The sequence below is a fragment of the Phymastichus coffea genome, unplaced genomic scaffold (genome assembly GCF_024137745.1).
Source record: "Phymastichus coffea isolate CEN01 unplaced genomic scaffold, Cenicafe_Pcof_1.1 PCOF00236, whole genome shotgun sequence".
In the NCBI taxonomy this organism is placed as follows: Eukaryota; Metazoa; Arthropoda; class Insecta; order Hymenoptera; family Eulophidae; genus Phymastichus; species Phymastichus coffea.
Genome location: NW_026707047.1, coordinates 1 through 141,406, shown reverse-complemented (window position 1 = coordinate 141,406; position 141,406 = coordinate 1). Strand labels below are relative to the sequence as shown.

Genomic DNA, 141,406 nt, shown 5'->3' with positions numbered 1-141,406 from the left:
CAAAAACGATTTCAAGATTTCAAGCGTCTTGCCCGTGCCTTTTCTCCGTCTCCGTACTAAATAATAAACCTATGAATATTTATGAGCTGACCACGTTTCTTAATGAAAAATTATGCAACACCTTTATCCTTTAACTGTCCCTCGTCTTTTTCCGACCACGTAAGACGCAATGAAAAGGAGCTTCGCGCTTGGCCTTTTCCAATTGAGCGCTTTCTTTTTAACTGACCGACACTCCCATTGATTTGATAAATGTGTCGATCGTGCCACCTCTTGATGCGTTCCGTCTGCGAATCCGATTAATCCCGGCATTATTTTGTTGTTGTTGCAGGAATCGTCTCGTGCTCACCAAATCCTTGCCGGAATGGCGGAGCCTGCAAGGAATCCTTCCCAGGAGAATATTATTGCAAGTAAGTGTCGTCCTTTGCTTTTTCTGCTCAATTGCAATTTTTTTTTCAATTTAGTATTTTCATAGCGCGTATCCAAAGAAATTTCTATTAGGATCAACTAATAGAAACGGTAGTTTTACGTTTGTAATGTTGCACGATAAGGGAAAAGTACAACTAATTCTCGACGCAGTTACGACCAAGTGGACTCATTCGTTTGTAAGCTTGCGCAGTATGCGTTTCTAATATTTGAGCCAGCAAAAAATAAAAGCGAAATGAAATAGCCAGTCCTCTAAATATTATTCGCAAAAGTTCTCCAGTGACAGCGACGATAATTACAAGAAGCGTCACTCGACCAGTCGCAAGTAACAACAACAGTCGCTATAAGAAAAAGTTTCAATTTCAATCGCCACTCTTCGCACCATTCATTCTCACAATTGAAAGCCCTAACTCTCACGGAGAAAAACCAAGCGATCCAAGGAAGAAATGCGAGAACTTCAGGACACACAGCCTCCACGCGATAGATGCCCTCGGAAAACGTCTGGTCCATCCTTTCTCACTGCGCGCAGCCTTCTGCCCGTGGGGCAACACTTCTCTCGACCTTTAGCATCTCTCTCTCTCTCTCTCTCTCTCTCTCTCTCTCTCTCTCTCTCTCTCTCTCTCTCTCTCTCCTCTCTCTCTCTCTCTCTCTCTTTTCCTCTACGGTCTTTCGTGCGTACGCGTAATTCCTGCTTCTTATTCTTTGCCACAGGCCGATTCGGAAGCAAACCTCGTGGGATAATTGAGCGAAATCGAACCTTGAATATTATTACTTTATTTTTTCAGACGTACGTACACACGCTTCGCCGAAAAGATCGTGAACAATCATCGAGAGGAGAAAACGGAATGTCGTTGTGTTGTGATCGTTGGGCGATGACTAGTCGCGATCGCTGGTATCAGCGTACTGCCGAGAGAGAGAGAGAGAGAGAGAGAAAACGGAACTTGCCCGAGAGCGGACGTTTGTAACGATCATAGCGACTTTGTATATGCACATCGTGATCCGGCAACGCATTTAAATTGCCTTTTGACTTTCGCGAGCAAAGACTGAGCGAGAGGTTATGTATAGGTCGATGCGTCGATTAATAATGCCAAGGTTGTATGTGGCTTTCATTGCCGTTAATAATACCACTTTTATGTGTGTGCGTGCGTACGTGCGTGCGTGTGTGGAACTAATAAGAATTATGCTTTAGATTGGAGAAAGGAACGTCGTTTGATTTTGATAAAAGCACGTCTGTCTTTAAGGCTCACTTTGCTGAATTGCTATTTCTCAGAATTGTCAGCGCTTTATTTTACCGTTGCAGCAGCTTTTGCGCTTGCTGAAAATCAGCTAATGAAAGACTCGGATATTTGATAATAGGAGAAAAATGGCAGACTAACAGTGTAGATTTTGATGAATTCGATCAAGAGATGCTGTGCTCAGTGTGCAACGGAGTCGACAGCTTAGGAAGAAAGTGACACATTTCTGATTGAATGCCACAGCCCGAGTGCATTTGAACGAGTGCTATCCGGCAAAAGCTACGGAAAGATCATCAGCCGTAAAAAAAAGTGCAATCGGTTCTGGCATCCGTGCGCGCGTATCGAATCAACGATCATCGTAAAATCACGCTGGCATTGACGAAAGCGCGTACGCACAATTGACGTGCGGCCTCGTCGCCGACGATGCCTTTAAACTAGATCGACAATCAATGATTAGGCCGCGCGCAGCTATGCTGCCGAGCGAACGGCAAACAAAGCAATCATCATCAGCCAACGTTGTATACGGCTCGGGGCACGATCGAGCTTATGCGGCGGACTATATCGGGCTAACGTCATGAAAATTCATTCGGGCTAATAATCGACAACCCCGTTATGCTTGTATATACGTTGATACGCGTGACGCGGTCATATGACTTTCAAACCCGTTATACACGTGAAAAACAATGTCTTTCCTTTTCTTTTTCTCTGTCACTTATTACCACGCGAATATCTATTGGCTTGGCATTTTACGTATCTGTCGCGCTCTATTTAGTTTTGCCATTGTCGATGCTCACCGTCTCTACGTCCTACATTTTTTACTTTTTAATACCTGCAGCTGAAGCAGCGTCATGCTCGATTGTTGCGTGTCGAGCATACTTACTTTTTTCTTCTTGCTTGTTGCTTACTCACGCGTTAAAGTATTTATTGAGTGATTATTATTCATTACAACTGCTAAGAAATGGTCTTATTACGTAATGAGTTATTCAACGGATTCTCTCTTTGTCGGTTGATGGTTACTGAATTATTTCAATGTCCTTTTGTTTTTAATTTAATGTAATTCAGTTTTGTAAGTTCACTTATAACATAAATAAATAGAGCATATATCGTAATAAATGTGATTGGAAAGTTTGCATTTTAACAACGAACGAATAACAGCAAAATTATATTACGGTTTAGTTGTGTACTGCTTTTACGTACGATTAAAAGATGTCTTTAAAGTTCAATAGTATCAATTGCTCATAAATAAGAATCACAGATTGTGATAAATTCGTTAATCTACAGCCAAATCATCAGATAAAAGTAATAAGCAATAACAGAAGCAACATTCCATAACGGATTTTGCACGTGTTGCGTCGTATAGGCCGACTAATTGTCCTAATTTTCCCGGCACGTCAGTGGTAATGAAAGATGCAACAGCGAAAGTGAGAGACAGAGGGAGAGGATGCGCAAATCTGCGATTCGCTTCGTGCCGAACGACACAAATGCGCGGAAGAGCAGATTTTCCCTCGGTAATGGATTCATACAGCGAGCGGCATAATTGCACAGAGCCGCCGCGATAGCCCGAACTACTCGCTGTGCGCTCACGTAACGCTGGCACTTTCATCTGTCCGTCGCGCGGTTTTCCTTTCGAAAATTCAGCACTCGAAAAGTGCTGAAGCCGTCGGCGCGTGCGGCCATCAATCGACTGATCGACAACACACATATATCGCATCATTAAGCCGCGAATGGTTCCCATAACTGCGAATGCTCTCGCGCCCCCTCCCCTTCCCTTCGGATAATTAAAAGAGCACAACCCCCTGCGCGTATAGCCCGTAAATCTCAATGCGATCTTTCTCTCTTTTTTGCTAGCTGATAATCCAATGGAACAACAAATTTAGCCTGCTACACTTGACAATACCGGGGGACGCCTGCCACCACGCTCGTTCCTTTTCTCTGAAGCGACGAGGGCTAATTTATGCAAGGGGATCAGCTCCGAGTATTTAAATTGGCGAGGCTCGGGGAAGGGGACCACTTCCTAAATATTTTGAAAGTAATACGCCTTATGTCGCGCGACTGAGATCCTTATCGCGAATCATATCTTATCGCTAGAGATTATATCAATCAGCCTGATATTTACTCGCGGGGGGTTGGGTTGTCGCTGAGTCGTTCGACATTTATGGAAAAACGTGGTTTTTTTGTACGCCGAGAATGGAAATTGTTCGGAGAAGGTGTTTTCGTACGTTTCTCGCGTGGTGCTAGAACTCTTTTCATTTTTATATGCAGCCAGCTTGTATCTCGCAGAGCATGTTGGTATGATGAAATGTAACGAAAACTAGATTATCAATGGCAACTTGATTTTTAATACTAAGCAATTGATATCTGGTGTACTATTGAAAAACGTTAAAGAAAAATTTTTTAATTATCGACATTGTCAAATATCCGAGAACATTTACTTCCATAAAAGTCATTTCGAATTGATAAACTGCAGGTTAAAAACTGAGACAATACGGAAATGTTATCGGTGTATTAATATCTCTTCGTGCATTAAAGTGGACCAACAATTTTTATTCTACAATCGAGCATCCTATAGCTACGCGTAACGATAACTCATACTGAAAGCCATTCAATCATGGACAGACGGCAAAAAAGACAATAATCCTGAAAATGTTCACTCGAAATATTTCCGCGACGCATCAGTGGAGTGTCTGCCCTCCCCCCCTTCGTCAGCGTTACATTGGCAATTCACACGTGTGCGTCCGGCTGCTGCTGCAGCAGCAGCAGCAGCAGCACGTGGACATCGTGCGCGGATGCACGCGCCGCCACGTGACCCGCACCTCCCCCCCACCTCCTTTGTCTAACTCGTCGGCTCGCAATAAAGGGTTTGGCGGTCTGTCGAACAATATTTTTCTTCTATTCGGTTAGCTTCCGGACGACACTTTATACGTCCACCCCCCTCGAACTCCGCAAATTGCCCTGTTTCTCTCAGCTTTGTGTCACCAGCTAACTGAAACGAATTGCACCTCTTCTTTTTTTCCGAGAGAGAGAGAGAGAGAGAGAGAGAGTAAGGGCGCCTTTGGCGAAGCGCGCGCGCGCGTGTGGGAACCGAAACGGGGAGTTTTTCGACGCAACCATTGGAAAAACCAGTTGCTAGCGCCGCCTATCCGCCACATGCTCGAGACGACAAGTCGTAAACGTCTTCGAAAACGTCCGCTCGGCACCTGTCTCGCCTCTCAAAAAATCTTGCCGAGTTACCGATAGGCCGCTGTCGCCACGCCCCCACAGCTAGAATGGAACGATAGGCAAATGGCTTCGAGTCGACAAAGAATGAGCAAAAGGCTGCACACGCGCACACGCGCCACGGTTTTGCACGTGTCGCACGGCACTACTGGGTCACTGTTACGTGTATACATAAACGCAAGCTTTCTTTCTGCCCCAGCTGAGCTTTTATTCAGAACAAAGATATATATTTGCCAAGGGAATCGCGGACATGGCCTTTTTTTTGCTTGTGCGCAGTTCATGTTGGCACCGATGGATTTTTAATAGGAATTGATTTCTTCGGTAGGTTGCACAATAGGTGGCGGTCTGGACGTGCAGTAATGACTGCTTTGACTTGCGCCTATATTTGAAGCTTTGGTAGCCAGTGAGTCGTGCATTTTTTAACACATTGTCAAATAGTCGACTTGGTTTTTTAAATTAAATGAAACCTTAAGAAGCATCTAATAAGCGATTGAATAACTATTAGAGATGCTTAACTTAGTAAAATTACTGCGTCCGAGGAACGTTTGTCCATGTCGCGAATGTGAGATCATCGTGACAACCAGGATACGCTACAACGCCTCCGACTTTTTTCAAAAAATGTCGGATCGCTCGAATGGTATAGTTTTTCTCTCGCCATAATCTTCATTTCTCATGGCTGCAATTTTTTTATCAAACACCTATAGCTTCAATTCTTCTAGGAACAAGTGTATATTATAAAAGGCCGCAAAGGGAAAGAGAGAGAGAGAGAGAGAGAGAGAGAGAGCGCGCAGGGAATTATCACGCGACTGCGACGACAGAGCAGAGTTTTAGCGCAATATTCTCCAGGGACTTATCCAAACAGCACGCTGTCCGGAGAGTTTATTGCTTGGGAACGGCTCGATGAAGCGAGTCGTCGTCGTCGTCGCTATCATCTGCTTTTTCTTTCGCACTTTTAGACTCTCGATTCCGGATATTGAATTAGAGCTTCACTGGCTTTTTCTCACCAGAAGCTGGGAAGCTCTGCTCGGTCGTTACTTCGGCCGCTTCGAAACGATGAGTTTGTATTGGCGGCTGACGCTTTAATTGCTTCGAGCGAATTGTTAGCGCTTTCGTTTGACAATTTCGCTCTTCTTTTTTCTTCTGGGACAATTGCAGCCTCCGGCTGCTTATTGCTGCTGTTCATAATACAATGATAAATGAAGTAATTTGCTGAAAATACTTTTTTTTTTCCTAGATCAAGGTAAATAGTCTGTCTTCGACATCAATTGTACCTCTGAAACTTTTCGAAAAGTTATCAAAAGGGTTTTTTAATTAATATTTCGCATTTTGTCTTATCTTAAATTTCAACTCGGATTGACTATTTATAGTATACTAGTTGCAATTGTTTTGATTCAAGATAAAGAATTGAAGTGAAATTTACTGAATGTCTTCTACACGTAGTTTCCAAATATCATTACTGAATCAATCGAAAATTAAATGTGCCGCCACAGTAACCCTTACCAAAAAAAATTATTCTTTTTTTCTATAATCTTAGCTAAGCCCTCAATCCTCTTACGTACTATTCGCCGACGATACACACACCTCCGATATATAAATGCTCATAAATAATGTCAGGGTGGCATATCCGCAAGCACGTGCCGCGACGCGTCGCGCGTCTCGCCTCGAATAAAAAGTTCAATGCATATGTGTGCGCGCGTGAGTACGATGGGTGCGCCTGCCTGCGCGCACCACCGCCTCGTTGTTCTTTTGTCAACTGTATACCAGTCCGCGTACGTGAGAGTCCTGCGACGCTTTGCATTATCAAAAAGAACCCGCACAATGGATCTCGCTTTATGACTTTCGTTGCTGGAGTATCGATTCTCGTATCGCCTTATAACTGATCCTGCAATTTCGGGTGCAACGGTCAGCAGAAAAGGGCATGAGAGGTTGTGGGTGCGTTGCGTGCCGCCCTGTAAATGATAATTCGTCGGCGTTATCGACGACAGCGATCGTATCAGGTCCCAATCGAATCAGCGTCCCCCGTTAAGCCAAGCCGAACGCGTACGCGCAATGACGTGCGAAGAGGAACGCGTCGTAGTGGAAAAGTCTCACTGCTCGCACACGTACAGCGAGAGAAAGAGAGAGAGAGAGAGAGAGAGAGAGAGAGAGAGAGAGAGAGAGAGAGAGAGAGGGAGGTAACGAAGAAAGTTGGAACGTTTCTCACACGCGTCTCGCGTTTCCTCTCGAGAGCAAGACGCCAGATTCTGCCATTGTCTGGCGTTGCGCGCGCGGCGCCAAAGCCAGAGAGAGTTTATCGGCGCGCTCTCATCTGTTGCGCTCTCCTTTTCATTCACTTCCTTTCTTCTTCCTACGCCTCTCCGGGGTGGGAAAAGCACGCGTGCCCAAATCAAATCTGCGCTACGAGCGCCTTCGTGCGCGTTGCCGTTAGCAGCTGCAGTCCAACGACGTGGATTTCGCGCCCGATTAATTGGCCTAGTTACTTTCTCGTCGATCATTTGATTGGTAGGTGGATTGAAATGTGACGTCGGCAGTGTATGTCCAACGCGTAAAGAACATCGATGAACGACGGTTTACGACACTGGTCGCGCATCGGCGATAACTACATGGGTTCAAGCGGCGACCGCAGCGAGGGCCACGTATCAGCCGCCGCTCTGAAAAAGATTCATCCCCGGAGCGTCTGTCTCATGCCGGCGGTTAATCCCTCCTCTGTCCGGCGTCCGAGCAACAACTCTCGAACGAGGCTCGAGCTGGCCGGCGTTTTGGGCGCGAAGGCTGCCCGCGGTGGGGGGATTGAGAACCACGGCTTGAAAAGCGTGGCCGACGCTCCCCCTCCCTTGCCCCGTGCATGTAGGAGCTTTTGAGCGTCGGGTCGCTCTCTCGCTTCACTCGCGGCCGGTGCGTGCATGCGGCAGGAGCTGAGCTCAGCTCCGTTCCCACGCCCGCCGCGCATGCGCAACGCGCGCGCTCTCCCTCTTTGGAATAAAACCGGCTCGCCATCTGTCAGACCTCTCTCTCCCACCATCGCCGCACTACTATCCATAGTAATTGCTTCTCTCTCTCTCTCTCTCTCTTTCGAGGCCGCGTTTGCTACGTCGGGGATGAGGGTGTCGCGTACGCTTCTCTTTTCGGTGAGAGGGGAGGGGGCACAGCTTCGATTACGCGAAAACGCGGGGAGCGAATCTTGCGCAACGCCGCGCGCTTTTGTAAAATCGCGGGCGTGCGCACAGCAGCGCCGTTACTTTTCCGTGCGAACGTGTTTAAGTGTATATCTATACCGCCTACTTCCTTCTCTCTCTCTTTCTCTCTGCGCGCGCGCCTTTTATATGCACGGGCGAGCTCCACGCTTTTATGATAACCTGATAGCCGGGGACCTCCCTTTACTGACCGGCGTCGATAATGATGCGGCTTGACGTGCTCTTTTTTTTGCATACACGATACGCGGGGCTTGGTCGGTTGCCGTATAATCCGTATAATGCCGGTACATTGCAAAACGCGTATTTCTGTGTACATTTGTCGCCAAGTCTTGACACTTCCACGCGAACGTTGCGGTCGGACGTGAAAGCAAAAAAATCATTACTTAGCGCTAATTAGGAGACTGGCACGAAAACGATATGAGCATGCTCTTAGCGACGTTTTGATGGCATACCACTCTTTTCAGTGTGTTTATCTAAGCAACTCATTTTTTTTCTCGTCATTTTTATTTTATTTTTTTTTTTTTTTTTGAGTCTGAGTAATGCGTCGATTAAAGTTTGGAAATATATTACTCCGAGGATACCGAAAGATTTTAATGAGCTTTTAAAATTCAATATATTTTTTCATTCGCAAAGAAAGAATGAACCGAGAGGTTTACGATGTAGTATAAATTCAATTAACACTGGTGCACCGAATGTTCGAAAGCTCGTTCGCATTTGACGACGTGGCTATTAAAAACGATGTCGTATGTTGGCGACGTCTGTTTTCTATGCGTTTGAATATATATTTTCTGGGAGACAAAGTGAAATCGGATTTTGCCGAAACAAGACGTCGAGTTTGTCTATTCGTTGATAATCAGTGACACAAGTCTAATATTTACTCGGAATTGCCTTGTCGATGTTAGCCGTGAAGGAATCTTTGCTCTTACCGACAAAGAGAAGGTCGCGCAAATCGGTAAAAGGGGATAAAACGACGGTAATTGAAATAAACATAAGCGTCGACTTGGGCTTTTCAGATGGTAATTCCTTGTGGCCGATAGCTGCCCACAATCTCTCCGCCGTTCCTTTCGCCTTTCTTCCTTCTTCATCCTTCATACATACGTGTACGTTTTGCTTTTATTTGCGCTCTTTCTCTCTTGTTTTTGCAATGCGCCGATTCGTGATGCGCGCATGCGCTTTCAGCCGTTTGTACCGCTATTAATTATTTATAGCCTCGATTTGCAAACCGTTCGCCTTGTACATTCAAAACAGTCGTGAATAATAATCTCGAAAAAAAGTGCTGCGGCTTTTTCAACGCTAAGATCGTTCGTTAAACCATAACGGCCAAATAATGAATTGCAATTTTTCATTAAAAGGGGATCTATTAAAAACTATAAAATCTCAATTTGAGGCGCGCGAGCAATTAAAGCTCCAAAGATTAGTCAAATAAACAAGCCTCAATTGATTGCACGAGAGGGGGAAAAAATGAATACGGTCATAATCGGCTTTTACGACTTCGAAACTCGCTTACAGATCCTTTATAAAATCAGCGGTTTACGTATGCGATTGCAGGATAACTTATTTCGACATTGTCGAATGTTAATGCGCGCGCCCACACGCGCGGTATCAAATCCTTGAAATACGGCTCGGAAACTCGCGCATTTTACGACGTCGATAATTATACCAGCGGTCGGTAAACAACCCCATCGTGCTTTTCGAAAAATATTCGTGGCAGGAGCTACCGCGGCTCCGCTCCGTTCTCGGTCCTCGCACACCTGTGCTGCTGCTGCTGCTGCTGCTGCTGCACACTGAATTTCGCCCGAGATTAGAGCTTCCCTTTTTTGGCGCGGAGCGTAGCATTTTACAGACTTTGATTGCGCGACGGCTTGACTTGACGGTAGCTTGCAATTTGGTAGCTTGAAGGTTTAATTGCTAGAACGGTTGTTGTTTTTTATTGCTACGAATGCGTTTGGTTTCCCTGTTTTTTTGTTGTTGGTTTGCGTGCACGGGCTTCTGGGCTAGTTAGTTAGTCGCCGTTGCTTGACTCGCAATTTTCCCGAAGGATCTTAAATGTCGGTCTATCTTGCGCTTTCTCTTGATTATATCGATTCCGAGGTGAATTTGCATCCAAGCGCGGAGATACTCGCGATGAAACTAATGTGTGAGTCCAAATTTGCAAGGCTGCTTGCGCAAAATTAAGAATCATAAAAAAAAGATGCAAATCGAACTAGTGCGTATTTCGAAGGAATACGGCAAAAAGAAAGAAGCCTTTCTTTGTCCGCTATGCTTGAGCTGGCAACAAAGCGTAGCGCTATATACACTCTGAACAGCGTCCGAAATCTCTCTCCCATCGCGTGCCATAGAGAGGATATACCCTTCGGCTATATGAACTGGTGTACGGTGCTCGCGCGCGCCCAACAGAATTCCACGATTCTCAAACAGTTGAACTCCATCTTACGGGCGAGCTGCAGTTGGATCAATCGCAAAAAATGCACCTTTCATCGAATCCCCGATAATAGGTGACAAAGAAAGGCGAAAGGATTATCGGCTTAGGATAATTGGTTAAAAGTATTATTCAATTATCCTCTTGTGGGTAGTCGGCAACAAAAGAAACAAGAACCCAAAAATAGGCTTCGTTAGCGAAGACTCGGCGGCCGAAATCCCTCGGTGGTGGCACTAGACGGCGGCGTGCACCCTTCGTCAAACGATTAGCTTCTTCCGGTCGCCATTCGTTATATTCACTCCAGCTCTTCCCCAGATGCTTTCGCCGCCAGGGCGACGTTATTAATGTTCTACGCGTACTTATCCGCTCCGAAAGAGGCAACTCGCCAACAAACGCTAAAACCAATCCTTCCTTTACTTCGGAGCTAATTGTCGTGCACAAATGCAGGTCACATTGGCTTCGGCAATCCCGCGCTGATTACAGTTTTGGAGCTATGAAGGTGATGGAATCAATGAGATGTCCTTGATAAGATGGCGATCGAAACTTGCTACAAAAGATAGCGACTATTGCGTACAGATGTTTCATTGTTGTTTGAAAAGATTCACTCGAACTGGCTGCATCCGTAATTTCTCACCCAACCCACCTCGACTGAACCCGGTTTGTCGTTCAATCTGTTACCAACTTGCACCACAAATAACTGCTTCGGATAAAGAAAAAGGTGTACATAATTGTTATCATTAAAAATTATTTATGTTAAATATATCGGGTTGCTTCTCAATATCTGAATGATATTGAATTATAAAAATTTGTTATCTTTATATTATGAAATAAAAAAAAACAAACGATTGTTCGAAGTAAATAAATAACAATGGTTACATAATTGTTATAAACAATTACCTATATTGTTAAAAGGCCAAAATAAAGTACATTTCCCTCATGTGCTCTACCTATGCGCGGGCAGCCATAACTTTGACAGGAAGTGAAATTTTTGACGCTGGAGAATTCATTTGAAAGCTACTCTCCAACCCTTTAAAATGAGTCATCGAACGATCAATTCGATGACACGTGCTTTGAGTTATAGCTTTCTGCAGTAAACTGCTTTTTTTTTACATACACCAGTTAGTGTGCCCAGTATGGCCCCTTTTGGTAAACGAGTTTTTGAAGGTAAATTCATGTAAGACACTTGAAAATAAGTTTTAATATCAAAATTTATTATAATTAACGTTACAGTTATGTTTTTAATACTTTTTAGTAAAAGTATAAATTACGATAGTTTTGAAAACTACGCTTTCATTTAAAATAATATTAATATTTGGATTCTCATTAACACGGATTTCCAATTAATAATTATAAAAAAAAATAATTTTACTCAAATGAAAAGCACACGAAAATTCTAAAAACTAAAACAAAATATAGTTCTTAAAAATAATAAAAAAATACATTTGAATGAATATTTTAACATATAACGTAACAAATTAAAAAATTTCTTTTAAAAACAATATAATCTTTATTATCTATACGCAGTTAGCTGGACAGATAAAATCCCTGATTCTATGGCCTTTATTGCGCATGTCAAGTTTTCCTGTATCCATTATGCTCTGCTTACGTTCATTAATTTAAAACTAAAACAATGGAGAAATAGTTATAATTTTTATGAATTGTTTATACATTGTTGTCGCAAGCGTATTTAGCTAATCCATATACTACAAAAATTTTGAAAAGCCTTTTCGGAAAGGATAAAAAACAACGAATCGGATGGTATGTAGGAAACTTTAGTTGGGAATAATAAGATAGTTTCAGTTCTACGTACTTGCCTACAACGTATTGAACAAATGGAAAAAGTTGCTTGGCCGAAGCACAAAAGACCTTCGAAAATTGGAAACAACGTTTCGGAGCATTCAAAATGTTGACATATACTAAATGATTATCACTGGGTGGCGTAGTGGTATCGAACTTCCATTCGAAATACCAGCAACATGGCATATTAGGCAAATATACTTCACATAATATACTTAATATTAGTATTATAACTAATATCTTGGTCAAAGACTTCTTATTTTTCGTGTGTCGGTGTAAAAAATCATCACCGCACGGCGTCTGACCCGTTTAATATAGTGTCGTGTAATCTAACCTTCCATATCTCCGAAAATATATACATAGAGTTCCCAAAATTTCTATACCCACACTTCGAACCATTATGAACGATTGCCTCGTTGACAGTTTTTCGCAAGTAAAACATTTCTCGATATTTTTTTTAATCCGAAAATTCAGGTCCGCACTCAGCGGCAATTGCATACTTTGAGGGACTGGTCCTCTCGGACCGACCGTGGAAGTGGTTATTCGTCCCGGCCTTTCAATTATAAACCCAACCCAGGGATCAAACCTTTTTACAAACACATTTTATTTGCCACTTAAACATTTATAAATGATATTACGTCGTTCAGATAACTAATTTTTTTATTATCATAATTATTTAAATACGGTTACTTATTTATTCATTCAAACAGTCGTTACGTTTATAATCTGAAATCGTTGATATCAGTATTAATTGATAATAATTAATTACATGTTTGCGAGAAATTTTTGGAATAATTAAGTTGGTTTGTAAACAAGTATTGCGTACCGTTTGGAAATCGACAAACGATACTATATCGTTAACATAAGTTTTTTACATTTTTATTCATCTCCAACAGTCATTTATGCTGTAGGTTGATAGCATTACCATATCAATTGCATTTTCATTTAACGACAAACTGGCTGAAGTAGGTCGGGTTAGATATGCAGACGCAGTCATTTCACGAGAAATGACGTTCGTCATTGTCCAACATCCGTTACATCGATTTCATCCATAATACAACAAAACTTTAAATCGAGATATAACGAGCTAGAAAATCTCTCATATTATTGGCGAAAAATCACTGACTTTCGTCTTTCTTTCATTTTATCTCTTTGCAAAACTTCTTTCCCCATTGCAGACGCGTTCGCGAATTGCATCGTTATTAAAGTAAAGCCGCACTGTCAGCGTATATATTGTCGAGAAAAATGGTCGATCGCTGTGAGCTCGTTAGTGCCATTTGCATGCCCGCAGCTTTACACATACAACACTCGCGGCGTATTATTTAAGAGGAGACTCCTTTTCTCGCCGCCTCGTCCTTTATCTGTCCTTTTTATCTTCTCGCTCTCCTTTTTCTCCGTCTCCATTGTTCCCTTCGGACATTTCGATTCCTTTTTTTCGGATAGTTTCTTTATTTGCTTCCCTACTTCTCTCGTTTCTCTCGGCCTTTATCTTCAATCGCTTTTTACTCGTTTGTCTTCGCGTTATATACACTCACGTAGTTCGCTCTCTCTCTCTCTCTCTCTCTCTCTCTTCCTTTCATGCACTTTTTTCGGGCTATATGGGCGTGTAGTTTTTCGCCACTTGCAATTTCTCTCTTTCGCCAGGGTCTTGTTTCTCGTTACGGTGGTTCAAGTTTTTTTTTCTTGTCTAATTTTTTTTCGGCGGACTTTTTGTTTTGGTCGACTGAATGCATTTTAGGTTATCGAAAATAAAAAGCTTTTGAATGGATGCGTTTTGAGTGGCTTTTTAATGTGCTGAATAATCGCGTTGGAGTTCGCCTCGACGTGATGCATTCAAGCTATGGAATATTTTGAAGGCAGCATGACACTAAGCTTTTCAACGATTTTTTTTCATTGTCTCCTTTATATGTAGGATGCCGAATTTATTTAGCAGTAAGCCAATGCAGAACGTTTTCGCTGCGAGTCATTACGTCAACGTGCCGACTCAGTGCAGAAAATTGAGTTTAAAGGCGATCATTCACTGTGGCCATATCTTTAATAAGAAATCTCGAAATCAGTCTTAAATTATGAAAATAACAAACAAATTTTTAGCTTTCGTCGACTAATTTTCAACGTTCAAATCTTCGTCCTCGCAATGCTTCGCACACTAATTACAAATAGATAGTATAAAAAATTACGTGTTACTTCTGTCAGTATATGGCTTTCACGTTGCATTTCTTTAACACGATAACAAACACGTCTTCAGAAGGAATAAACGTGTCATTTTATTGGTGCAATTGTACATGTGAATTCTCAAATTGATTTATATCGCCGGTGCGGCTAATATTTAGCCGTATATAATTCAGATGTGTTCGTGCAAGTTTTGAAATTCGTAGTGAAAACGATCGGGTTCTTCTACAAACTTGCGCCACCTCTTCCAACAGAATAAAAGCAATGTGTCGATTTTTCAAATGTCCCCGACAGAAAAGAAAAATGAAAACGAAACAGCCCGATTTTGATATTCAATCGTGGCCAGCTCGCTATATATCTCAGGCGCAAGCAGCAGCCCTGCAAAGAAATCGTGCGTGACCGTCCGGCGAAGGACGTCGAATACATTTCCACTCTCTTCTCGAAAAAGCAGAAAAAAGAACCTCCCGCGCGCGACTTTCGCTGATATATGCGCCGAAAAGCATAAATAATTCATCGCTGGCAGCATCGCTCTCTCACGCGCGCGCGCGAGGGACAGCCACGCAGCAGCCCCCGCTATAAATTTTATCTACCTTTTATTAGAAGCAAAGGAAGAAATGAGCGCCGAAATTCTGCATCAATTCGTTGTGTAAGGTGAAGATGAAAAAAGGAGAGAATAAAAGAAAGAAAACCGAGATACGAGAAACCGAGAGAGAGAATGCGGTCGGCTGGTTTGACGCGAAAATTACAATCGCGTTGCGTGCCTCTGACAGTGTTGCGCGTTGGCGATCACGTGGCGCGAGTTTAACATGCTGAAAATTACATGCACGCACGCGAGAGCGAAGCGGACGGGATTACTCGCGAGAGCGTTTATCAAACAGCGAGGCGCGCGCAAGAATTTGATAAACATAATGACTCGCGCGGCCGAGGTGCGGTTTGATGTGTGCTACGTGTACGTGTGTGCGTCGAGATCGATGCAAATTGCAACGAGTGCGCGACGATCTCGCCGATTTCTAGTTGTTAGATCGATTTGTGGCATCCGACTTGTGGCTTCATGGCTTTCGTAGGCATTTTGGAGTTTTCGAGTTGGCTTTGTTGTCGATAGATGTCGGTCACGGCACTTAATCGGGATAAGCATTTGCCAGTGTTATTGCACAAGTACTGAAGCCGCTGGATTTTCGTTGTCAATGTGCGGATAATTTTGCAGCTCGTGTTCGGCGACAGTCGATAGTTATTACTAAACTATCTCATCTTCCTTTATCTGGCCAACTATAAAAGTCACTGACGAAAGGTTCCTCGAAAGAATAATAAAAGTCCTCGTGCCTTTCTCAATTCTCCAGTATCCGCTTCGCGTGGCGTTCCGCAAAATGTTCAATTATTCGGGAAAAAAAAGAAGGAGAAAAGGAAAACAGTCGTCTTCTCTCGCGCGGGGCAAAAAGCCGTCGATGAAAATCGGCGGGCATGCAAATATATGCGCTCGGACAAAAGGCGCGGGCGCGCGCTCGTTTTCCGATTCTTGCGGTCACGAAGGATCTCCGTGTGGCTCGCGAGAGCGGGCCATTATCGCGATTAGGCCCCGGGCCTCCTTTGCTCTCTCCCCCGCGCGCGCGCGCGCGCGATTATCATAATGATACGTTCGGACTCGCTCGCAGGCCAAAGCGGCTGCCTATCGAAAAAGCCTCACGACAATGATACAGATATGCGAATATCGCGAGTATTCCGAAGCGTGAGACTTGTGTTCCGGCTGTCTTCTCTGACCTCTCGTAATTGCGCGCCGCGTCTCGGTCTCGCTCGTTGCATGCCTACGCGCAAGAATTTCGGCCGGCCGCGCGCGTCGCCGAGCTCCTCTCCCGAGCGGCGCCGCGTATCCCCCCGGACCTCCAACGAGTCGCGCGCTCGACGCATAATTATCGCTCGCCACGCCGACAAATCAATGGACGCCCGGTGAAAGCTCCACTTTCCCGGCGCTCCGATCGACGAGGCTCCGAGCAAATTCGCGTTATAAACTCGGACTTTATACGTGGGAGAGAAACGTGGAAACGGTGTCACTTTTGGCGCTGCTGACGAGCTGCCGGCTCTTTATCTATCTCTCGAGGGAGGGCGCGTCCGAAGTGAAAGTTTCCGACAGACACCGCCAGAAGAGAAAACCATTTGCGCCGCGCTGTCGTTGTATAAACGAGCCGATATCCCTCGACACGCATCGCTTGGTATCTCGCATTTTTCTCTCTCGTTCGTTGATGTTTCGGAAGTGAGCTTTCGAAGGCTACTGCTTTTCCTGACTGCGCGAGTGCTCGCTATCGCTCGCAAGTCAATGACGCTTTCTAAAATTTCTATCCGCCGTAGTCGAATGAGCGCGACATCCTCGTCGCAGATCGCACTCGACACCTGCACAAAGCCCAACGCGAAATTATGACAACGGCGACCAAGTCCGCGGTGCGGCACGCGTCGCATATAAAGTGTATTATAAAGGCGCTCGTGTGCGCTGTGAGGCGCCTGTCTAAACGAAACGAAGCTCCTTGCCGAGTCGACTCGCGTATGCGCGCGCCGCGAGCTACGTAATCGCGACGATGCCCGAGAGCGATGGCGTCGCGATGCCGTCGTCGACCTTTTTCTCTTTCGGAAGAAAAAAGAAGAAAACGAACGCGGAGATTTATTTCGTCGAGATTTTGTGTTTCGCGCTCGAGGGTTTTCGAGATTCGAGATTAAAATTCTTGGCGATGTGGAAAACGCTGGGAGGCTCAATTGCGCGGTCAAATTTAAACATTAAAAACGTATCTTCGGTCGTTGGCACTCGAGCAAATTTATTCATGAAATTGAAAAATTCAATCACGGAAAGCCCTTGAAAACAAAAAAAATACATCCCCATAATGAGCACGTCGAAAAATCATATCCCCATGACGATTGGTCGTCTTGTTGAATCACGTGCCAGCGCAGGCTTTTCGACTTTTCGACCCTTGCTCCCCTCGAGCATTCGGCAGTGCGAGTCGAGTGCACTGTACATATTTGATCGGCGTCGCCCGCATATTATCGATATGTTTGAACGTCGTAGCCGCGAGAGAAAGAGAAGGAACAATAATTTGTGATTCGTGAGCAAATGGCATGGAAAACGATACTCGCGTGCCAAACTACTGAGTTTAGCATACATCATGGCTGCGCCGCCCTTTTAAAAAAGTCTGCAAACAGGGCTTCCGACGCACACATATACATATAACTGCTTTTGAAATAGAGCAAATTCGACGCTCGTCTCGGATAAAGTGTACACTTCGTGCCAAAGTCATTACTCCGTCATCCTACTTACGATCAATTAACAAACCAACATTTAATAAGCCTTCCACGCGAGCACAAGCCTGAATTCATCCCGTCGTCAATCAAAAATATATTTGGAAAAAAAAAATCGTTAATCACGACTTTAAGTACCTAATTACATCGTCTAACCGCGCGTGTATTTTTGTATGTTTTCAGGTAAGTACCGACGCTTCGCTTGGACAGCATATAATTCATACATCGCATGGATTGTCAGCGGGTGCAAAGGTCAAGTATATACCCACACAAGCGCATTTTTTGCTTTGCAACGTCCCGCTGCGCGGCGAAGAAGTTGTATCGATGCCTCGCGATAACGGTGCACGTACGTCTGTTTCGAAAATGCCGTGAACTCGGCGAAAACACGTCGTCAATTGTATACCCACCGTGGAATGCGTCCCGTGCGTGTATAATATCTTCGATTGCGACAGGGCACATCATTCCACCGCGAAATCTCTCACTCTTGCTGCCACGCTAATTGCTCGTACCAAGTTTCTTTCTCTGCCTTGGGCTTTTTTCTTCTTCGTCGCTGCGAGCAATTCAATCAGGTCGCTCGACGGGGAGAAATTTCCTTCTTTTCGGTTGCTTTCAGATTATAAAACCATTCCGTTTGCTCGCGCGTAGAGGGGAGTAATTAATTCGGCGTCCGCGAGAGCGGCTCTCTTTTTGCGAGGCGCAGACCTGTCGGGAAGGCGTCGCCCCGTGTTCGCTTAGCACGCGCTCGCGGAATTCAATTATAATAATGAATATTGATGAGGTCAACGATTGGCTTTGCGTTCACCCGGTGCGTCGGAAATGCTCTTTTACTTTCGTTGGGATGGTGTTTCCTCGCGAGATCGCGGACGTACTATATATACGTATATAATACGTATCAATTGCATAGCGGCATCGCAGCATCGTCGGCGTTCCACCAAAGTGGAAGCTCGATAAGCAACGACGTTGACGCGTTGGACTTTGCGCGGATGGCTTTCGATCTTTCGATCTCAAATTGACGTAGTTTTGGACGAGTACCGAAAGAGGCCCGTCGGCCAGCGAGCCACAACCGAAGATGCAAGCCGCGATGAAAATGCAGAGGCGCGAGGCTCGATAGCGACAATGGAGCAGCAGGATCGAAGGGGCGTTCTGCGCGCGATGAAAGCGCTCATTACACGCAGCGTCGACATTCCGGTAGCGTCGACGAACAACAAGAACGTTTCTTTCTGGTCGCCGCCGCGAGTTCATTAAAAACACCTAACAAAGGCGCTACATAAATACGCCGAGGAGGTATCTTAGTCGCGGGGGAAAAAGCGATATTCCCAGGTTGATCAATCGACAGCTCCAGCTCGGTGCCGGCAAAAAGCTCTCCCCGCCGCTTCTTCGCTCGTTTGTTTTCCACCAGCGACTCGCGCGCCTCTGCTTGTAAATTGACTTTTCTTTAGAGCGCGCGCGCAACCAAAGAACGTCTCCTTTCTTCTCGCGGCAGCCGCGTGTCTTACCGTATACAGAAGCTGCGTCCTCGTCGCTGAGGGTCGGGAGTCGTTGCCCCAACTATGCACTCCCTTACTTCTCTATACACTTGTCCTTACACGCTCGCCACGAGCACAGGCGCGAGCGGTTTTTTCCTCTCTATACCACTCGTCGGTGAACTCGTACTTTTAGCGGCCGAGCTTGAGCAATTTTCACCAGGACGGTTCTTTTCACGATTCATCCGATGATCGAACTCGTGTCGTTGGCAACGATCGGTCAGTCATTGAGTTGAAAACCGCTCAACTTCTCTGTTTTCTCTAGATTTGCTAACTCTAAAGCACGTGGGACGGCTTATATTTGCCAAAGAGATACCATCGAGCCAGAGCCAATTTCCACGCATCAGCAACGAATCAATCAGGTTTTGCAGTGCCGCGAAAGCGCGACAAGAAAAGAAGCTCGCTGCTCGAGATAGACTTGACCATTGGAAAAACTGTTACTGCCAGTCTCTCACGATGGGAAGAGCCGCTGGTACGGCAGATTAGATCTATCGATTCAGAGCTTCCCTTTTTCATCCTCAGCAACAGTCAACAGCGTGTTCTTTCTTACCGCGTCCAGTCCCTTGTAAATAGCTTTCTAACGCGAACCGCTCGCTGTCCGTACGCGTTCGGCCGTCGATCAGCCGAGTCAATTCCGAATGGGGGTCTCTCGATGACGAACCCGGCGGCGACGAATTTCATCGCGGGATCGAGCCCTACGGTAAAATGAAACGCGATGAAACGCGAGAATGCGCACGCAGGTGCACGCGATAAAATTGGTCGGCGCGTCCGTTAACAAGCGGCTAATTGACGAAAGCTCGCGCGCAGCGGGACAGACAGATTCGCACATAATCTTCTTGAAGAGGCACGAGGGAAAAAGGCAAAGACGCGAAGGAGGCGACGCGACCGTTGGCTTTTACGAGCATTCGCTCTACGTGGGTGTTTGATTAGCGATTTTATTTCGGGATCAACGTGTGCAAGCAACGCGGAAGTCGTAAACGTAAGCAGGCGAAAGATACAACGGCGCGTCGACAATGTGTCACGCGGCGGATGATTGATATTACAGCTAGCTTGGCGTGCGTGTCTCTCGCGCCTGCAATAGGTGAGCGACGATAACCATTGACGGGCAAACATTTCGTCGACAAATTGAGATTTGGCTGGAACTCATCAAGTGATTGAAAAAATCAAAGTGGCCGAGGTCCCTGATCAGGTTTAATCGCAGCCACTCACTCACTCACTCGGCGGTCCGGCGTATAAAGATGACCGGAACCACAGGGGGAGCCGGACAAAAGGAAGAGCTGTCGAATCAAGCGTCAAATCTAGGCTCGTTTAGCGCACGCGACTTTTGGCTCTCCAAAGTCAGATGCCGACTCCAGGCGGAGGGGACACGTCGCTATATTTTCTTGTGCGCACTTCCTCCTCGCCAGCGTCTTTTATCTCGATGCGCGCATCTCATCAGCGCTCGCGATCAAGTGTCTTCCTCTTTAACTCGGATGGGCTGCTTCGATGGTGCCGTCTTTTATTCTCTCGGTCCGATCCCGCGACCAATTTTTTCCCGCTCGAAAACTTTCTTTGACATCGCGACGCGTCTCTCTGTTACTCCCATAATGACCTCTGAAAAAGACACCAGACGCGTTCGTTCAAAGAATCACGCTGCCCACGCATCGATGCTAATATTGTTCGCGTCGACTACCAATAACATCGACAATTCGTCATAACGATCCCACGATAATCTCAATCATCATCCTGGCAGAGTATTCGAAACGCGCGAAACGATATATCTCTGGGCAGACGCGTACGTAGCCAGAGCGCATTCCCGCGAAAATCGATAGTTCTTCCGTACGTGCAATCATACTCCGGTGCGGGACCCTCGAGCGTCAAAGCGTAAGAAGCGCGGGTAATTGCCGTATATGCAAAGTGCGCGCCGGGGAAAAACGACTTTCCCACATGTCCGAATCGTGATACCGATTCTCGCCATCGGCCACACCACCGACCATCGTCTCCTCCGCCATATTATTTGGTTAGCAAGCCCGTGTATCTGCGCGGGGTATGATTTAATGATTTTTCGATGATGACGATGATGACGATGATGGATGAGATATGTATTTTATCGGGCTTATTACCAAGCCTACATTTTTACCACGTAGTGTAATGCTAATTTCCATGGATTTTTTCCCTCGTCTTCATTGTGTCGGAAGATTGTTTTCTGATATTAGCTGTCGGAATGTTATTAAGGTCTTGGCTTTCGTCTAACTTACCTCGTCAGTTGATTGATGAGAGATGTTGATTAATTTTCGTACTCTTTGTCGTCAATCGCAACTGCTCGCTACATCATCACTTTGCCTGATCTAGCCTTTAACAATCAGTCAGAGACAGGCTGATTTGGTGTCCGGAAGCCATGCGAAATCAAACAGAAATTACCAGTGCTAAGAGCAGAGTGTTTATGTGCGTGTTATCCCGTGTTATCCCGTGGCGATTCCGCGAAAGCAGCGTCTTCATTAACGAGCCGATTATCGTCTAACGGTGTGCATAAGCCAGCGCGCGATCGAATTTTCTGTGAGGCAACGAATTTTTGCAAGATCGTTTCTTTCGCACCCTTCTCTTTCCGCTCTCTCTCTCTCTCTCTCTCTCTCTCTCTCTCTCTCGTGATTTACATTGCGATCAAACCGCGCGAGTGCATACTTATACTAGTTCGATGCGCGCACGCGCGCGCACTGCAAGTATAATCGATCCAGCACACGGGAAAGCTTACGTCGAACAGATCGTTAACTCGCCTTTCGAGCAACGCCAACAGGTCAAAGTTGCTCTTTTTTTCTCTTCCGTCCGTTTTGCATATTCACCAAGGTATATCGATCCAATTAAACACGCCATTCCCTCGCAATTCAACGCGTTGCATGAATTCTTGGCGTTGTTAATCAATTTGGAGACAGGAAGTGGTAGCTAATTGTCCGAGAGCGCAAATGGTTTTACCGCGTTAACTGACTTGTGATGCCCCGAGAGACATTGGCCAACGTCCCCTTTAATTTATACGGCGCGACGTTAAAGTCTCGCCGACGCGCTCGCGCAGGCTCGCTAATGAAATCATTAGGAAGTGCGCGCGGCTCTCTATTTAACGCGAGGCCTCGTGATTTACAATTAACGCCTGAAGACAAATTAGATGCGCTTTTTGGTGAGATCGTTCGATGTTGCCTGGCACTCTGATGATGGAAACGAACGAAATCGAGTAGCCTCGCTCTCTCTCTCTCTTTCTCTCATCACTGGTTCAGATTTAATGGTTCAGAACCATCGTGCGAACTGACATTCAAGTCGACTTTTTCCAATATTATTTTGATCGCCGTTGTGCCTCCACGAATAAACCGGTAATAAAATCGTCACCCCGCTTGCAAAATGAATAGCAAAGCTCAGCATTTCCCTTAGTTGGAAGTCGTCGCACGAGCTGCTCTTCTTTCATAAAACCTCGCGCGAGCTAGATGCCAAAGTTGCCGGCTCCACGGATTTATCGCTGCTCTCGGGTCGCATTGAAATATGCCGCGCTGCACTTTGTTTACGGGCTCCTCTCGCGCTCGCGAGAGAACTCGAAGATGAAAGGTCGTGGAAATTGCCTGAGGCAAGTGCGAGGAAACATCGTAGGCGTTCGTTGATTTGCGAGCGATGCTCGTGCTTTTTTGCACGCCCTTTCTTCCTTGTTCTAGTCTCTTGTTGAGAGAGGGACAAGTTATTGTAATTGTACTTGTCAACATTTTCATTTATCTAATCAAATTGTAGTTTCTTGAGAAATTAGTTTTTCGTTACAAGTAAACCATCAATTGTTGACATTTACGCCGTAGAATTTATTTCTAATATTTTTCACCAGGTGCTAAGCATGAATTTCATTCATTAAAGTTTAGCAGTTTTCTTATTATGATACAATGTGGACGAAGAACTTATTACCTTTGCTTTTTGTCTTTGTCAATGACAGTACAGTTTGTGGTTTATTTATAAATTTGTAAATATGTAAATGTACTTGTCACCGTAATATGTACGCATTCCTGAGTAGTTTCTTGACTCGTCTTTATAAATAAGCGAATGAATTTTTACGATCGTCTTTCATGCTCAGTCTCATAATACACAACATAACGCAACGTTCTACCTAATATTCCATTGCAAACTGGCCGTAAACAAAAATCTTCCACTAGGTATCATTGATCTTGAATTTCCTGTTTTATCCATAATTTTTATCATTTAATGTAATAACATTCGACAAATGTTGCAATGAGGGATAACGAAGCGAATTAATAACGTTGATCACGTTGACCGATCAATTGTTCGAACAGTCTTACCACCGTACACGGCTAATCGCTGCAAGATAAAAAGAGTGCCAGACCAACACAACGCACATCCTCGCGATACAACTCAATACTCGGACATCGGCATCGACAGCAGCGTCGGCAAAATGTATACATCTAACGTGCAAAAGGTTGCGGCTATCGGCAGTTCGTATAGTCGTAAAGCAACCCACGCGCGAAGAATTTAGGAGACAAGCCGTTGCAGTGTGTGGTGGCGATCTCTCTCGTCGAGCGAGGCGAACGTCGGCGAGTAACGAGCGCGTTAAATCGCTTCCCCCTTGTCCCTTCTCCTTCTTCCTCCTCCTCCTCTTCTTCTTCAGCGCGCGCTATCGATAATGAATGCGTCTTTTCGCGCTTTTGTGCGCCGCTGATGTTTATTTCTCTATCTGTCGTTCATTCCGAGTGTCTTCATTAAGGAGCTGCCGGGAGCGACGGCAGTCGACGCGAGATCTTAGCCTATTGCCGAGCTTTCCCTCCTTTCTTCTCGTCAACTCGTCAACTTACGCATCACGCGCAGCTGGATTTTTATTGGTTGATGATGCGCTGGGACGAGGACAGAGACGATTTGAGAGCTCGCCGCGCTTCGGTGATTTGGCTTTGTGATGGCCAGAGCGTTGGGCGGATTAGACTGCTTGACTTGCTGCTGCGCGTCGACCGGCTCACGGGAAAATTGCGTCTCTTTCGACAAAGTCGTTTTCGGGAGGTCCCTCGTCGATGCTTTTTCGTTCTCCGCGAGATTTCAGCACTCCATCAAAACAAGTGGTCGCCAGTCGCTCGCTCATGCCTGAGAATACGACCTCGCGGTTATTGACACCTTATTGTATTTTTATCTCTATTGACTCAGTTGTGAAAGTGAAATGAACGCATGAAAAGCGCCGAATGCAATCCCTGCGCAGCCCAAACGATCCTTTTCTAGCCATTGAACAAATCCCGTCGCGCCGCACGAAACGCTCGCGTTAAAACTTAAGCGACTAGCCATCGCCGGCGCATCGTTCCCTCTCTCCTGTGCGCTCCAGTCGTCATTGTCCTCGCTCAATTTATCGATCATAACGTTGCACTCTGCGATCCCGCGTGAATTAGATCCGTTCGGCCGACGACGTATCGACGATCTCTCGTTATTTTTGTAGCGGAGCAATCTTTTAGCGAGCGAGAGCGGCAAGTGAATCTTTGCGCTCTCGATTCTCAACGAATATTATAACCGAGAGAGTGTGCGTGCGCACGCGCGCCTGTGTGCGAGGGGTCGCGAGCGCATTGACATCAATTGTCGCGTCCGTTCTGCTTTAATTTCGTGCACTCCAAAGCCATCTCAGCCAATTGTTTTATCTGTCGCGATGCGTTCAAGTGTCACACTCGCCGAACACTGACTCTTTCTCTCGAGCATGCTTCACTTTTTCTATTCAGATTTCTCTTTTTGAGCGTTTCACCACAAGTTTTGGGGAATACCAACGTTTCAATTATTTATTAGATGCATATTGAATTGCTAAGTGATTTATAACAGGATTTTATTGAATGTAGATTCGTTTTGATTAGGATATATTTGAACACTCTTTTGAAAATAATTTAAAATGCATAAATCAAAATTTATCATAATATTACCAAACGGTAAATAGATAAATATGGAATTCCCACTCATGTATAAATAAAGCAACATTTTTTACTGATCATAGACATCACCTAGGTATCGTGTATGTCTTATCTGCTATTGATATTCCCGTTAATAAATACGCAAGTAGAAATAATAATTATAACTTCATTGAATATGAAAAAAAAATTTTTTCACTCTCGATATTTTTAAAATTAATTCATTCGATCTAATGTTTTGAGAGCCAAACCTCAGGATTCTTTCGATAAATCAAAGAACCATATTACTTCATAATCATGCGAAATGACGTTCCTAAAAGTAACTTCATACTCTAAAACATGATTTCTAAAGCAAAAAATTGACTTAATTCATTGTTTAAAGGTTCATTTTTCGAATGATTCGCCTGTATTGATACTTCCGAGCAATCGTTTTCCTATAAAAAATTTCTTGTGACTACAGAAATTTATGCTAGTTTACGCAACGATAGTTACATGAAATCTTTGATCATCCTGTTGAATTAAGAATTCATTTACCGCAAAGAAGTATCTAATTATCATACAAAATATTCGTGGTCGTGTAAATACATAATCAGCCTCGATAGAACAGCCATTTACTTCGACGCCTCAACAAGCATTAAATTTAAAAGAAAATTGTGCAATCGCAGCGCTGTATAAAACATTGTTTCAAGAGGTCGTGCGCGGAGAGCATGAACCTCGCGAAATTCAGCGAACGTCCTTGTGAGAGAGAGAGAGAGAGAGAGAGAGAGAGAGACGAGAAAGCTGTCGAAAAATCAGGTTCTCTCGACCGCGAGGCAAAAAAGCAAAGAAGAGCGGAGCGCAACACTGGGTAATTGCTCTTCCCTCGGGTAGCTATAAGGACCTTTTGCCAACGCCGCCGGCCAAGAAAAGCACACAACGTGAAAGTTTCTACCGTGCGATGCGCCAAATAAATTATTCATCGGGTACATAAGTATATCTTTATTTGTTTGCGTAGTCTCGTTACAGATCATCCGCTCTATTCTCCATCGTGCGAATAACTAATGAACACTCGGCAGGCCTCCAGGGTCACCAGTGCTAGAAGTCTGCTTTTTTTCCAAATTACGAAAATTGATTTAACCGGCGAAAAAGGAAGAAGTGAAACGAAGAAAAGCCATTGTTTACGGTTGCGGTAATAAACCAGCAATAATGAGCCAGAGAGGACCCTGAAAACCGCAGAGACAAAGCCGGTTTCTCCTCCCTTGCGCCGTGTCGTTTTCGCAAAAGCAGAAAAAAAGAGGGGGCAGCGGAGGAAGAAGATGAGGGCAAGAGATTAGTGGACAGTTTTGTTGAAACGCTAATAGAAGCCCCCGCGAGAGGGCTTTGTGTCCCCCGCACAGCAGCAGCGCGAAGATAGTTCGCTTCTTCTGCCGGACAGACGTAATTTGATTCGAGGATGCGGGATGCGTTATTCGGTTTAACTTGATGTTTGGGTATTTAAATGCGTCTCTTTTATAAATGTCATACTCTTGTCTGAAATGCTGCTCCTTTCTTTTTAAATTTTCTTCGAGGTTCCTTTAGCGAGGCAATGCTTTGTTGCACTGACCAAAGGAAGATCAATTTCTTCAAGAGTTTCTCGAATTCATTTTTAGCAAATAAATTGGGTACAAGTTTTACAGTTGTTTAAACTCAATCATCTCTCTTACGCTAGGTGTCTTTTACCAATATTTTATAATCTGAATTTTTTTGTTCCACTCGACACAAAAAATAACTAGTTCGTTTCGCATTAACGTATCTTTCATCTCTATTTAATCATTTTCATTGTAACGAATTGTGTGATTAATGTTGTAGTTGTTTAATTTTACAGTGGTATACTTCTGTATATTTTACTTTTATGCCTGGAATCGTCAAAACTGTGTCAGAAAAATAGACACTCTATAAAAGCTACATCCCCAAAAATAAACAGAATTTTACGATCTCAAAGTGACGATTTTTCCCAAGAACAATTTTATGGCACGCGCAAGAAAAGTCATAACATCCATCCTCTCGCTTGTACACTCAAACCCTTTCACCAAAAAAAAAATATACGGGACAAAGAGATTTCGAATCATTACACAGTAGCAACGTGACATCATACACACACACATCTGTGAGCTTCATTCCTAGCGCGTGCTCTGAGCTTTCATTTGGTGTATTCAAGTCATTTCTATCAAATCTAACCTCTTTCGTTTATTCCAAAAATAATGATGAAAGATGAATTTTTCATTCACTCGAATTCGTTTCCTCGATTTACATTACAAGTCAGCCAGTCTTACGGGAATAGTTTCAACAACAACTAATACTCAATAAAAAAAAATATTCGTATAACCACAGCGCTAAGTACTCGTGTATAGTCCTTGTGCGCGACACTGTCCAACAACTTTTGCATCGATTCAACTGTAAAACGAAGCTATTTCGCACACTCGACCCGATTCATCGGTCACTATCGTGAAATTCACAACTCAATTAACAGTTGCAGCGGGTTCACGTCGGTACTATCAGCGTAATAAGCAGCGTGTGGATGTGAATCTAACGAAAAAAAAATTATCCAATCTCCGTGGTTTTTCAGATCCGCTATGTACTATGTACGCACAACCACCGCGCGGTGGTCGCTAACTGTATTCACGCACTTGTGTACTTAGTTCTGGTTTGTTTTGGCAACTGAATGTTTTATGGAATGTTTTATGTAAAGCAACGTTATATTATCGAAGCTCGACCGAATTGAATAGATCAGCAACGTTTGTGCGATGGCGCGAATCACAAAGGAGATCCAAAACAATAAAATCAACTAGATGCCATCGTCACGATAGCATCGAGTGCCGACACGCCTTCGCATCACGAGATAAAAAGGAGCAGCGAAGGAGGTCAGATGAGAAACGGTACATTTGCAGTACGTGGTAATTATCCGAGTTCTGTGCGTGTGACCTTCGCTAATCGATGCGCACATGGCGCGCGGTGACGCAAAAAGCAGGGGGGACCTGTTGAAGATGGCTTAAAATTAGATATCGCAGGAAGCTCCAAGAAACAAAACAAGAGTAGCGGGCACATGGCTGCTGAGCTTTTTTTGTTTTGTTTTTCTTTTTTTTTTTGCGACTTGTCTTGCTTCGCCTTTTCCCACCGACTCTAAAGAGTAATCTGTTGCGATGATGTGTGGTAAAAATAGCGCGAGAGGGGTATATTGAGATGGGGCGGGCGTGTGTTCGCGGCTCATTTGACGGATCTACGCTGTGAAAGTGGAGGGAGGAAAAAAAGGTGGTTGTTTGGATGGCGACTGAATAGGGTGATTAACGTGCTTTGTCTCTTATTCCGAAGTCTCATTGAACATTTTCAATAAGTTCCGGTCGTTTAATAGGATTCACAATATTTACGTTGCTAGTATGTTTGGTAAAAAAATGAGAGCAATCAAAGCTCTATTTTCAAAAATTTGAATCTCCAAAATTATTAAAATTTCAGTAAAGTTATCCATTAGTACACGCTTTTGTAATACATCTAGTTTTTTTTTTTTTTTTTATTATGTATGACATAATTAAAAATGATAGGTATCTTAGCGAAGTTTTTCATTGATGCAAATTTCGACGAGTTATGAGATTGCTAATTTTCCTCTTTTTCCATCTCACATTTTATAATATTACAGAAGCAAATTTAGTCAAAAGTGATTTTCTTTTAAATGGCAGTCTATGTAAAACGAATTTTATTAAAAAATCATACAGAGTGGTTAAAACTCTTAAAGTCTACCGAAGTTTTAAAACAGTTTCCAACCATTGCAATAACTTTAGAACAGTCCCAATAGTCGCAGAAAATTGTAAAGAAGAATTTCATAGTACGTTCAATCATAGTTAATAAAACAATTTGTTAGATTATGAAATGATGCTAAGCCGAATGACATAATCATTCTATGATATGTTTTCCGCTACGTGTCGCCTAGTCTTCTTCTATCAATATTTGCCTTGGACTCGATATATTAATAATATTACTTGAGTGCTATTACTCTTTCCTTTATCATTTACGTTATAAGCACTGATTTTTCTTCAAAATTTTGTAATTGAAGTCGCGTGTAGATATAATCATTCGCTTATAAAAATTGCCGAAAGTTACAGGTAGCAAAAGCCAACACAACTCTAATAAAACCATGAATTATCCTTAAAAGAAGTAAACCGCCAGCCTTTTCTCACATAAATCCAATAAAGATTCCATATCGATCTCTCACTCTCTTCGTAAAAAATCTCACATCAGCGAGTTTTTCCCTCGATCCCCTTCCCAGCCACAATTTCATTGCTTTTATTTCCATCGCACGAAAACGGCCAGCGTTTGATCGACGTTAAATTCGATCGATCGCGCTGCACGTTTCTCTCCGCCCCCCTCCCTCCCTTCCTCCCTCCCTCTCTCTCTCTCTCTCTCTCTCTCTCTCTCTCTCTCTCTCTCTCTCTCTCTCTCTCTCTTTCTCTCTCTCGGCGGCACTTTTTGTCAAGTGCGCATACTCACACGTGCGTCACGTCTCAACTTGGCTGCAATTAACCGCCTGCGAGAGAGAGAGAGAATCTCATAGTTGTGATTCGATGGAAAATTAGCTCTCGGGGAGGACTCTGATTGTACCGTTACGGCTAATTATTTCCGAATAATACTTTTTTTCTGTTAAACGACTTTCATAAATGGCGCTCCATCGTCAGTTAATCGGAGGACTGATCTTCTCTCCCTATTTCTTAAGCGAGGCTTACTTTAGAGTGTCAGAAAGCCATCTGTCGTTCGGCACAACGTTAACGCACCGATTTTTCTTCTCTTTCTCGTATTGGTGGAGTTTTATAAACTACTTTGTTTCAAATGCTTTGCAGATGTGACAAGCGCGCGAGGTATGATACGGATTTTAAACATTGGCCAAATGTGCGCTTAAAGTTTTTTGATTGGCGTGTTTGCGAATCAGATGACATTTGTCAAACATCGAAATTGTTAATGAAAATCGATCTGCGGCCGCTGGATGACTTTAATGATTTTTCATTGAAACACTCGATAATTTTGTAACTGAAATCGATGTAGCTCTTAGGAGAATCACAGAATTTTTTTGATCCGAAAATTATAGCTTTATGCATTTTTTGAAAACAGTCCTAAAAGCCTTATCTGATTCATAATCGCGTAACTTTGTCTTCGTCCCAAATCCTCTAATCTCCATCGTTTCGAAAGCTTATCAATCAAAAAATTTCAGGGTCGTTCCTCCAGAAAATAAGAAAGAAGAATACCGAAAAGTCACTGCTATCTTGTTCAATCAACATGACAGCCCTCGAAAAATTCTGATAACGTGAACTCGGCGATTAAGCATCGTCTAAACCGATATTTCCATTCACACCAAATCCCTCCGTCTCTCTCTTCCTCTCGCTCTTTCCATCTGTATCAAGAAGCCATTAGCGTTATCAATGAGCCACAGAAAATATCCCCTCTCTGCCTCGCTCCTCGGCGCCCGAAAATAGTCTCGTGAGAAACTCGGAACCTGCTGTCGTTGCTGCCCGCCCCCAACGCCGCAACCACCACGTGTTGATCCTTCGAAGCGGATTCGCCAAGAGAAAAGAAAGAAAGCGAGCGATTTAAAAAAAAACAGCGAAATGAACGCCGTTCACGTGTCTGCCAAATGCCAAAAGCCTTCGAACAATTTTGGCGGTAGACTCCACCACCGCGCAATGTCAAAATACCAATTTTTGCGTGAGGTACGGGGTTTCCACGCGGCAATGACAGATGTCGTATTTCATAATATCCTCTTCTTTTCTAACAAGTCTCGTGTCGGCCACACGTATCCCTCTTTGTTGCTCGTAACAGTTAGCGTTGCACATGCGCGCGTGTTAACCCGTATCATCGGTACTTCGTCTTCTTTTTGTTTTCATGTTTTTTTCGTCTTCCCTTTTTTTAACCACGGCTAGTGGTGTGTACTTAGAGTAACGGAGGACAAAGCATCTCTCGCGTGCATATACGTATAGTGGGCGGACAAAGGGCACAAAGGCTAATGGGACTGTGTCTTTTAAAGTTTCTTCCTTTCTCATTTTTTCAGCGTCACTCGGTCGAAGGGCTACAAGAAAAAATGGTTATAATTACGAGTGCGTGTGGATTCGAAATTGAAACGTAGGTGGGAAGAGAAATATTGTCCAACGCGCAACATTGATTTGGCTGGAAACCTTGGCGCATGTTCAGTGGTCGTCGTCAGACTTTCGTCGAATACGGTCGGAAGGCATCAGTCAGCTGACATCCGTAAATTACGTTTGGACGAAAGCAAATGCAGAGCACGCGGTGGACCATCGATCCTCGGTCTCTCGAAAATCGAGAACCTTTTCTTCTCCTCGCTTGTCAACCGCAAATGCATCTCTCTCCTCTCTTTCTTCGGGAGAGTGTTGTCTTTCAAAGCCGCAGCCCATGGGAACAATTCCGCGTGCTCTCGTTTTGGCCTTCTTTTTGCGAGAGAGATAGAGAGAGAGAGAGAGAGAGAGAGAGAGAGAACGTCTCTCGTATCCGTTTCAAAAAACGAAGCAGCAGACCAAGAAGGCGGCCTGTACGTATGCGCGCATGATACATCGAATCTACTTTGCCTCTCGTCTGCAACGATATGTGCTTTGACCGTAGAGCAAAATCTTGCGAGAGACGGAGCGGTGATAATGAGCGCTCTTAGCGCGTGGGTTGTGTATTTGCATTTGTCTTTTGCTTTGTACATCTGAGTTATTGCAGCTATTTTGCGGCCTTTTTTGCCGTGTTTATACACGACGTTCGGGATGATATTTATATCTTAAAATCGATCGAGTTGCGCTCGATGAACTTTTGCAAGTTCATTGTGGACGTTCGATTCGAGACAAATTTGTCCGCAAGATGATCCAAGCGCGTGCGTCCGCATTCGCGTGGACTGTTTTTACCGCTTCACCTGATAAACGATGACTGAACTGCCGCGGACTTGGTTATTACTTTATAAAATTGTTCGAAGGCTTCATTCTGTCCGTGTGAAAGTTTCGAGTGTTGTTAAAAATACAATCTCCGGACTGATGTTCAACGATCTCACGATCGAAATCAGTCGTCGGTCCAGGAATACCCAGACATGTCCCCCGCGAAATGGTCCGGCCATCAAAATCAAATCAGCTCTCAAGCCAGCAACAAGCCCTTCCTTTCTATCCGCACGCCCTCGAAACACTTGAAAATCCGGCCCGCTCCCCGCCGTCATCCACGCCCGCGCATTCACGGAACAAAACACAATTGTGCCGGTGTATCAGGAGGGGTTTGTTGTGCACATACCTTCCCACGTGGATTGTGTTACCGCTTGCTCGCGGTGCGCGCGCGTTTGCGGGGAGGCTGCTGCTCAGCTCGCGGAAGCTATCGGATTGCCAGCGTGTGGCCCACTCGTTAACTGCCTAATTAGATCGCTTGCGTTTCCGGGACGATCTTCTGCTCCGGCATTTTTCGGCTTTAATTGAATCTCGGAGTGTCAGTCCGCCGGGATAGTGCCGCGCGCAGCTGCACGACAATCGAAAGGGGTGTACCGACAGCGTTTTTTCCGTACGAATAATTACCTAACGAAAGAGATCGCCATTGATTTAGAAGACTGCAGTGTTTACGGGCCACCGGAAATCTATAGCTTTTTATGCCCCCGAATTGTTAAGCGAAATTAGCTTGCGACACAGCCGTCATTACTTATACATCCTTCCACGTCCTCTTCATTTCTTTTCGTCGTTTCCCGATCGATTGGAGGAGCTGTATGCCGTAGTTTGGGTTAATAGATGTAAATTAGTTTCTCGATTCGTCTTTTTTACACCTCGACGGGCTGACGCGGCGCGACAGCCTGATGACACTCGATCGTGAAATTTTGGGACTGATTCAGAAGTCAGTTTTGGCATTCTAGATTCGTTGATATTTCGGAGGGTGCCGATTGCTCGAAATTCCTCGTGTCACTCCGCACGTTGCGTGATTTTCACTTCGATTTTTAATCGATCCACCGCTGCATTGGAAAAAAAGAGCATCCGGAGTTCTGGGCTTCGTAAGTCACGCAGCGCAGCTACCGTCGAACGGAGAGAGAGAGTAAAAGAGTCAAGGAACCACTCGGACCTTAAAGTCCATTAACATTCGGCGCGCGGCAAATTACAAGCCGTGCCGCTGCCAAGAAGAAGGCTAATGGAAGCCAACGCTCGAGGCGGTTTCACTTCGTCGTCGACATCTTTTATTTCAGGTCAGTTATTGGTGGGTGGTGGTATAGGATGCAGGGGAGAGACGGTCGCGCGCGATGAACAACAATTGACCGTAGTTTCCGGCGTTTATTGATTTTTCGTTGAGCGCGCGGTCGTCTGAACGGAGTCGCGTGCGCTCCGATCGACAGAGGCAATCGGCATGCACGTCGATGAACTCTCTCGCAAATCCGAGCCAAGGCAGCTCTTTTATCTCGGTACGATCTACGCTCGACGCCGATGTACAACGTTCAAACGAAGAAGGATGTTGGTTAAAAAAATTTTAAGAGAGCTCGATAAAGTATCAAAAACACCTAAATACCTATCGCGACCACAAGCATGGGCCATTAAAAATTTTCCAACTTATAATTTCACCCTCGCAGTCCATTCGAAAAGTCGTTAACCTCTTGCCAAGCTCGTAACTCTGGCCAAAACTCGCAGACGAGAATCTTAGAAAACTAAACTAAAAGCCGTACTTAGCGTCTGCCGCCGCAAAGAAGAGAAAAAGAGGTGCGAGCGCCGATAAATACATTTTTTTTTTTTTCGTGAGAACGCGAAAGCCGCTTGGACAATTATCCGTCCAAAATTCTTGCTTCCTTTCGCAGAAATAGCATTTCCGGTGTCCGTCCCCGAAAAGCACCTAGGAGGCTGCAAGCAATTTTTTTACCGCTGCGCCGAACTTGACTCTGCAGTCTCGCGGTCGAGGAAAGACGTTGTGGGAGCGCCGTAAAAAGCTTTTATTAGCATGAGCCGTAACGCGCGAACGCCGTTGAAAACGAAGAAGAAGAAGAGGAAGAAGAAGAAGAAGGCGAAGAAGAAGAAGAAGAAGAAGAAGAAGAAGCAGAAGAAGAAGAATAAGAAGCGTTCTACGTAGTTCGTCAACTTTTCGAGAGGAGACGCAGCAGCGCGCGAACGTCGATCCTCGCGCGCGTCGCGCGGTCGTATATAAAAAGACCTGTCGCCACGGGAATTCGTATAAAGCTGCTGCGGGGACGCGCGAGAGAAATCGACGACGATTACCGCGGACGTTGGCTCCTGTGTGAATTGACGCGAGCGACCAAGCAGAAGATGTAGGTTTTTGTGCCTTTTATTGTACGGCAGCTCATAATGGATCCTAGAACGCGAAGGAGCGTCGCCTCGAGAGCTGCAATTCTTTTGACAGTACCAAAACGGCCAATTTCCATCGCGACGCTTTCGTGAAATTGCACGATCGATAAATAATCATAGTTTCTCACACGGCGTCGGATCTTCTTGTCCTGTAAAGCGAAACGCGTAGGTTTTGACGATGTCAATTAAAAAAAATTGCTTCCGTGTTGCGCCGACGTAAAAACCCTGCAATTCCAGATGCTCGTTTAGATAAGAGAGAGATTTTTTTTTTTTTCGAGGGATGGCCATTTGTTCGCGGTGCAGAGTTACGAGGCAATATTCGTCGGATACTCTCTCGCAAGAGAGTTTCGAGTCATGTTAATTTCGTGAAGAGTGATGGGAGTGAGAGGGGATTTGGTACATGGATAAGTTCGCCGAAATCGTTCGGGTGCATCACGAGATTTTGACATTGCGATGGTACTTGTCTTTTGTCCCTCTGATTTTCATTGTAATTTGTAGAAATTTAATCAAATTTACTGAATATTACGGATGCAGTCGGTACGTATTCGGTGCTGTTGAAAATCGGACCAATATGCGCTAACGAAAAGAGCCCGACGATAACTCGGCTGAATTTGCTTGTGCAAGTGGAAACTGATGGTACCGTTACAAACGTTTATCAGATTAAGAAACATTGTCAAATATCAATATTATCAAGAATAATCATTGAATTTTTCTCGTTTAAATCCATGCAAATCGGATTCGTCCATATTTTTATATTGCCGTTGGCCTTGCGATCGTTGAAAGAATCAAAATACTAAACGGCAATCCAGTCTGAATTTGTTAGCAATGCTATAAACGACAAATAATCTAAATTAATCAGGCCTTTATTTCCCAAAAAAAGCATCGAAGTCTGATCGAAATTACAAACCCTCTACATTCTCATATTTCTAATGATCCAATCTACCTTTAAAAAAATATCCCTCGACAGACATAAAAAATAAAAGTATCTCGCCCGATCGATCTTTCGTGCTCGCTCAGCATTCTCATTGCCGATGAGTTCCCCAAGAGCGTACTACAGCGCGCGCGTATGCTCTCCAGCTCTCGCCGAATCTCCAATTGGCGTTCGTTATCGCAAATTGAGCTCAATCTTCAGCAGCCCACATGCTTCTGCTTCGTCGTCGTTGTTGTTCTCGCCGCCACCGATTCGTTGATTCCTCGAAACACGCGTTATGTGCCCGCAGCTTAGATTGCTTTTCTCTCGCTCTCGTTGTACCTAACCAGGCGACTTGGACTGTCAGTCGCAACGAAATGCCCTTTAATGCGGCGTTGCGCTATAATCTCGAGAAAAGCGCAAATTGAATCGCTCGGCATCGAACGAATCCGACGCGAGTATCGATAAAACTGTACTTTTGGCGGTCCACCCCCGGCGTCCACGTCGCGCATTCCCAAGCTAACCGGCATCATTAGCCGGGAAGATAATTGTTTGCCGAGCCGGCATTGCAGCTCGCGTACACGGACAAATGCCGCGTCGATGCAGCGCAGCGAGGCCCGTAAAAAGCAATGGAAATCGAAGAAGGAAGAGGAAGAAAGTGATAATACAAGAACGAATAAGGAAGACGGGGGAAGATATAACCTGTTAGTAGGCGAGGGAACCTGTTTATTGTGCATTGAATAGAATGGCCTTCTGGACGAGCCGCCTTGTCTACCGCTCGGCTCGCAAAAGTCCGCCGGGCGATCGTCGCCTTGTAGAGCGCCCGAGCCCCTTCTGCGATTTGGGTGCACGGCCGCGCAGCCATAGCCTAATGGCTTTCCTTCCAGCCTCCTTAAATAATTCATCGGTCAATCAAGCGCTCCGATATAATTGAGAAATCCGCGCGGGAGCTTCGCAGCGCGAGCGTGTAATTGGAGGCCCAGTTTCCATCTTCGGCGCGGCGCGCGCATTGGGTCCCACGGCGGCGCAACTCGTTCTCCGCCGAGCGGAGGCTGCGCCTCGTTTCCGCGGCGGGCGCCGCGTCCTAGCGCGGCTCGCGCCGCGCCGGGACGATCGTCGTGCGCCGCGAGCGTCGCTGCCTTGGATTTACGAGTACGGACGTGGCGGACCTTGAAGCTCGTCCGTCGGTCTGCGCGAGCGCGAGCTTCATATTTTTAAGTGGATGCGCCGACCGCTCGCCCAGAGACATTTTTCGACGTGTATTCTCCGGAGGGGATTATTTTCGATTGAAGTTGATCGGATAACGAAACGCGTTTCGGATGGAGGTTGCTTCAAGCCAGCTTGCCAATTTCCAAGTGTGGAATAACCGTTAAAGCGCCTGCTCGTCGGACGGATCTTTCGAATCCATGTGAGAATTGGTAGCCTATATGCTGGCAGCGTTGAGGTGTGCGCGATTGCTCAGCCTTATTTTGTGTCCACGTCAGATTCCAACAGCGATCGCACTTGTTACATCTGTTCGTTCGTGTTCTTGCTCTGCACACTTGGTTGTTGTAGCGTCTGACGGGGTGTCTGACGGACTAATGGCAATTTCACTTGGCACCTCGGTCGATCTCTTGAAGATACTACACCTTGCAGTCGATTGACGAAAGTATTCGAGCCAAGTTTCGCCGACAACAACTACCGAACACGATGATCTTTGGCTGAGCGCACGCGAACTAACGAAAAAATCCGTTTGTCTGTTTCAGCTGCACGTCAAAGTACGTAGGCGAGTTCTGTCAACACCTGAATCCATGCCTGACGGGACCTCGCTGTCAAAACGGCGGCTCGTGCTTGGCGCGCCAGAGTCACGGCGGCGGCACGCCGTCGTTCGTCTGCAACTGTCCAGTCGGTTACACAGCCAGCCTCTGCGAGATCAAACTCGACAACGCTTGCGACTCGTCGCCGTGCGCCAACAACGGCACTTGCGTACTCCGCTCGCTCCACGAGTACACCTGCTCGTGCGCTTATGGCTATGCAGGTAAGCTTCGACTCTGCTGAGTTGGATTCACCTCGAGTTCCATCGCGGGACACCGGGGAGAAACCTCGCCTAACCACCCGCGACGAGGAACAAAATAAGAAAACAAGCTAACCGATCCGCGCGAAAATTAAATTGAAGGCGGCGCGCTTAAATCACATAGGCGACTCTCGAGCGCGCGCGCGACGAGAGACACGGGAGCCCCGTGTTCGCGCGCGCGTCCTGATCGTCTGCGTGCGCTCGCGTGATTCATTAGCTCGTCGCGTCAAATTTACGAGCAGGCTTTATTGTTCGGAAGTTGCTCAGTCCCAAGCGCAGCGTAGCAGGTGAACGAACGCGCGCGTAAAATTCGTTGCGCGAGGCGTATATCAAAGTCGCGCGAGGTCGGACGATAAAACGTCGCGGCTCTCGCTCGAACGTTGCGCCACGTCGTTCCGCAATCGCTGCATTCCCGATTGGCAACTAAAAGAAAGAAAAAAAAAATGCCGCGACGAGTCAGTGTGCGTACTACACGACGAACGCGGCCAGAGAGCACTCGGTGCACGAAATTACATAAGCAAGGGTGAGAACCGATAATGCTGTTCCGATCGTGTACGCGTTTTCTTTTCTCCTCTTGCTATTGCCGTTACATCCGAGGTGTGCACTCGTATACCTATATGACTAATCGCGTGGGCTGCCCTGCGAAGGATTATGCTAATGATTGCTCGACGCGATCATCGTGTCCCCGTAGAGCGACACGACCGAGACGCATTAATGCGCGCCTAAGTGACTTTTTATGTTGCTCGAGGTTGCCGCTTTACGAGAGGCGAGAGGCAAATGAATTTTTTCTCCCTCTCCCTCTCTCTCTCTTGCGCGCGCGCTGCGCGGATGCTGCGCGCTGATTCAGACGCGTTTTTTCCTTGCGTCGGCTTACTTTTCGATTGCTTGCTCGATATTCCAGTGGGAACGTTATTGCGATGCTTGCCGTCGACTTAGCGCTGGAAAAGGAGCGATTATTTTCAGTCGCTGGCTATATTGTCGCGCGCAGAACAAGACCGGTCGAGAAAGTTTGCGCAAGAAGAGCTGGAAACGTCGCATCGCGCTGTTATGATGCAATGCGACGAGAGTAATTTAGAAAAAAAGTCCGTGTTTGCAAAGCTACCATCTACCGTTGGAAAGCTTACCGATGAAATGATCGGCACACATAGACAAGATCCTCGACCGCGCAAATAACTGATCGCATCGTCGAGGAGAGAGTATCGTGGGGCGCGCGGGGTCAAGCGCGAATATATCCAAATGCAATCGCATGCCCATTATCCGGGATAATTAGTCGCGCTAATCAGAGAGCCCGGTAGAATGTTGTTACACGGCCATAATGGCTGAAGTTCAAGGCCCCCCTCTTCATCCCCTCTCGCAATCGCGCATATGCACTTCCTTACACAAACTTGCAATTTTTGCCCCTCGGCGATTCCGTATCTCGCATACACGACGGGCAATTACCCTGGTCGCGAGTCGAAGCCCCCCCCCTTCTCGAGTCAGATAAGCCGAGCGAGATTGTACAGGCAAAAACCTTGAATGTTGCAGGCGAGTACTGCGAAAAAGTGGACTATTGCGCGTCGTCGCCGTGTCGTAACGGAGCCCAGTGTCGCTCCCTGGACAATAACTACCAGTGCACATGCGCGCCAGGCTTTACAGGACCTAGCTGCTCGGAAGACATCAACGAGTGCGAGCTTGCGCCCTGCAGATATGGATCGTGCGTCAATACTCATGGATCTTACAAGTAAGTCGAGTAAAAAGAATCTGCTATTGCCGCCGTTACTCATTGACCAGCTACGATACTCGTGACGATCCGATTTCAGCAAATTAACCTTGGTTTGTTTGTGTGTGTGTATGTATGTGTCTTTCTTCGTCTAATTACAATGGGATAAACGAGCGTAATCCAATGATCCCGCGCGCACCCTCGCCTTACGGGCACACGTGCATTTCGATTTTCGAAAGGTTCGATTCTCTTGCGTGAGCACCAGAGAGAGAGAGAGAGAGAGAGAGAGAGAGAGAGAGAGAGAGTAAAAGAGATGGGAGGGGGAGCGAAAAGAAAAGAGAGGAGACGAGAGAAGAGGGTCCCGAGGAGAAGCGCAAAAACTGGTTTGAACGCCACCGCCGGCGCGCATAAATCGCGCGCGTTTCTCCAGATCGAGCCGAGATTAATCGCGCCAAAGAGGAGGTGCCCTGCGAGCGCGCGCGGCGCGGCCCGCGCCAAGATAATGTCGCGCCCTTCGCTTTCCTACCTTTCATTGAATTATCGAGAGAAAGGCCGCAGCGGCTCCCGAGAGGTGCTCTTTCGCGATTCCGCGCGGGACGCGCGATCCAGCAACTTTCGTATACTCGGATTAGTGCTCACAGATGAATTTTCAGATTGATTTACGCGCAGCTGGAGCGAGAAGTACGAAAGCGCTGACTGTACGAGCCACGCCCGGTCCCAGATTACCGATGTGTCTTCGGCCGCGCATCCGAGCCCCAGCGCGCGCCACGAGATTCGCTGTAATGCCGAGCCGAGAGAAACGCGATCGACGGCCCTGCTGCCCCCGAAAATAAAAAGATGGTCGCGAGCACGCGCGACCGATAAATCGCTCGCTCGTTAATTCGCCCGTATCGCGCGGGCTTTTCGACACCTGCGCTCCCCTCGCGGCTATTGCGCGCTCTTCAATTCCATTATCCGGGATTCGCGCGGACGGGCGCGCGCCGTACGTCCGCTTCGCTTGTATCCTCGCGACCACGCTATCGTTACGCGAGAGAAATGCAGCGACATCGTTCGAGCGATCGTGCGCCGTTTTGCAACCAAGCGAGAATTTACCGCAAGCAATTTTCGGGGGATGCGTGAGTTTCCGACGCCCTTGTCGATTGTCTTCGCGAGATGAGAAGCCTTCGGACATAGGATGGCCTTGCGCCGATGGTGTTGCCTTGTCAAATCTTATTTACTTTTCCTTCATTAATTAACGGAGAGGGATACCTATTCGACGACTTTTTTTTATCAATTATCATTCATGCGCGCCTGCGCTTTACTTGCTTATTATGTCTGACGTAATTCTTACGGCGTCGTTTGTCTACCGTATTATACGCATGCGAGTTGTTTTCTATTTGGTTTCGTTTTCGCTACGACATTTGCAGCTACATTCTTTTTAACGTAATCATTGTATGACGGCTTTACGCTGCAATCAACTACTTGGCAATCGCGTGATTGAATATAACGGAATACTCGTTATATTCATATATGCATCTTGAACACCTTACAATTAGTTGATTAATTTAACAGTTTGTTTTACCTTGAGTTATTTGAGTTGTCTGACACTTTTTCACGATTATTTTCAAAATATAGTATCTTAACATCTTGTCCACACTCTTTTCGCGTTATTTGTCATCGACGTACCTCCTCTATACAGTGAATAATAAACAAAATCCAATCTTCCGTACAACAAGAAAACGTGAAAAAAAAAACATCCAGATAAAGCCATCCGCAAAACAGCACGCGGGCAAGAGTGAAAAATGTTGAAAAGGCGAAGGCGCCTCAGTTTGGGTCTCTTACACAAAAGAGAAATCTGCCTGTATAGGATTCTTGTGCGAAAGGTTCATCGTCGTTGGCGCACAGCTGTTGACCGAACGAACTGTTGGAATGCAGTGTCGGCCGTAGCAGCGCGCGGAGAGAGGCTTCTTCTTCTTCTTCTACTACTCTTCGTCCGCACCTGTGTGTCGAACGCGAAATTTTCGCCTTGGCTACCCGACCTTTCAGGGTTTCGCTCTCAACTCCCCCCCCCCCCCCCCCCCTTCTGTTTTCGCCGCCTGAGCTGCAGCTACGTCCTACAGATTTTTGGCTGCCGCCTTTCGGTAGCTGTATGAACGCGAATGGCCTTTGTAGAGAGTTTAGTTAGCTTGTCATCGAGACTAATCGGCTTTCAGATAATCGCTGCTACGAACACTCGAGGTAGTTGGATATGACGCACACCGAACGATACTCAAACCATACGTGAAATACAGATTTTCTCTTGTCAGTTGCTGGGGGACCCTTTCGATTCTTTGAATTATCAAAGTTTCCTGTGTTTCGAAATTTTCAAACAAAGATAGAAATACACACCTCAATGAGTAGTCTCGTAACCCTCTAAAAGCTCAATCATATCAATGAAAAAACGAAGCGGAACAGGCAGCTTAAGCTTTCCCCTGAAAGCACGCTCGCTCGACAATTAACACACCGCACTCGCGCGTGAGCGTCCGGGTGAGAGAATTATACGTCGTCGTCGAGTGCTGCCGAAAAATATTACGAACGTGCTATGCGACCAAAGAGAGAGAAAGAGAGAGAACAGGTCCCATTTGCGCGGGAGCAGGTTTCTTTTGCGTAGATGTCATTCCCACCAAGAGAAAGAGCGAGCGTACTTAGTCCTTTGCCCTCGTCGCTCTTCTTCCCCCCCCCCCCTCAACTGCGAGCGCGCATTCTTCGAAACTCTCTTTCTCCGTTGCGACAATTACACGGGATATTTTAATTGCTAGCGGTCTCTCGGTCTCTGGTTTAATGAGAGATTTGGACTTGTTTTTGACACTGACAAGTGCATTTTCTCGAGCGTCATGCCGCGGGGTTGTTCATCTGAATTAGTTTTCGCAGGACTCTAGGTGGACTTGTTCGACCCGTTCAAGCTCGATCGGAGCTGTTGGCATATCGACTGACTTCGAAACTCCGTTAAAAGTGCTTGCGGTCGTTGACGATCGTTTGGTTAATTTGGTCTAAGCGAGAAATTCTTATCAACCGTATGAAATTCTAGAGCGCTCATCATACTATATATAGTTACGTTCTACGAAAATCAGCATTTTCCTGCGAACAATAACAAAGTGAGCAACAGCAGTAATGCAACGTGCGCGCGCGTGCGAGCGAAGTCATGAAAAGTCGTCGGCAACAAGAGAATGAAGCAGAGAGAGAGAGAAAGAGAGACCAAGACAAAGAACACGTGTATTACGCGTGTTCCTGTAAAACTTGCGTGCTCGCGGGGGCAACACTTGTTGGAGCGACCGAGAGACGCAACACGCACGTTGTACAGGAGAGAAGAAACGTGACGGTGCATTCGTGGCGTCGCGTAAGAAGGGTGACGCAGTCGAATCTGTGGGACAGTCCGATCGGCGGAGACAAGACAATATTCGACGAGTGAGCGTCAATTACGAAAAAAGAAAAAAAAAAGAAGAAAAGTGGAAAGAGTCATTGCAAAAGATAGCTTTGGTAGCGACATTAAAATCGCGTGTAACGCAGATAATAAAGAGGTTGGCGTGTCTGCCGAGGTCGAGGGTCAGTGCGTACATATTTTTTCGGAATAAAAAAAATAAGACAATGACACGGAACCAGACGTCGCGCTCGGTTGTCTGAGAAAAAGACGGAGCTGGTCTTTTCGAAAGCCAGCTTAATTTCCTTATTTCTTAATTCAATTGCTATTGTCGTCGCTTGGCTTGTTTGCGCGAAATTGAGACTACCTGCTAGTCAAGCACTGCATATCTGAGGTCGGTTCTCTTCACTCGAGCGAAATTATAATTTCGTGCGCGTCGGATTCATTGCTGCTGTTCGAATGCAATTTACTACGTTATCGGTAGCTCGGCTTTCAATGCTTGCAGTCAAATAGTCAAGGTTATCCTTACAAATTTGATAATATTGATAATAATCGCAATATAAAGTTGGGCATCAGTCGTAAAGTCATAACGCACGTGAATCCATCCACAGCAAACTAGTCAAAGTATTCGAACTCGAAGAAAAGGAAAAAAACCCGTTCTCCACTCGGCAACAGCTCGGCGAGCGAGCGACGTGACTCGAATTCGTCGTTCGGGAATTTCGGTTGTACGACGTATCGCCGGATATGCGATAGATGCTCGGTGCGCGATGGCCTGCTTGAAATCTAACCGAGGCTCTGTTGGTCTATGCGCGAGGAATATGAAGAGTCAAGTGGTTTTTCTGGTAGTCAGTACACGCGACTTTGAAAATCTGGACTTTTCGTGGGTTTTTCTTTCACTGCTCGTGAACCAAGATTAAGTTTGGATGATTGACGGGAGAGATCTCGTAAAAACCACACTACAATTAGCCAAAGCAAAGCTTGGAGAAACGAAATACTCAAAGAGTCAGTTTGTCTTTCTAGACTGAAGAGTTGGTTTGTTTTGTAGGAGCGCGGTGATTCTTTGAACGCTGATGAATTATTAACATTCGTGCGACTCCGGAGGACGCGGCCATTTTCTCTCTCACTTACGTGTGTGTATATATATATATAAAGGTTTATATAATCTACGCAGGAAGATTTTTTAATTTGTACTACTGGCAATCTTTCATTAGAGTGGGTATTTCTGTGAAAAAAAAAAAGAAAAAAAATTCACTTTCAAATTCAAGCCGCACGTTCGGTTTTTCAAACAGCGTACGAGCTGAAAGAGAGCGAAAAAACTGTAATGAGACGCGCGACGAGTTTGACTGGTGTGTAGGACAGAGCAAACTTTGTCGCAGCGTTCGCGCGAGCGCTGCGCATTATCGCATCGATATTCCGAGAACGTCGGAAATTCCGCAATCGCACTGGAGATATCTCTGGCAGTTAATTTCGTTGAAAAGCAGAGAACCCGCGATCTGTCAAAGGAAAGCGCACGCGGAATACGGATGCGCGGCGCGACTTTGCACGCGAGCGTCCGATGCATTATCGCTATGATGCTCCTCTGCTTTTTTTCTTCCTTCTCGTTTGGGTTTCGCTTTTCGCGCCGCGACATGTAAAGACTCACACATATCCGAGCGCATCAATTACCCAAGCGCGCTAACTTACCAGAAGGGCTCATTGGGCTTGTATAGGAAGCTTGAAAAGCCTATTTACAATGCAGATGAGTCTCCCTTTAATTATTCTATACGTGTATGGATGAGTGCTCGTCGTCGTCGCCATGTTGTGTTTCTATTTTTTTCTCATTGCGGGGGTCGAATGTTGAGAGAGATGGAGTTCATTGGTTCTTTGCGGTTAGTCGATTTTTCTTTTACTCCCAATGGAAAGATTTACCTTTAAATTGATCGCGAGTGAAACAGTTACTCCATTACATTTGTAAATTGTTGAGCTAATCGGAAACCGCAGTTTTGAATTTTCATTTTTTCGTAAATGTCAGTTCTCCTTTATTTTTCTATGGTTCTTCATAGCAGTGTCTATTAAAAACGACGTAAAAGTTGAAGAAAAAATTAACTTATCAAGCCCAATTAAAGTATCGACAATTCAAACCTACATCTGCAATAAAAAAAACACCGCTTGCAAGACGCTAAAATTGATTAACAACCACATACTCGGCAAGTCATCCAAACGATTTATGCAAATAATCGTGAATCACCGAAGTCTATATTTTTTTATAACCTTTACATAGACATGAATCACAACCACTTCGTTCGATATCACATCGAATTACAGTTGCGCAAAAGAAAAAGGAAAAGAAAAAGAAACAGAGCTATGTGTATAAAAAAAAAACGACTCGCCAGTGTCACAAGCGCGAGAGTTGAGATGGAAAAAAAAAATTGGCATCTGCGCGGAGAAGGGGCAAAAGTCGAGTATCTAATAACGGGAATCGGCGATAATTGCGCGACGCGCACGCACATACGCGCGCGCCCATTAATGCGGAGCTTTTCGCACGGCTGGCGTGCGCGCGAGGAAATTGCGCGCGCGAGTTTTTTAGGCCGACCGCGCAACGATACGCATTGAGATCGGCGCGCGCTTGGCGTTCGACGACGAAGGATACAGCTGCGATTGTGTGCTAATTCCAGCTTGAATTTTAGCCGCGATCGCAATTAGCTCGAGCTTTCACGTGCAAGTCGGCCAAGTCGCGTAATTAATAGTCATTTCTCGGTAAAGCCGTCGGCATTGTCGCGCCGTGGGAGCGGCGCAACTTGCGCGACAGCGATATAAAGTCGTAATGTGCCTTGACGCGCGGCCACGCGAAGGCCATCGCGCGGGAAGGGCGTCTCCTTTCCTCGGGAGCTGCAGAGCCTCTTCGGGCGCGTTTAAGGGCTCCACGAAATCGCTCGCACGATTGGCGTGCACGACTTGCATTGTCTCCGCGCTCTCTGCCTATTTGCACACTTGAAAGCTGAACAGGTGTCGATGCGAAGAATAATTTCATTCTTTTCGCCTGCATCTCGATCGCAAAGTGTAACGGTTTTGTTTTCGATCTTATCTTAACGTTGCGATTTGTAGATTGTTGTCGGCGATACCGATAACAAATTGTACGTTAGATTGTGCTACGTTTTGCGCAATGGACTTCTAAGTTTCTTGTGGCACCGTATCATTTACGCTCTACGAAAAACGTTGATTTAAGATTGGTGGAGGCAGTATAATAACATTCGTGACGATGTAGTTGTTGAAAATGCTCAAATTGTAGAACGAACGTGTAAAATTAGGCTATCGTTTATTGCGCGAATTTTTGATAATATTCAAACATTCAATCGTTACGATCGCGAAATAAAGTGCTTTCCAATCTCATTGTCAAATTGATCCTCGTAAACTACAAACAAACGGTTCAACTTCTGCTCTGGGTATTTTTCAATTATCATATGATATTGTACCTAAAATAAATTAATGGCATTATACCACATATCTTAACACCATTATTGCGCTGTCGTGAAATACGTACTGGATAATACTTGAATGGGCGAAAAAAGTGTTGAAATCCCGTGGCGAACTCTCAAACAACTATTGCATTATCTTCTAGCAAACATCGGGCATACTCCAAAGAGAAAATTTCAAACTCCGCCCCTCCTTCCCATCATCTTTGTTCCTGTTCAACCGCACACATACAGGCACACATCTCTATTCCGAGTGAGCGCGTTGCTCCGCCTAGAAAACTTGGCCGCGCGCGTGCAGTACCGGTTTTTTTTGCGGCTGCAAAGTGCATAAGTTTCGATCGCGATAATCATCAGCGACATTAATAAAGCCGGTAATTCGATGCCTGCACGCGAAATAGAGACGAGCGAGCTCGCGAGCCGGATAACAGACAGAGAAAGGATCGCTGCCGCGGCCGTTTGCATATTGATGATGATTTTCCGCTGTTGATTAGCGCGAAATTGATAGGCCGATCGCTTCGCGCTCTATCAACGGATATTTATATGTCTCAAAATGTGCACTCAGCTGTATCATTCGAAACCGCAATTCCAATGGAGTTATGTAGCTTGAGTTGCTTGTTGTCTTTTGCAGGCGTTGTTCAAATCATCAATTGTCACATTTCTAGTCCGTGCCACATATGTCGAACGACAAATGTCGTTTCGTCCTTTCAATCTGAATAAAATTGGAGTTTCGTCATTTTATTACGAATATTCGCGATAGATGGAGTGTTCGGAGAGGGAGAGCTATGCATAAATCGGCTGCGACTGTTACAATACTCAAAATGTCCCGACTTCAAGATACAATTCTATACATTTTATTGTCAACGATATAATTTTGATTGAGGGTATTTATTTTATTCGTTTAATTTTTTTATCAAATCACGGATATACAAGTCAGTTGTAGTTTCTAATACCTATAGCACAATTTGTCTATTATCGCATCCCACTGGATTGATTATCGACTATGGTATACTCTCTCGGAATATTCATATCCATCACGAGGCCGATCGAATGCAGCGTGCAGCCGTTTGCATCGTTAATGATTACATCAGCCGATTTCGACCAGACCTTTCTGTCCTGTTCAGCCATAATCTTTATGACTTGACGAGCCTGTCACGAATGTAGAAGAAGGGTTCACGCGACAACGCCCATCTACCTTCGAGCGGCAGCTTCTTTGAACAACATGGCACTGGTTAAACCGTCAATTAGACGACAAACTTGTTATTTGGCGATGAAACCAAAGCAGCCACTTGTGGTAGCGTACAGCAAGCATCCGCATTGGATAGTTAATACAAATGGACATGCAAAGCGAGCTCGAAAAACAAAACACAGGAACAAACGCGGCGATATCGTTTTTATGGGAGCGGCGACGGCGGCGAGTGAAAGGAAAGACTCGGAGTTCGATAGCGCTTTTCCGCGCTTACACGGCGCGGCCTTTTTTTTCGCCGAAGAGAGCAGCGGCTTTCGCGTTTCCTTTTCGTTCTCTTGGCGCAGCGCCGTATACGCGGAGTGCGCGCGCGTTTATGCATCTCTCGGCGCCTCGCGTTAGGCCTGAAATTGTCGACAGCGCGCCATTCTCACATTGCCCCGCCCGTCGCGGCAAATTGGAATGAATTAGCGCGAAAAAAAAAAAAAAAAAGAAGCAAAACGAGTCGCCGGTGGTGTAGGACGGCCGCGTTAATATAAAATTTCATTCGTTCGCGTGCATCATCGTCATACGCGCGTGCGCGGCGTGAGAAAGGCGCCTTCGTTGAAGCCTCTGTACATTGCACCCCGGCTAATTTAATTAGTGCCCTACGCTTCGATGGATTTCGAGCGAGTCTTATCTCGCGTTTGGTTTACATGCGCCTTGCTAATCCTTTTTTTCTTTTTGAAGCAATTGCCGCTGAGCGAGATACGCTCGTTTCTTTTCCGCAAACTTTTGGAGATAATTAATGCCAATGATTATTGTCCCAAATGAAACTGTTTATCCGTGCCCGCCAAACAATTCTCTCTGCCAAGAGAGAGAGCATCGTTTTAAATAATTAATTAATCAAGAGCTGGACGCTCGTATATGTAACAGTAGACGACGCCGAGGAGGATCAATTGAGAAAAAGGTCGCTGGCTCGTTTAAGAGTTACAGTCTCTCTCACGGAAAATGAGCAAAACAATTGAAAGTCAAGTTGAACGGACGAGCGAGCGACGACGACGCGTAATGTAATGATTATCGGGTCGCTCTCAATTCAGGCAATTACGCCCCTTAGAGAGCTGGGAACTCCTCTCGTAATGCCAATGCGCGCCTTCGAACTCTCCCGCCAGAGGGAGAGGGAGAGGACTTTTAAAGAGTTTAAAGGGCAGAGAGGCTGCTTTTTTTTTGGTGAAGGGTTGGAGGGACTCAAAGGGATCGCTGGCTTTTAACGACTGCTTTCCGCGCGTGAACGAGCCGTAGGCTAATTGCCCCAAGCAAGAGGTCTTTTCTTTTGGTGTAATTTCCAGTTGAAGCAATTGACGATCGACATCTTTTCTCTCGCGGACCCACCGCTAATACAATTCGGAAATGTGTAACCCGCACGACTCGCGTAAAAGTTGAATGCCAATGGCTTTCGCATTTATCCTGTGCGTCGCTCTTCCCTTGTTAAGCTCAATTGCCCCGCATTTACACAGTAAAGAAAGATCGCACACCCGAACTTTTTACGCAGTCGGATAAAATATTTTTTCGCGCATCTCTGTCTCTCTCTCTCTCTTTCGAGTTCCCACATCATCATCTGGGTTACCGTGGAAAAGTCTCACTTCCGACGTTCACTCGGACACGTATCCCTTTCAGTGCACAAACGGGCAGCTCGACGATTGTCGTGCGAGACAAGCAATAATATTTAGATTTGACAAGGCGCGAACGAACGTTTGCGTAATGTCTGCCGCTCTTCAATGCGGAAAAATGACAAATGAGCGCGCGCGCAGCACTCACTGTTTTGCAATGCACGCGCTTGAAAACGCGCTTTTGATAATGCCGTTATGCGCCCGCGAGGGGCTCCCTTCTCCATTTGTCAAGTGTCACTTAAAATTCTATGTGCATATTTTTAATTTCAATTTTTGCGCGAAAGGGAGCCGAGTGTCGGCGTTTCGAGCTCGGAACGAGGCTAGTCGTGTTAAGGCGCGCGCGCGCACGCGACTGTTGATCGGTTTGTTAATTGGCATATCGATCGTAAGCGGGAGGCCCGGCACCAACGGTCGGGTCTTCGACGACGATGAATTTCGCGGCGTCGATTCGAAGGAAACAAGGCCAATGGGAGATTGTCAGTTGTCGCGAGAGCAATGCGCCTCGTTACTCCGTGGCTTCATCCGCGCGCGTCAAATGGAAAATCGAACTGCAGCGCTCGTTTCCGCGGGCATTGAACTCTCTCGTCTGCGCGGCAAGCAACCACTTGTTGCATGCCGCGGGGGCGAGCCACGGAAGCCTTGCGCACGTCAGAAGGAAGAGGGGAGTATCGCAGTGAGCAGAGCGACACGTTTAAAAGTGAAGTCTTAATTGGCAAACGCGGCAAGAGTAAGGTGAGCGAGCAGCGGCATCGCCTAATTAATTAGTCAACGCGCGCGCGCCGAGTGGACAATCATTAATTATGGATGCTTGCCGATAACGCGCCACGTATGCTGTCGACGAGAGGAGACGGAGGGTGACAACCGACAAACAGCCAAAAAGTAGATTGATTTAATAACCGCTGGGCAAGAATAAAAAGAAGAGAGGGAGATAAGCAATTAGAACAACACAATGCGTTAGGTCCTTATGAATATATATATCCCCGGCCAAGTGCCACGCGCGCGCCTCCCTTCGAGGCTCGGGGCTAAAAGGACGAGACGCGCTCATTGTCCGCGACGTGGCGCGTTTGCCGAAAAGGGGAAGAATCCCGGGGATTAAAGCTCTCGCGCGCGACTCATCGATTTGCACGACGACCATAATCTTTTGTTTGCGAGTTTCGGCGGGAAAGATACACGGCGTTTCCATATGTCGCATGTGCCGGGCGACGCGGACAGCGCCGTTAGTTTGGATGCTATGGGATGGGGGGGGGGGGGGCATCGCGTGGCGCGTGGAGATTTGCGGATTAGGCGCGGCTGATCTTGTTGAGGCGATGATTGTTTCCGGCGCGAAGAGGCGAGCGAACCCGCGCGTCTCCCTCTCTTCCATCGTGAAGCTGGAAAGCGCCGAGCCCACGAAGCGTCCGTCCATCGTCGCACCTGCGCACCGGATCAAGTGCCGAAAGGAGAAGATACACGGGAGAAGCTGGCGGTGGCACCGGCCGAAAAGCCACCTAGAATAGGCCCACGGGCACAGCGAAAAAGCGCGCGCGCAGCTTCCACGAAGGAGAATCAAAAACCATATCCATGCCCACACGTAGTCTCTCTCCCCTTCTTTCCGTGCAGGCTACACGGCGCGGCGAGAGAAAAGTAGGGGGAAAGAGAGAGAGAGAGAGAGAGACAGAGCGCGCGTCTGGTCTGCGGCCGGGCGTGGGAAGGGGCCCCTAAGGTGGTATACTTCTCTGCGCTGCTCTCCGAGCTCCATGGGAGAGTGGGGGGCGCTCGTGTCTCTTTAGCCTGGCGACTGGTTTAGTTAGTCGTCAGCCGTGGCACGCAACCGACCACCTAACTTGCCGCAGCGCGCGCATTTTTTTTTTCGTTGTCCGTGTGCACTTTTTTTGTTGTTTCTCTCCATCTTTTCTTTTGAAGTCGCGCGCGCGCGCGTGCTCGCTCGATCGATAATCGCGCGCGGGACAATTCACTTGCTCGCCGGCTGGCTAATCGAGAAAGAAGCATCGCCGACGAGCTATAAGAGTGACATGAGCTGGCCCAATGTGGAGGTACGGCGGAGCAAGTCCGTACCATCCGCCGCGGCGGCCACTGCCGTGCCGTAACACGGGATAGAGAGAGAGAGAGAGACGCCATTCAGCGAAGAGACGACGACTCTTCTCCTTCTTCGTCTTGTGTGTGTCGTGTGTTGTTTCTGTGTTTTCCTCTACTGCACTACACCGCCAAAACATAAATAGTTGTGATATTTGATTTCGATACTACGAGGAAGTGTGCAATAGGGGGTGTGACACGTGCAATTTGTGATACATGTACATACATATCGTTATGAATGTGTATGTTTGATTAATCGTGCTGCAATTTGGTGAAGCAAGGAGAAAGAGAAATTGTGATTGTTTCTGTGGGATACGCATTCGTGGCAAGAGTAGAATGTGCGAGAGATGCGCGAGCTGATGGTCGAGCGCTCGATGCTCGGCAAAATATGAGGAATATTGCCGGCCGCGACCACCATGACGACCACCAGCCATCTCATCTTCAAATTCGCCCTGCTCGCGCTGCTCGTCGTTGGCACAAGGTGCGACTTTCATCCCTGTTGTGCGCCGCATGCCGGCCTGACGATATCAACATTTCGATAAGAGCTAGTTAACGGTTCAACTGCTTATGCCGTTATGAAGCAGTGCCGAGCTTTTCATATGTATCGCGACCGGTTGCTCGCCTCACTGCTGACTCCGACTCTTCATTTTGGACAATCAGAGAGCAAAGAAGCGCGGCTCGCATGACGTTCGTTAAAAGGAGCGCGAGCTCGATAAAACTGCACACCAACGGCAAAACGAACGTGAAACTTGTGAGAAAGAATCGGCGCTCGTCTGTGTTTTTCGAACGGTTGTTCTTCCCTTTTTTTCAACAACAACCAGATAACCAGATCGCCGTCGCGTTTAAATACGACGGCAAGGAAAGCCGATACCTGCATTCGGATTGCAAGAGATAGTCGGACGTTAATATTGTATAAAATCGTCTCCGGTCACTCTCGTGTGCTCGCAGAATCGACGTCTAATTATAATACATATATTTTTTTTTTGCTTTCCACATCGTTTTTACGACTTATAATTTCTCAGTGGTTTATGAATATTTCGTGCCAGCGAGAGTAGAATTTAAAAAAAAATTATGACTCGGGCTTTTTTGGCCGCTTTTATTTTATATGCAAATCGGCGGCTCGTAAATTTCATCAGGCGAATAGGAAACCGGTATGCATGGAATAGGAGAGGCAAAAGCCGAATTTTTATACGGGCATTTCTTTTAAATCTTTTTGCTGCGTTGTTGTTAATGGCTTTGTGCCCGTGTGATTTATTTACAGGTGTATGTGCAACAGCGGGTACACGGGGCAGAACTGCGAGAGCGAGTATATTCCGTGCGACCCGTCGCCATGTCAAAACGGCGGTGCCTGCCGTCAGATCGACAACCTTACCTACAAGTGCACATGTCCAGAGGGTAAGAGTCTCGGCAACGAGTTTAATTACTTTGCAATTCAAGATCTGCGTTTTTGCTTTAGCCGTCTGCGACAAGTTGCTTTCTCGATCGCTTTAGGCGCAACGACAAGTAGCCTAACGTGATATTGATAATCGACTGAAAACCGCGTAAACGTTAAAAGCGACACCCCAGTCGTTGATTGCACCCACTCCCTCTCAAGGGAAAAAACAAGTATTTTCGGCGGATGTCCTTAAAACCCAACTCGCGCGGCCACATAGAATGTCGCGACAGCAAAACAAACCTCTTGAAGGCCACATTCTTTCCCACAAGTAGCTGTATATAGCGATTCGCCTGAAAAGCCCGAGGCGCCCTAAAGCAATTTTGTTCGACCCTTATATTGACAAACACGAAATCTCCGTGGAAACAGCGAAATACTTAACGGAAGATAGACATTCTCACGCGTTGTCATAATTCGTCGCGAATTAAGGTGGTCAGTCTGTTGAGACGCGAAATCAAAGAAACTAGAAGCCCCCTAAACGATGGGAAAAATCAGTGCTTAGCAGCCGTGAAAGAAGGTAGGAGGGAGTACGAGGTAGATACAACACAACGTCTTGGGAAAAGTCAGCGGTGTGCGTCGTCTCTCTCAATTACACCTTAAAGGCGTTCCTGTTTTTATATTATGTAGGTATGTAGTGTTTTCTTGGCCCTTCCATATCGGACCTCATTAGATAAGTTTGCGATTTCCTCATTCCCGAGGCTTTTGGTTCGGGTGAGATTCTTATCCGACAATGGGACGTTCGCAGAAGATTCGTTGCCAAGACTTTCGCTCGATCAGTTCGACTGGACTATGCACGACCGGCGTCGTATAGACCTCGGCTTTTTTCCAACTAGAACACTCCGTTCAGAAGCAAGCAATTAACGAAAATTTCAAGCCAATGCATCTTTAATGACGCGCGCTCTCTCGGCAAATTACAGCAGCAAAAAAGCTCGCGAGGAATAATACTCTAATACAATTATCATAACGACGCCTCGACCGAATCATTAGCGCGCTAAAGTAAGAGCGAAATATCGCGAATGCAGCGCCCGTAAAAGAAAGAGGAGGGAGGGGGGTCAGCAAAGCGTGGCCTCCTTGGAAATCACAATGCGTATAGGTCTCTCGGTGCACCTTTTTCCCAGGCGGACCACGGCACCGTGGCGACCCCACCTACGCTCTTTCTTCCTTATTTTCCTTCGAACGAGAGAGAGAGAGAGAGAGAGAGAGAGAGAGAGAGAGAGAGAGAGAGAGAGAGTGGGGGGTGGTCGTCTTCGAGATACGTCGTACACACGCTGGCTGGTTTCGCTTTTATTTTTTTCCCTTTTCTTTTCTGTCTCCACATTGTTTCGGGTTAACGAGCATATCTTCGATTCCCTCTCTACGAGCGCGGATCTTCGAAAAGCGGGGCTAACGGGGACTAGGCGAGTAGGCAGCGGCAGCGGCAGCGGCAGCGGCCTCGAGTGGCTCGTCGAGGAGTTCGCTCAAGTGGCCGGCTACCGGTCTTGCCTCGGCAGTGCGCGGCGACGCGCGCGAACGACGAGCAAAGCCATTATTCGCCGATAGTCCGCCAACAATGAGCGAGCGCCTTATCGAAAGCGGCGAGAGTCGTTTGTCTCCCCCGCCTCGCGCATAATAAATCCTCTCCGCGGCGGCGCGAATTAATTGGTCCGCGACGAGCAGCGAGATAAGACGTCTTCTGCTCGGCTCGGTCGCGATAAGGGGGAGCTCGCGCCGGCAAGGGCGTCCTCCTCGGGCGCAAGCCGAGGCAGGATCGCCGGCATATTTTTGCGCGCGGGCATTTTAATGAGCGCGCGCGCGCGAGAGATCGCCGATCCCGATATCCTAGATTTTCATTTCGGCGCGCTGATCCCCGGCGTCCTTTGTGCGCGCGAGCACAATGCGATCGATCCGCGGCGTTGCGCTTATCCACTGTTCGCTCGCGCGCGCTCCCAACAATGCTCGCGTCTGCGCCGAAAGTGAAGTCCGGTAGAAAGGCCAGCGCCGTTTGCCTCTTGCGCCTTTGTCTATGAAAAGCTTGTAGCTCGCCACAATCGAAAGGCGACCGTTGCCCTCCTCCTCCGCAGATGCAGCGGCCATTAGCATAGTCGAGCTCTCGCGGGAGAGAGAGAGAGAGAGAGAGAAATTGGAATTCCCGTCTTTCTCCGCGGCGCGCGCGTGCGCGGTTAAAATTGCATCGAACACCTGGGGCACGCGGAGTGCAGAAACTCAATTTTTAGCTCGATCGCGCGTACAGGACATCGAGAAAAGCCACCGTTGCTTATTTTCTTGTTGTTTAGAAAAACTCATTACGAGAGAGAGAGAGAGTACAGCTTCCTGTACTTGCGCTTGCGCTGATTTATAACGGCCGCGCGCTGCAGGCTGCGCGAGCATAAAGTGCGTAGCACGGGTAACAGGGGAGTAGCAACGCTGCCGCTCGACGTTGATACTAAAAAGTCGCCTCTAGCTAATACTTCTCTTTACGTGTTCTTGTCGGCACAGCGCCGCCGTTGCGCTCCCCTGTGAGAGTCGCTCGCTTCTCAGAATTCTTCGTCTCGAGCCGCTTGTTGATCACTTTGTCGAAGATCCTGTCGCCGGGCCTTTTCGGCGCAAGAATTTTGAAATGCTCGTCTCGTTGCGCGCTCGTGCGTCGTACGCTCGCCAGGTGTTCGGGACGTGGCCGAGCGAAAATATTCGCCGACTTACTTATGCGATGCGTACGTATCAAAGTGCAGCTCCCCACAGCGACAGAGCTAGTTCAATCAGAAAAATGCGAAATACATTCGGCCGACCGCGTCGGGCGTACGCGCGCGAGTCACCGGCGGCGCGCGCATAAAAAGAATCGCGCGAGCCACCTCGTCGCATATGTTTTTCAATCAAAGGCTCATCCCGCCATACGGCATGCCGCAAGCGATCTCTTTTTAACGCGCGCGCACGTACGCGCGTTATCCGAGGGAGTCGACCCCCTCCCCTTCCGCGTTCGCTCGACCCTTCTACGCGCCGGCAGATCCCCTTCCGATAAATTTTAAACGTCTGCGCGCCACTTACAGAGCTGGGAACGACGCGACGCCTCGTCGGCAGGTCAGCTGTTTATCGATTGTTCCTTGGTCGAGGGAAGGTCGCGCGCCTGTGACGCTGTCGAGTGCGAACGGTGTCGTCGCGCCGCGCCGCCGTGGAGAGGAGGAGCGCGCGCCTCGTTTTTTCCGACGTCTCGCTAATGGATAATTTTAACGTTTGGTCGTTCCACCGTGGTTGGTCGTGATCGTGCGCGTGCCAATGATAATTTATCAGCAGTCGACGCGTCGCATAATATTACTGCCACCGGACAGGCAGTAGGAAAAACAGGAGTACGTGGCCGACGGATAGCAGCGCTGTCGAGTCACGCGGAACGAGGCAAGAGAGAGACCGTTGAATGCGCGCGGACGAGGGCCTAATTTACAAATACCGAGCGTGGTGCCGCGCGTCATCCGCGCGCGCTTTCGCACAACGCGAGAGGAAAAACGGCCGAACGGAAAAATGTGCACGCGCGAAAATGACCCTTCGGTAGGCTTCGACGCGAAAAAAAAAAAAAAAAAAAAAAAACAAGAAAGAAAAGGAAAAGAAACGAAGGGAACGAGCGCAGTATTAACGTGTGCCCTGCGCGCAGGTCAACGCGGCGGAGGTTATTTCGCGAGGCCGGCCGGCTACCGGGGCAGTATAATGACTATTTAATCGAGGCAGCGCGTCGGCCTGCATTTTTTCTCATACTGCCCTTGTACATTTTGTTATCGGCTCGCGCTCTTGTTGCAAATTGAGCGTGACGCATAAACAAAAAGCCCAACACAATGGTCTCTAGCGTCACCCTCTCGCCCCCCTTACGTAATTAATACAGGGTCACTCGCGTGCGCGCGAGCGATCTTTTCAGAAGGCGCTCTTCGTCTTGGAGCGATCTGCCGAACGCAACTGTACAAAGGGATACTCTTCTCTTTGGCGGGTAGGGGGACGCGGGCGAGAGTTTGTCGCGGACTTTAGGCCAGTGATCGCCTCTGCGTGGGCTCGCGAGCTCGCGGATTGATACGCGGCTAGCAGGAGCAACGTGGAAGTCGCTGCGCGCGCAAGCACGGCGCAAGCGCGCCGCAGTTTATGATATTGCGAGTACAGGAGGCATATTGCGCGCACTTTCAAATGTCCGCTTGGCGAGAGGTATGCGACGACGCGTCGGCGCGCTTTCGTTTTCAGCGCTCGCAGCTTGCGCATTGCCGAGCCTGTCGCGCTGGTGCAGCCCAACGGATACCCGCTCCGAGCGCGTCTCGCATCGTTCTCGCAATCGATCGCAACAGCTATGGCAAGAGGCCCGGTTCGATTCCCGGTTTACGTACCCATCGCGATCTCAATATTCATCCGTTGCAGTCGAGCGCACGCGAGCGCTATAGCCTCGAGCTTCGGCCGAACAATCGCCATTACGGCCAGACATATAGGAAGCATAAAGATACCTCGATTACCAACCGCCGTGCATACGAGAGCAACAAGCAGACCATTATGCTTGGATCCATTTCAAACGGCCCATCAAATCTGTGATAAGAGATTCGCCTAACAAACAAATTTTCAATAATGCGCTTACGCCTAACGGACCCGCGCGGTTCCCCTCCCCCGTCTGAAAACAATAGACCTTGCATCTCTCGTATAATAGAAAGGACCACACCCCGCGTGCTTTGTCGCCGCGTGTCTTGGGAAAGCGCTGTAACCTCGAAACAACACGAAGCTCTGCCGATTCGCTGCTTGAATAATTAAATAGGAGCAAATAAGAAACGAGTACACACGGGCGAAAGATGACGATTAAGATTAGAACGAGGATGATAGTGACTCGTCGGATTCCTTCGTCGGATTATGCCACACTTTTTTTCTCACAGGCGCGCGCGCGAAACAGGTAGCGCGGGCTACAACGTAGCCGGACGAGCGAGTTTGGCGTAGCGGCGCCACCTCGCGAGTTCACTTGGGAAGACTTGCCTCGGTCAAACGCGCAAGCACGTCAAGGAAGGTACGGCGGGTGTTGTCGCGCCATCGTCGGTAGGCGTTCGCGAGCTTTGTCTAAAACGCACACCTGCGGAATCCGATTGCCGAGAGCGCGGCCATCCGCCCTCCGTCTCCACAGTCTCCTCCGTCCAGCGAAATATTCGCCGCACACGGACGGACGCGCGACAATAGGCTCGCGGAGCTTCATCGCTTCGATCGCGGAGTTCGACTGGTCGACGCAGCGGCCAGACGGAAAAGTCGTACACTGCCGGGCTGGAGCCAGACAGAAACTGTGTCGTTGCGATTAACCGCGTAATTAACGAGCGCACGTACGCGCTGTAAGCCGCAGCGAGCCAGCGACCTTCGAGCGCGATTCGGAGATCGCAGCTGTTCCGTAAGCTGGACCTCGCGCCACCGAGTCGCCGCAGCGAGAACGTGTGGGGCGCTCGACGTATCGTGATTCGACCTTCGACCTTTGGCCCGCTTACTGTCGTCGGTCTGTGGCCACGCCACGCACGTGACTCACGCGCACAGCCTCGTAATTCTCTTTAATTGCGACAATACCCGATCCCGACAGTGGCCAGCCGCGACGCACTGGATTGCCATTCTGGCGCTAATCGCGCTCGACTTCGCCGTCGAGAATAGTACGTAATCGGGGCACGAGCCAGACTGTAGAAATGCGCCCTTGCCATCTTTGCTCGTTCGTTGCAACGTTCCGAAAAAGTTTGCATCCTCCGAGGCCGTTGACTCGTCGTCCTCTCCCGTGGCGTTTCCCTTACGTAATTGACCTTTGGAAAATCGTCACGGCGTAGAAGACGAGTACGACGTCGGTAAGCTCGTTTGCAATGGGATGGTGGTGGCGACGTGATTAACGATATCATGGCTCGCGGGTCCGGGGCGACCTCGCGCGGATAATAGCCGACTTAACTCCCTCGCATTTGCATATCTGAGGTGGAGATATCCGCAAAGCGGTCGAAGCCCCCCCCCCCGCTCTTCTCTAGCGATGTGCACCTGACCGAGCAAGCTGTAGTCGATCGCTCGGGTCCATTGGCTAATCGAATTTTTCGTGGACGCGCCCGAGAATACATTTGGGTCAGCGTGCAGCACCGGAAACCGCGACCCAGCCACCCATCTCGCGCACTGTGCCCGGGGCCGCTCTCTCACGTGATCGCGCTCTCAAGCGCTTTCGACAGCTCGCAGACGTGACTCGGTCTTATCGCCAAGCCCCAATGGAAGAGTCTTGCGATTGATTGACTGGCCAGCGGCGCTGCGCCGGCGTGATTGATGCTGCCGCCGATCGAGCGACGACGACGACGACGACGACGGCAGCGGCGGCGGCGACGGCGCGCGCGCAGCTTAGAGCAAGTCCGTTGCTTTTCGCGGCGCAGAGTTATTGCGCTTAAGTATGTATCGGGCAGGCCTTGCCGCGCTCACAGTTATTTGGCGGCTTTAACGTTACCCCGGCAGGCGCTCTTCCACCCGATACCGCGTATCTTTTATTCATGAATTTTCTCATTTTTCCTTCTCTACGCACGCAAATCCTCGGCGCCTTTCCTTTTTCTTTTCTTTGTTCTTTCTTCATTTCTGTTCCAGACAATCGTGCACAAATTAACCGGTAAACTTGATATCTGACCGAAGCGCTGATAAAAAAGGTTTGCTCTATCTAATTCGCGCGGTGATCTAATCTACGAGGAAAAAAATGAGAATGCAACGCGTATCTGGAGTAGATTCGTTATCCTATGCGCGAGAGAAACACGCATCCCAAGAAGAAATCTTATCGTCGTTAGAAAACAAGTCTATCGAGCGGAGGAGAATTTGTAACTCGGCTTGTCGAAAAATCATTGTTCGCCTGCATATATATATAAGCAGAAGGATGGCACTGCAAGCAGTCACTCGTGCCTCGAACAAATAATCGTGTTTATATATAGTCGGATGAACAATTTCTTAACGCCGACTGATCGTCACTACGCTTATTGGGTGACTCTTCCGAGAAACAAGCTTTTCTTTTGTTAATACATATTTTGAGATAAAGAGAGAGAAAGAGAAAGAGAGGAATTATCGAAAGGTCAAGATCATTAATTCGCGTGTGCGTGACTGCCTCCCGGGCATCATCATTTGCTACTCGCAGACGATTTATAAGCGTGTCTCGAAAACAGGGAGAAAAAAATATGTTTGTAATTGCCAATGAAAAGAAGAGAGTGGCGTACTGTTATGCAAGTTAACAATGCGTATAGATATATGATTTCAAGGGTTCAGGCATAAAAGCCCACACGAAATGTGCAGTGTGTGTGTGTGTATATGTAAATCTCGAAGGCGCACCCACGCCCTCGACATGCAATCCAATGCATGCATATACGAGAGAGCCTTTATCTGCTGCGCGTCGGAGAGAGATACGCGTTGGAAAACGCGCGGCGCCGGAGCGAAGCCTGTTTTAGATAATATACAAGCCCCGCGTGTTCTACAGAATCACTAGCGGACAAAAGCTTTTTGTAATCGCCAGTCTACTTTATTTTTTCTTTCTGCGCTCTGCATATACTCGTATTCCTCATTGGAAAGTGCCGCTTATAATCGCGATCTGTTTCTTCAAGAAAACAAAAGCAATGAACAGAGAGCTTGCGTCGTTCCTGGCGTTCCTCGTCTTAGGAGATGCTCCTTTGCTCTCCGTCGTTCGCGCGCGACTGGCTGCTGGTCAACCGAAAAACGCGGAGCACGATCGCCTCTCGTCAATCGAATATGGTTCGTTGTCGAAACGCAACGTGTCGCCCGACTGCAACCAGCTTCTTCGGTAGTAATGCGCGGATGAAGGTTTCTCCAACGAAAATCGTCGCTAGGGGGAGAATAAAGCAGCGCTGGAAAGTTGAAAAAAAAAGAAAAAAAGAAAGTTGAATAATCCGGTACGGTCAAGATGGGATCGAAAAGGGGCAAAAATCGATAATATACGTTGGCTGGCATGCCTCTCGTCGTTGGACCTGCCGAAGGAAGGAAGCCGAATAAAAAGGAGAGAGAGAAATCCCAACCCGTATGGCCGAATCGTAAATAAGGACGCGATTGTCCTTTTAAGCGGGCCTTCTCTCTCCCTCGCGTCCAAGTACAAGGAGGGGAGAGACCCCTTTGGAGAAAAAGAGAAGAGGAATGGGTAGCCGCCGCGTGACGAGGCCTCTCGTCCATTGTGCGCGAGGCCAAAAGACTCTTACGCCTAGAATTATGAAGGGAGGGAACCAGACGCGCGCGCCTGCTTCGATTTAATTTCGTCTGCGCGCAAAAACGACGACAACCTGTTGAAGACTCGGTCCGCGACGACCTGTTGCGCGCCCTGCATCTCCTTATTTATGGTTAGTTTTTCGATCTAATCTCGCGCGCGCGCGCGCGTGTGTCAGCGCACGTCGATTTCAAATCGACAGCGACGAGGAGAAAAAGCCCTAATCGGGATCGTGCGTCGAGAAATTTATGTGCCGCCGAAGCTTTTTCTCTTTTGCACGGGCAGGAATTTAATTCGATTTGGCGGTCGGCGCCGAATGATCAATAGCTTTTGTCGCGAACGCGATTAGAGCTCGTAAATCGAAGGGGGCGGACGATGACGCTGTTTTTCGCTCGCTCTCTCTCTCTCTCTCTCTCTCTCTCTCTCTCTCTCTCTCTCTCACAGCTTGGCATTTTTAATAAACTTTTTCGGGACGACACGATTGAATATTCATAGGACGGACTCGACAGGCCCAATCACTCGTCCGCAGCGGGCGAAACTGTCGATGTCCGCCTCCGCGCGGCGGCGCCGTGTATCGTGCGCTCCGCAGTCGGCGGCTCGACCAGTTGCCGAACCTACGGGCAATAGCCGAACAATCGCAGCGAGAAACGCCTCGCGCGCCGCGTCGATCGTGAGTCAGTCGGCTGGAGCAACAGGTTGTGCGGGACCCCGAAAATGAGGCGAATCATTCGGCTGCTTCTCTCTGCTGCTCATGCGCGCGCGTGTGTGTGTTGCCCTCTTCTTTATATTAGCGTGTGTGCACCCCCATGGCGTGCCGTCGCCGGTTTTTTGGCCTCCGGCACGATGCTGCCGCCGATGGTGGGGCTTATATACAAGCCATGTTTCTCTCCTCTCTCTCTCTTTCTCTCTCTCTCTCTCTCTCTCTCTCTCTCTCTCTCTCTCTCTCTCTCTCTCTGAAACCTTTCGGAGAGAGGAAGGAGCGAGTGCACCGCCGCCGCCGCCGCAGCCTTCCTTTGCTTGCCGTGGCGACAGAGATTCTCAATTTTTTTTTCTTACGCTCTTGCATCCTCTCAAAGAGTTCCTTTGTATCGCAAGCGCCTCTGACCGTCCGAGTACAACAAGACCGAGTTTGTTGGTATTGGCGTGGGCAGCGCTTCCAATGCACTGTGACGATCGCCAAGCGCGGAAGGTCGAAGTCCGTCGAAAAAGACTCCGTTGGCGCTGCTGGCCAGCCCCTGAGCCACGGCGAGGCAAGATCGACGATCAACTAGTCCGCGTACGGCGGAGAGCTGACGATTCGCTGAAAATGAGAGAGAGAAAAGCGGCGCGCGGCGAAGGAAAGGAGTCGCGATCCTGGGATCGTGAAAATGGGAGCGCAGGCTGGCCTACGCGCCGGCCGGTAGCCGCCAGTTGAGAGCCGCTGGACGACTGAAGCCGAGCGAGCGCGGCATGAGAATTTTCCCACAGTCCCTACTACCAGCAGGCGCTCACAGCGTAGCACACCGGGACTACGGGACGCACACCCGCTCTCTCTCTCTCTCTCTCTCTCTCTCTCACTCGCGCGCGCGCGCGGCGTTGCCACACCTCTCGTATATACTTCTCTCTCTCCGCGCGAGAGCGCAGCCGTATGGCGCGCGGAGTCTGTGTGCATGCAGCCTCTGTATACGTACATTTATGCGCGCGGAGAAAGAGATCGCCAGGATTTTCGCTTTACCTATTCGTGAGCCACGAGCACTGATGAGGATTATTAATTTGGAGAGGCCGGTGGACAGCTGGTTGCTGCTTACCTGCGCAGCACCAGCTGATCCTCGATGACAGTCGAGCATTTCTCGAAAGAAAGAAAGAGGCCCGAAAGGAGAGGGATGCGATCGCGTGTCCGAGGCGCGTATGGGCTGCGTCGTTTCTATGTTTACGTTGGCTTGTCTCTCTCTCTCTCTCTCTCCCCCGCTCTCGCTCCGGATGATTCGCCCGCGCTGACCGGCCCAGCGACGTCGATTGCGATTGATGCACTTGACACCAGTAGCTCCCTGACATATGTACTCGCCCAGATTTTCGTGCAATGTTTCTCATGAAATTACACACATTAGCGCACTTCCTGAGAGAAAAAGAAGAAAAAAAGTTTCTCACGCGGAATACTCGCGAAAGTGGTGCGCGCACGTGCGTGGCTTAACGAAGCAATCGGTTTTTTGGATTACCATCATTTGTCGTCCGGAAGGAAGACAGAGGTCTCCTTCACCTGCGCAGATGACTTTTTGGAAAGTTTCTCGAGAGAACGAAAGAGAGATGAGGAAAAAGCAGCTGACAAGGAATGTTAGAATTAGGAAGGGAGAGAGAAAAAGTTTTGAGAATCCGGTTGAAATATTTGGACAGGTCTAGGACCGGGTTAGGGTTCGCTGGCTTTTAGGACTCGAACCAAGTGCCTCGGATAACATTTTCGGGGCACTCGTTGCCTCTGCCGTATCAACGTTGTCGTTTCCGTCTCGACCGACACTGCAGTTTGATCGCTTGGCTCCTCTCTGCTCGTACGAACAAGAAAAATAAGGATTCTTCAGATTTTACGTGCCCTTCGATTTGCCAATCTCTTCGGCCCGATGAAATTGACGATTCGTCGAAAAAGAAAAAAAGCAGACGCGTCGAATGCCAACAAATTGCGAGCTCCGCTCGATTACATTTGTTTTTTTCGTGCGAAATGTAAATCAAATCGTTCGAGACTCATTAAGCGCCATAATTTTAGCCTTATTAAGAACGACTCGATGAAAGACCCTTTCGAATCGGCAATTACGAAGGAATCGGCCGGAACAAAAAACAAGTACAGTGATTTATTCGTCGACATCTCCTCCCCCAGCCACATGCTTCACTTCGTTAACAACCCTTTCTTATTATCACGCGACGCGGAAGACGGATTTTCACGCTCGTGCTCGCAACCAAAAATCACCACCAATGGAAAAAGCCGCGCGCGTTTCCTCGGTGGAGGGGCGCAACGAAAAAGAGAAAAAAAATGAAACGAAGCATCATGGGAAATAACACAAGTGCGTGGGTGAGCACGTGCGCTTTTTTCTCGAGGGGCTTTCTATACTTGTACTAGAGAAAGAGAGACGATCTCTATTGTTGCTGCCGCTGCGTCTACCTGCGATCTCCCGAAAACGAAAGGTGTGCACTAGAACGTTTGGCCGCCGCGCTGTATGCGCAACGGATCGCTCGAGCGGTCAGTTTGACCCTCTGGAGACTTTGGAACATTTTTCTCTCCCAGCATGGTCATGCCAATTTTCTCCAGGGCCGCATCGACTGTATTGCATCGCGATTGTCAAAGTCAAAGACCGCGCGATTCGCACTCTTGGCGACGCCTTTGTAACTTCGGCGTCCCACCGTCCAGATTTCCGTGAGCAGGAGAGCAACGAGAAAGAAGAGAAAAATGGCGTCTCTCGCGTGTGGGTTACGTGTATCGGAAAGATCCCACGAAATCCCAAGGAGAGGAGAGCCTTCTCCTTTCTTCTTGGTCTCCTTCTCTTCCTGTCTCTCGAGAACTCGTGCGCATTGATGTCTTCCTCGCGCGAACCACGCACACTCCGAAATCGCTGCTTCGGCGCCTTCCCTCCGTCGTGGGCCCGCGTCGCGAAACCGGAGACGTGGGAATGGCTGTCTGCGACTGCATCCCCGTGAAAAGCCGAAGGAGTTTACGCGCGTGGCTAGAAAAAAGGAAAAGAAAAAAAAAACAGCGCGAGCGTAAAAAGGGCCAGTTTCGTCGGACGTTATCTCGAGAATCCCAAAGTCATCGATCTTAATTCCCAGTCTCTCATTACCTCGCTGCCCCGCGGCAGACTAACAAAAGCGTGCATTTCTTGCCCCGCTGGCACCGAGGCGTTTGCTTTTATCAACGTCATTCGCGGCTAATCGATTCGAGGCAAAGGAAAGCTCGGTTCGCGCTGCCGAGGAAGGTGCCGCGGCTTTATTTGCGCGCAAAACGACGCGAGACCAATCGCCAGGGCAAATATCCTTTTGTTGGGACGCCGCGCCGCCGCCGCCGCCGCCGCCGCCGCGCGATTCGCCTCACCGGCAGATGACACTTTTTGCTCGCTCGGTAATTGCCTCTACGGATCACGCAAGCCTCCGGCCGTTTCGAAAGCGACAGACGCGCAGCTCGATCGCAGTTTTCCGGGCGAATTACGGAGCGTCGCGAAAGTGGCCCTCGAGGAGACGTGGAAGGGACCGATGCGTCGGCGTCTCCCGCGCTCCTCTCTCTCGGACACGCACGGGCAGCGCGACACACCAGCTGATGTTATTGTTCGTAGCGCAAGGCGGGAAGGCTCCGATCGAGTCACCACCGAAAATACTTCCTTCTCCCGAAAGCTCGACGGGGAAGCAATTGACGATTTCCCAACCGCACCTGCCGCAAGTCACAAGCGCGATGATTTTCCACGGAGCTAGCTGCTATCGGGATGTAAACTCGATCGCGTGAGAAAGCACTCTTTTTATGCGGCCACAAGAGAGAGAGAGAGGATCTCTTTTCTTGCTCGCGTCGTATGCTTATAATGCTTCAGTGGACAAGGCTTCTCTATTACCCAGATCTCTCGTGTCTGTTTACAACTTTTCTGGCGCGATTCGCATTCCTCGCCTCGTGCGTCTTCCATCGATCGCCCGAGATTTCGCCGGCGCATCCTCCTTTGCGACCACCGACTCGACGATCGATGACGGCTGTCCCCCGAAAACATGCGGAAGTCCGCCTTCGAAGTGTGCTCGTTGATTGGAAATGGGAGAGTGCGGCGTTGTCACACGCTGATAAATCCAGTAGCACATTCTCGACGACCTTATTATTAGGTACGAAAATATCGTAATTTCATGTTTCCTCGCGCACACGGCCGAGATGAGAGAAGCGGAAACGATCTCTGTTCCCACGTACATTGCTCTTATCAAATCGACGCTTTTCGCTCTTTTTTTCTGTTTTGCGGTTGGAACTATCGCAGCCTCCCGTGCGGGCGCGCTCCAATTTTCAAACTCGAGAGCGATTTTGATTGCGTCCCTCTCTTATCTAACAGAGAAAACCGCAATCTTCAGATAGAATATTGTAAAGCTCCCGGGGATCGGAAGTCGTTGTCGTCGGCGCGAAATCGTTATTCGCTCGTCTGCTTAATTATCGCGCGCAGCGGGCTTTATTAATTGGGGCGTCGTCGAGGACTAAATTATCAACACCAGGCATTTACGGCCAATTAAAAATCGATCTCGGTACTCGACCCTTTGCAAATGCCAAGCGCCGCCGCGACATCCTCGTCGGCCTGTCGCGCAGAAGCCCCGCGAACGGGGAAAAGACGCGCGTGCTCTAGCCGACTGCAGTCTTTCGCGCTCTCGTCGTCTCGTTGCCGAAAGAGAGAAAAACATCAGACCGCAATAATGTCAAAAGCAACGTTCGTTACGCTTTTTGAAAGCGTTCCATTCTTTTTTTTTCTTTTATCTTGCGGTTTCCTCTTTCCGCGTCTCGTCCGCGCAGGAAAAATCGAGCGAGAGAGCGTCGCCGATCGGTTTGGTCCCGCCTTCGTTGGCGATCTGTGGCAGCCTTCGACGCTTTGGTGACGTCGGCAAAGTGTTTGTTTTTTCCTCTTCGGGAGATTGCCTCGACGGACGGGCAAAACCAATATTTGCCAGCGCCAAAGAAACTACAGGACTTGGAAGGCTTGCAGGGTGGCGGATAATTGAAAATGCGTTTTTTCCGAATATTAATTTGGCGCGAGGCTTCTCACGCCCAAATAGAAAGAGGTGGTGGAGCAAGCTATCGGATCGAAAATTATTACTTCATTAGAAGTAAACGAAAGATCCGATGCATAACGTGGGCGCGGAAACCGCAGAAAGCTCTTTTGCTCTCGCCTCCCTCAACGGTCGTGTAATGGCTTTCGTCTGTCTCGGAGGCGAATCGTTTATTGGGCTGCGGTCCATTTCGTCACGCTTAATTTGGTCCCTCGTCGAAGATTGAAGTTCGCGGTTGAGAATAATAGCTTGATTAGCAATTACCAATCGCGGCACGGCGCAGCGCCGATCGAGCGACGAACCGTAGCCGGCGTTCGCGCTGGACCGGCCGACTGACCGTCACGAGCTCATGCCCCCCCTCTCTCTCTCTCTCTGTCAACAGGATTCGAAGGTGACCAGTGCGAGGTGAACGTCGACGACTGCGTGGGCAACCTGTGCCAGAACGGCGCTACCTGCGTGGACCGGGTGAACGAGTACTCGTGCCAGTGTCCGGCGGCGTTCACGGGGCCGCAGTGCGAGCACGACGTCGACGAGTGCTCGGTGCGGCCGTCGCCGTGTCACAACGGTGCCACCTGCACGAACAGCCACGGCAGCTACTCGTGCATCTGCGTGAACGGATGGACCGGGCCCGACTGCAGCCAGAACATCGACGACTGCGCCGGGGCTGCCTGCTTCAACGGCGCCACCTGCATCGACAGGGTGGGCAGCTTCTTCTGCCAGTGCACCCACGGCAAGACCGGTGAGTTCGCGGTGCAGCCGGAGAAGGCTGCTGCCTGCCGGTGCTCAAGGTCAAATCTTGGCTCGCTCGCCGCAGCTGCGTTTGCGCGCGCGTAGCCTCGGGGACCGCGCGCACACGTGCGCTCCCAAGTCCGTAATCGCCGGCGCGGATCGCGCGCGCCAACAGCATCGAATACGGCACCGGCGCGTTTTGTCTTTGATGCGCTCGCGATGCTAATGGGGCCAGCTAGCCAACGGATATATATTCCGACTGCTGCCGATAACCCATTATTTATTTAACTCGTTTCTTCTCTCCGCTGCTAACGGAGACTTTCTCTTCTCGAGGTCGAACGGGTGTACTACTCGCATTTCATTGTTTGTTTTCTCGCTTTATTCGGTCGATTCGCCTCTTATCGCTCAGGGCGATGCAACCCTTGGCGCGCGCGCGTTGACCGGCCGTTTCTCGAAACTGATATTCTTGCGCAAATCGGAAAGATCGTTCGAACGCAGAGCAGAAGTAGGATAAAGCCTTTCGCACGGCCTCTGAGCATTCCGTGGCAGTAGCGGCGACAACAAAAACGGCAAAATAAGAGGAAAAAAAAAGTCGCTCCAAAGATGGAGATCATTAAAAGCGCGCCACGCACTTTCGATTCCTTGATTTTCCTAAAAATATCGCGACTTGCCTGATGCTCGCAGGTTTGCTTTGTCACCTGGACGACGCGTGCACGTCGAATCCATGCCACCAGGATGCCGTCTGCGACACAAGTCCAATCAATGGTTCCTTCACCTGCTCTTGTACCAGTGGATATCGCGGTATCGACTGTTCCGAGGACATCGACGAGTGCAAACAAGGTAAGCTTCTGCCGAGTGGTATCGCCGCGATCAAGTCGCATCTCTTGCCCGTCCAGTTATTAACAATTGCACGGGTGAACGGACGCGCACGCATGCAAATCATCGTTCGTTGGAAAAGCCGTGTCGCGGCCTATCGGCGCGCGTCGATTTACAAACCGGTAGCTCGCTTGTCCTTGCGATGACAGATGTCATTCGAAAGCGGAGATTTACGGTCCGCGCGGCGAACGACCCTTTCTCTCTCTTCGCAAAATGCCCACGATGATTTAAACAAACAAGACGAACAAGACGAACAAGACGAGCAAGAGGAAGAATTATCGGCGGCTACCTGCGCAAGGCAGACAAAGATTTTCAGGTGAGGGGGGAGGGGGAGAGTAAGCCGATAGCCCCACGCGCGTGCAGCTCCTCTATACCTGCTGGCGGCGCGCTCGGCTTACACATGCGGGAACGGATTTCGAGCTGAGTGCTGGTTTTGTGAGGCCCCGAAGAGAGTAGGTGGAGGGAGCAGCAGACTCGCCGGAATTGATTTTGAGGAATTTTTCGGGGGAGCCCTTCTCGCCCGACGACGACACATTAAATTATACGAGGTTTTTTAAAAGGTTTCTTGTATCTCTGGGCTCGTCGGCGATTAGCGAGCGCTCGAGCGGAGATTTCGGAAAATCATTGCGAGCCTCAAGGCTGCGACGCTGCTCCTGTTTTCGCGAGCTACGATTCGGGGGCGATTGTCTCCGCTCTGGAAAAAAAATGATCACTCGACGTGTATCTCGCGATCGTTGATTGCCGGAGTGGTGAAAGTTGTTGGCACTGCACGTGGGAAACACACGAAACCTTTAGCTTCTTTCTCGTTGTTCCGCAGGTTCGCCGTGCGAGCACGATGGCATTTGCGTCAACACGCCCGGCTCGTTCGCTTGCAACTGCACTCAGGGCTTCACTGGGCCGAGGTGCGAGACCAACATCAACGAATGCGAATCCCATCCGTGCAAGAACGACGGCTCCTGCTTGGACGATCCCGGCACCTTTAGATGTGTTTGCATGCCTGGTAAGTACGCAACGAACGTTTCGCTGATAAGTTGACGCACCGTGACGTCAGCGAGCAAGGACTCGTCTGGCGGAAGTCGATGGACAAACGACGAAAATAATCCTGGAAAAGCAAAGAGCCGACGACGAGAACGAGATCTTGCAAGTTCTCCTTGTTTCGCGTGCTTTTCGGCGGTAAATTCTTGCGCGATGACAGCGGCGTCGCCCTTAATTGTTCGACGCCGCCGCGGAAAACGCCCGCGCGCTCGCGAGATCGCCTATCTCGCCTGGCTGCTGCGCCGCTCGCTGAGTGAAAGTCTTTTTGCTGCTCGATTTTTTTCCTTTTCTTTCAGCGATGATCGTTATCGATACCGCCGCGTGTGTTTTATACTGCCGATCGCCGACGAAGATTACCGGGCTGATTCATATTGACGCCGGAGTATAATTGTTTGTTTATAACCGAGGGAAATGCGACAAATCCAGACGCCAACTTTTCACTCTCGCTGGGGAAGGGGGGAGTGAAAAAAAGCGAGAAGAAGTCCCCCGCGGTGAGCGAACTCCGTCGGAATTGCCGTCATCAATTACCGGCATGATTTCACCGCAGCGGCTCAGCCGCCGGAATTTATCGCGTCGCACTCTGTAGCACTGTGCCTCACCCCGTTACGCGACTTTCTAATTCGCGATGTATATTTCGTAATGGCCGCTGTTGGCTGCTGCGCTCTTTCGCTTCGTCGGGAGGTTTCCTTTGTCGACGAGCTTTATTTTCTGTTTGTTTTGCTTTTCTTTTCTTTTTTTTTTTCGTTTTTTTCCTTTTTGCGCGCGATGTTCGACGAAAGAGGATCTCCTCCTTGACTCTCGGAGCGCTTCGGAGAAAGAGGATATTCTTCGTTAGAAGGCCACGAGAGAAGAGAGAGAGAGAGAGAGAGAGAGAGAGAGAGAGAGAGAGAGAGAGAGAGAGAGAGAGAGAGAGAGAGAGAGAGAGAGAGAGAGAGAGAGTCAGTACTCTGACCTCTCGTGCGTTCTTTATTTTTTCTGGTTGCTGATCTTTTTCGAGACTCGTTTTAAGCTACATTTTACGGAGCCGGGAAGGAACTTTTATTCGCGTTTATTTTTTTTCAAACACGTCCGCAAGTAAATTTCACACCTGCGGCTTATGGAGCGCGATCGATAAAAGTGTCGACCGCCCCCATACACGAGCCAACGCAAAGAGGAATATGTCATGCAACGGGACATTTTAATCTGCTACTCGAGGTGCGGATGAAGGAATGGCTCTTGACGTTCGAGAAAGAGAGAGAAAAGCAACAGTCATTCGTGAGTTTTTAAAGCGCGTACTATCTCGGCTGACTTTGACCTCGGCAGACAAAAGTCGGCGAACGGTATATATCATCCCGAACAACGAAGATATCTTCGCACGCGACGTAGCCAAAGGCGCTTCTCGGTGAAATGTCGTTAGCGAGAGATGCATCGCACGGCGAAACGGCCAGCCTTGCATTGTTGTCCTCCACGCAAGGACAATAACCCCATCGTTATTTCGTCATTTTTTCCCTCTGCTCCTCCTTTCTTCGGCTCCGTACCTCTTCCCAGCGAGTACCGAATTTCTCGCGGGCGCACCGAGAGCATTTTCGCGAGCGCGCGGACGGAGAGGGCTGGACGACTCGATACGCGAGCGCGTGGCCGAGGATTAGCCTCTGGAACAAGAAGAAGACGAAGAAGAAGACGATGCCTATCGGCATATATGCGCCCACGCGTGTGCACGTGTGCGAGAGAGCGTTATCGCGGAGGATGATCTTCAGCTCGGCTGGCTTTATCCTCGGCCAGCATCTCCGCTCGTTTGGAGCGCTCTTTCTCTTTTCTTGCTCTCTTCCTTTTCCCTCCCCTTCGTTGCTTTCTGCGCCGAACTGTGTCGCCGCCGCGTCTTTCTTCTCTCGACAGTGGTCGTATCACCGAGCTTTTCCCCGTGACCGCGCGTCAAGAATAACCTGCCTTCGTGACGCGCGGCCAAAGTGCGTTGCGCAATGGCTCGCCTTCGAGTCGCGCGCGCGCGCTCCTCGGCGCCATTTATACGGGGCAACGGAGTTTCCGCTCCAGCGTGCGTGACGCGCCTCCTCTCGGCCACCACCTCTTTCCGCATCTCGCGGCTGCGGCGCGCCCAATCGACGATCTCGCGCGCCCCAGCGCGGAGGATGGTTAACGCGCCACGCGGGCAGGACCTCGCCGCGTTGAGCGCCCGCCGATCGCTCGCTCGCCGATTATTATCTTCGTCTCTCGCTACGCCCGCGTGCTGCGAGTCGACGTCGTTGGACGCGCGATGATGGTCAATTTTTAAACCCGTTCACCGCTGCCGAAAAAGCGAAAGCTCGTTAGCGCGCGCAGTTTATTCCTCCGTTAATTACCTCACCCGAGAGAAGGAGAGAGAGAGAGAGAGAGGTATCCTCTGTAGAGCTTTGCCCGTCGCGATTGATTCATTTTCTTCGTGGGGGGAAGGCGTAGAAATTGTTCAAAATCAATCATTTAACGAGGAGTCAGCGCAATTGCGATGCGCGGGATGTGCGTCACCATATATATTGCTCTCAAGTGATTGATGCCCCACCTCCTTCTCGAACTCAATTTCACCACGCGTCGGCTTTTTTTTAATTACTTCCGGATCGATAACGATACATCGCGCGATCTCTTTTTTTTTTATCATTAGCTACTTAACTTTGACGATGCCTCGGCTTCCGGTTGTTTAGAGACATCGTGTTGCGTGCTTCGCAGAAAAATGACGGCGTCTTTGTCCGAGGCCGCAGGTGGTCGCTTATTAATCGCTGTCCCCGGAAATCTCGATGGTATTTCTTTCTGTCCGATTATTAATTTTCGGCAGTGCCTTTGTGCGGCCGCTTTCGTAGATTCTTACCCGAGTCGGGCGAGTATGAATTTGTTATACGTCACCGTATCGCTCGACGATTGTGGACAAAGGCTGTAAGCTCGATATTTATCGGATGGGCCGAACGTAAGGCGAAAAGAATTTTCGCTTGTGTCGCGCTTATTTATTTGACAAGCGAGCGAAGGGACAAACACGTGTTTTAGCGCAGCTTCTTCGCAGGGCGCTTGTAAGGTTCCTCGGGTTTGTCCACGTGGCCGGTAAATCGACGTGGCCGTGCGAATGCTATTAAAAGCAGCGAAGCTGTCACGATGAAAACCAGAATCAATCTGCAGCAGGGCATTGCGGCAGCGAGTAATCGCGACTAAAGCGAAGACGCGCATCTCGATAAATTTTAAACGCGTTAATGAGGCCGGAAAGTCTATTGGATCGAAAGCGGGTCATTTGTAATATCGCTCGCACTCGATACAAGTGCAATTAAATTTCGCTGCATTTTTCTCGTTAATCCATCGGTAGTAATGAAGACGATTTGTCGTGTTCAGCGAGATAACGAGTCTAGTCGGCAATGGTAATGCGCTCTGGGCACAGCTAATTGGGTAACGGTCGGATGAGCACTCTGAATCGAAGCGGAGCTGAGTAGTAGGTGGGAGAACATCGTCCGTACAAGAAAAGACCTAATGTCACAGATTTACTCGCAGTCAATTGAGATATTTCACGCACGGAGTATCTTTTATAACCAAACACTTTTAGCCGGTGCTTATCGGCAGTTTTCTAATGAAAACAACGATATTCAAAGAAGCGACAAAGACAAACGCGCAACAGGGAGAATTACTTTTCTTAATATCGATAGAATGACAGTCGACTCGGAAAAAAAAAACTTTTAAAGCTTCGAAATTATCAGCAACTGTAAAATTTGCCGCATCGTAAATCAAACTCGAGCCCTTATTGTATTTTCGTCGAACGTATGCGCATTGGAAAATCGATGGTCACTTGCGATGCCAAAAAAAAAAAAAAAAATGGCCGCCTACGGCTGTCTCGAACAGATCGCGATAAAGGCTCTCTTGCTCGCCCTTATTCGCGTATATTATGATGTGGACAATACGATCGAAATTCGTTGGGCTTAGCTTAAAAGAAAGAAAGAAACAGAATGGTCGCGCACAGCCGGGATACGTACGTGTGTGCGGTAACGGGAGAGAGATAAATCGACGAAGAGGGAAAACGGTAAAGCAAGCGGCGGATGACGCCAAAGTCGTAAAGCACGGGCCCTTTCCCCGCGTGGATTTTCCTCCGCCGTGGTCGCGCGCAGCTCCAAGCCCGCGACGGGCGAGCTGCCGAGGGCAGCTCGTGGTCGCGTGCGCGAAAGGGCTCGTCCGCTGCGTCCCGTGTCGCGCGCTCCGGTTCCTACGGCCTCTGCGATCCCGCCCAAGTTCCCTGGCTCGCCCGACCGATTGTCCCCCGACAGTGCGGGAGTCGCATTTGCCCGAAGGTCGCTCACCTCGCGGCCGCGCGTCGAAGCGAGGATTCGTAATCGGACATCGCGCACGCGGCGCCACGAGAGAGGCCCTCGTCGATGGCTGCGCGCTGATTCCGCGAAAGCCTCCCGATCCTCCGCCGGATAGTTCGTTAAAAGTCGACCGATGATTTACGCCGCTCGGCCGCTGCTGCTGCTACTGCTGCCGCCGCTGCTGCCGCCGCTGCTGCCGCAAATAAGAAAAAATTAATTCGTATTCGGCGCGCGCGATATACGTCGATATAAATCACGCGAGAGGGCACACGCGCTCCGCGATCCTTAATCGGGCGCCGGACGCTTTCGTCTTCTTGTCGATGCACATTAGCTTCCTTTGAATGCCGCGTGGCTCGCTTCTGCTCCCGCGCGCGACAGCGAAGAGCAAGCGTGTTTCGCTTTATCCTCCGAGGGACAGCTGCAGCTCGGTAGCTTTTTGGTGACGTGGAGATCGAAGCACGGGAACACGGAGAATCATCGGACTGCGTTTCGGCGATTTGTCGAGTGCCTCCGTCGCCACTGTCACGTTGCTTTAAGAGATCGGAAGCTTACGCGCTTTCTTTTTTTTTTTTTTACGGGTCTCGGTCGACCTTACGATTAACGTAGCGAGTTAGCGAGTTATTTCGTCGGATCTAACGAACATCGGAACGCTCGGGAGATACACTCGTTCGCCTCGCCGCGACGCGGCATTACGGCAATGTCGATTTAGAAAGTCGCGGCACGTTTCCAGGGCGGTATGGAGTTTTTCGCACTCTCGGCTCGGCTGCTGCAGCGAAAGGAAAGTAAAGCGGCCGACCGACGCCGCCTCCCAACGCGTACACATATATACAATGTATATATCAAATGCGGATTTGACCTTTATTATCGCACGGACCGAAGTGCACATGTTTTCGCTTCTAAATAATACATTCGAGACAAACAGGATTGCAAGAAGTACGCGGACGTGCCACTTAACCAGTTTCGCGACGATAAGTTTATTTTTTGTTGCGCCAATAAAGTTCGCCTTAACCACCAGCGCCGCGTTATTTTTCGGCGAAGAGCGCGCGTGCGTATCAATCAAAAAGCAAGGCTTACTTTTAAGCTGTCGTGCGGAAAAGAAATTCGTACGCATCTCTCTCTCTCTCTCTCTCCCTTGTCGGGAAAAAAAAGAGAGAGGACGAAAGGTATGTAATTATCTCCCGATGCTCTTCGCAACAGCTTTGCACTTAATCCATATCGCTCGTTAATACTTGAAAAGAAACTTAACGGTAAGCGAGAAAAAAACAATGAATTCTCAGTTACGTAATATACACGTGTGTGTGTGCGTACGTGCGCGCATTGTATCGTAGAAAAGGTTTGAACGCCAGCGGTTTTCAATCAGAAAACTTGGGCATAAAAGAGAGATGATCGTAATTGACAAGCTTGATTCGACACTACCACCGGCAGGATAGCAATTAAGCTAACTGCGCGCAATCCGATGCCGAACGCGCACGAAAGCGTACGATCTGCCTCCTTTATGCGTGCGTTAGCTTTGAAAGAATGGACGCGCGTTTCAATTTTCCGTAGTCGTTGGAAGTGTGTTTGCGTTGGCGAATCGAAAGAGTCTGAAGGCGATAAACGGACTTCGTCGGAGAGCACCCCGTGATGTATGAATTTTTTCCATATACCCGCGATGACGAAGCCTCTCAATGAATAGTAATAATTGTCGATCAATGCAAACAAGAAAGAGAGCGTGAAACTTTCTCTGCCACATAGTTAATTAAGCGGCTGGATTCCGTTCTAATTGGATTAATCGGCTGGCGCGCGCGGTTGCGACAAATCGTTATTAAGCCTTTTTTTTTGTCTCGCTTCTATCGAGTTTACGTCATCGGTCGGAGGAAAAGAGGGAAACAAAAAAGAAAAAGGAAAAGCACCATGCCACAGCGTGCGATCGCAGATCGAAGCTCCGAAAAACCAGGTGCTCTCATGAGTGCCACACCCACGACACCAAGATCCGTGTTTCTCATAGACTGCTGCACGCCATTTGCATTGCTTTTCGAGTTTTACGGGCCCTCTGCACTGCTAATCCGCCTTTTCCATCTCGACCTAGTTTTGCGGCTGCAAATAAATAAACGGTTCTTTTTTCTTGCCATTTTTCCTCCTTATTCTTTTTTTTCTTTTGCAAGGCGCGCGTGGGAGTTGAACAACCAAGAAATACGCTCGATTGTCCAAAGCTGATGGATTGCGAATTCTGTTTTCTAGGTCGTTAGATCGCAAACGATTAATAAAAATAAAACCGTCCCTTTCATCGCGCCGCCATCTACGTAACTATATTACGCTGTGGCTGCGATTTTTCGCCCATTAACTTTCAAAGTTGTCGCCGCGAAAATGGCTCACCCGAGCGAATGCCACGGAACGTGCGCAGCGTGCCCACTGCCGCCGAGGAAAAAACCGACGAGGCGAAATACGAAAAATTCACCGCCACTCTCTGGAATTTCCACTCGATGCAGCAGCAGCGCGCGAAATCCAAGTCCGTTTTCTTTTTTCGCGCGCATAATACCTACTTAGCGTGGCCGTTAAATGCGGCGGCAGTAGCATCCCCGTAATTACAGCGCTAAAAGCCGGCGAGCCAACTCGCGCGCGACATTGACTCGGCAGAGTCGCACTTATCTCGTTCTCGCTTTTATCTCGGCGGTTGGCGGCCGTAAATCAAACCTCCTCGCTGCTTAATCCTTCATTCTTTCGTTCTCGTTTTGTTCGGCTCGCTTCTTGGCAATTGATCAATCTTCGGATGCAAATTCCATTGGGAAACTGCACGGTGACCACGCCCATGCCGGAGAGAAAGTTCAACTGTATAATTTTTGTTTTCACGGTTAGAAGCGCGCGTGTGATGCAAGTGTCTGCGCGTAAAAAGCTGCTGCATTCTTCGCGGCACAGAGCGCGGCATTCTTCGGCGCTGGAGCTTTACGACTCCCGCGTTTTTCGGAATTTTTCCGGCGGCGCGCTGCCAGGCTTTTACAGTTACGTGCTGTGGCGCTCGAGAGAGGAGGCTGCTCCTTCGTCTCCTCTCGCGCGCCGCGGCATAATGAAGTCGTCGGCGCCGTCGGCCGAAATTCAGCGACGCGTACGGACGGTCGTTGGCGCGTTCGTCGACGCGTTCGTCGGCGCGTTCGACGGCGCGATCGCGCTCACATCGCTCGTCATCCGTTGCGCGGCCGAGCCTGGATCGCGCTGGATTTACTTTCGACCGTGAGTTACACGGCAGAGAAAGCGCGACGGCGGCGGCGGCGGCGGCGGCGGCGCGCGATTGGTCACCTATGGGAAACCGAAGTGTGCTGCAGCAGGCAGGCAGAGCACGCGAGATACCTATCGGCGGTGTGTGCGCGCAGTCTGCGCCACGTAACCGGGGCGCAGTCATGGGAGCAGCCGGCGCTCGGGTGGAGGAGAGAAAGCGCCTGCATTTCGCACACGACTTCCGCGCGGCTCGCCTTGGTGGCTCCGACCGCTCCACCGGGGCCTCCGCGCTCTCGGCGTTTTCGCTTGGCTCCCACACTGCTGCCACCGATCGCTCATCCCGGCCGTCCGCTGCCTTGCCGGCCGACTCCTTTGCGCGAGCGCCGCTCTCGCGCTCGTGGGCCGCGTCGAAAAATTGTCGATACACGGGCCGAGGGAGAAAAACGGGTGAGGGGGGGGGGGGGCACCCACATAACGAGGTAGTTTTTCGGAGAACACACGCGGCGACCTCGATCTGCTCTCTTTCAGAGTCGGCCGACGACGCGGCGCGCGGACGGAGAAGCTAGAGAGAAGGCAAATTACCGCAGGCTCTCCCATTGTTACGTATACTCTCTCTCCCGCGGGCAACATGATTTACGTCTGGCCGAGCGTAGCCATTTTTTTCTCTTTCTTCTTCTCGTTTTTTTCTTTTCTCCTTTTTTTTTTCTTTTTTATTTTTGGGCAAAACGTCGATTGCGAAACGAGGGCTCGTTAAAACACGAAAATTCCAGCAATTAATTAAGCCATAACTCCGACTGAAAAATGCCACGTCCGCATTGCTCTTGTCTTCGGTTAAGTATGATTTACCGTTTGGTAATCTCGTCGCAGGCAAATCAAAGAGCGCAATTAGTTGAGGCGAGCGCTAATTGCTCGGCTGTCCGGTAATTGCCGTAGTGGATGTAACGTCAGGCGTGACGCGTGATCGAATGTCCTTTTTCTCCCCCGTCGACGAATCGAAGCGCGAGGGAGCTTTTTGTTGTTCGTGAAAGCGGTGAGAATGTCGGCGCGGCAGCGCGCTCGGGAGCTTTCTCTTCGTACCATCGATGATTTATTCGCGCGCGTAAAAATCTGACCTTCATTCGTGCGATTGCCGCGAGAAAAACAGTAACGAAAATAACGCAAAAGCAAACGAGGAAAAAGGAGAAAAGAGCTACAACCCAGCCGCCTCTGTCGCAGGTTTCACGGGAACGCAATGCGAGATCAACATCGACGAGTGCGCAGCGAATCCATGCCTGAACAACGGCGTCTGCACGGACTTGATAAACGGCTTCAAGTGCAAGTGCGCCGATGGCTTCGCCGGTGTGCACTGTCAAATCAACATCGACGACTGTGCCTCGTCTCCGTGCCGCAACGGTGGCACGTGTCACGACAGCATCGCGCGCTACACCTGCGAGTGTCCGGCCGGCTTTACCGGCGCGTCATGCGAGACCAACATCAACGATTGCCAATCGAATCCGTGCCACAGCGGCAGCTGCATCGACGGCGAAAATTCCTTCACTTGCAGCTGCTTCCCCGGCTTCACGGGCAATCTATGCCAGACGCAGATCGACGAGTGCGAGAGCAATCCGTGCCTGTTTGGCGGAAGGTGCGAGGATAGAATCAACGGCTATCAGTGCATTTGCAGACCCGGCACTTCGGGGACCAACTGCGAGATCAACGTCAACGAGTGCTACAGCAATCCCTGCAGGAACGGCGCCAGGTGTATCGACGGCATCAACAGGTAAGCGTCGCTCGCCTCGTCATCGTTTCTGCCAGCGCTCGTTACGTTCGGCTCTGACCGCTCTGAACGCGTCGCTTTTCTCGCTCGGCCGCAGGTACTCGTGCGAGTGCGAGCCAGGCTTCACCGGTCAGCACTGCGAGACCGACATCAACGAGTGCGCCTCGAATCCCTGCGCCAACGGTGGCCGGTGCATCGACTTGATCAACGGCTACCGCTGCGAGTGCCCGCGTGGCTACTACGACGCGCGTTGCCTGAGCGACGTCGACGAGTGCTCGTCCAATCCGTGCATGAACGGCGGCACCTGCGAGGATGGCGTCAATCAGTTCATCTGCCACTGTTTACCTGGCTACGGTGGCAAACGTTGCGAGGCTGACATCGACGAGTGTGGCTCGAATCCGTGCCAGCACGGCGGTGCCTGCAAGGACAGACTCGACGGTTACAGTTGCCAGTGCTTGGCTGGCTACGCCGGAATCAATTGTGAGACGAACATCGACGATTGCGCCAACAATCCTTGCCAGAACGGTGGCTCCTGCATCGATTTGGTCAACGACTACAAGTGCGTCTGCGAACTGCCACACACTGGAAGAAATTGCGAAAACAAGTTGGATCCTTGCTCGCCTAACAAGTAGGTTCCTCGCCGCGAGACACCGGCTTGTTTATGCTGTGCTAAAACCGTTCTCACGCTTGATGTATCTCCTTCTCCCGTAGATGCCTTCACGGAGCCAAGTGTACACCCTCCTCGAACTTTCTGGACTTCGCCTGCACCTGCACTGTTGGATACACCGGCCGCTACTGTGACGAAGACGTCGACGAATGCGTGATGACATCACCGTGCAGGAACGGTGCTACCTGTCGTAACACCAATGGCTCCTATCACTGCATCTGTGCCAAGGGTTATGAAGGACGGGATTGCGTTATCAACACTGACGACTGTGCTTCATGTCAGTTATAAGAAATTTATCGTCGTCGTATCTTTATTTCCTTTGTATTCATTGGAAAAAACTAATAACGCGTGTTTTTAATTGCAGTCCCTTGTCAGAACGGCGGCTCTTGTCTGGACGGCATTGGCGACTACACCTGCCTGTGCGTGGACGGTTTCAGCGGCAAGCATTGCGAGGTCGACATCGACGAGTGTATCTCGGCACCCTGTCAGAATGGAGCCACCTGCAAAGAATACGTCAACTCGTATACTTGCCAGTGCAGGCTCGGCTTCTCCGGTATCAACTGTCAGACTAACGACCAAGACTGTACCGAGTCGTCTTGTATGAACGGTGGCACTTGCATCGACGGTATCAACAACTACACTTGCGTCTGTCGACCTGGATACACTGGTTCCAACTGTCAGTATAGAATCAACGAGTGCGACAGTAATCCTTGCATGAACGGAGCAACGTGTCACGACCACGTTCAGCATTACACTTGTCATTGTCCTTATGGATTCACTGGTGAGAGATGCGAAGGGTACGTCGACTGGTGTGCCGAATCACCTTGCGAGAATGGAGCTACATGTCTGCAAAAGAGAAACAAATACGAGTGCGTCTGCTCGCCTGGATGGACTGGTAAGGTCTGCGATGTTGAAATGGTTTCTTGTAAGGATGCCTCGCTTCGTAAGGGCGTTGCCGAGAGACGATTGTGCAACAACGGAACCTGTAAAGACATTGGTAACAGTCATACTTGTATCTGTAACGAGGGTTACACCGGTAGCTATTGTCAGACCGAGATCAACGAGTGCGACTCGGCTCCTTGTCAAAACGGTGCTACCTGTCGCGATCTCGTCGGTTCCTACCAGTGTGATTGTACTACGGGTTTCCAAGGTCAGAACTGCGAACTCAACGTGGACGATTGCCGACTGAATCCATGCCAGAACGGTGGCACTTGTCATGATCTCATCAGCAACTTTAGCTGCTCCTGCCCACCCGGCACTCTTGGTTATCTGTGTGAAATCAACGTCGACGATTGCGTGAAAGATGCCTGCCACAACAACGGCACCTGCGTTGACAGAGTCGGTGGCTTCGAATGCAAGTGTCCACCTGGTTTTGTTGGTCCACGTTGCGAAGGTGACATCAACGAGTGTCTGTCCAATCCTTGCGCAGCACCTGGTACTCAAGACTGCGTGCAACTGGTCAACAACTACCACTGCAACTGCAAGCCTGGTTACATGGGTCGTCACTGCGAGGTTGAAGTCAATTTCTGTGACAATGCTCCGTGTCAGAACGGCGGTATTTGTACTGCAGAGAAAGCCGGTCATACGTGTCTCTGCCCAAGTGACTACTATGGCCCCAACTGCGAGTTTTCCGGATCGTACTGCGACAGAGAGCCGTGTCTTAATGGTGGTACTTGTCGAGTGACCAACACTGCCGTCGGCTACAGATGCCACTGTGCACCTGGTGTCGCTGGTACGCACTGTGAGATCGATGCCCTCGACGAGTGCCAGAGCAATCCTTGTCAGCAAGCTGAAGCGATGTGTGAAAATCTTCTTGGAGATTATGCTTGCTACTGCCCACCCAAGTGGACTGGCAAGAATTGCGAGATCTACGATCCCAATTATCGCGGTGGCGTGTTCGGCAGAAGGAAGCCTAATCAATCCGTTCAGATGAATGCCTACGATCTTGATCTTGAGCGTGAGAAAAAGAAATGCATCGAGAATAGATGTGATGAGAAATCCGGCAACCACAAGTGTGACGAGGAATGCAATCGATATGCTTGTAACTTTGATGGAAACGACTGCTCGCTAGGTATCAATCCATGGAGGAACTGTACTGCTCCGATCAACTGCTGGGACGTATTTATGAACGGCGAGTGTGATGAGGTCTGCAACAACGCCCAGTGCTTGTTCGATGGTAGGGACTGTGAGAAGAGGCTTGCACCTTGCAAGTAAGTAGTCATTTATATAGATGTTTGGTCAAATATTTGTTGGTACTCAAGCTGATACTAATAATTTTATTTCAATTTCACAGCCCAATCTACGATGCCTACTGTCGTAAGCACTACGCAAACGGCTATTGTGACTATGGCTGCAACAACGCCGAGTGTAACTGGGACGGTCTCGATTGCGAGGATGAACCGCCATCTCTTGCTGGTGTAATCTCAGTTGTAGTACGCATGGACATGCAGACTTTCCGTCAGAACATCGTTGGTTTCCTTCGTGATATGGGCCACGAACTGCGCACCACCTTGCGTGTGAAAACGGACGAATTGGGCCAGGAGATGATCTTTCCGTGGAAACGCGACAACCAGCCATCTATCCAAACGAACTTCTTCGGTCGTCCTACCAGTATTTACGGCGATAAACAGACCGGAGTAGTTGCTTATCTCGAGATCGATAATAGAAAGTGTACAATGACTTCGAATGCCGTATGCTTTCCAACGGCAAACGAAGCAGCGGAATATCTTGCGGCTAAGGCCTCGAAGCACACGTTGACGAGAAACTACCCGATTGAGAAGGTCGAGAGTGTGATCGATCAGATTTCCGACTATCCAGACTCACAGACCAACTACAAGTATGTACTAATCGGTGCGATTCTCGTCGTCCTCGCGACTAGCTTGATCGGTGTACTTGTCACCGCGAAGCGACGTCATCCTGGCAAAATCACGACTTGGTTCCCCGATGGATTCATGTTGAGTTCATCTAACAGCGTGCAACGTCGTCGAGCAGCACCTCGTCGCCGTGGCCCCGACGGTCAGGAGATGCGTAATTTAAATAAACCACAACCTGGTAGCAACTGCATGAGTCTCGAAGTAGGCAATGGCAGAACACCACAATGGTCGGACGATGAGTCGGATCTGCCGCCTTCGAAAAGAATGCGCGCCGGTTTGACCGAGCCAGGTTATGCCAGTGATCAAACTATTATCACCGATTATGAAGAAGCCGAACCGAGGTTATGGTCACAAGGACATATTGATCCTTCGGACATGCACACCAGGCCGGATGCTGGTGGACGTACGCCGCCGGATCATGCCGATGGGTTGAATGCCAGAAATCCTTGCGGTATGACGGAGCTCATGGTTGCTGCTGTTAGCGGTGGTGGTCTGGATACTGGCGAGGACGATGAAGATAGTGATGGCACTGCTGCAGTTATTACTGATCTTGTCAACCAGGGAGCTGACTTTAATGCAGTTACTGATAAGACTGGTGAAACTTCGCTGCACCTTGCTGCAAGGTACATACACTTTTTCACGCTCATCAAATTCATTTGCATTATACGAAATGTATTCATTCAACCAAACTGATGTTTACAGGTACGCACGTGCGGACGCCGCAAAGAGACTGCTAGACGTAGGTGCGGATGCAAACTCAATGGATAACAACGGTCGTACACCACTTCACTCGGCTGTGGCCGCTGACGCGATGGGCGTCTTCCAGATTCTGCTGCGCAATCGCGCCACCAATCTGAACGCTCGCATGCACGACGGCACGACACCGCTGATTTTGGCCGTACGTCTTGCTACGGAAGGAATGGTCGAAGATTTAATCAACGCCGAGGCAGACATCAACGCCGCTGACAACAGTGGCAAGACAGCTCTCCACTGGGCTTCAGCTGTCAATAATACTGATGCTGTGAACATACTCTTGGTGCATGGCGCGAACAGAGACGCGCAAGACGACAAGGACGAGACACCGTTGTTCTTGGCAGCGAGAGAAGGTAGTTACGAAGCATGTAAGGTGCTACTCGATAACTTCGCCAACAGGGAAATTACCGACCATATGGATCGGTTACCCAGAGATGTGGCGGGCGAGAGAATGCATCATGATATTTGCCGATTAATCGATGAGCACGTAACGAGGTCACCTCAGATGGTCTCCGTAATGCCTAATGGTCCTCTAATGGGTAAGTTCGTTTGTGTGTTATTAAATTTCCTTGGTTTTTTCACACTACATCAGTATTTAAAATTTGTATTGTGACATATTTAAATTCGATACAATTAACGTCTCTCTTTTTTCTGATTCATCAGGCTCACCAAATCATCCACAATTGATACCGCATCCGACAGTGATAAGCTCCTCGTCGAAGGCGTCAAAGTCGAAGAAACGCGCGAAACCCGGCAACCCAAGCAGCCCGGAATCGGAAAACGGCGGAGGCGGCGGTGGCGCAGCGTCGGTCAGGCGAAAACCTTCGGTAAAGAAACAGCCTCCGGCAAAGCGCGCCGCCCAGCCGAATCCCAATCAAGAACTGCCACAAGGAGCTGAAGGTGCCGAGGGTAATTTGCCCTCGCCTTACGATAGTGCCAGTTTGTATAGCAATGCACTGCCACCATTGGTTGGAGCCACGCAAACTCACACGCAAGCAACGGCAGCCGCAGCTGCAGCTCAAGCTGCTGCTGTTGCCGCTGCGGCGGTTCAGGCTGCCAAGCAACCACCTCCATACGAGGATTGCATCAAATCTCAAACTATGCAACCACAGAGGTGAGATGACTTTTAGATTTGATTATTTTTATTATTTTATTATGTGAAAATTGAGAGTTTATGTACTTATACGTGTATATGTTTCCATTGGCAGCTTACAACAGCAGCTGGGTCATTTGGACGGCTATACGAGCTACGGGCTGCCGAATTTTCACGACCAGCTGCTGGGGGTACAACACCAACAGCAGCGTCAGCAGTCAAACGGGGGCACGAACGGCACGGCAAGCATGATCGTAAACACGCTATCACCACCGTATAGTAACCAGTCGCCACCGCACTCGGTTCAGTCGAACATGACCCTGTCGCCACAGGCGAATTACATGGGTTCACCGTCACCAGCGAAAAACCGACCATCCTTGCCAACCTCGCCCACCCACATAGCGGCGATGCGACAGGCGACGCATCAGAAGCATGGCGGCATACCTCCAGTGGGGTTTGACTTTGAGAATCTGCCTTACCCACAGCAGCAGATGCAACCGCAGCAACAGCAACAGCAGCAGCAATTTCAACAGCAGCAGCAACAGCAGCAGAGCCAACAACAGTACTATCAGTACTTGACGCCGCCGTCTCATCATTCGGGTCCGGACGTCACGCCGCAGCACCTAATGCAAGCACCCGAGAGCTTCCCAACGCCGTCGCCTGATAGCCCTGGGCACTGGTCGTCGAGTTCACCGCATTCGAACAGCGACTGGTCTGAGTGCATGGCTTCCCCGCAGAACGCCTACGGCTCCGCGCCACCAGGACACCAAAGCAATAAGGGCTCCGAGGCTATCTACATTTGAGTGTCTATGTGTGCGCGCGAGACTGAAACTGCGGACTCTCTTTTTAATCCGTAGATTCTTTTTTTTATTAGACACAACTTTTTTGTGCTGCTCGGTCTTTGCGACCGATGGCAACAACAATGCCGTTAATCACACGACATTCAAGCGCCTTAATTATTATATATTATAACGTTTTTTTATTCGAAATGATTAATTATTAATTTTTATAAGCTATATTTGTGAAAATGAGATATATATATATATATGTATATACAAATATAAAGAAAAATGCTTGTTCGATTTATTTGACTATAGTCAGAGGGTGGAGATTTTACGGGATTGATCGAGTGCTTTTTTTCCTTCAGAAAAATTGGTTTTTTTATGTGCATTTTCATTTTTTTCTCATGCAGTCATATGCTATTCTAGTTTCTTTTAGATAAATTAACATTTTAATAATAATGATTATTAATTTTTCTTACTTTGGACGAGCAATACGTTCATAATATGTGAATGCATGTACATAATTATTGATGAAGTAAACTGTTTCGGTTTATTTGACTATAGTCAAATACAATGCGAAGAGTAACTTTAGTTTATTTGAACTGATCTAAAAGTATCATAAAGATCATGCAAGTTATAGGAGATTTTTATACACTTTTTTTCTCATTTTTGTCTTTGTTTTAATTTTAATATACGACTCGTTGCGCGATTTTGGTGAATCGCGATGTTCTTCCAAAAAACGCTGATTTTGTCGACGTTATCTGGTTGCAGATATGCAGGTCCCCTTGGATGCCACGCGTCCTATTAGTAAACAAATCAACTCGTGCTCTGCGCCCTTCCCCCATCACTTTCTGTGTTAATTAAAAAGTGTATTAAAAACAGAAAAAACGTAAGACTTCTATTTTTTGTCACCCAGTTGATTAAGTTAAGTTAGAATGCTCTTATTATTAATATTATGACTATTACAATATTATAATAAATCTTGTTATTCCTTGTAACTTGTAAAAAGTACTAAGTTTTATCCGTAATAATTATTTGTCTAGATAAATTAAGTTTATCATAGTCCTACTACAATCACGCTCCTATACACAATCCCTATCTATATTTTTTTAAATTATGTCTCATAGATATAATAGATAAACATAGTTTTTAACATTTAAGTGATAGGGTTGTTGTTCATTTGTGCTATGCTTTCGCGTTTTTTATTCTTTATATCATAAGCATAGATAATTCAAGTGTATTTTGAGAAATTTTACGCAACAATCAAATTGTATTATAGCAATAAAAAATAAAAATAAACATTAAAGTATACGATGTTTTCTAATTTTATTCCGACTCCTCTCTGTTATTACCTCAGTATAATTGTACCATCAATTGGAAATTGTAAGCTAATATGTAAAAAAAATCGTATATGGTTTATGTGTTTTTATTATCTTTTATAGAAAGGTTCTTTTACAAAATAACAGTTATGATTATGAATACTTTATATAGAACGTACAATTGATGATAAAATCCATTATAATAAAATTTGTTAGAATGAGGTAAAAAAATTAATTAGATAATATTTCTAATAAGTAATTCATAACTTTAGATTCAAAATCTATTTATAAAACTTAATGCATTATTGTATCTTAAAAATACTTAAAAGGTTTGGGCTTTGTTTATTTACAACTTCTAATAAATAGGATTGCTTCATCCTTTCTAACAAATAAACATACATGTAGTCAAATAGTTTTCCACCTCATAGTTTTTCTTCCAGGCATCCAATCATTTGAATCATATAAAATAAAAACAAGAATTCAATCGAATTTAATATATAAAATATATATATTGCTTATGATTGTACTTACGTGTATGATAAGCATGGTTCTTGAATATTTTCTTATAATTTTTGTAGTCTATATTTTTCAGTTCCTGTAATTCACAGTAAAGTAACTTTTCAAATAGGTTCCTTATTTATTAATAACTTAAACCATTCTGAATGTCAGTTTAAATTGTTCAGCATTATCTTTTCGTCGTTAAAAAATCCTGTACGCCAAGTAGTATTTGATACGTGAGGCATAGCAATGGCAATTCATTTCTAAATTTTGTTTCTTCAAAAAGAAAACCGATAATTCATAAACAAACACACTACAAAAGAATTGGATTTCGTTATACTACATCGTCGAGTACGTAAGCTCTTTAGCTGACGATTGCGAAATACTAAACAAGGCACCGGATCAAAATCTATTTGAACTGCTTCGGTTACATTTTTTTCTTATTTTTGCGAGTTGAAGCATAAAAGTTAGACCGTTTTACGGTATCTTTAACTAAATTCGAATATAAAAGTTAAATTAAACAAAGGACAAAAGGAGTTATAACGCTTTATTGCTCCTATTACAGAATATTCTTCACGTTAATATTTAATAATATATCCTTTATCCATTGCTGGCAATTTCTAAATGTACGATCAAGAAGATGCGATAATAGTAATTCTTCAACACAATGATATGTAAAGCTCTTTGTTGCAAGTGATTACTCAATTAGTTCATTTTTAAGAGGAATTCAATTAATGTTCTGATTGTGCGACTACAAACAAGTTTTCTCCATGCTGTATCTTTTTGTGAGAAGCTATTTATTCGGTCAGCTTTTTTCATTTTACACAACTAAATGATACGCGCTAAGCAAGTTACGTAGAGACGATCAGAATATTGGGTAAGTTGTACTGAAAGTGGTTAATCGTACAATACAAGAATGCAAAACTTTTCGGCAGGAGGAAGCGAAAAACTACCGATGTAGAATTGACGCAATATTCGTTAGACCGGTTTGGCAAGATCGAACCTGGCGAAACTTGTTTTAATGCACCATCTGCAATAGCAAATTTCAGCTAAGTGTTCAGAAAAGTGACGTTACTGAGAATAAACACGCTTTTGCAAACTGGAATTGAAACCATTTTCGGGAACTTACGAGACCAGCTGTCAAATGTGCCCTCTTGTAAATTAATTTTTAACAAATTGAATGGCGGCAGAATTATAGAAGGTTTTGTGCGTTAGAAAGCATCTCCTCGTGCTGGCATGATTTCTAAACACATAAAAACTTGTGTAAGGTGTAATAAAGCAGCTTATAAGGGTAGTAAAACTCATAACGAAATGACGTAACATCAAACAATTGACGGGTGTAGGAAATTATTTGAAAACAAAACGGTTTTCTGTCATAGACAAAATGCAACAATTATTAAATTTATATTTCAATTAAATTGACTGAGATATATTGCCCAGTAATAATTTATAAAGTATGCAGATTATCATAACTTAGTATCTCGACAGGCCTAGTAGAAGGTGGAGCTGGTAGTAAATTTGGCTTATTCACTGTCTACGTATGGCGTTAAGAATGATAAGATTCGCGTTTACTCATATGCTATAAATTCAACAGCGTATCCTCTTATCTATTCTACATATCGTTCTAATGATCTGTTCTCACTTGGTTTTACCGTCTAGAATGAGAGAGCAATATCAAATTGGTATCGCTATAGTAACGTTCATTACGAAATTGTAGAAAGGAAGGAGAATTGAGAAAATGCAAATTTCCACAAGTCCAAAGTCGCAAAATCATGGGAAGGCACGACAATTCGTTACCGCAGTCATTTGTGAGTACGATATCAGATATCACGATGAAATTCGTCAACGAAGAAATGAACGAGGCTCGAACGGATGATATTTTACAGTGAACTTGGCAACAGTCTCATTCGGCATAAGCTGCGGCTGGTCATCACCCGTGGCGCCGCAATTACGTTCGAGTCATTCGCCAGTTGGCAACGCAGCAGCGAGCTACGATGAAATCGCCTGGATCACAAGTCTACCGGCAATAGGTGGTTTCGTGACAATACCTTTTTGCGGCAGTCTGAGCGAACGAATCGGCCGCAAAAACTTCGCCATCTTATCCGGCCTGCCGCACATCGTCTTTTGGCTACTGAAAATCTTCGCGCAGAACCTGAATTACCTGTACGCGGCAAGATTCATCAACGGAATGGCAATAGCGATGACGGTGTTCATCGTGCCAGTCTACACGAGCGAAGTGGCCACCGAAGACGTACGCGGCGTTATCGGTAGTTTATTGCTCTTCTCCATCAACATCGGCATACTGTTTGCCTACATAGTCGGCGCGTTTCTCTCCTATCGACTACTTGGCATCCTCAGTCTTATCTTCCCGGTGGTCTTCGTTGTCGCCATGACTTTTATACCCGAGACACCGGCCTACCTTGTACGCCGACATCGTCCAATCGAGGCTCGCAAGTTTGTACTCTTCCTCTCGCAATCTTATCGACCTTTCTCTAGCTGCTACGAGTATCGATGACTTGTATCACGCTTGCAGATCGCTGATGTTCTACCGTGGCAACAATCGAGCTCTCGTCGAGCAAGAATTGTTCCATCTGAGATCCACGTCGTCCTCGTATGATCATTCTGCCAAGACAGATGTGAGCTTGAGTGAGTTTTTTCGCGATCGGGCTTCCCGCAAAGGTCTGATCATCTCGATGGGACTTCTAGCTGCTCAGCAACTGAGCGGCATCGTCGCCATGGTAAGCATACATTTACATTCGTCGATCCCGCTCTTGCAGGACTGCTTGCTCTTTTATTAATAATTGCTTTGTAGACAAATTACGCGGAAACGATCTTCAAACTGGCCGGCTCGTCAGTTTCGTCGGAGATCTCCTCGATAATAGTCGCGACCATTCAAATCATTGGCTCGCAAGCGTCGACGATGTCGATGGAACGAGCTGGTCGACGATTATTAAGTCTTATTTCTTGCTTCGGTATGGCTAGTAGTCTCGGCATCGTAGCTATCTTCTTTCATATGCAAAAAAACAATTACAACGTGAGTTCCATCTCCTGGTTACCACTGATCGCGCTCTCGTCTTTCATTATCGCATACTGTTTGGGCATAGGACCGGTGCCCTTTGTCATCGTATCCGAGGTCTTCGATTTGAAAGTCAGTAGTTTAGCGACTACTCTGTGCTTCGCTTTCTTCTTCATCATAGGCTTTACGGGACTAAGAACCTTCGATCTGATGATGCAGTTTTATGGGATTGATAAATGTTTCTTCATGCTTGTCGCTATTTCTGTCACCAGTTTTGTATTTTGTTACTGTTTTCTACCGGAAACCAAAGGACGCAAACGCGAAGATATCATTAATGAGCTTACAGGAAACGATAAAGTTAGGCTCGCTTTAGACGTTGACAGTAAGTTGCTTAAGAAATTAGAGTCGGTTTGAACTACAATGTCATCCTGTGTATTTTTAGATGATGGCCAATTTTATTTATATATATTTAGGAAGTTTGTTGTTGTATTCAGAATTGAAATGTTTGTAATTTTTTATGTTTATTCGATTACTGTATTTATCTTTCTGCAATTATCGGTTTGGGCTTCGTTCTGTGCGTCTCATTGCCGCATAATGGGGCGATAACGGAAATAAATAAACCAACAAATTTCACGGCTTAGAATTTAATTCATGATTAACGATCTATAAAGTGCTTAATTCGTACTAACGATGAGCGAATCGTTGACAAATAAAAAGTAAAATAGAATCAGTCTCATAATGCGAACTGAGTTAATGAACATCAATTAAGTGGAACTCGACTCGTTTATCGTCGATCGATGAATCGCTTTATTTCTTTTTCCGGAATTCATGATTGTTGAAGATTTTTTATTCGCATTCAATTAATGTACTGATCGCAATCTACTGACGCAAAATTTGTTAAGGATTACGAATCCACTATCAGATATAAATTAAATAACAATTTCATCGAAAATTCTGGAAAAAAATTAGAATTTTTTACTACAGCTTACTGTGATGGGTTTCAAAGAGGATAACACAGTTAGAATCGTTTACATTGAAAATATGTATAACATGATATTTTTACGTAATCATTCAACTTTTGAGTCCATTTCGGTTCTATCCTACTGTGGGCCAAATGCACGATCTGTAAATTGACAAGAAAGGATATTTAATTGCTTCTCCTTCGGATGTCACATCGATTTTTTTGTTTACAATATGATCATTCAAATGTACGATAAATTGACTCATACTGTGATAAAAAGTGATCTCTTTTGTGAACTGTACATTAAATTTATCGTACTTAATTATTTACCAAATCATTTCTTAAAAAGTTTATTTTACGATTAATCCACCAAAAAGCACTTCTTTATAATATCATTTAATGAAAATATCTTAATCTATCTTATGATGATTGTGAACTGTAGAGTAATTTGAGTATTCAAATAATTGATACGTAGTTTTCGTTGAAGAAATCAATGTAAATAGTGCATTACAAATGATCGGTGCGAAATGTAATATAATGACATAAAATAATGACATAAAATATTGAGAGTGATTTTGAAACGAAAAAACACGACAAGCAATAGTAAAAACACAATGGAACAAACATTTAGAAGAAAATTATGTATGCTTGGATGGAACTACCAAACAACGGCAATAACGCAAGTTTTCGCTTTATTACTTTCGACAAGACAGAGGCTACTAATTCCAGCAGTTATTTAACGTTCAAAGCTTCCAATTGAATGTCAAATTAGGAATTTAAAGCGCTTAAAAAACGCGAAGTGAAATTTGATCAGCACACATTATTAACCCGATTCGAGGCACAGTCATCCTTACAAAATCAGCTCGAAGCATGACAGTCGTAAAGTTTGTCCTAGCATCAGCTTTGTTGATCGTTGGCTTTGAATCAATCTACAATCATGGATCCAGTGCTTGAAGAGAGAATTTAAAAATCCACCAAATTACACTGATAATCAATTGAAATATGAATTCAATATCAACAAAGAAAATGTAGTCGAGACGCTGATGACTAAACCAAACCTCAGCCTCGAGCTAACAAGAATTGTGGTGTTTATGAAACTGGTATCATCGTTAAGAAGTAAGAATATGCAAATCTGTTCTTAGAAGATATCTTACAATATTTTTTATCTAATATTGTTTTATTGCAGATACAAAAAGGGAGAGAAAATAATAGTGATAGTGAACTTAAGTGCCAGTTATACCGGCCACTTTTAATTATCAATTTGTCCAGCTAAAGTGGGACAATGACATTGACAAGTCCAAAAAGTACTTCGACAAACATACGGCGAAACTTGCCAATGGTGGCTACAAATACTCATCGGCAAGAACCATGATTATAAAGTTGTGGTAGTTCTACCCCCGAACATTACTTATAAACGTTGTACAATCTGACAACATAATAAAACTGTTAACAACTAAGTCATACGTGAGATAAGAATGACAAAGGCATTAAAATGACAATTGTGGAAATCTAGAATTTTTCAGACGTTGCGCCGACGTCAGTATTTCGTGAATTGGTTTTTGTCTGGTAATTAATAAATGATTATTTGAGCATCTTTAAAAGAAAAATCTTACTGACTTTGTTTATTCAAAATTTTCGAACAAACAATCAAGAAAACAACAAACACGAAATTAGTTATAGCGCTCGCCTAATTTTCAAGTATTGCCAAAATTAGTCGAATCGACTGTATTTTTCTATAATTTTATAGATAGATTGTTGATCGGAAAATTTGAGAAAATTAACGCATTTCACCACATCATAAAACATTTAATATATATTGAGTAATTTGAGAATATAAATTATACAAATTATAAAAAGATAAAAATCTTGCTTCTACTTCAAGTACTACTTGACTGATAATAATTGATAATAAATAATTGATAATAAACTGATAAAAAGCTATTAATTTTGTTTAACTTGGTAGTTGCCGAGGTAGGGGAAGACGAATGGATGTGGAAAGGTAATATCAGAATTTTAACTCGATCATGAAATCAACGAAGAGAGGCGCTTTGATCTTTCGATAGCCGTCTATCTTCGTTTGACAAAATTTTGTAATGGATAGGCAACCAAACCGAATAAAATCAGTAAGTCTTAATATTTAATAGAAATTGAAGACACAAATCATTTGCCATAAGAGCATATGAAAGGAAGCGGTAGAAATGTAGTTTTAGAAGGAAATGTGTATTCAATAAATCTTGAATATATACATATTCAGATTGAATGTGTAATTTATGTTATAAATATGCACTCAGATAATTCAAGTTGCATAAATATGCGTTAAGATAAATCAAGTTGATTGATCTTAATCATATGTATGTTATTTCGAGTATATTATAGATAACCAATTACAATGAGCAATAGCAATTGTTTTTCAAAATTTTCGAAATCGTCATTTTGATACGTTTTTTTTAATTTGAAAATATCTATGAAGATGTTCATATCGCTTTCAATGTTATCTTTATTCCTTTGATAAGCCTTTTTAATTCTTTAGCAATTTCATTTACTGCAGACGTATTGACTTTATTTAACAAATTGAAATTCGCGTGCCAGTGATTTGGGAGTTTTTCTTCTTCAAGTTTAAATTGAATTCGACGAAGCATCTGTATAACAATGTAACTTATTTATTTAGTTCAGATTCACCACAAATATTAAAATAATGTCTATTCTACTCACATGTATAAATACAGCCATTCTGGAAACTCGAAGGTGAAACAGTCGAAATCTAATGTCGTCTAATTTATGCATGAATACCGATTCTATAAAGTAACTTCAAATTATGCTGTTTGTGTACGTCTCGTGATGTCTATATTTTAAAAGTAAATAAGTTGTCATCGATATCACGTAAAAAAAACAATATATATTTCCTAGCCGTTGAGAAAATAATACTTTAACTTACCTTTGCCAATCTTATAATTGGTTTTAATTGACCATAAAGTAGCCGTTTCTTGTCATCGTAAAATCCAACCCGATATAAAATATTTTCATCTCTCGTACTGTCGGCTTTCAATAGGTTTGCAATAGTGATAAGTTTCTACAAAATTTTGTTAATTAACTTTTGGTCGTTTTGGCGGATTTCCATATGAACTTACGTATTCGTTGCGAGCACGGAAGCCACTTAAAGACGTGTAATTCTGAAGAACTAAACATGGCACCATATCGACTTCCATTTTCCATCGGTCATTTATTCTTGTGATATTGAGAGTGAACACGGAACCAGTTGGTCTGAATCTTATCCATTGAAAGAATTAAGAAAAATCAATTCCATCGCAACGCGATTATTCGATAAAATATGCTCATTACTTACGCAGTAAATATGAAGGGGATTAAGTAGCAGTAATTGCAAGGGAATTAAGAGCTCTGTGAAGTGTCCTGTGAACCTAGCTGCGAAATTTATTTTCATTCAAATAATTATTTTCGTTCAAGTCAAGCCAAAAATTTTAGTTACATCTTCGTTGCAGTTACATTGCAAACGGTGAAAAAAATTTTTTTCTCTTCACATAATAAATGTAACTTTGTCTTTCTGTGCTTAATCTCAAGTTGTTTTTAAATAAATTATTAAAATGTTTTATGCTCGATGAATTCGTTTTCAATTATTTTTATTTTGACTTAGGTTTGAGTGTCGGTATTTGTATCTATCTGTATATTAGAAAGGAACTCAATGAATGGCGTACAATATCCGTATCATTATATGGTAACTATGAAAAAGTACCACAACACATCTTGATCAATAGATCGTGTTAAATTGACCATTAAGCATAAATCATACTCATCTGGTTCGCTAACTTTCAAGTTTTTGAAAAAGCATACTGTACATCCTGAAAGAGATCATTAAAATGGCTATCTACTCGTTTCATATGTGGTATAATTTTTTCAATTACAATCTGAAAAATTATAAATAAATTAAAGTGATATTTGATAGAACACAAATCTAGTTTTCTAAAAATACAAATATACACAAGCATAGTAATAATATTCATAAATATCTTTATTTTATAAAAAAAGATTATTATAAAATTATTAAAAAATTGTTTCTAAATTTCAATGTTTGCTTTAATGTCTTCGGGTTTTAATTTAACCATATATTTGAATATTAAATGTAAAATTTCGTTATTTTTAAATGTCTAGTATCTCGACTGATTGAATATTCTAATCTGAAACATATAATTACATAGTAGAAAGACTAATCTTTGTTCCTTGAATAAATTTTGAGTTAAAATAATTACCGTTGTCCACACTTATTGTATTGAGCGTCAGACATAGATACTCCTGAGTCTTTTTTAATGTGCTATTCTTGTAACTTTTATTGATTTAAATAGTTAACTTCATCTGATAGGTCATACCCATCATAAAGTTCTTATTCCTGAAAGAATAATGTGATAAATTTAAGAAACATTAACAAACTCAATTAACAGAGATTAATTTTCACTTTTTTTCGTTATTTAATGTACTCATCAAACATTGTATAAGTACATCTTAGAATGTTTCAGTAAGCAAACTTGTTTCATTACGTTACGTGCTTTAAATACGAACCTACTATAAAGTCATATTAGTCAATTAATACTAAAGTTTTATAATGATTAAAGTACCTGATACGGCAGTTTTGATAATCGCTACCACGCCAAGATAAACTGGTAGAATCATTCTTTTTTTTTATTTTCTCAACTTGATAAGCATAGATACGCCATATCTGCTTGCGTTTCAGCTTTCACTTTATGACTCAACCATAAATTTAATGGGAAGTTCAATGGTCGCGTATTTATATATTTAGAGGGTAATTTCACCTGGATTAAATATATGTCTTTTATTATAATTCAATAAAATATAGATATTTTAAGAGTGCGAATAATCTATTCCATAGCGTATTCATATAACAGTGTATTAACAGTAGAAATTTCTTGAAATGAATGAATTTTTATGTATCATAATTACACGTCATACTTTTAAGTTCTATAAAATATAAAGGTGTGATTCTTGTATGAAAATGTTTGCAGCTTATTCAGCAATATGTAACCAAATTTTATCTCGAATAAAGTGGTATCATACATACAAAAAATAGCTATGATAGTAGTTTAGCCTAGCCTACATTGTATTTGCAAAATATTGATGGAACCTTTGATCAACACTTTTTCTTTAATCGTTATAATCTCTATTATCTTTATATCTCCAGGAAATTGTTTATTTATTCAATTTGTGTAAAATATATAAATTTTTTAATTATGAAAATCGAGTTGTGTCTTCATATATATTTTAAATATATGTGAGAATTTGAACACAAAGGGTCGAAAATAAAGGATGAAATGCACTTATAATGGATGCATGTTTAGAATTTATTGATAAACAGAATAAACTGATTGGCAGCTTTATGAAAACACAAAAAATGTGGTGTAAATCACACGTTGAAATAATAAATTGTAAAATGTTTTTCAAAAAATAAAAATTGATCGATCCATAAGTAGTACCTCTGACAAACGCGCCGAAAACTGTTGTCAATTCCTTTAATTCCTTCTTCAGACTACTGTGGAATTGGTAAGGAATAAATACGCGAGTTACGTTTCAAATAGAAGTTCTATCACAAATGACAAGGATTTACAAAGTGTACACCATGCGTGTGCCCCACAATACATATATATATAATCTAAAAAACGTTACTGCTTTATTGATAGACTGCAAATTAATGGATTGATAAAATGTTGTATATATGTACTATCTGCTGAGCTTCGTATAAAAAAATGTTGCTCGATAAAGCCGTAAAAATTAGAAGGCGCAAATATAGCTTTAATTAAAACGCGATGAATTTATTTATGCAAAACCTTTTTCGTACTGTTCAAATTGAAAACACAAAATCATTGACGAAAAATCTTTATTGAAGTGAAAGAGCACCATCCGGTCGAACCATCTGTATTTGAGAGAAGATTCAATCACGATTGAAATCAGAGATTTGTCGGTGTGTACAATACGATACCTGATATTTTGTTCTTTGTCGTTTATGTATATTGAACGAATCGTCAAAGTGCACACAATCTTTTATACCGTGAGAGTGACACTTTAATTTCAATGGAATAACATTACCGACATCATTGCGTTGATTGACATCCGATTAAAGAGCCGATTTATGTGAAAGACAAGACCCAATGATGGAATGGCAGATCTTTGCACACTAATAAAAAAGAAAAGAGATGCGTAAAAAAAGCGTATCTATTTATTTATACATTTGGTATTTGTCGTTATATGAACTTGATGAAGTTACAAAAAATACAACTTCATCCGTAGTTCCATTTGTCATCTTAAAATCCCACCCCATTTGGTCGTATGGATTGTTTCGTCTTGAGCCCTTCCACGTCATCAAGCTTACTAGCTTAACGGCACGTTTTAACATTATTTTTTATTTTGTTTGTTAGCAATAAAGCGATTTTTGGGGCGAGAGTAAAATACGCATATATTTTGAAATGATGAAATTGTGTTTATTACCGTTTAAAAAGTGTAAGTATTACTACACAATCATCACACCAGTCTTCTTTATAAGTTACAGCATGATTCGTCTTTACATTTATATATAAATTTACCTCGATTCTCATTCCTCGTGCTGTTTAATTATATATAAGTTTAAACGTTTTCTCATTCACACCGCATATTTATAAATCTACTAAAATTTTGCACCTTACAAGATCACTGTGGCTGGTAAACGCTGTTCTTTTCTTACAAACGCACATTATTACAAAATGTGCAAACGTGTTTTTCCAGTAAAAGGTATACGTTATCTTTACAATACAATTCTCTTTTTTTCTCATACGCATGAGGTTTCCGTCGTTGGTGCACATACGTAAGTGACTTTAATTTTCGCTTGCAATGAATTCGAACGAAACAAAAAAATAAAATAATGAGGAGCGTGCATGAGGCAAATCAAAATAAATATAGGATGTTCATTACACATTCTACACGTAAAATGATTTATTATTATACTTTTTACAAGTGGCAGCGGTTTTTGCATAATAATCGACCTCTAATCATTAACGATCTACGAAGTACTTAATTCGTACTAAAGATGAGCGAATCGTTGACAAATAAAAAGTAAAATAGAATCAGTCTCATAATGCGAACTGAGTTAATGAACAACAATTAAGTGGAACTCGACTCGTTTATCGTCGATCGATAAATCGCTTTATTTCTTTTTCCAGAATTCAAACTTATACGATATAAACTTAATGATTAAGTAAAATTTATGCGAACAAAAATTACATTACAAAACTATAACTTCAATTATTCCATTTCCACTCAAATTACTAACGTTATAAAGTTAGAATTCGTTCCTTGTTGCGTACACTACGTTTTTTTACACGATAAGGTTCATGCGTAATTATTTGAATCAAAATCAAATTAATTATAAAAAACATTCAAGAAAGAAACTAATGATTTGATAACTGAAAAGAATACACACATCACGAAATTATCCTGTAATTGTTGTACATTGTACTCAAAAATTAAAGTAGCTAAGATAAAATAAAATCGCACTACAAAAATGAAACAGTCATATTTTTAGTATAACATCGATGGCTTTACAAACGACACATTTTTACGTGCATATACAAAGAACACCGTATACTCGCATATTTATTAAAACAATCATTGAAAATGAATGTTAACTTCAAATTCGAATTTGGAAAAAAATGCACAAAATATGTTGTCAATAACATAAGGCAGCTCGTCCTCCCCCCAAATTATATCTATATTTTAAATATTCTGCACCCTATTACGCATCTTTTTTCAAATAATTACCCACTTTTGTGCGATAAAAAATGGCGGCTTGTTTTCTGGAAAATTGCCATGTATTGAATTCTGACCATCTTCACTATACACTATGTTTATTTTATATGTTGCCTCATGAGATGTTTTATTTCGAATATTTACATGAAAATTTGATCGTGAAAACGATCGTCTGCCGTAATTTTAACTAATCATCAAGCATTCATAAATTACATACCAAATTGTTTTATGTTAACAATGTCCGAAATTGGATGCTGACGAGCAAAGAAAATTAATTGAATTTTCCACTTTTACATCACAAAAATAAACTTCGACAATCAAAATACAATCGTTTTGCCATGATTGAAATTTTTGTCAATATTTCAATCACCCATACGATATTTAATAAATTAGTCGTTCTCTAAATAGTTTTGCAAATATTATTTGCAATTCCTCAAAACAATAATCTATTTCTGATAATCAATCATATACCTAAATTTGCTAATTTTATAATTTCGTTTAACAAAAAGTCTTCAGTATTTTTCAGCTATACTTTTTTTGGAATAATCATGCATTCGAATCAATTCCAGCATCAGAGCTTACATACTAAACGTACACTCGCTTCTCTAGAAATTATCACAAACATTCGTACAAATTTGAGAATCATACAAATGCTATCGTGTATATATAACTTATCTAACCTGGCTATATACTCTATTCAAATCTTAGACATAAAAAAGAATCATCATTATTTACATTACGATACTGGCAGTATTAATTATTCGTCTATCTTTTTCGACTTCCATTTTTATTTACGTAACAAGTTCGAAAAAACCGTCTAATTGTCGAAAAACTCGGTCGAACTTGTTAGATTACATAGTTGATCGACTTGACAATAAGTCGCTTAATGTGTATTAATGTACTCTCATCGATTTTTACAGAGTGTAAAATCGTTGAAAGACAAGTCATCAATTTTTTCTCGTAAATTTTGAGGCAAAAGCTCAGTATACATTTCGTAAATTTCCTACTTTATAGATGTAAACCGCTCCCGAAAGCCTTTGGAATTTTCTTTTCGAGTACGCTACTTAACAATTACGACCTAAATCATTTAAGTTTTTTAGTCTTTACATTGATAAATTTTGTTATAAATTGTAAACACCTCATAGCCGATAATTTTTCACTGAGAATACTTCATTGAAATCAGTTTGGATATTACAATGATATGTTCTCAGTTAATATGATTTTTCAATTTGTTAAACTTGTTAATTAGTTTTTTTTCGAACAAGAATCATTAAAATTTTTAATTCTTCAAAACCATTATATTCAATTTAGTTAGGAATCAATACACGAGTCGAAATTTTAACGACTCAAAAAACAATTGCCGAAACGCGACAGCATACAATTAGAGATATATCTCTTTAAACTCCGTTCAGATCAGATTTGCTTTGGTCAATAACCATACGATACGTACAAAGGTCTTTCAAGTTGGTTTACTAATGTTCTCCTCTATTTCTCACCTATAAGTAAAAGCGTGCTAAGCTTATGCCTCTGAGGTAAGCATATTTAATGATAAATAATTATAAACAACAGTCGAGATTAATCAGAACCTAAAATTTAAAAAATACAATAAAGAAACAATATCGCTGGATTACGGATTTTTGCTCTCACATAAGTAAGAGTTTGTATAATTAGGCAGTGTGAACTTTACCATTTTTCTTTTTGCCTCGTTGTCTTAACATGTGGTATTTTTTTTACATATCTACGATCCCTTGGCGGAATTGAACATTATTTTATACATAAAATATTACCAGGACGTGATCAATTATGGCTGTTGAAACAACAAGAAAAAGTACTTGTAAAAATTAGGTTGCGACTTTCTAAAGCTTGAAGAACACTCGAAAGAAAATTAAGAACAAAATAAAAGAGCAGATTTTACATATAAGTTAGCGTAGGAAAAGGGTAGCATGCTTTTACAAAAGTATTTCACGACTTTTGAAGATTATCACGACAGGATCCCATTACGAACAATTGAATATACACAATAATTCATGCTACTATGAAAGTTTTCTCAATTCAATTACAGTCGTAATAAACTATCCAAGAAATTTTCATTTATAGAAACTGTATATAAAGTAAAATCTTATTTTTCTCATAAAGGTGCATTAATTGTCAGATTAAGTAAATGCACAAATACAGTTCGAAACTCACGAAAAGTATGATTTCAGCTTCTTTACAAAAGGGTAACCATTGGTTATATTTTACGCGTGATTACATAAGACTTTTGTACAAGTATACGAATATAAATATTTTTGATCCTGTAGATTCATTCTTTCATTAAAAACTTGAAAAAGATATTGGATCGACTTGAGTTTAAAACAACCTACATTCGCATTATTACCAAAAACTACTTCTACACTTGTATCGAAAAATAATCTCCAATGATTTCAATTCGATTTTCATTTGTATCTATTAAGTTTTACATCCGTTAACTTTCAGAGGAACGACCAGTTTTATTGATTTTTTTCTATCGTTTGACTTTCATTTTATGAAAATTCGCTGAATTACATCACATTAAAGTTAGTGGCATACTTGATCGGTTTTCATACTGAAAAAGCAATTGAACAATATAGCTAAATATCCGCAACAAACAACGAGATCTTCGGAAAATGCTTTTGAACAAATTTAGAATGTTTTCCAATTGGTGGACGGTTTTCTTGTTAACCAGTTGTCAATACAATACGTGAATAATATAAAATTTCTTGCGGTAAGTACTTTATAAAAAACAAAAAAATTTAAGCTAGACAAAAATAGAATAAAGATAGGTCGACCAGCGACAAAATACTTTGACAAACTCAATCATGCAATGTAAATTTGTTCTGAAGGATTCCCAAAGTCTCATTAAAACAGATCTTGTTTTATCGTTATCATGTAACGTTAAGAACAAAAGTAAACTGTGCAAAAAGTTCAAATATTTTGCCATTCATTATGCAAGAAAAAAAAAGCATCGAACAATTGAAAAATTCACGAAAACAAATAGTAAACACTCGAATCACCCAACCCAGCTTATAATACTAAAGATCTGTCTCGAGGAAAAGTGAAATGAAGAAACGAACGTTCAATTACGCCATGGGACTATCCCATTCGATAAGATACTGCGGACATCCGTTTGGACCAAGTCTTTTGCCCTTGATTGTAAAGTTCTCGCCAGAAGCAATCCTATTGGCAGCGCCAAAGTACACGTTGACAGAGGACTTCAGGTCATCTATGGAGATGTCCGGTGCATTTTGCTTGACAGGCGAACACTTTGTCGGTGAGTTTGGCATACTACCGCTGCAATTGCCACACGGCTGTGACTTTTTGACGGTTGCTGATACTGCTGGCAGTGTTGCTGACGACGAGTTGCTCGACTCATTTTGCGGTGGTAGCAACTTATCGGTACTAGGACCACGTTGACGTAGACGACGACCATTCAATGCGTAGTCAACGCAGTTGCTGATTTGATCGCTCGATGGAGTGCTAAAAGAGCTTCGCAGGTTACGATTGAACTCAGTGTTTTTCACTTCGCTATTGCGTGCTGGAATGATCGCTGCTGTCTTGCTCGCTGTTTGCTGATAGCTCTGCTGTTGAGAAATCCATAAAAAATATGCTTTGATTAAATATTTAGTATTATTAATTAGTTTGAAAAAAATGTGTGTGCTAGTAGGTTTAAAGACTACGACATTACGTGAAATAAATTTCTTATTCAGGATTTCGATTAAAGAAACGTACCGAAGACTGTTGCTGAGGCGGCCTGCCGCGTCTATGTGTCCTCCTCCTCTTGACCTGGCCATTCCTATCGATAATAATGTCTTTCTCCGACAGTTGCCTCTTCGCAGGCCGAACGATCGGTGGCTGTGAGATAACGGGTGTCAGTGGCAATGGCAGTGTAATCGGAGATGGATTGAAAGTTGACTGTGCGCTACTGCAGCTTGAACCATTACTGCACGACGACGATGGTGTGACGACACCTAAAAGTTCACTAAGATTCCTGAACGGATTGTTCTTGCCTTCAAAGTCTTTCGGCGGCGGTATAAACGAGTCTAACGTGCCACGAGAACTCGTCTCGTCGCCCGACGTGTCGGCCGGCGTGGATGGCGTTGCCAGTTGAAGTTCGAGCGAACTAGGTACCGAGACTTCGGATATTCCCGAGGATGTGGTTGCTGGTGGCGTTGGCGGACCCGAGACTGATGTCGGTGGCGTTGGTGGCAAATCGCTCGGTTCTGCATTCCGGGATTTGCTCTGTGAAGATTTCAATAATAATTATTTTACTTATTATTAACAATGTTTTGTTTTTTGATGAGAACCTTGTATAAAAGTTTGAGCAAAAGTTTCTTGAACACATTTACTCGCGTCATGAACGAATCGCGCTTGTCAATAAACACGTGTACGCGAGCTGTACTGGTTTTCAGGGTTATAATTTTCTCTCTCTTTTTCTCTCGCTGATAGCGCAGCTGTATTTTGTTTTTACTATCTGTTGCGCTCTGTCCTCGTATGATTCGTCCTTGATCTGTTTGTTTTAGATTATTTGGTCGGTAAAAATGTAGACGTTTCAGTCGGGGACTTAATGTTTATCGGAATGTTTGTACATCGGCAGCTTTTTAAATATTAACATCAAACAACGCACTTTCGTAGGATTAGAGAGATTATTTTACAAATCGCGTTTTAAATTTGGCTTTTAATAAAAGAAATTTTTTAATATATCGGTTACTGAGAAAAACTAATGGGCCTTAGTAGAAGATTTGTATTTAACAAATGCCTAGCTTTGAAAACTTTTTTCTCAGTGCAAAAAAAGACAAAATGTACCTTAGCAATAGCGTTCTTGACGAGTTTCCTAGCCTTGCGTATCCTCGCCTCCCGCATATCCTGCAGTTTGGTCGAGCCTTGCTCATCACTCTCCATATCACGTTTTTTGTGTTTGCGTAGTATTCGTTCGCGCGAACTACCCAACGCCATGAGTCGACGTCGCCTTTGCAGGCTGAGCTTTGGAAATGGCACGGATTTCTTCACAAAGCCACCGCCACTATATCTGCGGGTCAGTTTTTCGTTATCGCTAGATCAAAAGCGAAACGGAAAGAAAAAAGTTAATAACCAAAAGAAACTAAAAAAGAAAAAATACTTCGAAACTATAAAAGAAAATTTATATAAAGAACATTTAGATGGTTTGGAATCAGTGAAGAAAGGTGTACGATAAAGTTCAAAGAAGAATATTTTTTGCATAGCAATACATATACAAATTGAGTGACGGATTTATTTGATTATGTCAAAAATAGCATGTTTGTCAAATATTAATTTAAAGAGATAAAACGTATTTGTAGAATTAAAGAAACGATTTTTTTATAGATCAAGTAAGAACGTGTAGGTTTGTAATATCTTGCAATGTTTAATATTGGTGGAGATAAATAACATTGACAAAGTTTTGAAAGACACTTAATATTGATCAACAACAAAAATTAGCAATTGTTTGAATTATTTTTTTGTGACGCTTGTAGTCGAAAATATGTATACTTTATTTGTGAGGTGTTTAATGAAAACTTCACAAAGAAAAGCAGAAGTAAAGATGAGGCGAAAAATATTTATTACGACTGATGATTAATGAACTGAGAATGAAAGCGTTAGTTTTTAGACAAATAATCAAAGCAAAATAAATCAAGCAATGTGAATTTTATTTATAAAAAGCGAGAATAAAGTCAACCACATTGTACGAAAGCAAAATAACAATTAGAACTAGTGAAAGTTAAAACTAACAATTCAGAAAAACACGTAAACAAATACAGAAAAGCATTTTAAAAAACTTAAAAAACAGAAAGCCAAACAAAAGAGAGTATTTTTTAACGCAATTCCAATGTTTTATAATGTTATAATTTACTTCACGCAAAAAGAACCATGGTAAAAAGCAGACGGAATATATATTGAAGCTCTATGTACCTTTCTCTTAAGGTTTGAGTGATTTGATTAGTCGGACTCGAACTAGAGCTTTGGTCAACCTCTGAATTTTGATAGATTGTACCCCGCATAACAACGTCTGATGGATTTACCGCGATCTCCACACTTTCAGCTAAGCTTTGCTTCAATGTGTGTAATTGCTTTGTACTTTCTGGCAAAGCTACAGGCCTAGAATATTATTTAAAATTGAAAGCAACATTGACAACGAGCTCACATTTAATGCTTGTTTATATGAGTTTGTCAACGTACTCAGTAGTGGGAGAAAGGAATTGCAGTCTTTTGCTGGCGCCCCAACATCGTCGCAAAACCGAGTCATCGATGACTCCGGTTGAAGGAAGATTGACAACTGGGCATGGTGGCGGCAATCTCACCCTCAATCCCCAAATTGTCGTGCGCTTTTTTATTTCTCTACCGCACTTAAACCTATTTCTATTATTTGTAAGTATCGCGAGTATGGATTCCTTACGGACTTGAGCAGTCACATCGCGGATCTAAAAAAAATACAGAAAATCACGTTAGCCCAATTTAGACTATGGAACATTGAGTTATATAAATTAAGGAAAAACTTACTCTTGGAGGTAACTGCAATGTGTTCCAGTTGTCATTTGCGTAAGGAACAATCACAGTATCCAAGTCATAGTACTTTTTCGCGTTGTACACTGTTAGATTGTACAACATTAAATGTACAAGATCAACCCACTTTAATTCTAACCGCCGTACAAATTCCTTGCCGTAATTGCACATTGAACAAACAAATACATAAAATCTGAAAAAATATGATTTTGTTTATAAATAACTGAAAATTAGAAAAACAACTAATTTTGGTTGAATCCCTGTATACCTGTCACCACTATACAGAGGGTAAGTCAAACAGCCAATACATTTCTCATGAAACCATTGTTTACAACGAGCACACTGCAACATCTGGGTATACCATTCACCATTTAAACCACAATAACAGTAGATTTGCTCAGCATTTACTCTGTGATGTGCATCCCAGTTCAGCATTTCAGGCTACAAAAATTGAAGTTGATTATTTGTTGTAAAATTTATTTATCCTGAATGAATAAGTACATGGCTTAAAATAAAAACTTACATCATACGGTAACTTTGTTTTATCATCTGGGGGAGGAAGAGGTTGATCCCTTCCACTGCACAGTTTCCTAATGTTTGGTTTGACCATAGATTTTTTAATTTCTTTAGTACCCTTAGGCTGCTGAGAGTCACAACATTTTCTACATTGCCAATGTGCATCGGGAAGTGTTTCTTCTTTTTTGATTTGAGGCTGTTCATTAAAATATTATTCATAATTTCAAGCATTGAAAATTTAAGCATTGGTAAATAAGAATATAATCTTGTTCTTACCAGATGGCAAAACTGGTGATACCCCCGGCCACATTTATCACATGTAACAATGTCATTTTCTGTTTTAGGTTGAGACTTTTTACATAGGACACATGTGACATCTGATTCTGATGCTAATTTTGTCAGCTCTTTAATTGATGACCAAGAGGATGTGTTATCCAAAAATTTAACACGACATCTCTCTCCTGCCATGTCCACCTATTGAAATGGTACATATTTGATATATTTGAAAAAATTACAGCAATGAAAAGCAGATGTTCAAGACAGTCTTCAAGTGAGGTTAGCATTGTTGGAGTTTATATTCAAATGCTTTACTAATTTATAAAGAGATTTATTAAAACGACATGTTGATTTGAACATACAGGATCAAGTAATAATATATTATATATATTTGCTCCAATTAAGTTAGTGAATGTTTAGTAAACTTATAGTAAGGAGTGTGATTCTGTCATAAAAATTATGATAAAAAGTAATGTTTTTACCTCCACAATTGTTCCAAGATAGTATTTTCCATCTTTGTGCTGAAGGAGAACATCTTCACCGTGGACAAATCCAAGGCGCTCCTTTGTTGTACTATCTGGCGATGCTGAACTATCTTCAGATTCTGCCATTTTTTACTTTATCTAATGGATAGCATAGAAAAAAAATTTCTTAAAAATTTCTTTTGATAATCAAAAATCCACATTACTGAATCCTTGCTTTTAATTGGTATAACAGTCAATTATTCATGTCAACACTATAAGTAATTTTTAATTTAAGTACCTGCTTGTAATGAAACATTGACACATTCGAATATTTTACGATAAAGTAAAATAAATCTTAATAATATTCTATGGTAATAAGATATGAAAGTCATGTGGTCTATAAAATATGCATAAAACTAATAAAATATAGAACAAAATATCCACTTTGTATTACAATATATTAGTGATTATATTATATAAATTGTTATTATATCTTCTAATTCTCATTCATAATTGACTGATCATTTCAAAAGCCTGGTTCTATGTTAAATTCATCTATGAGAAAAAAAACGTTATCAAAAATATTATGAAAAATTCAAGAGACAAGAATGTTGCTGACCATGTTTTGTCTAAGCTCAAGAATCATTGAGTAGGTAACCTTAATTAAACTATGAATTGAAAATTGTTTGGAAAAACTGGTGAGCCCTTGAAACCACAATTAAATAACCACTATATCATAAAATAAGGTGAAAAGGAGAAAATTTGTTTACTAAACAATCAAACCCAAAAAAATCACTCACCCGAACCTCAACACACCGTGTTTACATTTCGCCACAACGCTCATCTGCAACTTTCTCTCCGGAGGAAATTCCTCAAGAACCTCGGCAACAGCAAATACCTTAATAAAACCACACCAGCTCTCTTTCTCTCTCCACACACCCTGGACCTTCGCACTCACATATACACACACAATACACAACACATGCAACATACAGTCATACACACATAGGTAGATTCGGAAAAATCGTTAGAGTCGCAATCAGCTGTAAAGGAAAAAAACATACCTCAAATCACGAGCAAGTAGTTCTATACCCTAGGTATCCTCGTTCTCATGATCCTCGTGAAGGCGTCCTTAGTTCTGTTGGCCGGGTCGTCGCCGCCACCGCTGCCGCCATCTTCCACGGGGAGAGACACACGCACAGCTAGCTATATCTCTCTCTCTCTCTCTCTCTTCGCCAGTAGACTTTAGGCCGATTCCGCAATGTAACCGCCGCCTCGACGCAAAGATGGCGAGTGTGTTGCTTCTCTCACTGTCTCTCTCTCTCTCTCTCTCTCTCTCTCTCTCTCTCTCTCTCTCTCTGGCTTTTTTACCCCCACCAGCAGGCATCTATATACCCTCGCGCTATATCTCGCTCTCGACGCGAGTCCTTTTATTTTGAGAACGCCGCATTTTTGCGATAACCGATCAGCTGGTCCCGACCAGCGCGTGTTTTGTCCGATGACTATTATTGTGGGAGGCTCTTTTTCGACGAGGGTGCGCCGAGCTCGGGTTTCCTGTTCGAGCGATTTTTCAGGTGCCGGGAGCGAGCTCCGTGTACGCGATCGCCTCCCATATATCACGCATACGTATTTTTTTTACGAAACAACGCTTTTGGTTTTTCGGGATAACGAGCGCGGTCGGTGCCTGGAGTGCAGGACGCTTCGCGTTTTGTTCCAAACGCCACGATAATCATGACTTTTACGATCAATCATCCCGTGCATTCCAGATCTAACATTCGCGCGCTTAATAACGAGGAGCGTGACGTCAGGATGCTTTAATTGTTCAATGAACTAATGACGCTTGGCTGCTCGTGCGCTTTCAGGCTGCTGCCGCGTACATGCGAAATAAGATGAAGAGCGTTAGATTGAACCGAGCGGTTCGTTACGCGCGTACAGGCGCGTCCAGCCACATGTGGCAGCTGTATTTTACCGATGAATTCCGCGTGCAAGCTGTCCATTTTGACCTGCCCGCGAATGCTTTGCGGAAGTGCAGAATGCGGTCTATAGGTGCACGTACGTATAAACTCGCACAAGAGTCTCGTCAACCTTCTTTATGATGTTTCGGTGCAAGGTGGCACGCCCGTTCGAAACGTGCGCCTGACGAATAATCAACATTTCCAAAATTAAAATCTTGATAGTTCTTCAGAATCTGGTTAGCGAGGCTGTTTATTCCGATGCATATTGTGAAAAATTCCCATACATTTAGTTTTCACCTTTTTCATCACAGTTGTTCGTTCGTAGCGGGTAAAACAATCAAAGCTCGATTCGAAAATTCGTGAAAATCTTGGCACAATTGTTTGTCAATGCAAACGGCGATAAGTTATAAATAATACAGCTTTACATACAATTTTCTTCTTTTTTGCCTTAATTATACTTAATTCAGCTTTTGAGGGCAAGTTTGATAAAAAGTTATGAGCGACCGAAAGTCAATTTTCAATTAGTTATAATACTGAAAGTTATTCCAATTGATAGTTTACCGTTAAATTACACTGAATATGAGAGGAATTCAATTAAAAATCTTTAAACGGTCTGCATTAATCAGTAGTGACCTAAGGTATACAATGACTCCGAGTTTGCGAGATATCCTATGAAATATCGTTAAGTTTTTGGTATTTTTCATGATACTTCTGATTGAGCATAGCTCCGAGCATCTTTCGATGTTATGCGTAGATAATAATATGGACGGTACAAGTTCATTTGTATACATGCATATAATACAACTGAAATGCAATCATGTAGATGAAAGTGGCCGCGTGGCAAGGATGTGAAAACTGTCATTCGAGCAATTCTGCCGAAGCGCGAAAACTGCGAGCTGCGACAGGAAAGAAAATCAAGTTCGAGGTAAGACTCGCAAGGTATATGTAACTGTTCTCTCTAACCGACTGTAATCCTGCAATTTCATTATTACCTCATACCGTCAATTTTTCCGCGTAAGCAAGCGACGCGAAATACAATCTTCACAAATTACAGAAGAAAAACGAAATGAAAAATAAAGTAAGATGAAAAATCGCGCGAGCCAGGAGGAAGAAAAAAAGCTCCGGACAAAAGCGGCCGTCACATAAGAACGCGCAAGCGACTTTGCATTCTGCCTGCGCGCGCGCTCTCTCAGCGTAAAAATGGTTAATCGGCATGAGGCTGGCAACGTACACGCACGCACACACGTACGCGCGTCGTAAGCCGGCAACGTTTCAGCGGCAGCCTAACGTCACACGTACGCTCTTGGCCGCGAGAGAGCTCTCCTCGGCTACTCGGCTCGCTGCGATGGGTTTCTCCTTCAGCCGCCCGCCGCCGGCCACGGCCAGGCCAGTTCGGCCCGCTTGGGAACTTCACCGTGGCGACCTCTGACAGCCGGACGCACGGCGCCACTCGCGCGTCAGCGCACGCCTTTTCTCGCCGACGTTATTGTTGTATCGCGCCGGCCCGAATTTTCATCTCGCGTCCGCGGCCACGCGCCCGTCCACGCTCGGCGGGAGCGCGAGCCGTCCTCGCTATCGCGGCCCTCCGAAACGACCATCCGTTGCCCGCGCGTCTCTCTCTCTCTCTCTCTCTCTCTCTCTCTCTCTCTCTCTCTCTCTCTCTCTCTCTAGCTCGCGCCCGTTTACGTCTATCCATTCGCACGCTCGAGATCTCTCCGATCTCTTTCTCTCCTTCGAAAAACCCGAAAGGGAGGAAATTTCTTCTTCTTTTTCTTGTACTTTCAAGCGCTCGATAAGCATCTTTCGTTGTGACTTCTGCACACATAGACAGAGGGAAAGCACGCACTACTTCCGAAATTAAGCTTGCTACGATTTATGGCTTTATTTCCTCGTGGATACATCGGACGCCTCGCGCGCGACCATAGCTGCATTGTTTCGACGCGCGGTGTGACGATGCGCTTTTTCGGCGATCGTCGAGAACACACTTGGCCTGGTACAGCTAATTTCCGAGGCCTCTTCGATTTTGCATCATTTTTCATCTTTCGAAGGGCACTTTGACGGACATCGTGGCGAGAAATAAAGCAGACTTCTTTTTTCATATTCGAGGTGTATTTCTTTCATAGTTGTAGATACATTTTTACAAAGTATGAGCGAGACAACAATGTCAATGAGAGAATCGATTATTCGATAGGTAGAAAGGTTGTACAAAATGTGCGAATCGAAAGATACGCAAATTTGTCATAGGAAATAAGAAAATGCACGATTTACTTTCAATGTTGTACATTCGTCTCGAATCATCAAATCAATAGTAATTTAATGGACTATCATGGATTGTCATTCAAGGATACAAAAATTATTCTTAAGGAATCTGTGTATTACTCTATTTTAAATATTACCATCAAGAATTGTGTCTTTTATTATGCACAGATGTTGTACTGTCGTATTTGTATATGTAGATATTTCAGAACGGAAAGTACTTTCTTAAAAAAAATATATTTTAACAAGTTCTAATTATACAGAAAAACTTGAAAATGATTCCAAACAATTAACAATAACAATTTTATCGTATATTAAATAGAACTGACAAACTATCTATTTATATTATTATGAATGTGCGAAGTATTATCAAAATTTGTAGTTGACTTATTATTAAACGAAAATATATGATTGTTTGTAACATTATACAAATTAAATTGTGGCGATATATATCACGAAAAACTGCGACACATATCATTTAAGGTAAAGTTATTTTTTAAAATAAATTAATTCATCAAGAAAACAGATTCAAATGGCAATCACAAGTTTACATATAGATAAATAAGTAACCTCATCATTTGCATATTACATCTAAAACATCTTCTTCTTAACAGCCGTGTATCGTTCCATGTACTTGTCGTAACCCTCGGCATCTGGAAAGCGTTTCATCTCGAATAGATTGCCCTCTACCGCTAGCATGGAAATATTGGAGTCCTCGAGAATTCGACGACCAATAGCTTCCAACTGCAAGCAATTCTCCTCGAGTCGCAATGTCTTCAGTCGTGGACAGTCAGCCAGCTGGTCCGATAAAATGGTGATCTGATTTTGGTTGAGGTTCAGCTCGATGACGTGAAGTTCACGGGCACCGTCCGGCACTGCGGTCAAACGGTTGTGTGACAAATCGAGCACGTCCAGATGCTTTAGCCCGCAAAACATCTGTGGGAATTCGGTTATACGGTTGTCCGACAGATTCACCTATGAGCATTGCAATAGCAAAGGATTGAGGAGCAAATCAAGTGGATTTTTCTTTAAAAAAGTATCAAGATACTGCGTGGCAATTCGAGAGATTCTAAGCTGCTTTCGCTTCGAATATTTGAAGCAATTATGGTAATAAATAATTTTTTCCACGAATTACCAAATAAATAGATAATGTATCTATTTACATATATCGACTCAAAAATGTTTTCTTCTACTCTATTTCATAAATGACATTGCCTCGACATTTTTCTACATACCAAAATTATATCGAAAGATTGTTTAAAAAAATATCCAACCTGTTTGAGATGTGTAAGTTTGGACAGCGACATCGGCAACGTACAGATCTGGTTAGCGCTAGCATTAAGCGATTCTAGTTTCAATAGTGCACCAATAACGTCTGGCAACTCGGTCAATCTATTAGCACTTACATTGAGTTGTTTGAGTAGCGTGAACCTTTCTATCTCAAGAGGTAGTCTCGAGAATTTATTGTCCGACAAGTTGAGGGTTCGTAAAAAAGCTACGAGGCTGCCAAGTTGCTGTGGGAACTCGTTGAGATTTCTATGGGATAAATTTAATGTTCCAGTCTTCTTCGCCACTTCGTAATGCTGCTTCAATCCGGAATTACCCATTTTTTATATTTTATATTCTTAGCTTAAAGAAGTTCCGTGGCTTCTTGTTTTTTATTTTTTGCTTTTGCTTCGGAAATATATGACGTTTCATCTACGTACGTCAACTACGATTCATTATTAATGTTGAATTTCTTTTTACCTCGATGTTAAAAAACAGACGGTTCTGTTTGTTACTAGTCAGCTGATATTAATAGACTGCTTTCCATTTTGACTTTGCCGCTAGGAGTATTTACAAAAAGATCAGCTGCACCAACGTAACAGACACGAAATTTTCGCTCTGATGTTGTTATAACCTCTAACTCGCAAAATTCTAAATTTGACTGTACTCAAACCACCAATCAAGCCTAGGGTAATGTTTCCATCGTTGCTTTGGTTAACACAATATTTTGTCATACAACACTTTCATTGAACACTCGTATCACAGAATGATAGCTTTATTTAGGTCTGTTTACTGTTTAAAGATACATAAAATAAAATTGAGAAGCAGAAATGTCAAGCTGTCGACAGTAGCTGCGTCGGCCATTAAATATTGTCAACAATGTTTCGAGATTTAGCTAGCCACTTGTTTCGGCGCTAAATTCAATTGTATGTACTATTTACGTTTTATTAGTGGCTATTTTGCTACTCCTCGAAACTCACGAAGTCATTACAATTTGCCGATAAACGACTGCGTCAAATAATATTTAGAAACATTATTGCGTTAATTATTTGACAAGATATTTTTTTGATTATTTTAATCATAGTAATTAAAATAGACATTTTAAGTTGAATAAATAAATAGTATTCGACAAGATCGTTCCTCAAAAATTAAGTAGTTAATAAACAATACATAATAATAAAAATCACATAAAAAAGTAAACTTGAAAACAAATCGAAAGAGAAGATTATTCGGCGTATCTATATAAATACTGTGTATTTGAGAACAATTACTTCTTCCTTTTATTGCGCTACTGAGATCAACTCAACGAATAAATCTAAAGTCAAAGCACGTAGATAAAACAAACTATCCCCCTTCACTCTTTTTTACCAATCGTACTACAAATCGTACAACTTGAGACTTTCATCTACACAATCGTAAGATGTCGCTAGGATCGTTGTAGCAGTCGCGCGCGCGCGCGCGCGCTCGTGTGCTCTGTATATTTCAGTGCACACAAATAGGTATCGGGCTACTTGCTTGCACACACAGTCGCAGGAGGCGCAGGCACGTAACGCGCCCCCCTGTCTCTCTCTCTCTCACACACTGTGCAGCTTACGCGCGTGTGCTGCTGCTGTCTGGCTACGATGCAGCAGCAGCTCGTAGTTGCAATAATCAGTCGTCGCGACCGGTGGTGTTGGTAAGTCTGTTGATTTTCGAAGCCTCCCTCTCTTCCTCCTCGTTTTTCGAGTCCCGAAAGTGTGTTGCCGAGATGATGATGATTAGCTTGAGGGAACCCTGATCCATCAGAGTTCAGAAACAACAAACACACGCACCATGGCCACGACGCCCAAGCCGGACAAATACTCGGGTGAGTAAAGTACACCCTTCGTGCTTTCGTGCGTGTGTATGTGCGTGTGTGGTTATGTGTGTTATATGACGTCGCTTTGTTTACGCGATAGAGGCAGAGAAACGAACGTTATCTTTCGCGAGCGGAACATCTTGTGTGTATCCCCCCTCCATTGCTCCTTCAGTTCAGTTCAACTCAGCTCTCCCTTGGTGATCGTCGTCTTTTTTGTATGATAGACAGTAGGAAAAAGGACATGAAGACTCGAGGGAGGGTGGAGTTCTGTGCTGCCTGTGCGTGTTCGCCGGGATTTTCCGGCTTGCCGCTCGACTTTGGGGGTTGCTTTAGCAGTATAGTGCGTGCACTTTTTGATATATAACCTATGTGCTATGCTTTTTTTCAGCGTATGTATTATTATATGGTGCTTCTTATAATTAATATTTCGATGAATTGGCGGTAGCATTAGTTTGAATTTCGTTTTAATTATAAATATCTAAAAGGGTTCTTTATGAAGAATTTTATTTGAAACATTATGATCGATGTTTGTTTTCATTTTAGTGTATTAACCTTCATTAACCGTTACCTTCTGAGAAGCACTTTTCGTTAGTTAGAATGTAGATGTACGATCTAACATGTGTGAGAAATTAGGTCGTTATTAGAGTTATAGTTTGAAAAACTACTTACTTTGATACACATATATTTTAAATTGACGTTTGTATTTTTTTCAAATGAAAGATAAGTTGTATGTTTACAGCTTCGTTAACCTACTTTTTATATTGATAACGTTTTAATAATAGGTTTTCACTATATCAATAATAATAATACTTTTAATAATAGGTGTTATATATATAAATTGTAACTTTGTTTGTCATGAGAAACTACATAAACGCGTTAAATGAGCGACTATCGATCAAAACATTCATTTCACACTGCACTGTAGGATTTCATAGATTTTTATTGTATTAGTCTTTGGTGTGTCGAGTAAACGCCTCGTAAAATATTTTTTTTAATTCCTTCGCAAATCAAAGAGAATTAAAAAAAATTGTCATGACAATATTCAGTTGTCAAGTATTCAGTTCCAAATACTTGACATGCCTATAAAAGTACAAAGCTGATTTTCAGCAATTAGTTGCGTGTATATATAGATCAACTTCTCCCCCTCCTGAAAGTGTACACGCGACTCTCGCGGCGGAGGAGCAGCGCGTCTTTGGCCATTTCTGGAAATCGATTGTATGTCCGAAGAAGAGAGAGGAGGATAGGTATATAGGTTGAGCGGGGTAGACAAACGCTTGTCTGGAAGGAAATTCCTTTTGGCGAATTTCGAATAGGTCGTTCGTCATCCGACAAGACATGGTCCTGAATGACAAAGTAGGGTCGACGTTTTTCTTCTCTTCGTTTCTTGGAATTTCTTGAAGACATGTATATATAATTGTGATTTGAACGTCTTTTTTGACGAATAATGCAAAGCTCATCATGTTTACCTCGACGCAGAGATGAAATAACACCGAACTCCACGTAAATTTGTCTCTTGAGATAATGTTTCCCACTCTCTGTGAGTCATAAAGACGACTGACAATGTAGGTGTGTACACTCAGTGAGAGAGACCCACTTCCAGCGAAGGGGAACAGAGAGAAACAAAATTTCGCTTCTTCGGGGACGTCTATAAATCAAAATGCCGTGTGCTCTTATGAGCGAACCAGGACAGCACTTAATGAGTTTCAGGAAAGTCGCGTGATTGATTTCGCTGCTGTTTTCGGCATATATACCAGCGCAACAAACGTTCTATAGCGTAACAGAGATAAATATCTGTGCGAGTTCTTTGCACTCCTGTTGAAGGTTTTCTGTTCTTAAATTTGCTGCTGAGAAGAAAAGGTTGTTTGGCAATTCGGCTGACGTTGGCGAATTACGCGAAAAACTCAAAAACCATTCATTTCTTTTTAGAGTAGCACTTTACTTAGTAATCCAAATATCAAAGCTCTGTGTAATGCAGCGTATAATTTTTCTGCAATTATGAGTTAACAAAAATAAATGAGGTCACTTCAGAAAATTTTGGTTTTTGATGTATACTGGAAACTGCGATTGATGCTCTCTCCAAGTGTCATATAAATATAATGATCATAATTTTTTTTACAACGTTTGCTTCTCTCCAACGAGTTGAACGAAGTGTTTACATGTTTAAATGTTTATATATATTTAATAAAAGAATAATTCATTTTATTACATTGCGCAGAATGGTCGATTTACGTGAAAACCCGTCATCAACAAAATGAATGACGTTTAACTAAAATGACCTACGCGCAGGATTCTATTCTTTTTTAACTTTTCATGCGCCTTCGACTTTTCGTATTTACAATTATTCACATTGAATGTCAAAGGTAACATACCTATAAAAAAGTATTTCACGCTGGATAATATTTATTCAAAAGTACCTCTCCGACAGTGCGCGAAGTTCGAAAAAAACGCATGCTTGTTAAGGAAAAGTGTAACAGAACTTTTTTATTAATTAACGTTTGACTAATAATATATTTTGTTTTCGAAAAGTCAAAAAAAAAAATGACATGTAAAGTTCAAGCCCCTACGTTGTTGTTGATTCCAACGCCCACGCGTTCGTTGCTACCGGTGTAATAATAACAGGCGGTATTTTTTTTTCTTGTTCTCTCGGCACGTGTTTGTCTGTGTGAGCGTGCCTCCGAGCTCAACAATGCCTTTCCGTGTACTTTGTGTGTTATTGCTCGAGAAAGGTAGGATGAATGACACGAGCGAGAGTTTATCTTGCGAGGGATTTCGATGAAATGTATATATCATTCGTGCAAATTTCTTCTCTCTTTGTTTTCGATACCGGGAATGATAGCGCGATAAATGAAAGGTTAATCAATGCGACTTCATTTCTTTCGGAAAACTATTATTTACGAAACAACGCTGCGCTAAAAATCACGCGTGGGAAACGGAAATTTCGTCCCTCTTTTTAGCAGAAAAATCGAACGCTGCTATACAGCGTGTTACCACGGATGCAGAGCACATCGATTGTTTTTGCATCCGTCGTTAAAGCATTCGACAATATTGCTGCCTTTCTATTTTAACCCAGAATTAATTTGAAGCTAGAGCTAGGCAAGTTTCGCAATGTATATATACTTATGGCCGCTACTTCCTCTGATATCCCCATCGACACACTGACTTTGTTTCGTTTACGTGGTGCTGATTGCATCTTATGAATTGTTGATCTGTGCAATTTAACGATGCTGCTGTTACTGTGAGATTAGTGTTATCATTAATGTAGTCGCGGTGGATTTAATTATCTGCTGTAATTACTTTTGGAATTTGTATGATCGTTTGATTATGATTGGATGTATCGGATACGGTTAGCTGACGGATTTAGCGTATACGCAATTGGAATACGCTAATACGGTTGTTAACATCAGGTTAGAGGAAAGAAAATTTTTAGATATGATTGCAACATGCAATGAGATTTTTAATTTTTACATATTTGTTAACGCTACAGCATTTGCGATTCGTTTTTAATAAATTTTATTATGATTTCGTCAACTGGATTTTATAGCATTTGGCAATGTGCACACTGCACTTATTTTCTTTGCAGTTACGGCAATTCCTTGCTAATTTTTCAATTGCTTTTGATTTGTCTACGGAGTTGAGCTTAGCTGTCACACTCGCTTAAGCCGTCGTATTCATCATCTTTTCGAGACAGGGAATAGCTGACCTCAACGAAACCCGCATGCAATTAATCCGAGTTTGAACTTCTCGTTTTCTTTTTACATAATTTTCCACGATTAATCATGGCTTAGCACGCGCTTTCGACTTATGCTGACTCTCGCGAGTGAAGAAGGAATAAAGAAAGAAAACGCGGCGAATTAAAGCACGAGGAGAGAAAAAAAAACCCCACAGAAACCCATTTTCCAGCCACTCGTCTCATTCATTAATTTGCTAACCCACATCGCATGCCGTCAACTTTCTCTCTGGTGGCGTGAGCGAGTCAAAGAAAAAATGTTTTTTTCCCTCTCACGCTGCTGCATTTTTTCTATTTCTCGGTTTCCTCTCACAATGTACAATCGTACTTTTTCTTGAAAATACGTACCACGGGCTCCATGGCTGAGATATTTTTCTTCTCGCGCGGACAAAGGAAGCTCGTTTTCACGCACGGTAACAAGGAGAGAGAGAGAGGGGGGGGGGATGGGTTCGTATATGTACGTGCGACGCTAAATCAATTAGTCGATTGCTTTTGTCTCTCTTTTCTACTTCGCGAAAAATAAAAGAAATCTCGTTAGTCAGAGCGCACGCGCATTGAATGGCTTGCAAACTCATTAAATTTCCAGGGCTTCCGATTATCGTTGCAAAAGAGCGTAAAGGTCGCTCGGGCAAAAGAAGCGCGGTAATGGGGGAACGCGAGTACAAAGACGCAGCGCCGGCGAGAATGAGGGTTGCATATATACATGGTATATCAACGTAAAGAAGCTTTTTTGTTGTTTTGAATTATTAGTTTTTCTTTTTCGTTCATGCAATTGCAGATGGGCTTTCGCGAACGGACACGGTAATAGCTTCTGCATTATTGCAGCTATGCATGGAAGAATTCTTTGCAATGCTCAAGCATATGTGGACTTACAGTTGAGTTGTTATTTTGTCACGTCATAATTTTCTATTGAATTTCAAACGTGTTATGAATAAAACTTCAAAAATAACAATCAATGCCTAGTTTTATAAATTATTTCTTGTATTTTTGCTAAGCTGAGTATCAGTCAGGTGGCGCTCTAAATACTCACATAGAAATTGGGTTATTATCACTGAAGTATATATAACCTTGGTTGTTACATGTTTTTTGTAATACGTACATTACTCCCCTTGGATATGAAGTTTGCAAAGTCGGAGTAAACGAAAATAACATCAAATGTGAATCGAGACAGCAAGTGCACGCAAATAAATAGGCCGAAGATTCCATTGGATTTATCAAAAATTATGAAAAAATAACTGTCGGTCGTCAATGACAGCCGTTTAAATAGACAGACAATAGCCATGCCCGCCAAGCCCAATAAGAAAGCTAAATCAAACACACACGTACACAACATACAAGCCGCGATTATATAATAGCGAAGAAGCCTCGTGACGTAGCCCTCATTGTGTGGCCATTGTTCCCATTCCATCTATCAGTCCGTTGGATTTTCATCCAGTTTTCAGTTTTCATTAGGCGGAACACACACGCGCACACGGCTCTACCACGGACGACAGTCGGCTTTGCGGCTCTTCTACGCGGAAACGAGATTAAATTTCCTTCTCTTTTTTAGGTGGCTCATATCGACAAATTATACGATGCTGTGCACGTGTATTGAATTGAATGAGCGAAGGAAGCTTTTCTATGGTTTTCCGCACGAACGATGATGTTGTTGGATAGGTCGATTGTGCTTTTTGAGGCTGTGTTGAGTGGAATGAATGGCAAGCTAATGCGTGGATAAAAGCGATTGGCATTTCAGGATTATATTGCTATATGATTTTTACTGTACCTCGAACGGATAAAAGGATATTATCGATATTGTAATGTTTTAATTAAACAGATAAAATATTATAGTTTTTTAATATCAGCATCCCGTACAACTTCGTGTATCAATTTTGTTAAAGATATATTGCATACGTAATTTATATTTAATGCAAAGTTTTAATATACATTGTATAAATTACAACTTTCGTACTTTCAACACGGGCAATTCCAATCGCAAATTACTCAATCAAGCCTAAATAATGAATTGTCCACGTTTAGAAGTTAGCGCGCCGTGTACGCGGCAATTGCCACATGCGCGCGGTAAACGCAATTACCGACGGAACTTTAAAAGTCAATGTCATTAGCGGGTAAAATTTACGTTTCACAAATTCTCAAAATTCAATCCAATCCCCTGCGGTATAGTTAATGCGCACGATTTATCTCGCGTATATACTGCATTCGATTTCCAGAGCACGTTCAACGAGTTTTCACAGATTTACACGAACTATTTCTTTCCCCACTTTTTATCGTAGTTATTGAATATTTTTTCACAAGTGCGAAATATACAGTTTTATAAGTCGATTTCGATTTGCAATCGTGTTACACATTCATATCGATGAAGGCTATTAATATTTATAGCATGATGTGAGCATTTTACTTCAAAGACTAACGCGTACTGTACGATGCATCTCGTTTATAATGTCCAAACGGTGCCAATGACATTTTTCGGTTTCATTCATCCAAAAAGTCTGTTCTTCTGATGAAGAAAATGTAGTTTTCATATTGTTATACTCAACAACTAATCTCCAATGTATGCATCTAGATGTTTTGCAGAATCCACAAGCGATGTTTTTACTTGCGCCGATTTTGCTTCCATTTTTTTCAGTAGCATATGTTTACTTATAACTGATGTAAATTCTTGAATGATAGAGCTACTTGTCAAACCGTAGTATATTGCAATATTTGCATCGAAATCTATTTTTACTACAATTTTATTATTTATCCATATGACTATTGATAACTATTGATTTAAAAAAAGAGTTCGCCTAAAGAGGGCTGCAGAATCTCTATTCTCAAAACAGCCGAAACATTGCCATATTATTGTAATAAAGAATTTAATTTATCGAACAGACATTAATTATTTAATGATATATTTATTTCATCCATTATCAGAATCAGATATTTAATTAAAAAACATTCCTTTTACAATTGTATTCTAAAAATACTGACGTCGAAATAATCCATGGTCTTGATTTCCCATTGTTAAATTGTGACAAATTTTTACAATATAATACAGTGTAACATGATTCTCTTGTGCGTTATATAGCAATCAGTATTTCCAGTTTGATTTAATAACTGGTTTTTTGAGGATTGATTATTATTATGCTTAAATTTTTAATATCGCAAAGTATTTTTAAATCTTACCTTGAGATAATCTAGAATATTACTTTTCTTCTGCAGCCACTCCTGAGTTTTGTATCTTTCTATTTCATCCACAGCTGATAAGTTATTGATCTTATTCTGCAGTTCTGACGATAATCTCTTCAGCGTGTTTTTCATGATAGTTTTTACCTGGTAACGGAATTAAGTGTTTGACAATCAGTCATTAAGAAATCACAAAAAGTTTATTTTCCATTTGCAATTATTCATAAACATAATAATTCAGTTACAATTCATTGTGTACTGGTAGCATTTTTGTCCTCGCGCTAACGTAACAATCGTTAGAATAAAAAAGAATTTATACATATATTACTTTTTTTTTCAAGGTAACAATACAAGTAATTTTATGATTTCCATTTGAGATAATTTTGCACGCGAAGTATCTCTGTACTATGAAAGTACACTGCGCTTTGCAAATATTGTCAAATAATAACGCCAGAAATGCGAATAAATAATCTAAATCAATACAAACAAAACTTACGGACTTTAAGCACTTAAGCATCAAATATAAACTAAGTTTATCTAAGCGGAAGCTTCCCTTTTCATTTTAATATTTCATTATGTTTAGCGGCTTATCGTACACAATCTTACGCGTCTACATTTTTGACGCGTGCCCATTTTCACTTTATCTACATCGCAGACTATTCTGCCTTGAAATTAATGATCAGTGTATTGCAGAAATGGAAAAACAATATTTTATCTTTCCGCGACAAAGAGATGCGCAGTGCATAGCAGCAGTCTAATTTAAAAAATAAATAAATAAATATTTGAACCAAACGAAAAAAAAGTGTTCAAAGTTTACACATAAAAAAATGAAAGCACAACAACGCATTTCGTATCTAATTATCGTAGTGTGTGACATTCGCGAGAATCAACAAGAACACTTGAAGCTCGCGCACACTCGAGCGGACTGAGATAGGGTGCAAGTTGTGCATATGCATGCGCGGGAGCAATGTGTCGAGTCGTGGGATTCCTATGTGCAGCAGCAAACTCGTCGAATAACTCTGCCAAGCTGCGTTTATTCCACCAGCGTTATAATAATATCCAGCGAAAGCAGCGGTAAGCGATAAACTCTGCCAGTATAGAATTGCATAGAAACTATCCTCCATTTTCCTTCTTTTCTTTTTTCTTCGAAGCGCGCGTCGCCTTATAATCCCTGTTGTTAACTCTCACTTGCAGAAATATTTTCCTACGTTGCTGTATAAATGTTGGATTATTGCGTAATACTCGTAGTCGTTGTTTTTTTTTGGCTTCGGGAGATTTGGCGGTAAAAAAACATAAATACGTCGCGAAAAGTTTGGACGATATATCCCTGCTGTGCGACCTAGTAGCGCGCGGATAAATCCTCGGCGACCAAAGTTTAGCAAATTCGCATTGATGTGGTTTCCTAAAAGGATTAAATGAGAATTCACATTCCGCCGCTGAAATAATTGCTATAATAAAATGTGCTATAGTTGCAATAAAATCTGCTACAAAAAATAATAGTAAAAGAATATACCAGTCATTTTTAAATTTATTACAATAAGAAGAATATGCAGTATTCAGCAACAGAGGCTCTGTCGAAATGGATCAACCGCCAACGCTTTATCGTTCAATCGATAAATCCTGGGTATATAAATTCCACATAACCTTTTTTATTGAGCCAGCAAGCTGTGGAATTAACTACGTTAGTTTAACTTTAACGACGAAAAATTCTATTATAAATTGTTTTTCTGCACTTTCAGGTTCTATTTAAGTCTTTAGTTGTTCGTATTTACATTATTAACTTTTATATATATATATAAGTTCATAGTGTGTGTGTGCGTGTGTGTGTGTATTCGAATATTTAACATACGAGATCAAAACTTGAAAATAGACAACTTTCGATGTTTAAAAAATTGTTCCAACTTGGTACGGTCAAGTTAAAGTCCAGGACGCTAACGGCTGTCTACTACGGTGATGTATTACGAATAAATTGATATTCGGCGACTTTGAATTATTTTAAACATTTTACCCGTATAAATTAAACACTAGTAAAAGCTAAATAAACTTTGAATAGTAAAATTTAGAAATCAATGTCGAGATAATACCAAAGCAGTCGGTAAAATTCATAGTTTTTCAGTTGAACCGATAGAGAGCTACTTGAGTGAACAGCTAATCTGTTAAATGATTTATGTATTTTTCGCAGTGTTTTATTAATTTCTATTATGGCATAATAATTTTCATGTACGATATTGAAAAGTTCATTATATTACATAGTAAAAGTTATTAAATTCTCTAATACAAAGTATTATGTTATTGTAATTATTAAAAAATATAAAGCTGCATGTTAGAATAGCTAATAAAAGTTATTGTGATTCAACTAATTTTTACAATATCCATAGCAATAGGCCATAGCAAAAATTACTAGGGTCGGATGAAATCGTTTGCGCGTGAGCAGTAGCAATTGCATTTTGCGCAGACAATAGGTTGAAAGAGCCATGTGTAGATGGTGGCTCTCGTAAGTAGCGAAATACATATTTAATTATTATATATATTATGTGTCTGAATAATGCATGTAGAATGGTTGCAGTTAAGTGGTTAACGGACAAACTATATATGTATAGGTAATAACGATAATGTTTCAGTGAATCGTATACGACCTAATCCAAAGAAAAATTTCAAGATTAATATAACTTTGGTCAATAATTTGTATGAAATATAACATTTAATTTAATTTTCCGAAGCAGTAAAAGTTGTGATGTAAATAGTAAGACTTACCGAGCTAATTTGCCATGGTGGTTCAATGGGTACGAATTTCTGTTCTAGAGGTCGTGGATTCGAGCTCCAGGCACATGACAATTTTTAGAAATGTGAAATTTTCATGTTTGTTACCATAATTCTGGTGGTTCGAAATCAATCTTTAATTGTAGATTCAGTCATGAAGCGTGTAGAAAACCTGTCTTTTCTTACCATTTCTAAAGTTTACATGCTATCGACTTTAGAGAACCAAGACTAATGCGTACAGATACCATGTACAGTGTACCTCTACAGGGTTCTGCTTGAACGTAGTTCTTGAAGTAAGAATAGCAACAATAACAAAAATCTCCTGTAATCCGTATATAGTAGTGATTACCATGGGTTTTACTAAATTTTACTGCGTTGGACAGCAATTTTCACTACAGTCAGAGTATCTCTTATGATGACTATATTTACAACGGATTAGGCAACTTTTATAGTATCATTTCTGTCAGTATCACTGCGATCTTGCTTGACCTACGGATTTATCTGTTATTTTATTCCTCGCTGATATTACTTTGTACCTGAGATTTTGATAGGGAACAATAAGAACAACATAAACACCTTTAATCCAAGTCGGAAAGATCGTGCAGAATTGTCGATTAAAATGAAAGATTATTTCAGAAACTCAATATCAAAATTAAACCATGTGAAATAATTGCACCAATCAAGCTCCGAAAGGCAACTTGCGGAAAGCTTATCACCACAGGGTAAACTCTACCGATCAGCCAACGTATACATTGTAGACGTGTGCAAACAGCGAGCGAAGGTGATACGTGTAGCGTGCCAGAAACATGAATCCGAAACACCCGAGTTAGCCACGGAAGTAGTGAATCGACGTCGTCGTCGTAGTCGTCTCGCCTCATGAATATTCGGCCAAGCCTCAAGCCTTTGCTGAATTTGTATGTGTGCAGCTTGCTTTTGCACTCGAGCTTGATTGACTTTGCTCCACGACGCTCGTCGTTATTGAAAATTGTAATTGGAAATCTACCGGATGCCGGATTGTTTTCTTTTTCTCTCAGAGTGGATTGAATTTTTTTCTTCTGAAAATGAATCCACATTTAGTAGACCTTGATTTATTGAAATTCTATCTGTTCGTACATTTAAAGATCCGGTATCTTTGAAAATCTGCAATACACAAAAAAGTCCTTAAATGAAGATCAGTTCGTGAAATAAGAATTCAGCAAATATAAGAACTTGATTTTTTTTCAATTAAGAAAAGGCACAAACGATCTGAAAATTAATAGGCCTTATTATTTAGTTATAAATAATTATGAAAAATCGAACGATGAAGTTTTTAAATTTGTTGCACATTTTAAGTGAGAACTTTTTTTGTAGCGTAGGAAAGCACCAAACCACAAATAGTTTGGATTTCTTTATTCGATACACAAAATGTAATTTTTTAATTGCCGAGATACAGTTTACAGATGATAGTTTCGATTTCACGTCAGTCTCTTTGCTAACAACACCTACATCAGTTCAATAAACAGAAAACGTATAATACCACTAATACAACGAGAGGCGTTTTCTTTTGCAATCCATTGTGCAAACTTTCTGTTCTCGCGAGAAGAAGGAAGAAAAAAAGGCGCCTTCGCCACTTTTGTCTTGTGTCCAGAGTTGACTCTGAAAATTTGCACATTGTTATTCCAGTGTCTCGCAGTGCTGTCTCCCGTTGGTACCCTCCCGATGGTACGTTTTTATGCCGCGGTCCGCATGGTATAATATAAATTTTCCAGTTTTTCTTTAGAAATTAAGATTGTTAAGAAAAACATTTTTTAATCGAGGAAATAAAATTGAGCAGCTTCTGCGAGAAATAGTAAAAGTGTATACTTGGAAGCACTTAAAAAGATGTTCGCTCAGTCGCAAAAATAAGAAAAGAGGAGAGTTTAGACATGCGCCGGTAAAAGTAGAAAATCCCAACGGCCAGAGTCGCGAAGAGAAAAGCGAACGCGTGAAAAAAAAAGTTTATTCTTCCTTGACGGAATTGCAGACGTCTTTTTGCTCTCTTGGTAACGTAAATACCATCCTCTTTGTTGTACGGATGCCGCTAAACGCTTGTCTTCGCGTTGTCGCAAGTGTAATTAGTTACGTCGCTAAATGTTCAAGTCCTATCTTGGCATTGTTAAATCCCAATTTGAAAAAAGAAACACCGACTAAATCGTACACAAAACAGCGAAAAGTGAAAGGATTTGGTGTGCGTACGGGCGTGAAGTAAAAACAAGATCTACTCTGCATAGAATGCGATGTAATCGCATCAAGATTTCAGCTCTTTTAACGTAATCGTATTTATTCATTCTCGCAGGTCGCCCATTCTCTTCACAAGAGGATAATCGCATTAGGAAAGAGATAAAGCGTTCGTGTCTTGTGGTAATGCTTCGCCGCGTCGAGAAGAGCTTTTAATTTATAAACTTTTCTTCTTTCTAATGTGAAGCTTTTGAGTTATTGAATTGCTGTTTGAACAGTGCGTAAATTTTTACGTTCGACGATAAGATTTACTGAAACACACGTTTTTTGCATTGTAATTTGAAAACTTCAAGTTGGCGTCTAGCTTGTAAAAAATATATTGAGAGAGTTTGTTATTTTATCGATGATCTTGAAAAGATCATCCATCGATATTTATTTAAAAATTTAACAAAATGCAAAAATAAGTTTGGAAAATATCCACTGCATGGCGTTACACAAATTCTGATTATTCTGAATCTACAAGTTAAGATAGTTTCACCAAAATTTATACGAGATTGAAGAACTTTAATTAATAATTTTATTAGAATTCGGGATTGTGTCACTTCATTTTTATTCCTGCATGTATCGGATGCTCCGCAAAATAAAACCATTTGAAATAATGTCTCTTTCAAAGAATACTCCAAATCGATCACCAGTCTAGTGCACGGTTCAAATGAAATAACAAATAAAAGGAGAAAACTAAAAGTTAATAAAAAATAATTTAGTACAATATATATAGGTACGACATACATCAATCACCGGCAAAAATAGTCAGACAGACATATTTATATGTTCAATGACCGAGATCAAGCTCTGCTCCCTTATATACATATAAGCGTCATCTCATTGAAAATAGAAGCCAAGCCAAAGCCACGAGAGCATGCACAGAAGCCAGGTAAAATTATAGCGGGCGTCCCCACCGACTCTATATTACAACTGCTGAGCTGCCGGCTTTAAAGCCGCCCGCCGTAGTAGACGCACGAGCTCGCGCGGAGCTTTAGTTCGCCGCGCGGTGAGAATCGCGACTGCACGTATATCAGCCGCGTGTCATTGTCAAGCATACATAATACAGTGTTGACTGCTGGTGTGAAAAGAGTGATATCAAGTGTATATACGCGAAAGATTATTTACGAACGTGGTGTCGCTGCATTTTTGGAAAATTGTTTGGTCGAATTCGGGAATACGGAGCTGTATTACTATGATCGCGGTTTATTTATATTATAACAATCTTTCACTCGCGCGCGAATAAAAAAACTGACAAATTGACGTGTATGGTAAAACAAAAATAGCGCTGATGTCTATAAAAAAGAGAAAACTTTAAATATTTACACAAACAAAATTACTTCGCTAACCATGACACTATTCGCGAATAGACTGTCTCGCAGATGAAATTGTAAATTGTTTAGACGGAAAAAAACAAGGAATTTTCTCGGATAATAGTGAAAATGTAAAAATAATCTTTCTAGGAAAATTCTATCGCCGAGTAGTATCACCGTTTAACTCCCCATCCACGTTTCAACATCGAAATGTTCACCGCAGTGAAGTCAATTTATCCGCTTCGATCTATCGACGCTACTGCGAACGAACGATGTTATTGGCGATCAAGGCCCAATTAGTTTAACCGCTTTATGCACGCTAAATACCCCGATGTGTCTAACTGTTGTGTACGTGTTTCAGGGAGAGAAGAGATAATTAATTGAATATGTATCGATTGCTTCGATTGCTGTGAGATATTTTTATTCGACCAATTGTTATAATACAATCTTACGAGGAGAAAATAGCCTTTCGTATGTCGATAATGTTGCGCGACGGCATTCCGTGATCGCTCGTAATATTCTAATTTGTGTAAAAATGAGCTTTTGTAACTCACGAGAGCATATACAAAGCTCATCCGGTTTTGAAATATGTATTATCTAGAATCTGGCGATGTTTCAAAACAATAACAATTTTATGCTTATAGCGTTGGCGAATAATGTCATTTTAATTTGTTTTTTTTTCTTTGCGCAGCGTTAGTCGTATTTTTCGCAAGTTGCTGGTTAGAATACAATTACTCGATTCTTTGGCAATAATTTGTTAAATTTACAATTGACTTCATTGTCATACTTTCAATGTAAATTTCATTTCAACTCGCACAAATCAAACTTCGCGCTTGATCAGTAATTGGAAAAGTACAATTTTCATAACCGTCTGTACCAAAACTTAAGTTCTCAAAAATAATCCGCAGAGAAGCAGTGGATTATGCATTAAACATTAGGAATGAATTTTCGAAAATTTCATTTCACTTCCCAAATCCTTCAGTCTGTCGAAAACAGAACCGTTGCAAGAGAATTTTAAAGTTAGCTACATACAAGCAACGAAGCGTATATGTACGCGTATAACGGCAAAAAGTGTTATAGAATATATATTTGACTAACAAAGCGTGCATCTTTTTCACTACTTTTATACGTGCATTTTTATTCATTTGCGCAGAGGATCGTATACACCGTTAGTGAAGGATTTATACAGCAAGGAAAGGTTTGTGCATGTGTGCATGACCTCGATTTTTTTTTTCATGTGCATATTTTAATTGAGATACACACACACAGGATTACAGGAAAAAGAATTGGTTTTTGATCGATGAGCGTGTTTTGTTAGCATCCAGTTAGCGGATGTTTTCAAACGTGCGCCAGCAAAATAGATAACTTGGTGATCGAAAGCGAAATAATTGTGATAGATGATTGATATATTAACGACGCGGAAAATTTTGTCGAAAAATTCTGCACTACTTCACACCTACTATTAAAACTAATCAAAATTCTTCTAATCTATTCCTTTAAGAAACATCGTATATTTTTCGAAACCTTAAAATATCTTCAGCGTTCTCCTTCTCGCATACAAAAATGTTGACCGTGTATCCTTATTTTACGACGGTAAAAAGAACGAGACACAAAAATTACGAGTTCGCTCTCTCGGTGCAAACGCGATCATTTCCTTCGGTGGTACAAACTGCTCTCTCTCTCTCTCTCTCTCTCTCTCTCTCTCTCTCTCTCTCTCTCTCTCTCTCTCGCGCTCTCTTTCTCTTTCTCTTTCTGTACACTTGGTTTTTTTGTCGCTCGTAAAAAAACGACGACTCATCTGCACCGGTCTCTGCGAAACAATGCTTTTATATAGTGTCGTTACGTTATTTATGACACGGATGTAAATTGCTCGGCGCAACAAAGCATCTTTTTTGCTGCTGTATATGTGCACGTACATGAAGTTTCGAACCAATCTGTTTATTACAGCTTGTTATTAATGAACGGTAATGAAAATGTAAAGTTCGTTGTTTAGATTGATTGACTATCAGATAGTTGGTGTTTTTATGAACAAGCTGAAACTCAGTCAACACATTATTTTATATTAAAAATATCTTCTCATCCAATAATTAAAGATCTTTCATAGCAAGAAGTTCTTCTAAAAGACTTTCTCAAAATCTGCAGTAACTTGCTATTAAAATATCGCATAAAATACTTTAGATGCTCGCATATCCCAATACACCCACGGGTCTCTTCAACTCCCATTCCTAGCATACAAAAGAAAAGCGCCTTTTCTTCTGAACAGAAATAAAAAGGAAAAAAAAGCAAAAGCTCGATAGCAAAATAAAAATCTCTCTCTCTCTCTCTCTCTCTCTCTCTCTCTCTCTCTCTCTCTCTCTCTCTCTCTCTCTCTCTCTCTCTCTCTCTCTCTCTCTCTTGGGGGCAAAAGTAGGTTTCGAGCGCGCGCAGTCAACGGTATCTCCTGCTCTCTTGTGTTCTCGATAATAATAATGCATTAGATATCGAAATGTGGAGAGCCGATGCTGCTGCTCAGCGAAGCTTTTCGTTCTGAGGAGAGTCAGAAAAAAAGCCCTCGGGAGTTTGCTACCTCATCGCGGCAGGAAGTGAAGCACGTAAATTTGGGTCACAAATTCACTGACGCTTTTTATCTTTTAAGCGAAAGAGAGAAAAATTGGGTATCGATCGAAAATTAAAAAAAATCTTCAAGGTTACGTTACGAAAAATAATGGAAAAGGGAGGATAGTAAATTGGCTAGGCGTATTGTCAGCGGCTCGTATGCTCGCTGTAGTGCGCGATAATGGCGCGCTGCTTGCAATGGCATACATTCGCGCGAGCTCTGTTGGTTTTAGGATGACGCTGATTACTGTTTCTCCATACTAAATTGACGCAGATTAGCGGGATAGTGCATATTTTGACTTCCGTTGATGCTTGATAATGATGATGTCAATTGACGTTGCAATGATTCCTACTGGTTAACGATGTTATTTTAATTTAAAACAAATTATGTTCATTCTGATTGTTGCTATGATTTTTACAGTTTTATGGAAAATACTATAAGCGTCGTTATATAAGTCAATAAATAAATTTCATTTAATTTTATGATCGTACGTTGATTTGTGTGCAAGCGGTAAAATGTTGAATGAACAAAGTTCCCTTAAAGCGAGCACTTATGTGATGTTACGTTTAGAGTTTATTTGCGAAAAAGTCTAGTGCACTCGAGATATAAATATACTTGATAAAATGAAATACTTCATAATTATTTGATTTGGTCAAAATATATAAAATAGTTGTTGAATTTGATTTTTGTTGGAATTTTAATAATATATTTGTATATTTCAGAAGTTAAATTCATTATAATTTCGCAACAAACTTTGGCGTACAACTGTACATTAACTTAATTATCACGTTATACATACGTCTGATGCAATTTTCTTCAATAAAACGTGAATTTGCAAACAATATAAATGACACGAGCAATAAATTTTGGGGCGAAGGTCGTGACTGGTGCTCGCGTCATCGTCGTATATAGCGAGGATGAGGTCAAGTTTTCGCTCCAGTAACCGACGATCACACGACGTGGAATGGCACCTATATAAATTTATATGATGGCGCCGATGTAGGAGAGGCGCTTTGTTCTACGCGAAAATACGACTGGCCTCTTAATTAGAACTTCGTAAACAAAGCGAAGTCTCTTAATTCGATTTTTTCGGTGAGTTCTAGGTAGGCTGAGGTCTTCGCGGAGTTAGCGAAGGAAACTCTGCGATTCGAATATTTGCGTTGCAATTGAAATCAGTCTTTGTAATTTGGAGTCGCATGTTTTCTATCTTCTTTCCGTGCCTAGAAAATTATCGTACGAAAGTTCCAAAGTATTTCGATCGCATCTCATTAAAAAGTCTCTCATCCAAACTTGAGTTTGCGCCCGGCAAAAACGTCACGCTGGTTTATCCTAACCCCGCGACAACGGAAAGACGCACACAACAATGCGTTGGCACGCGACATATGTTAACGTCATTCTCCAGACATTGTTAAAGTCATTAGCTATCCAGAGTTGTATGCGAAATGAAAGCGTACTTTCGTGCCGTGAGGATGGTTTGAAAGGTACTTATAGCACAAATGCAACTGTGCTTTCAAGACTGACTGTTTGCGCAATAAGAATTCAAACTCGAATCATTTGTCATGTTGATTACATTATACAAAGTTTATTTGCATACATCTGACAAGGTTAAGGGCTTCTATATGAATTTTCTTAAAACATTTGTTGGCAACCCTCCCGCAATTTTTCATTTAACAATTAGCCAAATTATAAAAATTAAAAAAGTTCTCAAAACAAAAAAAAATTAAAGAGAAAAATACACCAACAACGGGATAATTTCACAGGTTATTTATAAACGAGGCCACATCACTTTGAGCTGCCAAATGAAAAATTCGCTGAGGCTTACGTCACACAAAGAAAAGCTGTATAAGCCTTTATGTGTGTGTTGTGTGTGTGTATGTGTGTGTGCACGCCTGTCTCTCTCTCTCTCTCTCTTGCACCTTCCTGCGCGCAACTGTAAGGCTTTTATATTTAGGTGTCACCACATCCCTTTAGTGTTCAATTGTGTGCATATATCCAACCAGCACCAGCAACTTTTCACCGATCAGTCGCTTGATATTGCTCGATAAAGAAACGTTGCCTCTGCTCCTCTGGAGTATTTGCCATTATTTGACGCGTTTGTGTATTGTTAACGTGTTTTTTCACGATTGGATAACATATTGGTGACAGTGAAATCATCGTTGGAATCTCGCAGCCCTTTCGCGATGCGCAACTTGCAAATGTAACATTTGTTGTGCCTTTTTGAGAATTTCACGAGCGTGATAATTCTATCGATAATACGTTTTCGTGGTGGGCGTGGGCAACGTTTTATCGAGGTGCGTATAATTTTATTAGCAGGCTTGCGAGCAACAAGCGCTATAAGCAATTTTACGACGCAATCGCGAGTGGACAGTACAGTTTTTCGATCAATGACCAACCGCGGGCGCAGGCACCACCAACCTAGATATATCCTAATACAATTCAGCCGCAATCGAAAATCCTACTCCCTATCGCAGACTAAAAAAGAGCGAAAAGCCACCATCCGAAGATTCAGTTACGTGAGAAATCAAGTGTCCGTGAAACCGCAAAGTCGTGGCTTTTTTACAATATCGGATATTGGCTTTAATGGGCGCAAGCCTCACGTGCTTCATTCTCTTATTTTTTTTTGTCTTTGTGGCTTTCTCCGTAATAGATTGCTTTGCCGTGCGAACTGCTTCCGAATTTCGCGACACGACTGGGATGATTAATTTAATAGTTTAAAAAAGCATAGTTTGAAAATCGAATTATTGATCTGGTTGAAATGAAAAACTACCAAGAAACAGTTAGATTTTCTTATTTGTACTACGTGACGTTATTGCGATAAGTGAAAATCTATGCGAATGAAATAGTCAAACGAATATAAACAACTTCAAAGTTAAATTCAAGGAGGAGTACTTTTATCTTCTACTTGATTTAAACAATCTATAAACAGTGTGATTTAGATTTCTATTCATGATTAAAAGTTACAACAATAAATGCCATTTCTTCGCAGAGCAAAATGCTATTCTCGCTCACGCCATTTTCAATAAAATCAACTTTTTAAAAATATTCCAATTGTCTCCTCGTCACGTTCACGGAAGCAATTGTAAAGAGCGTTAATTCTGCTGGTAGATCCGTGCGTAAACGGAAGCTGAAAATCGAACGCTTTTAAAAATGTTGTGCCGGACGAACGTTGTGTAAACGTTGTTGTCGACGGACTCGGTTCATTAGCTGTTTTAACGCTTAAAGCTCGTGCTGCTACCGTATGTTTTTCAAACGTCGATTAGCTGGATACGATGAAACGCTCGAAATACATTGGAAATCCTCGGTGATAAATAATTTTCTTTCGTCATGTATGATAAAGGCGAAAGCACCTTAACGTCCGATGAAGAATTTTCATTGCAGTGATAAATCACTGTGTGGCGTCGTGTTAATAAGTTGATCCACGAATAAGTTTATACATTGAAGAGATAGATAAAAACGTGAATATGCAATCAGTATATAAAATTTGATTAACAAGTCAATTAAATTCTGTCAAATTTGTGAGAATGCACCCAAATAATAAATAGTACGGTAGCGATATAACAATTTACGTCATAAATAATCACATACTATTAACGCATATTGCAATAATAATAATACTTCATTTTATTTTTATCTTGTATGTGTAACTACTTTTTCTTTTGAATAAAGATCTAAAGAAAAAGGAAATTTCACCGCCGAAACGACGTAAAGAATTGTTGCGTACTATTTATTTGGGTTCACTCTCGTGAATTTAACGTAATGTAATTTACTGATTGAATAATGGAGAGTCGGAATTCAAGTAGAATTATTTAAGACTTAATAAAAATATCCAGTTCTCCTTAAATAATCACTTTGATACGTAACGTCACGGTTAATAGACACTTTGTAGAATACGTATTACCGTGATAAATAAATACTGCTGAATAATTAGAGCCGAAAATGTCAAACATTAACTGAGTGGTAACGGGCGAAGCTTAGTTGCAGTGCATATAACAGTGAAATATCGGCCTTAAAAAAGATGCCCCAGTACGACGATTCATTCCTGGACTCGCCACTATTCCGTCGGCGCGCGCGTAGTTACTGTGTGCAGAAGCAATCGGTGCGCAAGTCGAGGTCGTCGTTCCAACTTGCCGCGTCGCCGCTGCTACTCGCCATTACCAGTCCTAAACGCATCAAGACTTCTGCGTCCATATGCAATTTGCAAGGTATGCATACCTACACACGAAAGCCCGATATTAGTCGACGCGCGAATGGCTTTATTTGCGAGGTTATACGCGTGGGTAGACGTCATAGCGCGATTGACGCTAATAGATCTTTGGCGGAACAATCGGATTCCGATTTGAGTATGAGTACTTGCAATTGAACGATGCGCGTGACTAATTTGTTGCATCGTTTTGATGGCTTTTGTACGGCAATACGCACTTATCAGCCGATTAGCAATGCCAATTAAGCAAGGCCAATTTATTCATGAAAACTCTTATATTTCTTGCTTTATTATACTTGTTATTCTACATTGTGATTCGTGGAAAGTAATTAACATTTGCAAAACCTTGCCTCAATTTGAGTTGTGTGCGACAAAGTCGTCTAATTTTCACCATTACCCATTTGTGCATTTCCACAGAATCTCTAACGAAATCTCATTGTTTTCTTTGTTACAGGTAAGTCAAGCACACTTCGATGTTACACCAATCATCATACAATGAATGCAGGTCAGCAAAGCTCCACTGTAAAATTAACAAATTAAAAGAAAACACGCCAGAGGTCTCCCCATGAAAAACGCTGGATTTAGCGGCACGACCTCTCCGTGCCGTAACTCGATTAGTCGAGCGACGCTGAAAGTAAAAAAAAAAGCTACTCTCGGCAAATGAGTCTCGCACAGCTCATCTACATATATACACGACGTGACTGCGCGTTAAGCGCGGATATTCACCCACGAGTGACTCTGTGCGAGGGCTCTTCTACCCTCCCGACTCGTGTGCACAGCAATTGTGTCGCACGGATGTCGATACTGGCTGAGTCGTCAAATATAAAAACTGAAAAATAAATAAACACCACGGACAAAAACAAGTCGGATCAAACGTTCGTCGTGCAAACTAGCATAGAACGGGTGGGTATTCAGTCATTCACTTGAGCCCACATCAAACGTGCTAATTATGACTGCTTCGGTAAATCCCTTTGCTGCATTGGCTTGGATTTTGCGTAATTTGGCAGACGTGACGATGGCGATTGGTGGACGGCACTGTTTGTCGAACATTTGTGCCAAATGAATTACGACTGATGTTTGGCTTTTGTTTGTTCGATGAGCTTGTTTTTTCCCCTACATGTGTTACCACCAGGTGAGTCGTGGTTAGCACTGACATCGAATAAAATACGTGCGTTCACTGGTATTATACGCAATCCGTTGTATTGTACATCATGTTATATGTTGGCTTATTTTAACAGCGTGTTGGTGACATACTTTTCTCGAAAAATAATGTAAACAGCTAATTACACATCGTTACTGTGTTAAATATATCCTACGAAGACTCGAGAACAATCTACGAAAAAGCCTAAAAATGTAGGCCCACACAATGATCATTTTGATATTTACACATACATCAGTACGTTTCAAAACCATTACAGACTTAGTATATTTAGAAGCTTGATATTCTACATATCTTCAATATGTACTTTACAATCAGTCAAAGTATAAAAATCAGCACCTTTGCAGAAAACCAGTCAATTGGAAAGAGATAACATATATTATAATTAAATCCGTAACTACTTCATGTCAATGTTTCACAATATAAGTAATTTTTCATCGTAGACATCGATTAAATTTTCACGAGTAAATAGATAAATCTGCATTCCGAGCTTCCAAGCAAACTACACTAACAACTCCCATCACAAACGCTCGAAATCATTCGCGTTTCATCAGTCACCAGCAAACAAAAATAAAACAAACAAAAAAAGAATAGGAACGCCTTTACCGCGCAATTTTACTCGCGTGAAGCTTCGTACAGCGCGAAAATGTTGCGAAAGCCGAGCAAGCGTGGCCCAGCGGGAAATTAAACGAAGCATAGCGAGGGCATGTAGCATCTGGGGGATTACACTCTCACTTCTGGCAGAAGCCGTGTAGGAAATTCAATTTAACGCACTGATTTTTTGCGCGCGCTCGCGGATCGATCGTTGATTAGCAATCGCTTTAATCATGCCACGACTCTCGATGGCTGTTAATTAAAGTGAGAGGAGCTTGATTGGTATATCTAATTTAGTAGCGTCTACGCTATTCTTAAGGTACTTTGCGGTAGGCGTATTATATGTATATATATATATGTAACTTAGTTCGAAAGGCGAGTTGACGCGCTTGATTACATGGACAAATAGCAATTTAGCGGCGAGAGTACTCGAGATAGGGAGGGAGAGCGAGAGAGAGAGAGTTGTTTGTTTCGTGTGTGCTACACGTTGATTCGACGAGCTTTGAACGATCTAATCCTATTCGAGGTGAGCTTCGCCCTTTTCAAAAAATCCACATTCATCCAACAAAGCGACCAATCGAATCCACCTCCGCGAGTATACGCGGACGGAAAAAAGCTGGAATCAAAAGATCTCGGGGCAGCCAGGCGCGCGAGTATCCTGAAAGCGGCGCGGAGTGTAGAGAGTAAGGCACCGACATGCGAGAAATCGATTTTTCGTAAAGGTACATAGTCACATGTACGTGTAGCTCATACACACGGTGCATTACCGGCTTCTCTTTTGTCAGCTTTGCTTTGCCTTGTACGATCCTTCATGTGAGCCCGAAAAACACGGGCTTGTGACATACGTTTACTAAGCGTGAGATTGCCTTGACGCTCGAGCTGTTTTTTCTTTTTTTTTCAAACATACGAGCTTTTCGCACACACACGCGATGGACGCGTAGTTTTTTAATGTGTGAATTTCCTTTGTTAAGAGTAAAGCAAAATCATGATTTGGTGTCTAGATGACGACATATGAGACTTTGTGGTACAATTTACGAGGTCTGTCCGGAAAGTATCGGGCCTACCTTTATATTTTCGTGCTAGCGTTATTCTTTATCATCTGGTGGGTGGCATCCTTCAAAGTAATCCCCACTTGATTGAATAACACGGTTCCATCGATGTTTCCACTTTTCAAAACAGTCCTGGAACTCACTTTTAGGGATAGCCTTAAGTACACTCGTTGCATTGTTTTCAACCGTTGTTTTGTCATCGAATCGGTGTCCTTTGAGTGGTTTTTTAGTTTTGGAAACAGCCAAAAGTCACAAGGGGCTATGTCGGGACTGTATGGAGGTTGTCAAAGCAATGCGATATTGTGTTTGCTCAAAAACTGCTCCACAAGATTGGATGAATGCGCTGGCGCATTATCGTGATGGAGAAGCCAGTCACCACTTTCCCAAAAGTGCGGCCGTTTTCTTCTTACTGCATCACGCAAACGTTTCAAAATTTGAACGTAGTATTCTTTATTGATTGTCTGACCTGTTGGTGCATATTCATGATGTACAACACCTTTACAATTGAAAAAAACAATCAACATTGACTTAACATTGTTCCGACTTTGACGTGCTTTTTTTGGTCTTGGCGATTCAAAATGCTTCCACTATGAAGATTGTTGTTTTATTTCAGGAACATAACCGTATACCCATGATTCATCACCTGTAATAACTATTCTAAGCACATTATCATCATTATTGACCATTTCTAGATTGTCCAGAACGATTTCTAAGCGAATGTTCTTCTGCTCTGCTGTGAGCAATTTTGGGATGAATTTCGCACACACGCGTTTCATTCCTAAATTTTCGGTTAAAATTTCTGAAATGATAGTTTTTGTTATCCCAAGGTCTTCTTCTAGTTCTCGCACAGTCATACGACGATCTTGTTCGATTGCAAGTCGCACCCGCTCAATATTATCTGCGGTTTTTGTCGTCGAAGGTCGGCCGTAACGAGAATCACTATCGACAGAAGTGCGACCATCCTTGAACCGTTTATACCACTCTTTTATTCCTGTTTTGCTCATACACTCGCTTCCGAAGGCCTTTTGCATCATTTCAATAGTTTCCGAACTCGTTTTTTCGAGTTGAAAGCAAAATTTGATGCAAATTCGTTGATCTTGTTTTTCAGTCATTTTTGACAATATCAAAATCCGACGAACGCGAAAAAGGCACTGTAAACAAAGACACGCTGCGCGTGAACTATACGTGCGGCAGGTGTCAGTAAGTAACCAATAGATTCGTGAGGCTTTACTGTTGATGTTTCTGTCCGGTAGAAGTCGCTCGAACACTATGGCGCGAAGATATAAACGTAGACCCGATACTTTCCGGACAGACCTCGTATTAATTGGTTTTGATTCAATGATGCAGCTACAAAATACAGTTTATATTCTAGCTGCATTTTTATACTGTAAGTATGAGTTGAATTGAATCGATAAAAATTATTAGACAAATTATAAAATATCATTCTACTAATATGATTGTTATTCTGCGAAATGGAATACCCTCAATCATTTTCATAGGTATTGAAAATCCGTCAAAAAGGTATAAAATTTAGTCATATAGTAAATGCCATCTTGAAATGATCGTAAATCTTACGAGAAATAAGTTACCAATTCTCGCGGATAATCTATATCCATATTACAGTCGAATTTCTACACTCCTTTAATTTTAATAACGTCACAGAACATTAATGAACGTTGAGGCGTCTACTATACAGATTTCATCACGTTTTAATACAGCACGCAGAGCCAGTACGAAAAATCTCATTTATAGCCGTAGACTTGGCGATCGATTTTATTTGTCGACGTTATATACCCCCCCCCCCCCCCCAACGAGTTAGGGACGGGAGATTGATATCGGCGTTCATCAATCTTGCGCGCGTCATCACCACCAAGATTATCAATTTTTCGTCGAAGGGCCACTTTTTTTAGGCCAGGCACGCGTTTGTAACCTCCTTCGTTAATGCGCACACGACGCCGTCGTCACGTTAGTTCGCTAATCCTGCATTAAAAGGATTCTAAAGTAATTTCAAGTAATTTCTAATGGGCTGACTCTTTCCGTCGAATAAGAAGTTGTCTTAATTTGTCAGTAGACGTTGCTGAGTTTAGAGAGAAGTGTAAGTCATTCTCATATGTATTCGGTCAATGAGTTATTCATTGTCGTCATAATGTATATTATCGCTGTAAAAACTATCCTTTTCCAATGATATTGCCTACTATAGTTTTTGTAATGCAATCAACATCGATATTTTCGATACCAAGTTTTAACCAATTCCGCCGCTCATAGAACAGTAATCGCGAAAATTTGCGATACATAGCGCCATCGCAGATTGTATCTCGCATGATAGACAAAGCTTAATTACATTAATAAGAACAGCAAAGGGCACACGAGCTGTCCCCACACGAGGTACACACAATGTATGCATATATAAATATCCGATAGCGCGGCATGGTACGCAGGCAAAGCTAGACTACATAAATCCACGACTACTAAAATAAGCTACCTAGGGAACATAGCAGCGCCGAGCGAGAGAGAAGTGCCGTTACATCACACGAACATTGTACAAAATACACGAGCTCGTGCAAATGAGATATTCCAGGCGGCGCTAAAGGCTTCAATTCTCGCGTGTAATATCAAAAACAAGTTAGCTGTCGTTATTCACGCAGCATACCGCGTGTCGTCTCTGCGTTGAATTCCATCCTCCTTTGCCGAGGTTTGTCTGTCTGCCTAGGCTAGATAACTAGCGAGCGGCAGCGTCAGCTTTTGTTTGACGCTTGGATTTGCGCGACGTGCATTAACTCACTGGCTGCCTCGCTGAGCGATCTTATCAATTTTGCGAGCTTCCTCGCTTGCCCGTTGTCGGCTGTGCGTGTGCCCGAGAGATTATGTCGTTGCTTGCTTTTCCAAAGACTTTTCTTTGTTTTCCCTCTTGTTCGTGTTTTCGCGAGTGATCTACGGTGAATCGAGGGCGAGCTTCATTGATATAATATTTTTTTATGTGGAATGTTTCTCTTAGTTAGTGACTTTAGATTTTATCAATAAATCTGCTTCAGAACCTCGGGTATGTTAAATAATCAATTAATTTGTCGTTTGCCAACAAATATTTGGAATTTTCTTTTTAATTGTCTCATAAAATAATTCCTATCTCTAATTTCATCGAAATAAATTACATCAAACGTCGCAATTTTATCTCCGGCAATCAATTTGCTCTCGCACAACTCCATCGTTTCATCCACGAAAAGCTTGCGCAAAAGCCGCCCCACATCACCTTGACATTCAATTTGCACAACCAACAAAGCATCGTAGCCACTTTCTCTGCTACCAGCCAAAATGTAGCAAAGGTAATTTCAGACGGTTGTCAAACATCTCCAGCTTCTTTTTTTTCGGCGTCGATCTCTCCTCCCCAACGGGAAGGTAGCAGCGCTTTTTTTTATTGGATTCCGTCAAAGCCCGGAACCATTATGCAAATATTGAATGGCCTTTCCAGACGAGATAAATTCCCGAATACTGGGAGGCAAAGCGAGAGAGAGAGAGAGAGAATCAGCTTTTTCGCTGCCAACTGACATGTGTGTATACGCGCCGATGCATTCGCGAAAGAGCGCAGTTGCTCAAGGGACATTGCTATACCCTTTTCTTACGCTTATCGAGCGATTTGACGAAAGCAAGAGTTACATTGATTTTTTTTCCGATTGTCGATTGTTGCGAGACAGATGCCACACCGTAGCTTCGTGCCTGCATAGAGTAAAATCATTTTCTACAGAGAACAGTTGCTAATGATTTAACTGTTCCCTTTTCGTGTTTCGAAGGTGTATCAAAATATTTCTTATCCACGAAAATATAAACGATGCTAGCGCAACCACTTCCCATCCAATCATTAAACATACAAAAATTGCCAGAAGCATAAACATCTTTACAAGCTATCACGCTCGTAAAAGATCGGGTTGAGGCGAGTCCACAAGAAGGGGTAAGAGGAAATAAAAGAGCAGAGTGAAAAATAAATGAAAAAAAAAGGTTTTCGAGCGACTTTCTTTACTTCTGGCACTTGTTCCTCGGGAAATATTCATCGTCGATATAGCGAGTTTGCGTTGCGAAGCGAGAATTTTATTCCTCAGATATTGCCTCTCGTTGCTGCGATCGCGAAAAGTGCACTTTTATTTCGTGGAATAATTGCAATTCTTGTATTGGCTTGGATCTCTCTTACTAATCTTGCAAAGTACGTAAAGAAGTTCTTTTTTTTTCAAATTGGCGATTGTTGAACCGCGACGTTCCTCACTATTATAGAGAGTAACGTTATCGAAATCTCATTATTCCATAGTAGAATAAAGTTTGTAGAATAAAGTTCTATTTGTACTAAAAGCCAATTCTTCCCCCTTCCACTATCCCCCCGAAATTCTTAGGAAAATTACCATTCCAAATGCGAGCTCACGAATCCCCTTAGAGTTAGCCACTATCCATTTCAACGACTTGAGCCCATAAACTTCTCTCTAACGCCTTGGTGAGCCGACTTTCGCGTGCGCGGGCGACGTGTCTGTTCGTCGTCTGCGAATATGTGCTGAATTTTGCATCCCGAACGGGTGGTGGTGCGAACTCTCGGTGGGACATGATCGCTCGCGCGACTTTTCAACTCTATACCTCCGCAGTGCGGTCTGATGGGCAAATTCTTTCCCCAACGTCCCTCTGCGATTTTTCATTTGCGGTCCCTTGTGATTACGAGACGTGTATTTGCTCTTATTTGTTTGCTTGAAACTGATGGGACAAACCAATTTGGTCGTTTTCCACTTGTTATTTAAATGTGAAAATGTAAAAGGATGTTGGAAGTTAATTGGCGTTCTACTAAATAGAATTAATTTTTTGGAAATCATGTTATTGTTCATCATGTGTCTAAATCTTATTTCCAATCTAGATTTTTATTGATTTTATCTTCTGTGAATTCCATCAGTGCACTATAAATTTATAAATTATTGTTGAAAAGTACCATTTGTAAATTTACAAAAAATGTTCTCCTACTTGTCAGTCACATGTCTACAAACTATTTATACCGCTACTCTAAAAAAACAAACGACCATTACTTCATATTAGTGTCTCAAGAAAAATAAACTGGCGGAAATGCATAAATCAGACAATGAACACAAAAACTTTTTTAAAACACGACTAGTAGCAGAATCCAGAAAGTACATTTGCATCGAAAAAGGCATATTGGCCGCGACACATAAAACAACAACAATTTTATAGTATGTGGCGTTGGCTCATAAAGCTTATTGTATTCAGTAACGCGTGGCTTTTCATATGCAACACGCGAGCTGTGCACGGACGAACGGCGTTATTGGAAAACTGATTTTCTCTCTTCTCGAGTTTTGAAAAGCGAAGCTTGAGGCATGAGAGTTTAATGGCTGATATGCGGCATTGAAATAACAACTTTTTAATGTGTTTATTGAAATATTGAACGATTTATGTCGACTGCTGCAAGATAATGAATAATCAAACGTGCATCTCGAAAATAATACTGCTGTCCATCGAACAATGGACTCCCAAAGGAAACACCTGAACGCGGTGTATATTTGAGTAAATTAAGGACATCTTTCTTACTGTAAATAAAAAGATTTGAGCAGTCAAGATGTGGCATTTCCTTAAGCGATTTCTTTTACGATAATTTCCCACGCGAATGAACACACACGTATCGCCTTCAACAATTCCTCGCTTC

General features: G+C 43.6%; 4 protein-coding genes and 1 long non-coding RNA gene across 8 annotated transcripts; 2 read left to right on the top strand and 3 right to left on the bottom strand.

Annotated features, from left to right (window-relative positions):
* The first annotated feature begins 51,181 nt into the window (after nucleotides 1-51,181).
* LOC131674384 (neurogenic locus Notch protein) lies at nucleotides 51,182-85,493 on the top strand. Its single transcript, XM_058953027.1, has 13 exons — nucleotides 51,182-51,312; nucleotides 52,093-52,226; nucleotides 66,546-66,902; nucleotides 67,577-67,732; nucleotides 68,586-68,768; nucleotides 77,518-78,061; nucleotides 78,156-78,686; nucleotides 78,770-79,002; nucleotides 79,090-80,935; nucleotides 81,019-82,221; nucleotides 82,301-82,890; nucleotides 83,015-83,465; nucleotides 83,560-85,493. The coding sequence occupies exons 1-13, from the start codon at nucleotides 51,248-51,250 to the stop codon at nucleotides 84,245-84,247; spliced, it is 6,981 nt and encodes a 2,326-aa protein (XP_058809010.1). The 5' UTR covers nucleotides 51,182-51,247; the 3' UTR covers nucleotides 84,248-85,493.
* Nucleotides 85,494-87,711: 2,218 nt separating this feature from the next.
* LOC131674387 (facilitated trehalose transporter Tret1-like) lies at nucleotides 87,712-91,807 on the top strand. The gene is made up of 5 exons (XM_058953032.1): nucleotides 87,712-87,851; nucleotides 87,930-88,497; nucleotides 88,577-88,781; nucleotides 88,856-91,136; nucleotides 91,207-91,807. The coding sequence occupies exons 1-4, from the start codon at nucleotides 87,782-87,784 to the stop codon at nucleotides 89,471-89,473; spliced, it is 1,461 nt and encodes a 486-aa protein (XP_058809015.1). The 5' UTR covers nucleotides 87,712-87,781; the 3' UTR covers nucleotides 89,474-91,136; nucleotides 91,207-91,807.
* A 70-nt stretch (nucleotides 91,808-91,877) lies between these two features.
* Nucleotides 91,878-93,481, bottom strand: LOC131674388 (uncharacterized). The gene is made up of 4 exons (XR_009302813.1): nucleotides 93,149-93,481; nucleotides 92,956-93,090; nucleotides 92,733-92,862; nucleotides 91,878-92,659 (listed from the first exon to the last, which is right to left on the bottom strand). It is a non-coding gene; the product is annotated as an uncharacterized LOC131674388 (long non-coding RNA).
* Nucleotides 93,482-96,531: 3,050 nt separating this feature from the next.
* On the bottom strand, nucleotides 96,532-106,864 carry LOC131674385 (PHD finger protein 19). Of its 4 annotated transcripts, none has more exons than XM_058953030.1 (11): nucleotides 106,675-106,864; nucleotides 105,629-105,769; nucleotides 105,147-105,344; nucleotides 104,878-105,066; nucleotides 104,623-104,795; nucleotides 104,352-104,547; nucleotides 104,031-104,272; nucleotides 103,764-103,949; nucleotides 102,642-102,888; nucleotides 101,568-102,077; nucleotides 96,532-101,416 (listed from the first exon to the last, which is right to left on the bottom strand). In XM_058953030.1, the coding sequence occupies exons 2-11, from the start codon at nucleotides 105,755-105,757 to the stop codon at nucleotides 100,919-100,921; spliced, it is 2,568 nt and encodes an 855-aa protein (XP_058809013.1). In that variant the 5' UTR covers nucleotides 105,758-105,769; nucleotides 106,675-106,864; the 3' UTR covers nucleotides 96,532-100,918. The 4 variants fall into 4 exon arrangements, with proteins under 4 accessions (XP_058809013.1, XP_058809011.1, XP_058809014.1 ...); XM_058953028.1 differs by having other exon boundaries at nucleotides 96,532-101,419; nucleotides 106,675-106,863; XM_058953031.1 differs by having other exon boundaries at nucleotides 96,532-101,419; nucleotides 102,642-102,864; nucleotides 106,675-106,863.
* A 2,809-nt stretch (nucleotides 106,865-109,673) lies between these two features.
* LOC131674383 (leucine-rich repeat-containing protein 57-like) lies at nucleotides 109,674-111,937 on the bottom strand. Its single transcript, XM_058953026.1, has 2 exons — nucleotides 111,096-111,937; nucleotides 109,674-110,796 (listed from the first exon to the last, which is right to left on the bottom strand). Exons 1-2 carry the CDS (start codon nucleotides 111,426-111,428, stop codon nucleotides 110,413-110,415), a joined length of 717 nt encoding a protein of 238 aa, XP_058809009.1. The 5' UTR covers nucleotides 111,429-111,937; the 3' UTR covers nucleotides 109,674-110,412.
* Between the last annotated feature and the right edge of the window lie 29,469 nt (nucleotides 111,938-141,406).

Coding starts and splice junctions, on each gene's coding strand:
- LOC131674385 (XM_058953028.1), bottom strand. CDS start 105,757: ATGGCAGAATCTGAAGATAGTTCAGCATCGCCAGATAGTACAACAAAG. Junction 102,889..103,763: donor ACTCAAACCTTAAGAGAAAG/GTACATAGAGCT, acceptor CTTTTGATCTAG/CGATAACGAAAAACTGACCC. Junction 102,078..102,641: donor TCAAGAACGCTATTGCTAAG/GTACATTTTGTC, acceptor AAATCTTCACAG/AGCAAATCCCGGAATGCAGA.
- LOC131674383 (XM_058953026.1), bottom strand. CDS start 111,428: ATGGGTAATTCCGGATTGAAGCAGCATTACGAAGTGGCGAAGAAGACT. Junction 110,797..111,095: donor AACTTACACATCTCAAACAG/GTTGGATATTTT, acceptor CAATGCTCATAG/GTGAATCTGTCGGACAACCG.
- LOC131674384 (XM_058953027.1), top strand. CDS start 51,248: ATGACGACCACCAGCCATCTCATCTTCAAATTCGCCCTGCTCGCGCTG. Junction 68,769..77,517: donor TAGATGTGTTTGCATGCCTG/GTAAGTACGCAA, acceptor CCTCTGTCGCAG/GTTTCACGGGAACGCAATGC. Junction 78,687..78,769: donor GATCCTTGCTCGCCTAACAA/GTAGGTTCCTCG, acceptor CTTCTCCCGTAG/ATGCCTTCACGGAGCCAAGT.
- LOC131674387 (XM_058953032.1), top strand. CDS start 87,782: ATGCAAATTTCCACAAGTCCAAAGTCGCAAAATCATGGGAAGGCACGA. Junction 88,498..88,576: donor CGTCCAATCGAGGCTCGCAA/GTTTGTACTCTT, acceptor TCACGCTTGCAG/ATCGCTGATGTTCTACCGTG. Junction 88,782..88,855: donor TGAGCGGCATCGTCGCCATG/GTAAGCATACAT, acceptor ATTGCTTTGTAG/ACAAATTACGCGGAAACGAT.